The 144,179-nt window shown below is 41.7% G+C and overlaps 4 protein-coding genes across 5 annotated transcripts; 3 read left to right on the plus strand and 1 right to left on the minus strand.

Annotated features, from left to right (window-relative positions):
- Positions 1–635: 635 nt before the first annotated feature.
- On the plus strand, positions 636–22,733 carry gfpt1 (glutamine--fructose-6-phosphate transaminase 1). Its single transcript, XM_080766317.1, has 19 exons — positions 636–708; positions 3,155–3,262; positions 3,643–3,750; positions 3,989–4,114; positions 4,339–4,397; positions 4,488–4,619; positions 4,708–4,769; positions 5,257–5,336; positions 5,424–5,529; positions 8,212–8,375; positions 10,374–10,469; positions 10,968–11,065; positions 11,741–11,861; positions 12,258–12,415; positions 16,583–16,697; positions 18,117–18,244; positions 18,742–18,909; positions 19,338–19,499; positions 20,342–22,733. Exons 1-19 carry the CDS (start codon positions 702–704, stop codon positions 20,384–20,386), a joined length of 2,043 nt encoding a protein of 680 aa, XP_080622443.1. The 5' UTR covers positions 636–701; the 3' UTR covers positions 20,387–22,733.
- Positions 22,734–26,253: 3,520 nt separating this feature from the next.
- On the minus strand, positions 26,254–56,376 carry antxr1a (ANTXR cell adhesion molecule 1a). The gene is made up of 18 exons (XM_080765045.1): positions 55,738–56,376; positions 52,491–52,562; positions 52,079–52,150; positions 49,771–49,852; positions 49,377–49,410; positions 48,794–48,873; positions 47,811–47,879; positions 47,608–47,688; positions 46,256–46,316; positions 45,246–45,344; positions 39,033–39,102; positions 38,803–38,881; positions 38,496–38,591; positions 37,044–37,085; positions 35,252–35,347; positions 33,807–33,974; positions 32,442–32,522; positions 26,254–28,493 (listed from the first exon to the last, which is right to left on the minus strand). The coding sequence occupies exons 1-18, from the start codon at positions 55,899–55,901 to the stop codon at positions 28,062–28,064; spliced, it is 1,878 nt and encodes a 625-aa protein (XP_080621171.1). The 5' UTR covers positions 55,902–56,376; the 3' UTR covers positions 26,254–28,061.
- A 5,027-nt stretch (positions 56,377–61,403) lies between these two features.
- On the plus strand, positions 61,404–80,894 carry kansl3 (KAT8 regulatory NSL complex subunit 3). 2 transcript variants are annotated; one of them, XM_080765076.1, is made up of 22 exons: positions 61,404–61,579; positions 62,083–62,348; positions 63,884–64,054; positions 64,161–64,251; positions 65,153–65,338; positions 65,811–65,942; positions 67,189–67,305; positions 67,401–67,499; positions 69,435–69,506; positions 69,599–69,673; positions 70,261–70,418; positions 70,547–70,610; positions 70,715–70,903; positions 72,019–72,175; positions 75,251–75,328; positions 75,644–75,823; positions 76,215–76,302; positions 76,708–76,847; positions 77,324–77,421; positions 78,256–78,463; positions 79,759–79,874; positions 80,630–80,894. In XM_080765076.1, exons 2-22 carry the CDS (start codon positions 62,140–62,142, stop codon positions 80,633–80,635), a joined length of 2,634 nt encoding a protein of 877 aa, XP_080621202.1. In that variant the 5' UTR covers positions 61,404–61,579; positions 62,083–62,139; the 3' UTR covers positions 80,636–80,894. The 2 variants fall into 2 exon arrangements, with proteins under 2 accessions (XP_080621202.1, XP_080621203.1); XM_080765077.1 differs by lacking the exons at positions 76,708–76,847; positions 79,759–79,874; positions 80,630–80,894 and having other exon boundaries at positions 78,256–78,396.
- Positions 80,895–85,379: 4,485 nt separating this feature from the next.
- On the plus strand, positions 85,380–126,405 carry bmp1a (bone morphogenetic protein 1a). The gene is made up of 20 exons (XM_080766493.1): positions 85,380–85,629; positions 95,209–95,322; positions 96,607–96,726; positions 96,925–97,042; positions 98,203–98,381; positions 98,851–98,956; positions 110,711–110,835; positions 112,525–112,640; positions 112,866–112,968; positions 114,235–114,351; positions 114,766–114,911; positions 115,035–115,230; positions 115,711–115,836; positions 116,926–117,086; positions 117,326–117,506; positions 117,751–117,876; positions 118,124–118,251; positions 118,967–119,180; positions 123,803–124,053; positions 125,126–126,405. The coding sequence occupies exons 1-20, from the start codon at positions 85,485–85,487 to the stop codon at positions 125,258–125,260; spliced, it is 2,907 nt and encodes a 968-aa protein (XP_080622619.1). The 5' UTR covers positions 85,380–85,484; the 3' UTR covers positions 125,261–126,405.
- Positions 126,406–144,179: the final 17,774 nt, after the last annotated feature.

Raw genomic sequence — 144,179 nt, forward strand, 5'->3', positions numbered from 1 at the left:
AGCACGAGGGCCACATGCGGCCCCCACCTTCACTTAATGCGGCCCACAGGTTAATATCAGAATACTGATATAGTATTGATTTCAGCTGTTACAATTCCAAACTCGCTTGATCAGCTATTTTTGCTATGACAGTAATATGCAATGTGGCCCTCTGGAGTGAGTGTGGAAATATATTGGCCCTCGCCATTGTCAAAGTTGCCCACCCCTGGCTTAACCCCTTACAGCAGTGATTCTCATACTTTTTCATGTCAAGGACCCCCATATATTCATGGCTGCCTGCACCCTAAAGGATCCTGCTGTAATAAAGCTAGCACAACCTCCAATTCGCATATATTAGGAATATAAATAATATAGTTTCCTATAAGTTCATTTCGTTGATATGTTTAGTTCAAGTCACAATGTGTGTGGACTGGATCATGTGGATGATGCGATGTAATGGTGCCATCTCACCGCCTGCCTGCCAGAGCCCTACTGGGGCACGGGACGGATCTGCATCCTGGCTGCCAGGCTGCCACGTCAGGAGAGCCTGCGTCCGTAGGTTTAAGTTGAGTGTCAGAGAGCTTGAACCAATCGAACGAACGTATGGAAATTAGCACTTGACTCTGATCCAATGACACTATAGGGAGGCGGGTCATACTTGATATTGGGTTACCAGATGCGGAACTGACTGAACAGCAGCTTTTGGCATCGACATTGCAGACATGTGTGGTGAGTACTGAATAAAATCTGCATTACAGCAAAATGTGCATTATACTAGGTAATATACGGGGTCATAACGTCGCTCAACATAGAGCATAGCTGTCGCCTGTCGCATCTGTTGCCCAAATAACTCCCATAATTCCCAGTGCTTGAATCGTTTAAATAATCTAGGGTGGCTAACTTTAGCCAGCCAAAGCTTTTAATTTCCCAAAGGATATATTGCAGATCTGGTAGTGGTGGTAGCTACATGAGGCTGCTATGTATAATTTGTTACTTGTTGATGTGGGACACAGAACGTTGGTTAAACCGTAGTGATGACGTTTGCCTCTGTTAACGTTAGCCTGTGCAGTGTGCACATCACGCCCATCTCTCTTATAACCCCTGCATTTGGGATACCGTCATCCAAAATACAAAAAAGGGTTCCGAAAGGGACTAGCCCATCTCTCTATACATCTCTCCCTTGAAGTCCCTTCTCTCTGTGTTATACTCTTGTTATTACTAGCACAGACAGCAACTTATTTTTGGATTAAGACTGTCAGAGATCTGACGTGTGTCTCTGAATCAAACATACATCTCTGATGAATACGAGACTGCTCGCCCCTTTACCAACTCGTCCCCGCGATTTTTTTAATTTAGTATTGCCCTCCCTCTCTGAAATCTGAAATTATCTTGTATACAGATTAATTTGAATGCATAGTCGTCGATCTCTATACTCTAAAATTTAGAAAGAACAATATGTCACAGAGACGGTGACTGCTTAATTAAGTTAATTTAGGACCTTCTAGCAGTTAATTTCGTTTTATTAATCACATTTCTTCCATGTAGCCCATGTTTTGTAATGGCATCATCATGCTATTATGCCCGTGGATATACAGAGTGATGATAAATTAACCTTTTAAATAATCACAAACATGAATTATGTTTGTTAATTACAGCTAGGTAGTGGTAGTGGGGCGAGATGGAAAAGGGGCGAGCGTACCTGTTACCTCTCTGATGACAGTCTCGGTCCTGGAATATGAAATATGAGAGATTTGACACTGCACCCGTGTATAGTCTGTATATAGGCATAGCACCCCGCAATGATACATCTGTTCAAGGATTGCCTGTGGCACTTTTTCTGTCTCCCAGTCTTTCTCAATCACACTCATTGTTACTACTCACAGGTGATAACAGCTACCCTGTCTTCCATCACTCTCACTCTGTAATGTTTGTGTAACAGGGTAAATGCAAGGCATTGGGCTGCCAGAGACATCCTGACCAGCTTTAATTTAAATGTGTTGGCTTGGAGGATTTCAGATTTCCCTCTGTTTTCATAAACAAAGATGGGCTTTGTGTTTGCAGCGCAAACTTTGCACCCACGCCCAGTCACATACTCCTAGGCAGTTTGCCCTTAGCTACCTTCTGCTGCCCCCCTCCCTCCCTTCAGTCTTGACTGCTCTCAAAGGATGCTCTGTTAAATTCAACATTAATGGTTCTTTGGGGCTTGAACACAGACACATTTATTTCAAATGTATCCAAAGTCTTGACATGTGGTCTGAACATGTGGCCCCGTCCCCAATATTTACATACATTAACCTAACCCTGTAATTTGTCTAAATATCTAATATCTACTAAATAAAGATGTTTGCCAAGTTGTAGATGTGCACATTCTACACATTTCCCAAATAAATGTTATTATGTAAATGTTACAATATATAGTTTCTTGGTCAGAAGAACAAACCAAAACAGTGAGATGGATTGACCATGTGTGGAATCTGCTTCCCAGGCTCCCATGCTTATCATTTGCAGTTTGACATATACCATTCACTCCCAGCAAGAGATAGCATACCAAACAACCATAGCATAGCATAGGCCATCTCCATTGTTCAATCAGGTTTTACTGCCTGTAAAGTATAATAAAAGCATGCTGATTGTAAAACTGGCTTTTCTTGTTCATCCTCATCCTTAACTACTCTAGTATTGTAGATAGAATAAAAGAGTTTGGTGTCACAGGTGTAATTTGATCTCTTAGCTTTTTTTGGTTTTGTTTTGTTACTATATTTAGCAAAGATAGTAGAGATACAGGAGAGTGAGGGAAGGACATACAGTACAATGCAGGTCTAAGCTGGAATCCAACCTTGGATATTGCGATTATGTGCTGCTTGATGCACTATCCAGCTGACTTCATTTTAGTATATAATTTACAGTATATATTTTAAAATGTTGTGTTTTAATTAACCAAGTTAATTGTGAACCAGTTTTCATTTACAATAATGATCGGGAGATGCTTCCTTAGCGTAGGTCTGTGTTAGTGGTGAATGCAAAGACAATTCCTGTGCAAAGAAGAATTCTTGTGTTCTTCAATCATGATACTATGGGGCTGTCCCCATCAATGATATTACTAGATCTGGGCTAGTTGACAAGTGAGCCTATGCATTTGGTTTGAGAGACTATGTTTGTATGTTTCCCTTCACAGGAATATTTGCCTATCTGAACTACCATGTGCCAAGGACTCGGCGTGAGATCCTTGAAATCCTGCTCAAAGGTCTGCAGCGTCTGGAGTACCGGGGTTATGACTCTGCTGGTGAGACAGATAGAAAACATTACATCAACAGCATTGTTACCACTGGCATGTTTATCAGCTTTCTTTTCCATCATGGAAAACTCTGCTTCACAATGTGATGTTCACATTGTATTTGATAATGCCAGGAAACTGTGTTTTGCTTCTCATTTATCACACATTTGCAATATATTGACTTCCTCTTTGCCTCTTTGATTTTAGGGCTACTTAAACAGAATAATGCCCCATGTTCACTGTTAGATTGTGCTCAACTTAGAGGCCATGCAAAAGTTCTGCTGTTGCCTGTTTTCGGGTTGATGTGTTTAAACATCTCAGAGACCCATAATAATTGTATGGTTTCAAGCATCTCTGAGACTCTTTAAGAGTTATCCTTGCTTTTTCAGGTGTTGGAATTGATGGCGGTAATGGCAAGGAATGGGAGTCAAATTCCAGGCCTATCCAACTGATCAAACAGCGTGGCAAAGTAAAAGCTCTCGATGAGGAGATACATAGTAAGTGTCTTTGATGTCTCAAATCCTAATCTCACAGCATGTGACATCCCAGTATGACTAAGCTATACATTCCAGGAGTATGCATGAATGTCTGACTCTCCTTCGCATTTGTGTGAAGTGCTGAGTGTGAGCCTCTGGGTATTTCAGCCTACATTGTAGACGGTGCACAACGCACTGAACATAATGATTCCTAGTAGAATAAATGTGGGTGTCTGTTGTGTTTGTGTGCAACAAACAGAACAGCAGGACATGGACCTGGATGTGGAGTTTGATGTCCATGTGGGCATTGCTCACACCCGCTGGGCTACCCATGGTGTGCCTAGCCCTGTCAACAGCCACCCACAGAGGTCTGACAAGAACAATGGTTAGTCATGCTCTTAACCAACATTATACATACATCATCAGGTTTAAGAATTCATAGTTATTAACAGGCTGATGCATCCTGTTAGATGGAGGTGAGTTTTACATTAGCTGGGCATTGGCTTACTACACATTAGAGGACAGGGCACCAGTTGTTTGTTTCTTTGGACAATGGACAGCCTTTTAATCATGGTCTCATTAACTCTTTGTTAATCTTTTTCTTCACAGAATTCATTGTTATCCACAATGGAATTATCACAAACTACAAAGACCTTAGGAAATTCCTGGTGAGCTATTTTAATTGTATAATTAATTTGGAAGTCTCTAAGAGAGAGAGAGTGAGACAGGCCTCTTAATGGCTCCTTGATTTTCTACAGGAGAGCAAAGGTTATGAGTTTGAGTCGGAGACCGATACAGAGACCATTGCCAAGCTGATGAAGTACTTGTATGACAACCGGGAGAGTGACATGAGTTTTGCTACTCTGGTGGAGAGGGTGACCCAGCAACTGGTAAGAACTTTCCCATGCACAGCACAACTGCTGAAGTGGTGAGTAAACAAGGCTCTCTCTAATCATGTCTTTGTGCCTTATCTCGTAGGAGGGAGCTTTTGCCCTGGTCTTTAAGAGTGTCCATTACCCTGGACAGGCAGTTGGCAGCAGGTACCAGGCTTCTACTACTGGCTGTTTCATGCTATTTGTGTTCTAATAATTTCTACTATTCTATCTAGTTCTAATTATTTCCTTATTACAGAATTGTAATAGTGTACTACAACCTGGAACTGAGTTTGTAATGTTTTCCCTAGCAGATCTCGAATGGTATTTTACCAGTTAAAAAAAGAGGTTTATGGTTACCATAAGTCTAAGAGAGATTTATTTGTGCATTTTGATGTGCTTTGTGTGTGTGGTTCAAAAATCTGAAAATATATGTTTCGTGGAGATCAGATCATGTAGTTGAGCTTATATATTGAGTTATAAGATGTAATGCAAATATCTTTTTGGAAATATCCAGAGAGGTAACTTTAGGCTTGGTCTACAAAAATGCACAATCCCTGTAGCACTCTGTAGTGAAGTGTGTACTGTACTGTGTAGATGTAAGTTACATGTAATTATCCTATACCATATGTCATTTTTGTCTAATTTAATCTAGGAGGGGAGGTCCTCTGCTGATTGGAGTGAAAAGTGATCACAAGCTGTCCACGGATCACATACCTATCCTGTACCGCTCCAGTAAGTTTGACTTTACGTAGTTTTCTAAGTCGTCTGTGTTATTATCAATATTACTGAGATGAAGTATCTTTTGGTCTTCCCCTCTAGCTGGTAAAGACAAGAAGGGCTGCACTACTCTGCCCAGGGACCAGGACACCTGTCTGTTCCCTGAGGATGAGAAGTCTGTAGAGTACTATTTTGCCTCTGATGCGAGGTAAGCACCTACCCCCCTCCCTTTCCACCGGCTCTCATATGGTGCTTTTCCCATGCATGACACCCTCTAAACTCTACTTTTTTACAAAAGTATTTCCTAGTTTTTTTCTTTTTGGTATTGTATTACCTCGAGGTTCCAAGTGAGTTGAGACAATACCAAAAGGTGACATGAAAACACTCCATGAGATTGGTCAGAGAGAATGATCATGACAAACTCCCTTATATGCATGCAAGCTACTGAATATTGTTAACAAACTTTTAAACTAGCTATTGTAAATGTTAAATAATTCTATATTCTCGGCTAAAACGTAATCAGAAACTGTTTTTGTTGGACTACACACGTTAAATGGAGATCTCAACTTGAGCATTGTATAGCACAGGGGTTCTCAACGGTTTTGGCCGGGGACCCCCGGAAATGCTTTGGCAATGTCTCTGGACCCCCTCCCGACCCCCAATATAAATTGACTGCTACAATAACCTTAATAATCATACTTGTAGCTCACTGGCACAACCTGGGGTGCTAACCCACAGACTATTAAGTCAACCGCACTAGCGCTCTGCTACTCAGCTGCCGAGTATGCCTGCCCAGTGTGGGAGCGATCTGCCCACGCCAAGAAGGTGGACCCCGCCCTTAATGCTAGCTGCCGCCTTATCACAGGCTGTCTGAAACCTACACCCACAGACCGTTTGTACATCCTGGCAGGCATAGCCCCACCAGAGATACGACGGAATGCAGCAAGCAGAAAAGAGCGGCTACAACAGTCTACCGACGAAAGACAGGAAAAACTTCCTGAATAGCATCCCTCTGCTCGGAACACCGAGCATAAGTAGTGAGAGAGTCACTCAGTGGGAAGAAAGGACTGGCAATCTCCCACCAGCTACAACGATGGAGCTAAAGGCTAGCGAGGCACTACCCCCTGGAGCAGACTCAACATACGCAGTGTGGAAATGTTAATAGACTAAGATCTGGTGTTGGGCGAGCAAAAGCCACTCTCGTAAAATGGGGTTTTTCTGATGACGAGGACATTGTGTGTGACTGTGGCACTGAGCCGCAGACCATGCAACACCTCCTCACATGCCCCCTGCTGGAACATCCCTGGACAGCAATGGACTTGGCAGAGTTCAACGAAAAGGGACAGCAATGTGTTCAGCTGTGGCTGAACCACATCTAGCGTGTATTGTAACTAACTGTATTGTTGACACGATAAGAAGAAGAAATAATCATACTATAATTCTAACAATGTCTGTCTGTCTGTCAGAAACACTGCCGTATCTCCTCATTGCCTGCACCAATCACTCCCACTTTTCACACAGGCATTGACCATATGAATATGGAGGTCTTAACGAAGCACATTAGGGCATTAGGGTACTTACTGAACAACTCATCTCCCCGCAAATCACGTGTCACCAGTGAAATGCATGTTGGAACGGACACAGATTAATACTGGGACACAGTTTCCGGCGCAACATTCTCCTTGCATTCTCCAACGCACTTCCCCTTTTTCACACCGCCCCCAGGCAGGCACCAGACCTATGGATCAGACCCACACGAGGAAAACAACTCGGACCCATAGTACAGCTACACTTGCGTCAGTCGACATAACTTCTTCTTTGGGGAAGCATCGCAGCCGGGTTGCGTGGCACGACAACGACAGGTTACAGCCCAGCGCACACCCAGCGTGGCTGCGTGACACACTGAACAGCACGATCACAACGGAATGCTTATCTGTCGGGGTCTCGGGGTGGCCAAATGGAGACGTTTGGGGAAGACGGATCCTGTGCCGTTGGAACAACACAATGACAAAATACATACAGACAGATGCAATGACAACGACACGTTCCTAAATCACACAAAACATCACATTCTTATCCTGATTGTATAAAGAACAAACTACAACTTACTTTGAAGCCCAAAAAGCCAACCTCCGCGTTCACCGTTTAATAGCTTATATCTCCATGGGCAGCAGACGGTGAGCGGTTAGGGACCGTCTACAAAGTGCAACACCGAACTTGTATATATTCAATAACTTCCATTTATAGGCAGAATATCACCACCATATTTACATCACACATCAATGGTGTACTTATGACTGTACTACAGCATTTAATTAGTCTATACTTTTGTGCCCAACCCAACTTCCCAAGACCATCTGTAAACAATTCCCCCCTATCAGTAATGTGATCTATTACATCGCACACTGAACATGATTTTCTGTTCATATATTCAGAACGGGTAAGGACTAGTAGAGACAATACACCATTAATAAATACTGAAATCAGATATACATTAGGAAAGGTGTATGCATGTACTATGTGTACTATATGTAAACTCTTCATTTCCTTTTTCCAGCCATTCAGTTGCAATTTGCCTTTTAAAAAAAGAATAATTTGGGGACCCCCCAAAATAATTGAGAACCCCTGGTATAGCACACTGACCACGACCAGCTAGATTGAGAGGTCCTATCTGCAGTGGAAAATGGAGTAAAGCAAGTAGAGTCGAGGTTGAGATGGTGCCTACCTTGCAATGGAAAAGTACCAATATTTGTTCAGTTTGCTTACTTTTGGGTTGCGAGTTTAGTCTAGACTAATATCGTATTACAAAAATATTGTCAACCTGTGTACTATAAACAAAGTCACCAGAGGGATTTGTATTTAATTTCTTTCTCCTGCTGTGTGGTGGTAGCGCCGTGATAGAGCACACCAACCGGGTGATATTTCTGGAGGACGATGATGTTGCTGCTGTGACAGACGGGCGACTGTCCATCCACCGGATAAAACGCACTGCTGGAGACCACCCGGCACGCGCCATCCAGACCCTGCAGATGGAGTTGCAGCAAATCATGAAGGGTAAGCCAGACTACAGAATTCAGTTATCCAACTCTATCTCCTGCCTGTACCACAACCAGTAGCTTTGTCAGGAATGGGATAGACACCTACACAAAATTAATTGTTTATTTATGTCTTCCTCCTCTTATTTCATGACCCTTAGCCATAATGTGTCCTTTCCTGTTATTATGCACAGAAACCTATTATTATGCAGATGGTAAGGCAGAAAGAATTTCTAATTGCTATATTACTTACGTGGCTCACAGCCTCCAGACATGGAGTCTGTTGTCATCACTCACTGCCAGGTAGTTATCATCCTGACTGGTTCACTCACTGCCCCAGGGAGACTACAGCATCAAAGGGACCAACTGAGATACTTTAAATGCCCCTGCTGCAGGACAGTACCCTCCCCTTGCACTCTCTGTACCTGAGCTGGGTGTATGTATGCATGTCTGGAAAATATCATAATCACGGTTACATTATTTTATGTCTTAAAAAGTCTAAAAAATATAAAAACTCTGTCTTTCGAAAAACAAGACGCAGTGTCTACTAACGACATAGCTTCCCTGTGCAATATTGAGATATGGATAAAGTGTACCAGTCTGTGAACAAAGTTAGCTTCACACTTGTGCACACACTGGGACATCCGGTGGTGACGTCAGTGTGAGAGGTACGCTTCTGCTGTCCTCCCTGAACCCTAGTAGTTATCAAAGTCTATTTTATGGTAAAGCAAACCTAGTCTAGTAGTGAGGAAAAGAAGAAGAAAGGACAAGGATGGACCGCAATTAACACTTGCTTAGTGACGAAGAAGCTTGACGAGACACACCATGAAGACGGCAAACTTGAACATGGTGGTCGTGACGAAGCAAACGAGTGGGGAAAAACTCGCTGCCTGTGGGTTCGCGATGTGACTGAAAAAATAAGTGCCATGATGGACCAAAGCTTACTGCCCTGACTACAACACTGGAGGGCTGAGCTGTGTTTAGAATAGCAGGGTGAGCTGAGTGGTGTGGTTTACTGTACGCATGTATGCACATGGCAGTGTGAGCTGGACTGTGTTTAGAATAGCAGGGTGAGCTGAGTGGTGTGGTATACTGTACGCAGTATGCACATGGCAGTGTGAGCTGAACTGTGATGTGATTGGGGACAAAATATACAGAGTTAGAGATAGACAAATTCTATAAAAAAAAATCTTTATTTTATTGATGCACTTATTCCCTCATTTGAAATAATTTGAAATCAACATGGTCACACATATTTGCATTCTGTCTTTTGGGTCATGTTTATTTCTACTGGTACATTATATGTTATATTCTTTTCATTATATTAATTCTACTTTGTATTGAATGGTCTTAAAATGTAACTTGCTGGAACATTCAGTCGACCTGCTGAGTTGATACCATGACCTTATTTCATAGATTCTATTTAAGTGCCCCGTGAGGGAGCATTTTCTAGGTCCCCAGTGCTCCAGCAGAGGGCAGAGATACACTGCTGTTGGAAGGACTAAAGACATTCCTTTGTGGTCCTGTCATTAAATAGCTTTTATTTTTTCTCTCTCTCACTAACTCCATGGTTTCAATTCCTGGAGCCATTCTGCTGAATAACCTAATTCGCATGACCCAAATTTCTGTCAGAAGCAGGCTGGAAAATACTTGCACATCTCATTGTTATTTTTAAAAAGAAAGAACACATGCACCGTTTTGTTTTAATTCAAGAAATGGCTTGTGCTAGAGCACTAGTTGAAGAAGTACTGCCAAAAGCAGCATTGCTCTTATCTACTTACTTAGTGCATTCATGAGAGTTGACTTATCACCAAAACATTGTTTAAAAAGTTTATTTTCCGAACCTTATTATCAACAGGACTTTAATGTGCATCAGCTTTGGCAATATCTACTTTTTCAGAGTGCCCCATGTGGGTTTACACTTTATGAATTTTGCGTCACTGTGCTCCCTTGATGCGTTTACATTTATTAGCTTTGGACATCATTCTAAATTGTTTTCCTGTTCATACCACAACAGGCAACTACAGCTCGTTCATGCAGAAGGAGATCTTTGAGCAGCCGGAGTCTGTGGTCAACACCATGAGAGGAAGGGTCAACTTTGATGACAACACAGGTCAGCAAGGTTTCTGCTCAGTTTTCCACAGTGGAGCAGTAAAGGAATAACGCAGCTTGTAACGGCACAATGTTCCACCCTGTCCCATTTTCCACCTCCAACATTTACACATTCATAACACTACAATCGCCAAGATTCTAATGCCTCCAGCTAAGTGCCAACAGTTTCAATGCTTTTTTTTCTCCAAAAACCACACCACAGTAATCTGTTGAATTTTACAACTCCCAAAAAGTATAAACATATATATGATGTGTAGCATAATAACTCAACATTAACATGATACATTTTTGTTTAAACCTTGAAAGCCAAGATGGAACTCGCAGTATGAGTGCACATTATATACATTTGTTATATATACAAAGGCAAAAAACTCTTGGCAGTTATTGTGGCAAAACATTCTTTCTTGACTGAGTCATGTCATGTGTTCTTAAATGCTCCCTGGAACTAGGTGAGAAATGGTTGGGAATGATGGATTGACTGTACAGTTTGCCTTCTCAGTGATATTGGGTGGACTGAACGACCACATCAAAGAGATCCAGAGGTGTCGAAGGCTAATTCTTATTGCTTGTGGAACCAGCTACCATGCAGGGGTGGCGGTGAGTTCACAAATAACAGTAATAGTGGTATCACTTCTACTGCAACACCCATGTTTTTTCGAATGTGCAAAGATGAGCAGAAAATGTTGTAACTAGGTGTGTACAAATGGAATCATCCATCACAATAATTTTGTACATTTTATTGTGAAATGAATGGCAGATTTAAGATGTCAAACTAATTGGAGCTGAGTATGACTACACACCTGTTGTGCATACACCCCCTGGCTATCTACAACACGATACAAGGCATGGCAAACTTAAAACCATCAGTGTCACAGTGTGTGTAAATACGCTCTGAGATTCTGCTTAGATTTTAGACTGCTCTGCTGTTGACATCATACTAGTGTGCGTTGGGTATTTTAGTTTTTTACATGGAACACTTGTGTAGTCACCTAGATTAATTAGAATTTGAACTGCAATGCACAAAAACGAGTTGGACATCGATTGGTTCCCAAATGTGTGCCATGAGAAAAGTCTGTCTGTAGTCTCTGTACCATACATATGCAACTATACAAAAAGTATATATTCTTTACTTGCTATATCAGATCCTTTTTCATAAACCACTGTCCTAATTGTATGTGGACAGTGGACACAGGTGTGAGGTTTGTGTCCCCTAGCTGTGGCTGGCTTGTTTCAGATAATGATGGTGAGCAACACTGTTCTGTTCTTTACCAGACCCGCCAGGTTCTGGAAGAGCTAACTGAGCTGCCTGTCATGGTGGAGCTGGCCAGTGACTTTCTGGACAGGAACACTCCCGTGTTCCGAGACGATGTCTGCTTCTTTATCAGCCAATCAGGTGGGTAGTTCAGTGCCACCTGGACCTTATGTGCATTACACTTTTGTCCATCATTTTCCATTTAAAGTTATTGAACCTCACATTCAGCTGCCAGAAAAAAACAAATTATCAATGGAATACAACATTTCTTGTACCCCATTATTCATGTTAATATTTATGTGAAGGAGAGTTCATCAATTGTCTTATAGCTTTGGTACTCTCCACTCTCAGAAATTGTGCACACCCAACATAAAAACAAATGGGGCGTTCACAATCTCTGAGACATGCCACTTGTTTCATGTTGAGCTGTCTTTTATCTGATGGCTCCGTATTGCAAAAATAATGTCAGGCAAATAAATCATAATTATAAAGTACATTACTTAGCATGTTACGTAACCTTCCTGTCCCTGCCCCCAGGAGAGACAGCAGACAGCCTCATGGCCCTGCGATACTGTAAGGAGAGAGGGGCTCTGACCGTGGGTGTAACCAATACAGTAGGCAGCTCCATCTCCAGAGAAACGGACTGTGGGGTCCACATCAATGCTGGGCCTGAGATTGGCGTGGCTAGCACCAAGGTGAGCCCCCGAGTCCCGACTGTCATTTCTTTGAAGATTACATTTATTATTCTTCTGCTTAGTTGAGACACCACACAAAGTGAGAGGAAAATAAGTGTGCAAATGTAGTGTTATGTAGGTCTCAGGCCAGGAATTGAACCCTGGACACTGGTTGTATGTGCGTGTGACTGCGTCTAGGAACCGATATGCAGAACTGACATGTAATTATTTGTATGGATACCCACCATGTGTTATTCAGTTCCTACTTGGAACCGAATTTTGGTACCCAATACTACCCTAATACCAATACAATACTGCCCTCTGAAGAAAAGGTCAGTGAAAAGCACGAAGGCCAAATTCCAATACCCAAAATCTCGGCCACTCGCTCACTCACACTCGGTCACTCCAGCATGGTAGTGTTACGGTGAAATTGGTGACCTGCTGAAATATGTGACAATCGGGTAGACAATCACATAACGTCATTGTCCGAATGTAAACATTGTTGCAGTTTGTTTATTAGCAGAGTTCAACCTATTTAAAGACATCCATGTAAGTTGTGTGAAGTCCACAAGATCGTCACAAATATCGGCAGGTCACCAATTTCACCATAACATCGCCATGCTGGAGTGATCGAGTGTGAGTGAACGATTAGGCGAGATTTGGGGTATTGGAATTTGGCTTAACACTCCCCTTTGTCAGTTAGTATTAGTACCCATTTGCTCCACTGTAGTTGCTTAAGCTAAATTCCAATACCCAAAACTTCAGCCACTCGCTCACTTACACTCGTTCACTCCAGCATGGGAGTATTACAGTGAAATTGCTGACCTGCTGAAATATGTGACCATCTTGTGGACTAAACATAACTTACATGGACGTCTTTAAATACGTTGCCTAAATACCGTTACATTGACCTCTGCTAATAAACAAACCACAATGATTTACGTTCGGATGCTGACATTATGTGATTGTCTACATAGATATTAAAAAGATATAGATGCCTCATTGGTCGCTGCACTTTCGTTGGAGAGACCTGTCTCCAACGGGAGGAGGAAGTCAAGCGGAATCTTGGAAGGCAAGTGCTGCTGGGAAAGAGGGAGTCACGCCTCTGATTGGCCTACCGAACGTCCCCTTCCGTTCTTTCGCTTTGCTTCCGCTATGGTTCGCAAGGAATCTCGGGAAAGCTTGCCAATGCAATCCAATCACGCATCACCATAGCCTCCCGTTGCCTCCATGTTGCCTGCCGTTAAGATACAGACGCTCCAGAGCCGGAAGAGGCGTCTACCTTTATATGTCTATGACAGGGGGAAACTCCCCCCTGTCAGGTGTAAAGGAGCAACTTGGACACTCAGGCATGAAGGAAGCATGAGTTGAAGTCCGTTGCTCTCCCCTTGTCCACCATATATGGGGACTAGGTTGGTGGAGGGTGTGTAGAGCCCAGGATCACATTAGATGATTGACACAGGGGTGAAAAATGGGTTACAAAATCGTGGGATAAAAAAATAAAATAGAATATGTCTATGATTGTCACATATTTCAGCAGGTCACCAATTTCACCGTAACACCCCCATGCTGGAGTGAGCGAGTGTGAGTTGTTGTGATGAGTCGTTCCACTTCTGGAAGCCCCCACCTTCCTGTTTAACCCGGAAGGACAACAAGCTCCGTAACATTGGAGTCAATGAGCGGCAGTGAAGCATCGTGAAAGCATCGTGTAGCACAAATCTTTTTATATTTTATATTCTTTCAGCGCGAGTGGCCGAGATCCTGGGTATTGGAATTTGGCTTTTGTGTCTGAGAGTTTGTTAGTGAACTTCAAGGCATAAACTAATACATTGAATGCATGCAGTGCTAAACAGGACGTTGAAGTAGAAGAGCACCTGGGTCCAGTCAGCTTTCTCTGGATAAATAATAAGAAAAAACCCTATCCTGATGTCTTTACCATTGTCCCCATTCTTCACAGATTGTCTCATAGATTCTCAGTGGCCAATAAAAAATACACTTTCTCTTCACCATCGTTTATTTCTATATAGCTCCTATGGTGGGAAAAAATTCCAGCAGGTTGGAATATCTGGAAAATATCTCCATCCAGAAGGGAATAGCTGTCCTCTCTGAAGGGCTAGGCTTAAGGGCAGGGGGAATTCCTTCTACTCCTAGGCGACCCAGCTGGTCTTATTCAATTGGTGGTGTAGGTGTCTGATATAATTCTAGCGGTACAGTATCATTTTCATTTAGCTGCTGCAGACGTAGTCATCCAGGGAAGGTTTTGCATTGCCCTGGCCTACATAATGGCCTGGTAGTTATTGACAGACGACAGTGCAGATATCCCACATTGGCCATGGTTATTCTCCCAACTCAATATTGAGTTTGAAATTAATGGACAGCATTATCCTATATGATCTCTCTGACATAAGAGAACATCATTATATTTGATATGTTCCTCCAGTTGGAAGCTGCCACATCGATCTAATGAGCGGTGGAGAGTGCTGATATTCTCATTTGTACCCGTGTAAATTTGGGATCCAATGGGTTTCTCTCTTCCCCCGCTCTGAGCCTACAACGTTGCCAGAAGGGCAGAGTGCTAAGACCCGAGGCAGCGTAGCCCCAATCCTAGCTAGTGAGCAGAGAGAAAAGCAGCAAGTCCCTCCTTGGCCCAACTCTTGGGCTTGGCTCGGCAAGTCTTGCACTGTTCCAAAGCCCCAGAGCTACGAGGCTGGAGAGCAGAGCACGCCTTGGAGACGCCATCATTTACTGCTTGGCTGACTGGGCCACACACCCACACCCATCTCAGCCCGGCATTGCTCAGCCTTAGCTCATCACATCACAAGAGAGGAGAGGTTTCGCCCAAGTACTAAACTCCACATAGTCCTTTTGCATACTCTTGCTGACTGTCCTTAGTGTTAATTATAGCATTTCTGATAAATTCTTTCCTTTTAAGAGGAAGAAAATGCAACATGATGGTTTTCCATTCAAATGTAATTGAATGCCATCTTCTCAGATACAATGGCAGTGCCCAAAAAGATTTTACAAATACATTGTGAAAACAAATTGTGTGTGTGTGTGTGTGTGTGTGTGAGTGTGTGTGTGTGAAATCCCTTTAAGGCCTCTTAGAGACACTGTCATCAGTGTGTGAACAGCTGGCATGTTCTGCATGACATACACTTCATCTTGCACTATACAGAGGAAGTCACGCAACCATTGAATAGCAACACAGTTTACTATGCGGGTTAGATTTGCATCCACAACTGAGTTGACTTTGTTGAATGTCAGTTTTTGAAAGGGCTGTGGGGGGGTGGGGGGGGGGGTGGTGGTGTCAGGCAAAATAGCTGTATAAAGGTTTTATGACCATACCCTTGGCCCAAGATGCTGGCATTGCTGAGCCCAGAGGGTCCTGTGAAATGGTTTGGAGGCGTTCTGTACCCATTTGGGAGATTAAATCGGCATTCAAGAAGCAAGGCCAAGCGAGATATAAAGGGATAGAAAAAGAGACGGGAGACGACAAAAAGTTTGAAGTCTCCAAAGGGTTGGTGTCTTTAGCATTTTCAGAATTTGGCGACCGCTGTTTTCTAGCTTTAGTTTACTCCAGTGAATGGCAGGTGTTTTATGTTAGGGGTGGTGTGTCAGTGGACAACCTTTATGAGATGTGTTCATTAGTTGTGTCTGTGCCACAATGAGTGATGGGCTGAGCTTCACTCCATGCTGTCTAACAGTGCCTGCTTACCCAGCCTATGCTTAAACCCAGCTCTCCACCCCCCTCTCATCTGGTGCACATTATTAGCTGGAGACACAGTTTGTGATCAAAGCACTCAAACAAGAGGCTCAAACTCTACAAATTGAGGTGCATGTTGCAGTGGAGATCTGTGTGTTTATTCTTTTAGGGGTTTCCATATCTTTGGTAGGGGGTGAGAGAGTCAGTGTTTTAATGTAGAGCATGGAAACTGGGAAGATGTATTATAGTATCACCTTTCAAAGAAAGGACCTCCTCCTGTCTCCTTTTTATTGGTCATTGTAGATACACCTATATTCTCTGGTCACTTCCAGGGTCAAGCTAACTAGCAATACTTCCAGTCTCAGTTCTTACCATTTCAAACACTGTTGAGAGCACCAGCTAAATATGTAAAATGCTGTTAATTACATCATATCAGATAGACATTAATCATTTCTACCTTGTGTTTCCATTTTGCTGCTCTGCAGGCCTACACGAGCCAGTTTGTGGCCATGGTCATGTTTGCACTGTTGATGTGTGACGACAGGATTTCCATGCAGCCAAGACGTCGTGAGATCATCCAGGGCTTGAGAATGCTGCCAGGTAAATCAAGCCGCACACGCAGGCAAGCTCACTGGTTTCAGCGGGGAGGGATATCCCAATCACATAAGATTAGGGTCAGAACACCACCTGCAGAAAATGCTATCCCCCCCTGAGACTGTTATTGCTGTTGTTCAAACATTACCATTGGATGAAGAAGCTGATGTAGCCTGATACTCAGTCTGAATTTTCATTTAGTTTCACTTCATTATTCAATCGCCAGAACATATTTTCTTAATGGGTGTGGCTAGCGATTCAGGGCTGGAGCCAGTCTAAAGCTGATGTCAAATAATGATCTAAAGATGAGGCGGAGGGTCCTTGAAGAATGTCTGGCTGGCTCTGCATAGCCATGATGCTGTCATCTAGCAGTGCATTGACATTATCAGTCAAGGATGCTGTACTGTACATCCCAGAATTGTTTTGAAATTGAGACTCTTTAAAAAAGCATCCAGAATAAAGGGTTGTTGACATTGAGTTTTTTTGTGCCCTTTTTGTCACGCCAGCTGGAAGTGGATGGCTGACCGATTTTTGTCTCCGCCAGGCTGAAAGGCATGGCCAATACTATGTTTTGCAGTGAACCCTGTCTGTCCGAGTGTGTGTCCGTCATTCTGTATGTGTACAGCTAATCTCTGGAACCGTTGGCTTTAATGCCAGCAAAACTGTGCACACACACTCCCTGGAAGCCAGAGTAGAACCTCTATCCCAAATTTTCACATGGCCGGTTATAGCGCCACCAGGAGGCCAATTTTTCTACAGATTTTGACAAAACATTAGCAAATCGGTACACAGTATCTCTATGGTCATTAAACGAAACGGGTCTTTCTGATTAATCTTGTTCCTTCCTGATTGGCTAAGATTGCCTTCAATGCTTTCAATGTCTCAAATGATGAACACAGCGTGTGATTACCGTGAATGTTTTCATGCACATTCCCACTAGGCCAAGAATGATGTTCACTTGAACATTTTCAAATGAGCCTCTGGTGGCACTATAACAGGCTGATTTGTGTTTTTATAACTGCACCGATCTGTGTAAAACTTTGTAAGCACATCCCTAGAGGTCAAGGAAAAACCTTTGCCCTGCCTTTTACCAAGTGTGGATGTCAAATCACAACATTTTATTGACTGGTTATTCACTGGTCATACAAACATAATTCAAGTGACACAAGGAATTAACGATCATACTTTGTAAATCAAATCTGAGAGACGGATGGAGGAAGTATAAGAGAGCAGACTTTGGTGTTCTGTGCTATTTCCGTGGCTTGTACGTAGAAAGTCAACTGTATACAAGGCTTATATTAGGACTGGCTGAGATTTGTGCTCTAATGAGTGCACCTTTCTACTTACACCTTTGCTGCCAAAATCATCAATCTTGTCCTGATAAGATCCTTTTCTCCCGTGCTGTATCTACGCTTGGTTTTGCAGATCAGATTAAGGAGGTGCTGAGTTTGGATGATGAGATCCAGAAGCTGGCGACAGAGCTCTACCAACAGAAGAGTGTTCTGATCATGGGCAGAGGTTATCATTATGCCACCTGCCTGGAAGGAGCTCTGGTAAGCAAGTGAAGCCTGATTATAAGCTTGTAGTGAGCAACATTGTTGTAGGATAGAGTATAAACGACAGGAAACCTCTCTCCAAAATGCATCCAAAATTTTATTTTAACAGTTTAACAAAAATACATACATTGAGAAGAATGTATTTCTGCATGCACAGTTTGCACACTGTTATTAGAAGATCCCAGGTTCAACTTTATTACTAATTGCTATGACAACATTTAAATCATTAAAGGTCTTCATCGTGTCTCACAGACCTGCACTACAACTGGTGCATCCAGACACAGCCCACCCAGTCTGTGTCAGTGTGTCCCTGAGCAAGACGCTTAGTAGAGCCCTATCGTGCAGCCTGCGCTATCCTGTGGCACTATGCGCTATCCGTTAATTACGCACATTGTCACATACACCTCTTTGTGCCATGTATATACACCCAGGTAAAGTGTCTTTTGGACAGGTGTGTTGTATCAAGCATTTAAAGTTATTTTCTTCCTCTGTAGAAAATTAAGGAGATCACGTACATGCACTCAGAGGGCATCCTGGCTGGAGAGCTGAAACACGGTCCTCTGGCTCTGGTGGACAAGCTCATGCCCGTCATTATGATCATCATGAGAGACCTCACCTATGTCAAATGTCAGAACGCCTTGCAGCAAGTGGTGGCTCGCCAGGTGAGTCGCAGTATGTCCTGCACATTATTGTGACAGGTTTCTGAGTAGGACCGGTTCCTGAATCCTATTTCTTTCCCTGAGAGTGTAAAAAATGTTCACATCCTAGCTACCATGCAAAGTATTCCAAAATAATTGGTATTTCCGTATAACAAAATATTTTCAATCCTGATCATTAGGAGATCACTGAAAATAAGTATCACAATGCAAACTTCCACACTTCTTCATTCATCTCAATAAACACTGGGGATGGGTCCTTTCTGTGTGACATCATTGCTTTCAGTAATCTACAGCAGATGTCGACTTGCATTCCAAGGCGTAAATGTCTTAGTTGAAAGCAGGTATACTTCAGGGCTTGACCTATTATTTCTGAGAAGAGCAGGCCAAAGGACAGAAAATTGGAAATCTAAAGCTGCTTGTTTGGTTTACAGGGGCGACCCATTGTGATCTGCGACAAAGACGATTACGAGACCATCAAGAACTCGAGCCGCACCATCAAAGTGCCTCACTGTGTGGACTGTCTCCAGGGCATCCTGAGCGTCATCCCTCTACAGCTGCTGTCCTTCCATCTGGCTGTGCTCAGAGGTTTTGACGTGAGTAGTACTGTCACTGATATGAAAGTCCATACTGACCACAAAGGCATCCCCTAGAGTAGGGGTTTTCAACTGATTATGAACCAGGGACCACCACCCTGACTGAGAATCAACCTGAGGACACTGTTGTGTTGTGAAGATGGGATATGGGTGTGGGGGGGGGGGAAATTAACCTTTCATATTAAACTCACGTTGCTGTTCAATGTAACTTACTTAATGAGCGAGCAAACACATACGATTGATTATGGGCACATTTCCCTATAATGGTGACTATAATAGTACGGTTTTCCTTTCTAACTCCCTTTTCTGTGGAAGTTCTTGACGTCCGACTTCCCAGAAACTGAAAACATTGACGCGTCATCATCACATGTCACCAGGTCATTTACTGCATTGTTTCTCAACTTGTGGTCAATACAATAAATTAAAATATAAATCTTAATTTTCCTACATTACTAGATACATGGTCAGGGACCACAGCAATACCTTCATGGACCACCAGTGTTCCACGGACCACCAGTTGAAAACCCATGCCCTAGACTAGAGACAACACTGTTGATGATACTGGCAAAGCAGTTCAAAGAGATCTCAAGAAGGCTGATGGTTGATGTTGTTTTAAGTAATGGAGAGGTTTTTGGAGGCCTTCCCCAAATGTTATGCTGAAAAACAAGGATACATATTTATGTGGACACACAATTCAATAGCTCGCGCCCACCACCTTAAATACCCCAAGCTTATTATCTTTGTATCCTGTGTGATGAGAACCGCTTTGGCTCATCATTGCAATATGTCTCTATGTCTGGTCCTTTACTGTACTGTAAATTCTCTCTTTGTCATTGACACAGGTGGACTGTCCAAGAAACCTGGCCAAGTCTGTGACGGTAGAGTGAGCAGCACCACTTGTCACAAAACAACACTTCATATTGTTACACAGGGAGACGACGTTGGAGCTGCTGTGCACAAACTGATACCAAGAGAAGACTATTTCCTATTTTGTGTTTCTTGTGTCATGGCTATTTTAATGCAACTGGTAATGTTATATTCAAACAAAAATACTGCATCTTGATACTGTCATTTTAAAGAAAAGAAACATCAACATTGTTGTCATATCATGATGTTACAAATGATTCTGTCCATGGTGGTGAGGTTTGGGTGCCAGTGACATAAGCTGCTTTTTTTTTTTCATTGCTTAATTAACACACAGCAACTAGAGAGATCTGAAATGAAGACATTGTATTCATGGAGCAGATTGTTGACAGGCTGCAGAGTTAGGTGTGGGTGTGATGTATTGAAGCCCTTTCTGAAGTTACTGGTGAATTTCTTTCATTAGTGCAATGATCTGCACTGCGTCGGGATCAGTTTTCGTTGGCAGCTAATCAATTATAGTGCTTTTACTCCACTTAGAAGTAAAAGGCTATCTTAAATCATTCCAAGCCATAGGTCTCTTCTCCTTGTCCCTAAGTGAAGCACCTTACAGAGTTTGTGCTTAAAAAAGCTTTTGTTCTGGAGTTACTTGTACAAAGAGAATCTTGAGTTACTAGGGTTTTATGGTTGGAAGATACTGCGCATACAAAAAAGCTAAAGCTCATACACTATTGTGTAAAAAGTTATTGCCTGGCGAGTGCTCTATCCAGGCCAACCTCTGTCTTTGGCACCTTTTTAAATGTAGAAGATCTCAGAATTTGATCTCATCAGGATAGGTCAATTAGACGAGACTTATTTTTGAAGTAATTTCTGTTAAATTGGTAGGTTAACCAGTTGGTGAATATGGACGTTTATCTTTTTTGTAGATGAAGCATAATGCCTTTTGATGTTTACAATCCTTATCCTGCTTTAATGTGGGCCACTATACCAGTTCTTTCATGCTTTGTTGGCTCATAGCTCTCAAGATACCTTTTGTACAATTTTTTGTCTGCAGTTTACAGTAAATAAAAACAATGAAGTTACTTTTGTAAGTACAACTTGCAATGTTACAGCCCATAACCTCGCCACCATGACTACTGTGATTGCAATTCTGGGACCATTTGTAGTCTTTGTTATATTTTCCATTTTATTTTTCATATTTTATGTTAGTGGTGTTGTATTTTGATTTGTAATGTGAATGAGACTGAATATGCCCTGTCAAACCAAAAGTCACTGTCATTTGCAATGGCTTGGACAGTTGGAAACCAAAACATGTATGCATAGCTTATTAGGTTGTGTGGCAAAAAAGTGGCCTGTCCCGGGACCTAAGGGAGTGTACCATTATGCAGCAACGTGTTTCATTGTAGCTGCTATTTGAGCTAGTGGTTGAGAATTCAGTGCTTTCTTGCTGTTTTTTTTTTATAAGCCAAGGAAATTGAGTTGCTCAGAAGTAGTTGCTAATTGTTGTGAGGAAGACTTTTTTATTTTGTATTCATTTTATATTTTAGTCTAATCTTGCTTTTGCAATCAAGCCTTAGCGTCTGTTTAGGGAGGCAATAGGCATACACTGTCTATTCATGATAGTATGTGTTACATTTTCAAAATAGAGCAGTGATTCTCAAAGTGGTCTCCTCTGTGTTCCTCGAGTGTAGGGCTGGGTAATTAACCAAAAATATCTAGAAACTAATATTTAGAACCAATAACCAACTTAACCTTGCTCATGTAGGTTAATCGATTAATCAAGAAGATTTTTTAATAGATATTTTTTCTTCTATATCAACACAGAAACATTTGAATAGATATTATTTTAATAATAGACTCAAATGTTTAGTCAACAACTTAACCCTGTGTTATACTTACGATGGCTTGCAAAAGTAGTGAAAATGGCCAATCTACAAGCTCACAATGCATCGTATTGATGCGTTGTAAGCTTGAAGTATGTTATTTAAAAAATAATGGTTTGTTAATAGTAATCAAGCCAAAAAGTTTGAAATAATCTTGTCATCGCCCTCCTCTACTCGACGGGGTTCCAAATGGACACTTACAGGTCTGTAACTCCTGAGAACGACAAACATTTGAGAACCACTGAGCTTTCTCTGAGCCAAGTGAAAGGAATGGTTAGAAAACTTGAGGATGTAGGACAATTATTACAGGTACCTTGTGTAATCTAAATACTGTTAACTGTATGCAGGATATTCAATTGGTCTCTTGACTGGAAGTATGGGCAAGGGAACTGCACTAAAATCCCAGGAACATCTGTTGGAAACTATTGGGTTGCTGGGGGAGTAGGGTACTATTTATTAGAACTGATGCAATAAAGTGTAATGTCATCAATTTAAACGTATTATCATTTTTGTTAAACATGTCAATATAACAAGAATAGTCGGGGAAACCCTGTCAGGTGAAAAGAAGCAGCTTGGACTCCTCATGCATAGAAGGAAGCATGAGGTCAGTCCGCTGCCCCACAGGTTGGCAGAGGAAGTGCACACCCAGGATTACATTAGATAATGGACACTGGGTGAAAAAATGGGTTGCAAAATCGTGGGATAAAATGTAAGGGTTAAAAAATTAAATTAATCAAGGTATGACAGGCTTGTGTAATTTAATAATTTTATACAAACATTTAGAAAATATAGTAAATTTACAGTAAATGACAACAAAGTTAATTAAAATCAAAATACACATTCAACTTTCACAGAAGTCATTTCCTTTAAAACAATGGCTTTTGTTGCCATCAGTAAAACAGTCATAAGGTCTTCAGGTACAGGATACATTTTCAGGAGTTTCTTCAGAAAGATGAAATGTCCCAAATGATGGCAAGCACTTGTGCAGAATATCCAGTGATGGTCTTCATGGTAGACAGTGTTGAGTTTAAAAAACCCTTTACAGTGACTATGAGAGCAATGGCTGGGCCGATAACCATTAACAGGACGGGCAGTGCTGCTCGAACAAGGGCCAGGATGGCTAAACAAACAGACAGGGAGCTTTGGCAAAGAGCAAAAATAGCACACGACACTGAACTGATTGTCTCGACCCACTCCAGACATTGTCTGCTTGTAAACCGCAAACGTGACCAATTGCTTCTCAGAGATTGTGATGAATGCCAGGTACACTGGGTGGGGAAACGGTCTTTGAAGTTAGGTTTTTCTCGGTGTTCCCAGGCTTCGTGCAATATTACATCTGATAGTATCCACATAAGAGATGAATTTATTTTCAACATGGTTGAGAGGAAAAGAGCCACATTGATAGTAAGAACATGGGCAGCCTCCAGAACATGGTGATTGCAACGACTGACAACAACAATGGCTTCTACGACACCCATGGCTTTGAGCAAGAAAGTCACTCTCCACTCGGTCCTGTAAACTTAGCCTGTAAATCACAAAGATTGATCCTTTGTGCTCCATCCAAATGAGTCCCTCAACAACTAACATGCAGTGGCCAAAGTAGTAGCCTAGCGGAATGAATCTAATTAAGTAATCTCAACAGCTAACCAGTCCCGGAAGCGGAACAACCCCTTTCCTTTGGAAATTATGGAAACATGTAAGTTGAAATATTCAATTGTATTTTATGATTTATGATATGAAATAGGCTATAAACTATAGGCGTATTAACCTCGCGTCATCAGATTGTCCATTTCGGATAAAATAGGCCTACACGATGACTCAAGACACCATGATGCTCTTTATCTTGAATGTATTATTGCATTTGATCATTAACCTAATAACCACAAATAATAATAATAAAAATAATAATAAAACACTTGTCTTTGGATGTAATTTAAAAGAGGACACAATATAATACAGAAAATATGACTATTTGCCACATATTTTTGGAATGGCATCAGCATCGTGTTTACAGGGGCACTAGAATATAAGTCCTCCGGATCACACAGTTCTCCACCAGGCCAGGTTATCGTGGCCTCCTGGTGGCGCTATAATAGGCCAATGTGAAAAGGGTGCCATTTCTTAATAAGCCTTTCATGGCAATTAGACATTCAAAGTCATGATTTGAGGCATTTTGTTCCAAAAATGTGTTTGGGAAAAGTCCACCTGCTGGTGGCGCTATGATTTGCAGGATTTTTGGACAGAATCTGAAGGATTTATATCAAAAATGTGTTTTTGCAAAAGTCGGTCTCCTGGTGACAAAAGGCAGATGTGAAAAATGCAGGTCAAAGGTTTTTCCTTGACCTCTATTGCATGCAAAATTTCACACAGATCAGTGCAGTTATAAGCCAAATTCCAAAATACTAGTGGGAATGTTCATGCAATATAAATTGCATCGTTGGATGATTTGAGACTGATTTTAGCCATTTGAGATATAATATGGGAAATTGGACAGATTCGTGTTGACCAATATGATTATAGAGATAGTGTGTACTGTACTGTGTGATGCTACAACATCTGTAGGTGTAGGTGTAGGCTACTGTCAAAACAGTTTTGCAAAAATCTGCCAGAGATTAGCTGTCCACAGGCAGACGGACGGACAGACAGACAGACAGACAGACAGACGGACAGAGTGCAAAACATACTCTCCCCATGCCCTCGGCCTAGTGGAGACTGTCTCTCGACAGTGAAGCTATACAAGTTCACCGTGCTCAGCGTGCTGTAATGACTGCAAGGAAACAAGGAGGTTGCTAAACAACGCCACCCAGACTTTTCTCACAATGTGTTTGGATTACAAATACATATACAGGACAGAAATACTGAATCCCAGCATTGCAATTTATGCATAGTGACTGAAAATTCAATGCTCATTACAAATTGCCTTTTTTTAAGTGTTGGTTAGGGACAAGCAGAAGCTGTGCCTATTGGCCCCTTGTCCCCAGAACACATTCTGTCATGACCAATTAACACTGGCACACCTTTCCTGCAGCCTCTCCATATTTCCTGAGGATTAGTCTAATATTTTCCGAGATAGCTCACTCCATTCGTGCATGTGACATAATTCGACATATGAACATCTGGATGCTGTTAGCTGCACTGCACATATCCCCATGTCCTCTTTTCTCCCTTTCTGAGGGAGGTGCACTGCACACTGCACAGGTCTGTTTGCAACTTTGCATCCCAACCACTCACTCAGTAGTGCACAGCATTGATTTGTGAACCAACCAAACCGTTTGAACCCAATGATAGTTCAGTGAGTTGCATAATAATATCTTAACAATGGAAAATGTAGAATTGTGTAATAAGCAAGGAATCACATAGTTTAAAGGTCCAAGTGATTGTGTTTGGTAAAACAAAAACTATATTCTGATAGTAATCCTTGCTTTTAGACTAGTGTTTGTTCTGCAACGGGGACCCCCAACCTCTCCATCTAAACATAAAATTACTTTCAGGCGGGACACCAATTTCATCCAATCAGGAAAGAGACCCCATTTATCAGCTTCAGTTTTATTATAGCCTATAGTGGTAGCGCTATTTTGTCTTATCCTGTATCCTGTATGAGTTCTCTCCTAATTGGATGAAATTGATATGCTGACCTCAACAACTGTTTACTAAAGAGCTGGAGAGACGGGGAGACCCCATGATTACTAGGCGAATAGCAATAACAGTCAAAAACTAAAAATATCACTTTAAGATTTTCAGAGCAAATCAACTTGTCAGTTGTTAGGATTAATAAAGACTCAATTTAGGTCCCCGCAAGCAAAGCAGCCATTACACACTATGTTAAATATTTCATCAGGAGTCTGGAATGTTAGGCCTTATATCACAGCCAGGTAAACGGTTAATCCCTGAAGGCACAGAAAGATAAAGGTTCCAGACAGTCAGACTTTGTTTACTTTTATCTTAATTTAACTTATTTGTAATGTGTGCATGCATGGGTACTGGTGGAAAGTAACAAACAGCACAACATCTTCTGTTTTCCTTAACATTTAAGACATGAAGCATGTCTGTTTATTAAAGAAAGTTCCAAGTAGTCTGCAACCAATTTCAATGAGATTCCTCCACACAATGATCACAGGACAGCTTCATATTAACCCCATTCATCCTGAACTTGTTGCACATCGTCAAAGTATGCTTTTATAATTTCATTTTCCCATGTGTATGAGTAATGAAGAATTGAAGGCAATGTGCAACACCAGATATCCTTTTAAAAGTGTAGTTAATGAACCTGATAGATAAGACTTAAGCCAAATTTCCATGAGATGGCTTATTGGCTTCCAATCTTCTCTCTATGCATATGTATATGTATGGACTTTTCATTGAACTATTAGGCCTTGTAGAAGGGATTGTGGGTCTGTATGCTGCAATAGCTGGGTCCTGGAAGGCTGAATTGATGTGATGAATTGTGTTGGTTTGATGGCTGTTGGTCTCACTATTTAGTTCACTCTCTCTTACACACGCACACACAGTTATAAAAATAAAATAGTACACAACGCTCAACGTCTGTTGAAGGGCATCGTTGCATGAAAAGGCCACTATTCTATTATGCAATATTTCAGGAAGCAGCTTGATGGACTGACCATAAGAAAGTTGTGTCAGTCAGACTCATCAGCACAGTACTGACAAGTTAGTTTTTGTAAGTGTATCATGCTCTGCACTGTATTATAATTATACAATTATTGGCTAATTGACCATGTATGCTGATGTGAACTGTATGCACAGGGAACAAGAGAAAAAGCCTTATGCTAGCGAGGCTAAGGTCAATACTACTGAGTCAAAAAGTTGTGAGGACAGAATATAATATACTGACATTTTAACTCAATTGTGTCACACTTTCTGTATTTGATAATTTGAAATGTTTTGCTTTTTTCCTGTAACATTAAGACTACACAATAAAAAGCTGAAAAAAACATATAAACAACATTGTATAAAACTACTTTAGGAATGCAAAACAAACGGGGGAAAATACTGACGCAAACACCATTTCATGCAATTGCTCATCTTCCTTGAATGGAATGTTTTTTTTTTCAGAATACTTCTCCTACATACACTGTATGCAGAACACAATGTACATATACATTTTCCCCTCATTATATTATGATATCTGAACAGGAAAAACAACATTAGACAGGCATATAGTTTGGCAATGTAGTAATTTTGGAACCTTTCAACATTTACTCATCTAAGCCCTTTCTTATATAACCTATATCAACAGATGCATCGGATTCAAGCTTGCTCCTTTGCTTTTCTTCTGAGTTTGGTGTGGGGACGATGGAACCTGCAGCCTCCCTGCACACCATGATATGGTGAGGTTGTGTTTTTGAGTACTGTCCATTAGGAAATGTCTGTGTTCAAGCATATTATCAATTGCACTGTTGGGCTGTGTACAAAAGTCACTGTAGACAAATAGCTGAAAACACGTCCTCATTTTAGTACTCCATTTGCAAAGCAGTAAAGCCACAGCGTTGACCATGACATGAGCCAATCCTTTCTGGCAGATAAAGTCAAGGGTGGCCGTGCGCTGATAGCTGGTAGGATTCCATACTGCTTTATATGGCTTTTGAAGATTACGTCATATGGCAACCAAGTCTATGGGATTTGTAATGTTTCTTTAGAGCACTTATGACGTAAATCGTTTGCCAGCCACGTTTATGGGTTTAGGGCTGTAAATGACGACGTAAAACGTCATCTGGCCAATATGAATACATCTTGTGCCCCTCACTTCATATGATTTTGACTTTCCATACGACATACACATTCCCACTGCAGGAGCTCTACACTACAGGGAAGGCCGTGGTGGCGGGCGGGAAGGTGGCGGGGCTCTCCCGGGGGGAGGCCCCTGTGGGGCCGGGGGCAGGGTGCCAGTAGGGGAGGCAGAGCGTGGTTCCATATGAGGGGACATTGGTGAAGCGGGTATGTGGGGAGTGGTTTGAGGAAGAGCCCGGGTAGGAGGCGGAGTGTACGGTGGAGGTGGACTGGAAAGAGGCATAGTGCAGGAGATGGGTGGTGGCATGGAAGGCAGTGGTGGCAGGGTGGAGATAAATGATGGAGAAGGTGATGATGGAGGGCTGTTGGGAGGTGGCGGGAGCATGCCCCGTGGAGGAGGTGGACTACAGCTTTTAGGAGGGTTGTAAATGGGAGATGGATGGTGGCTGTAGAGTGGATAACGAGAAGAATTTGTCTTGACCCGGGTGAAGTTTATGCATCTGCCCTGAAAATGAAGGGAGAAAAACAGAAGTTGGTGCTAAAAGGCAAAGATCTATGTTCTCGCATATGAATAAGTTGTACCATAATTGTTTGGATGTGTTGTCGTAGAAAGAATGCTTTGGAACACTGAATTACACTGAAATGGCATAGCAAACATTTCTGAAAGGTGCTTTCGCACACATTCAGAAATGTACTGTACCGACAAAGAACCAACACAAGTTGAGTCAATTAACCTGAAATGTAATGCCATGTAGAATGGGTTCATTTGGAGGGAACAAGTAAACCACTGGGTGTGTAGTGTTAGTCCGGCGCCTCAATAATCCAACACGGATGAGTCTTAACTGTAGAAGTGGAGACAGTAACTCATTCAAAGACTTGTACGTCATTGATTTCTGTGTATGAGCGAGAGCATGTCTGTGAGAGAGACGACTCACTGTGTATAACTGAAATCAGAATGAATCAATGCTATTGTGCTGAAACAATGATCCCGAGCAGTCACAGCTGGACTGTGCACGGTGTCTGTTTTATTTGTCATTGCCAGCATTTGAAAACCAAAACGTCTGTAGCCAGTCATCAGAGATTCAGTGATATGTGGCTCGACAAGAACCTGGCTGGATCCACTCCTCTCAACCACTCTCCACCAGAGGAAGTGGGATCTTGCTGTCCCTTCCCTTCCCCCCATCACTTCATTCATTTAGGGGAAGTTATAAAAGCACTGCTTAGAGATTCGTAATTGCAACCAGAGAAGGCCTGTTTACTGCAAATCATCAAGGATACTGCAGCACTGCCCCCCTCCTTGTTTCCTGTGTACTCATGAAGAGCTATATGGAGAGGTTGTTTTGCAATAGAGCACTCATTTTATAGTGTGAAAATGCCTTTGAATGATGAACCGTGTGATAATGAGCTCTGATTTGTTTGTATACGTTGACTTTCTGATTGTTGCTTTCACATAATATGTGATCTCAAGGATGTAAGGTCCCACTTAAAACACACTTGATACCTTTGACGGAGTATTCCGTCAATTAAAATCCAACCATTGTCTGCCTTTGTCGGAATTCTCCGTCAATTAACACTTAGACCGCTAGCATTTATTGACAAATTATGATATAATAAAATTCACGCCAGCATTTTTCCCAGTTGAGCTCTTATTTTGAAAAGCCACATTTCCAGACTTCCGGTATTGAACACAAACTAGGAAGTTAAAGGTGTAGGGAAACGGAAATGGTGATCATTTTATTTTGAAGTTTCAGACTGTTTCAACATGAAACACCGGTCTGAAGTTTCTGAACCAATCAGAGCGTCCCATCCCTTCAGGCGATGGGACGGTAGCTAGGGACGGTAGCTATGCTATACGCAGCAGCATGGTGTGTTTGTTTACAAGTCAGATAGTTGGCCAGCTGTACCAGTTTACTGTTATGTGGCTTATTTCTACCCTATAATGTTTTCAGATACATATTTTAACGTGATGATTAAGTTGAAACCGAGTAATACACTGTCTGGATGTTATCTTGAATGGGAATAAAAACTGAGGATTTCTGTAATCAGTAGCAGGTGTGCTGCACGGATGCGCCGATATGGGGAATTAAACGGGTGAGCTTCATTTTTATTGGCTTTTATCGATTTTTCGTTTTCAGGAAGTAATAAAAACAATATTTGTATGGACTTTTGATATAAAAACACACAGATGGATGCCAAAAGAATGGGCAAATTCTCATTTTTGTGTGTTTTTATATCAAAAGTCGAACGACAAGAGAGCACACCAGTGCGTTCAGGACGCATTTCCGAACGCGCCCGACGTGTCGAGGCCCACATCGATAAAAGCCAATAAAAATGAAGCTCACCCGTTTAATTCCCCATCCGTCCAACACAGCTGGTACTGATTACAGAAATCCTCTGTTTTTATTCCCATTCAAGATACCATCCAGACAGTGTATTACTCGGTTTCAACTTAATCACCACGCTAAAATATGTATCTGAAAACATTATAGGGTAGAAATAAGCCACATAACAGTAAACTGGTACAGCTGGCCGACAATCTGACTTGTAAACAAACACATACCGTGCGTATAGCATAGCTACCGTCCCTAGCTACCGTCCAGTCGCCTGAAGGGATGCAACGCTTATTGGTTCAGAAACTTCAGAGCGGTTTTTCTACTTGAAACCGACTGAAACGTCAAAATAAAATGTCCACCATTTCCGTTTCACTACACCTTTAAACGGATCCTGGACAACTCTTCTTTACTCAGTGCACCGGATCTATGCCGGTGCACTGGAGGCCTCCACATTGTCGGCTCTGTGCCATCAAATAAACCTTGTTTTGACCATCTGGGACAAGGAATAGGAAATATAGGCGATTGAAAGAAACGGATAGAATGGATTATTATGGCGACGACGATCTAAGATGGGCGACCCAGTGTTATGACAACAACAGCTAGGTACCCGATGCTAACGTAAGTAGCATTATGGCTTGATCGATCGAAAGCGCTATAAAAGCGCAATTGCCGTTGATCTATGGCAATGGTGTTGAGCGTTGGATTAAATAATAGGCTGTAATTGACGTACATATACTGCAATGGCGTGTTAATGTACTCTATCGAGTTTAGCTGATAATCAACCTTTAACACTGGCCTGGTTGCTAGGCAACGCCTTGCATACCTCCAGCACCAGGAAACACACGCATCCCATAGAGTCCCATTTGAACACTTATGATGCTGCCGGAGTTCTTCAGAATAAAGGCGCTAGAGTGCCAAGCAGATGGGCAGATTTTACTCTGAAAAGCCCCGACCTTCCATTTCTCCCCTAAACCGGGAAGTATAATGTTCCATTACTACCTCGCGCTGTCAAGTCTGATCTCTCTTTAGAAGCGTTAATATTCCAAACGAGATGCTTGGTTAAGTCAGAAATTAGGACAGAACATCTGCGTTCTGATCAAAACCAAGTGCTGTAGAATTAGAAATAATATAGAAACATTTGTCAGCCCGTAAACAAGGAAGTGAACTGCTGCATGCATGCGCAAAACATGTTCAGGAGCTCTGTGCAAAGCGTTGCCTAGCAATGGGAGCTGTCAAAAAATGGATTACAGCTAACTACTTTGACTACTATCTATGGCCACACTGTGGCAGTTTCAAACAACTGTGTCTTAATTCTTAAATGTATTACATTTACCATCCAGACGAAAACAGTTAGAAAACGGAGAGCAGGAGAGGGGTCATTAGGATTGTAGACAGGTGTTTGACTGTCTGTCCAGATAAATTCATCGTGTGCCTTCACTCTGAAGCCGTCTCCAAGAATGTTCCTCACCGCATTGTAAAATAACTAATGCAGTGTGGCTGATTTACTGTACGCACTATACGCAGTATTTTACTATAGGCAGTAAATCAACCAGATTAGTTTAGAAACACTGACAAACTGTTTACGAAACATAATTCGCCGGGCCATTTTAAGTAAACTAGCCAACTCGGAGGAAATGTGTTGTCATTTCCAAATTTGCTGGCAATGCATACTCTTCGCATTAAAGACAACAGTGAAACAGTGAAAGGTTATTTCATTATACATTTCCTTTGGATAAGAAAGGGTTATGTAGTCACAGACTACATGTTTGAAGGTCAGACATCTTACCCTCCAGTTGTGGGAAGTTACATTTTTACCTTTTCATAATGACTTCAACAGACTCCTTTGCATGGAGCTGCATTGTGGTGGCCACTGGCCAGACTATGCAGTCTAAATGCCAACCCACCACAAGCTTTCCCATCAACCTCCCTTTCAATGCATGCTTTATTGCTCACAGCTGCTTAATTTTCACAAGATTTTATGTTGCTAAAGAAAATCAACCCTCTTGCCAAATCTCATGTCAAGCCAAGAGTTTACATCACCAAATAAAAAAAGACTGACAAAGATGCCTATTGCTTACGGTATTTAATGTCTATTTGTGTAGCTTTCACAGAGCTCTTACCTTGTCTCCTGGATATGGTCTCATTACAGATACACGGTCATAACCTCTCCTCAAAAGCACCCACAACGCATCCAGTTTGCCCTGCAGAAACGGAGAACAGACAGTTATAACACGTTCTTCCTGGTGACCTTTCTAAACACCTTCATTTAAACTTTTAAATCAGATTTTCATGAAGCCGACTCCCAATGACAAAACCTAAAGAGTTCTATCTTGTTCGAGATTCTTGAACGTCAAGACACAGTGTCATCCAACCCATCTTAAATCCATTGGAATGGACCAAGTTATTTACCAATGAATTCGGCACAGTTTTGACAAAAAAAATGTGAGGAGGGTCTTAGAGAAAAGAAACAAAGCTGTTTTTCCTCACAGAATTGCTGGCTCTGCAGCTCTACTCCCCGGAGGTCAGTCCAGCATGTGTCTGGTTTCTATTAGTGATCTCCTGCTGACTGGGAAGGCTTGGCACAATGCCTTTATCCCCCTTATGTCCTTGTAAGCACGGTGTGTATGCCAGCAGTCACCTAAATACCATTAGCTTACACGTCATCTTGTTGTTCTCTTAACTGTGACATTTTGTGCTTGTACGTATATATGTTCGGTTGCTTAACACTTAAATTGGAGCAAGATATACACACTTGGTCCTTATCACATATGGGCATACCGGTTGGATCGGCGGTTCTGTACAAACTGGATCTCTAACACAGATTTGAGCATAGTGGTGGTTCTGGACAACCACATATCCGAGTGTGAGGGTTTGAGGTGGTTAAAACTCCATTTTATTTCCATCTTAGATTAATTTAAAACACACATCCTTGGTGCTAGTGACTGATAATTGATAAGTTCTAAGGCCTTATTTTTCCTATCATCTTTTTTTCCCTCCTTTGTGTGTTTTAATACACACAAATAAAATAATTACCTACGCATACTGTATCTTTGTTTCATGATCTTTACTGTAGTAACAACTTTATAACAACTGAATTTACCATGGGATTAATAATGGTCTATCTATTGTATCTACCTGGGATTCAAACGCAGGTCTGTAAGAGAACAAGTAACGCTCATCCAACAGGCAACCCCTGCTTGGCCAGGGCAGAATGGCAGATTTTGGCAGATGCTTTTATTTCAGTAATCACGTGAAGTCTGAGCAAGAGGTTTGTGCTCGAAACATACACTTTAAGCAAGTCTTGGTCAGCCACCGACACTTTATCATAATAAACAGATGCTAGAGATCATCAAATATACCGTACATGATATTAGGCTTCTTTAGTTGCAGTCGGAAATTGCAGCATCTGTGAAGGATATTTGTGGGAGTGGGACTATCCAAACATAGTCCCCAGACAGATTCCTTTTGGCTGGCTGTGATGTTACCTTTATTGGTGAGTACCACTTGCGAGGGCCTGGGGGCTTGCGCATGCCATTATTGAGAATCCGAGCAGGGAGTTGTTCGAACTCTTGGTCAGGCATCTTCACCTTGGCATTTTTTGCCTTCTCCAGTTTGGCTCCTTCTTCAGTGGAGCCTTTCTCACCCCAGCGCACCTGAGACAAAGGACCAGATGGTTTAGGTGACAATTTGAAATAACTTCACCTAACATTTTTCACCCAATTTAGTCGGTAGTCCCTGTCAGTGCTAAAACTTACAGTTGGTACTTGGTATCCGATCTAGTTTCTCTCCCCTTTGAACAGGCGTCCTGAACTACCTGTAGTTGCTAACCTGTAATCTCCTTTCGGTGATGGGCAGGAATCTTACCCCTGTACCACCTAGTGGATACTACCGTTCAATTTGATTGTTGTCTCCGCCAGGCCGAAGGCGTGGCAGAAATGGCCTCAAATCTTAAATGCAGTGTTCGATTGCCGTGAAACTTTGCATGCACATTCCCACTAGGCTGAGGATGAAATGCCACCCCTTTTCCATTGTCCATTGCCACCAAGAGACCGTTCCTTTGCAAAACTTTCTTTATTTTTTGAGTGTCGATTTCCGACCACTCACCATATTCACACGGCTGCCATTTTGCTATTAAGTTCACTCATTCTGTGCCACGGCCATGCACAGTCTAATGGCGTTCTGCGCTGCCCCGGGGAAGCGTCCATATGATAGATAGAAGCAAGGCTTGTCTGTATCCAGAAAACGTAAAAAAAAAACACGTAAAAAACATCGGCGGCACAGAATGAGTTTTATTGATTGCTATTAAGTAATTGATATTAAATTCTTCCCAACCCGCAAATATGATGTGAGAGCAAAATGGCAAAATAGGCCTAACCCTAACCCTGTGTGAATATAGTCTTTGCTGGCCCACAATAACCTGACCTGTGGAGACCTGTGCTACGAGGAGCACTATTCATAGTTTACAAAGTGTGACTTATGCCATATCATGATAGACTAGACTGTATTACATCACTGAGCCCTATCGAATGGTACCTCTCCTCTACTCAGAAAGTACTGACCGTAAGGCAGAATTAAAATACTTCTGGGTCATCGTTACATACTCAGACTTTTGTGTGCAGCCCAGACAGTTTTTAAGTTTCTCGATTCAATATTTAGATATTTGGCACACACCCCTCCTTTATAAGTCCATTCAACCTCAATCTCCATCCTTAGACTTATTGAAAACTCCTGGTTCTGGTGACTGATTTTGTGCTAATGGTTTTGAATGGGGTTGACTTAGTTTTTTCATGCATGGACTCATTGGAAATTAAGTTCTCCCCATTCATTAGAAGGACATGAACAGTCATCAAGAGCAGAAATGTGTGAGTTCCTTGGCTTTCAGTCATTTCGTCATTGGCTTTCAGTCTACTAGAACTTTAATAGATTTTACCTCCATTCTTTTGATTCCACCAACTCCTCTTCCTCCATAGTAGGAGGCGTCCACGGTGGGCCACTTCTTCTTTGGGAAGTCTAAGTCTTCATCGTCCTATGTGGAAGTGATAGAGAAAGCACAATGATATGAATGTTTTATTACTGGTATAATAGGATACTTTATGATAATACTTGGATCATACTTTTTAAAGTTACTTGATTGGTTCTATGACCCAGACCCAGTAAGTAAACACTCACTTAAAGTTCATTAAGGGGCGGCCATAGCTGAGGTGTACCATTAAGCTTAATGGTATGGTACACCTCGGTTATGGCCGTGCCCAGGGCACCCCTCCGTGGATTTGTCTATAAGCGAATTACTGTTGGTCACTGAGCAACTCTGCTAGTACACTGCCTATATTTTGTCATGTGAAAAAGACCTCTATGTCTCTCCCCCTTCGTGTTTGTCAGGTCAGAGGAAATTACATAGCCTGCTAGACCACTGCTGATGTTTGTCTCTTTAATAGACTGTGTCTGATTTGCAGGACTAGTCTAATCCACCAAGAGGACACAGTTTAGAAGAAGCACAGTGACAAATTACAGAAGGGGCGTAAAATGTGTTTTGGCTTTTGTTTGTCACGTTAGTCATTAATTGATAAATAATTGAAATCCTGCCCTGCTCCATTGTGATGTATTTTCATGTTGTTAAAGCAGCGTTTATTGGAAAATTATTGGCCCGGAAATAATTTGGCATAATTGTATAATTGTGGTCCGGGTAAGTAGCCTGGGAAACCAATGGTCCCCAAGCCATGTCACACATAGGGAGAGTGCCCTATCTCCTATATCTTTAGCGTGACTGTGTGAGGTGACTTGAAGTACATCCCATTCCCCAAGCCCTGTGTTGTACAAGTACACCTCCTGGACATGACACTAGTATGTTCCCCCAATCCAACCTTTTTCTGAGTTGGAGATTCTGAGTGCCAAGCAGGGATGCATTGGGTCCCATTGTATAGTCTTTGGTATGGCCTGGCCACAGAACTGAATTCTGACCTCCCAATCTCAGGACGGACACTACAAGTTCAGGTACACAGGGCCATGGTCACTGAGCTGGCATCCGGGTGGTGCGGGTTCAAAGTTTGTGACCACCACCACAGAGAGTAGAGACTAGGGTTTGCAGTCCGTCTTGGCCAGGGGCTCCAGGGTGCTCGTCTACACCCTTCTTAAGGAAGGCCCAGGGTGTAAGTAGGGTCAGCATTGATAAGGGACTACAAATACTGACTGAACTGGGAGGAAAAGCGAAGAACAAAAACAAATAAAAACGGCGGCGGGGGGTGTTTTGCATCTGGTTGTTTAGGAGTGAAACAATGTTTTGATACAGCCATGGTGATTACAATCCAGAGAGTTCCAAAAGACTGATATGGAAGTGATTCAAAAACAGATGTCTGTAAGAAAAACACATTTATAGTCAGGATGTGATCAGTACTAGTTCTTGAAAGGGCGGTGCCTCTTAGAAGACATTTGAAGAAAGTGAGACTAGAGGTTTTTTTTTGCCAAGGGGTGTAAGTAAATACCACAGCTCTTATTGAAATGATTATTGAGTTTTAAAGGTTGGGCAGTCATTAAATCATCCCATAATCATCCCATTATTCCCTCTAACAATCTGCATTTTAAAGTCTCACTTGCAGACTGATACTAAAATAATTCATGTAATGGATGTAAGCGATGTTAATGGTTGAAGAAAAGAAGTGTGAATTATTTCTGATATTGTACGTAGAAAAACTAGCAAAGATTCAACCCAAGTATATACTTCTTACCGAACTGTCTTCTATAACTGGAGGTGGAGGCTCATGGATGATCTGACAAGAGAAAGAGAGAGTAAATGGAAGGAAGAATGCCTGAGGAATCTTCTTTTCTTTTCTTTTGCTATTTATAAAATCCTTGTACTGACCTAGAAATCTGCCATCCAGATTATTTGGACTGGTGTGTTTTTCATTAGGTAGTGAAAGGGAGAAAGGTACCTGACCCACAAATGCATTTGTCTTACCACTGAAGATAATTCTGGGATAATATGATGAATATTATTGACTTGAATTCAAGCTATTTACAAATTATTTCCATGCTTCTCTAAAGCCTGGAACCCAAATTGATGTGCCATGATAACCTGGCATCACTTTTCTAAACAGAGCTGGGCATGGATTGCAATTGAGAGAAACCGACTAGAACACAGAAAGTAAGGACAAAGACAGCCACGTAGTAAAGAAACTCACATCCTTCTCTGGCTATTCACAGTTTTTCTGTTTCCAACATTGTAAAAATGTTAAAATGACGCTAGACCTTTTTCCTCCCATTTTGTGTGTTCTTTTCTCTTTTTTTCATTGTACAGTAAATTATATTGTGAGGACAGAATTCATCTTATTTCTGTCATTGTAAAATAGATTGTGGAGAGAGACAATTCAGATGGGCCTGGGGATGACAAAATCCAAAAGATTTAGCTTTGTTTTCTGGGATACTGCCAACATCATTGTAATAATAGTTGATAGCAACATAACAAGACATCTTGAGTGTGTGAATATGCCGAGAGGCAAGACCTGGGAGGGCTTCACAGCTGTGACCCCCAGAAACACAAATTATTTCAACAGCAGCATAATTACTTTAACACTACTCCTTCAGCAGGTGACCTTGACCTCTCGTGCTAATGGACCCAACGTCATCTGCCTTGGATGCCGTCTACGTTGACACATAGACCCCAACCCTCTCACCATGGGAATGTTGTTAGGGTTAATAAGATGCCCTATAGGGGCGTTAGCAGGACAGAACAGAACTGGAAAAGACATTGTGCCCGCTACTACTGTCTGTGTATCATATCACTGCATTCCAACAGTGTTTTACAATTACAAGACTGCTTCACATGAACAATGTAGGTATTCTGAAAAAGATTTGTTTTTACATGCATGGGTCAATCAACTACAATATAACTTTCACACTCTTAACGAGTTTAACTTGGGGATTTCCTGTTTATACTTAACGCAATGTACAGATCTCCTTCTGTACAAAGTGTTTAGTGATGTAGTGGTGTGAGCTGTGCTGTGATTTGATTGGTCTACTGAGGGTGAAGACAGACATACAGTACAGCAGTGGTTCATATATATAATTTACTATATCAGTACTTCGTGTGCAACTCATTTCCCAATACAGAGACACATTATATAAGCCCCCAAAAAACATGTATGGGAACAAGAGTTTTTGTATATTTTGGGATTACTCACCACAGTGCAGCAGAGAGGCCAGAACCACCAGAGTAGGACTAACACTAGCAGTAGCATCAGGATGAGCAGGGCTATTGCCAGGATGGTCCCATCGGACTGTGAAAAAAACAGATCTCCATGAACCTCAAAACAAAATCTGAATAATATAAACCGATACATAGGTTGTAGTCAGTGATAAATAAATGGGTTTGGTGAAATGAAATCACACATAGATGGAAGGTAAATAATTAGTTATTTAGGGATACATTGAATACAACATTTTGGGAGAAATGATTTGAGCTGTGCAGGCATAATGTACAGTACTCACACAGCCCACTGTTGTAATGGTAACTGAACTGGAGATAAAACTGAGACCTTTGTTCATGCTGACATAGAGGTTGGCTGCCCTGAAATTAACAGACATATATCAGCCGCCATTGAAGTAGTAAAAATGCTGCAAAGAAAAACAAGGTAACTGCAATTATCAGTATATGTAACTGATAATTGTCACATGCAGCCGGTATCATGAAGAAACATTTAATTAAACATGTGACTTACATTCCCTCATCTCGAAGTATCGGTGCAGGGCAGAGGAGATATGTATCTTCTACTACCAAAGGCTTCACCACTAGAGCAGGAGCAGGGAAATAGGTCATAATGCAATCGGAACACCAGCCAAACATTTGTCTCTTGTCTTGTGGCACAAGACGGTACTATCCACTGACGCTACCTTCTTAATTTGCACACCAAAGAATAATGTCACAAACGTATTCTCATATCATGCTAGTATTTAGCTGTGTTTTAGTTCAGTTCACTGACTGATGAGCTTCAGTTGACGTTTATTTTTTTATTTTTTTTATTAGATGCAATTGTGAACAATAACCAAGTAATACATAATAAGATACATATCCATTGGCCAATCAAATGGTTCACTGCAGCTCAACAGTCAGTGTGAGGGGTGGTCAGGAGATATCTGTGAGCTCTGCGTTTAAAGGCTTGAAGGCCGTTGTCTGTGATGGAGTCCACTACATGCTCTGGTAGGCTGTTCCACACCTGAACAGCAGTGTGGAGAAAAGTTCTGTCCAATGTCCGTGTTTTGGAGCCTGGGGGGTCGAGAGCATGTTCTGGTGTGGCTGTGCATCGGCGGGTGTTTCGCCGTCTGGTGTAGGGTGGAGGGAGCATGTCCTGGAGGTCCCTATAGGGCAGTGGGGGGTGTGCATTTTGTACAGGACTGTAGCGGCGGCAACGTGTCTTCTGTGGTTAAGGCTGTCGATGAAAAGTGTCGTACTGGCAGTGTCTTGGTCAACTCCAATTATTTTGAGGGCCTTCCTCTGAAGGGCCTGAAGGGCCTTCCTCTGAAGGCTTGCCTCTTGAAGAGGGCGGTCGCATTTTTTTCTCTCTCCCTCCCTGTCTGTACTCCCTGCTCAGAGCGTCTATTCTACACTGTCTCTTCGAAACCCCTGAAACTATCAAAACATGGAACTAATCATGGAATTAGTGTGCTGGTCTCTGTACGTGATGGACAACATTTTTTTCCATGTAAATTGGGTTCTGGAGAGCCTGCTCAATACCCTGATGGATCTTCCCCCGACTATCAGCGTAGAAGAGGCATTATTTGGATTTATGGTGACAAGATTTCTGCTGATTGGGCTGTGCATTGGTCTTGCGTACCGAAGAATTGGAAAAATGGCAACGCTGAACGGAGCCCCTATGCTGCCTGCCATGGAGTTGGGCAGGGCACTTGGGGAGATGCATCAGAAGATGGACACGATCTTGGAACAGGCCAGCGCCCTGCAGATGCATCAGAAGATGGACACGATCTTGGAACAGGTCAGCGCCCTGAGAGCCATGACTGATAGAGAGCCATAACGGACATAGAGGAGAAATAGCCATATTGCTATCCCTCGCTCTAAACATGAATCTGGATCCCCCCCCCCCCCCCAATTGACAATCTCCACAAGAAGAGACGGCGCAAGAAAAGATCCTCTGCCCCCCCCCCCCCACCCTCCCTGACACCTGTTGTGTCTACGTCTGGGCCGTGTTCGTCTCCACTGAACCCGCCATGATAACGCAGGACAATGAGGCAACGTGACATGACCTTCGGGAGATATGCCAGGAACACACTTACACAAACACATGGGAAATTAACTTTCCACTCAACTGTCTTACACACAACCGCCTGCAGCTGGGTATGTTTTTTTCCTCCCCCCGCGCAGCTCATCCTTCGATGGCTTGCGTATTAGGAAGAGAGCTTTTTTGTGCCTGGCCCATGCCCCCGCCATCCCCACCCAGAAACGTGCCTGCACAGCCGAGTATTATCATCTTACTTGAAATGTGATGTGATGTCTTCTTTAGATTATCAAGATGTCTTCTTGATTAGAAGGACACTGCCAAAGACATCAAAAACTGCCAGCTAGCAAAGTAGTGATGTGGTAACCAAGTTAAACCAACACATGGGCATGTGTTGGATGTACTCAAGAAAGGCGTAGGAGCGCAAAGCACCAACGAGCTGGCCGGATGTATTGGACACGGAGAGGTCAAACCGCTAAAGTGCAGAGTTGCAGACTTATTTTGTCACAGTCGGATGATGAAATTTAGATGATGGAATTGACCTGACTAGCTTAAAACTGATTGAGTTGTCTACTGTCTGCATGCATTTGTATGTCTCTGACAAGTGACAACACCAACACAGATGCTGTGAAACACAGCTTTCGTTTTTAGTTAAATCTTGGTTTTTCGGTGTCCCAACTGGCACTGAGGCAAACAGATCTAGTACTCATTGGCGCCCCCGGTAGCCACTAGCCTGTTTATTCTGGCTGAAAGAACCCCAGAACTGAGGAAATCAACACAAGCAGCACCGCATGGGCCATGACTGCTCGTCTCCAAGAAACGCCATACAGGATGAGGGGGTCGATGCTGCCAGAAAAGGTCAGCGGCATTATACATTGGGCCAGATATCCCATTGAGGGTTCATCTCTGCCAGTACACACTTTGCACTCTGAATGGCCTTCCTATCATTAAAGGAATATTCAAAGAGCTGAGGCCTAATGGTACATGGTACTGAAGGACTAACAACTTAGGTCCTGAGATATCATGTTTCTACCATTTTAATCCATTTAAAGATGAAGATGCTGGAACACACCTCTGCTTCATGTCACAACACGTTATGTCAGCCCTCTTTACTGCTCTGTTTGCTCCCAGAGCACAAGGGGTCAAGTTTTATTGAGAGGTACAGACACACACCCAAGGTATAAGCTTACTCAATAAATTGCATTGAATTACATATTGCGATGACCCTGTAAGACCGATCTTAGAGTAACAAAGTAGTCTCCAGGGTCACATTCCATGGTAGGAAATCATGCTTGATTTGTTAAACTAGAGTTTATTGACACACGGTAAACGGCTGTTAAATGAAAAATAATTAGAGAAAATAATACTGGGATTAATTTGTCATAGTATTCCTTGTTATTCACATACTACTGATGTATGTTGTTGGCTCACTAAGCCATCGCAACATCTGTCACCGAAATAATGGAATGCTCAGTACATCTCTCCCTGCCAAAGACCATAGTGGCTCTGTCTGTTTGCTGCTACTTTTTCCTGGAGACATAGACTCAAACATCTATTCAGCTGCTCAACACATGTAGTTACACCGTGCTGCCCTACAAAGCCAAAGTGCAGTAACTACGTTTTTGGACACCGACTTATTTGTGTATCCCAAAGGTCAAATTAGCCTTCGTAATTTGGGGGATAAACATTTTTGTCAAAGTATAACATTATTTTTCTGATGTCACTTTTGAACCCAGCACCTCTCTTAAGTGATGTGCGTATGCCTACCAGCATGTGCACTTAAGCCTCTCCAGCTGATCCAAAATGCCGCAGCTCGCTTGGTCTTCAACCAGCCAAAATTCTCACATGTCTCCCCCCTGCTCCGCTCCCTCCACTGGCTCCCGGTCGCTGCCCGCACAGAATACAAAACTCTGATGCTGGCATTCAAAGCAACCAAAGGTATGGCTCCCCCATATCTTGCAAGTATGATTGAACCCGCGCACTCAGATCAGCCAACGCAGGGAAGCTGGAAGTACCCTCACTAAAAACGCCGGGACAACACTCCACACGTCCCAAACTCTTCTCCCTTCTGGCTCCAAAACTGTGGAATGCACTTCCCATTGCAGTCAGAACTGCAGCATCACTCCCAATCTTCCGCCGTAGTCTGAAAACCCACCTTTTCAGACTCCATCATGGCCCATAGCACTTACCCCACCCCCTTAGATAGCATTTCTGTAGACTTAGATAGCATTTGACAGACTTATAGCATGTTATGAAGACAGCACTATAATTGCATTGTATGTAGTCATATACGTCATAGTACATATGTATAGCATAGTAGTATATGTATAGTTTATATGTATAGTTTCATTATATAGATATTCCACTGTTACTTTCTTAGCCTACGCATGTTTCATGATAAATGCTTTTATGAGATGTATTCCCATGCTTTTGTTCTTTGTAAGTCGCTCTGGAATAAGAGCGTCTGCTAAATGCCTAAATTGTAATTCTATTCGTTTTTGGGGGATAATCATTTACCTCGGAACATATTTATAATTAGTGTAATATCACTTATTTCCCGATTTGCCCATTCATTTCCCATAGTTACTGCACATTGGCTTTGTAGGGCAGCGTACCTCTTCACTTTTTGGCATTTTTCTGTAATTTATAGAACTGATGTGGGGTAGGGTCAGGGAGTGCAGATTAACTACTCAAGTCTTGTTTAGCTGTACTGAAGCTTCAAGTGAGTGAAGTGACCTAATTATTTTCAGTTTCACTGTATAGTAAATATGTTCCACAGAGTTTAGTGTAAACACAACCACAATGCTGGAGGAGGAGTGTACAGGGGATAATGTGAGGGACATAAGGAGGCAATTTCACCTAAATTGCTTCCATGTCTACTGTTTGTCAGTGGGATGCTTTTAACCATTTGCTTGTCATAATAGCAGAGTAGTAGTTCTCCTTCCTTACAGTGAGAATCTGATTTCAGTGTAAGGTTCTAGGCATCATTGGATGCCTTTCATATCACTCAAGAAAGACTTTAACCATGGTACTTAAAAATATCAGTGTTCTCTTGGATATTTTAGAAATAAGACCGGGTCTGTGCGATTTGTAGCCATGGATGGCAAGTTACTGGCTCTGCCAGGCCCAGTTGTGAACAAGGCTACAATAATGTTCTGGTGTGCTAACGTGAGCTTATCAGCGTCAGGTGAACTCTAGCCTCGGAAACCCAGATGTTTTATTTCCTGGAAGAAAGAAAAGGTGAACTCTGATTGGCATACTGTACCAGTGTCGGTTGAGTAGCTCTATGCATCGTGAAGATACTAACGTGAACTTGCTGCTGAGCTGTGATTGGCATAGCAACATCAGCTGAGCTGTTTACTAGTGTGGGCAGCTGTAACAGTGGGTACAGAAGCTGTCTGGTAAGATTTCAGAAGGTCACCAGTTTGTCTCCTGGCCCATCCATCCATGTTTATGTCTCAAAGTGTCTCTGAGCAAAGCCTAGACATACGCCGGATGTTGAGTGACCCAAAATGTGCGCTCCCCCAAACAATGGTAAACGGAATTCCATACATACAAACAGAGGAACAGTCAGAACTTGTGTCAGAGGAGGAGGCATATGATTGTCATGATGAATTATCGTTATCTCAAACAGCTCTCCATGTTGATCGATATATACATGTTTAATACATGCATGCTGTTCTATACAACTGGCCTAATACAATTTATTTTGGTATCAAAAGAAATGCATTTCAGTCATACTATAAACTATTCACAGTGTAACCAGTTTATTTTTGGACAACCCCTAGTTTTAAAGGTCATATGAGGTTAACAATGGCTGCTAGTCACATCAGCTTGTGTACAAACATACGGCAAACTTGTTTGTGTCTTAAAGCTAATTAAAGTTGTTATCGGAACAGCACCTCCTGCAGCTATAGTGGTGTGCCTTCTAGGAAATGAGTTAAACGGCTTAATTAGGCAACTTGAAAGACCAAGATGCCCCCCCCACCCCTCCTTGTGTGTGGCCACTTCATCCTTTTATCTTTAGCCCCATTCCAGACCTTTAAACCAAGATGTGCCCTTTAAAAAACATGCATCAATAACAACATAGAAAACATGTAACAGCTACTCATTTGATCATGTGTAATTTCAGCTATATTAATAACATTAATTTTCAGGAAATTCAGTCACATATCACGATCAACAGATCTTTACAGTTTCCAACTCATGGGTCTTATGTCCTTCTGTTTTTAGTTGATAGGTCTGCTCAAGAGGGGTGCAATAACGCAAGTGTAAAAATAAGCTATACAGAATCCAGGTCTGGTGAGACGCCGGCGTGTGCACGCCACGCGCGCAACAAATTCACGGAACCGTGCTCACGTATATACGCTTGTGATCTTGCCCCTTGACTTCTCCGTGCGTACCGAAAATATAACGCAGGTCTCACTGAAAATGAACTATAGGCGTGTTAAATCGCTTCCCGTTTGAAAGGCCCTTAATACAAATTCTGAATCCTAACCCACTTATCAGTTTCAATGTGTATATCATCCAGGTTTACACACAGGATAATATACCGTACATAATCTTAGTCAGCAAACATGTCAGCACAAAAGTAATTTTTTGATTCATCATTATGCTTCATTTATACTCGTGTCATACTACAATGTTGTGTGCAGGAAATAGAAGCTTTACACAAAAGCGTATGATCAGTTTTCTACTCACTCTTAGTAATGGTGTCGTTAATTCGGAAGCTGCACAGGACGTTATCAACATTCCGGGCATGTAGGAATCCATTTCCTCTCACCACCACCTGGAAAGACTCTGCAGGGGTGAGGACCAGAAAAAAACACAACAGCATTTCTTTTAAAAACATGAATGTACAACTAAACTCATTTAGCCAGACAAAGATTCAGATGAAGCAAACTATCAATAAACGTTTACATAAAATAGAAATTTGTCTTTGGCACTCTGGCAGTATACAATAATAATAACAGTAAAAACACTGAATTACATAAGATGCAATAAAATATAAAACTCGTAAAAATACATTCCCATAAACAATGATGTTGTGCTGTGGAGGGTGGGTAGGGGTTATTTTCTTATATCCACAGCGAGCAGAGGGCACAAATTAATTTATTTTAGACCCTAATCCTCCTGCCTGATGGTAGCAGCTGGAAGGATGAGTGATTTGGGTGTTTATGGTCATTATAGACCTGAAATAACCAACCTCACTCCTCAGTATGACATTCAAGCAAGAGTCCACAAACCCATGATTGTCCTGGCCACAGCAGCCATTAAATTCATATTCCCACATTGAATGCCTTGTGAAGAAAGATGTTGTGGTCAGTGAGACTGCTGTACAGTCGTGTGGGTATAATGTCTTGGGCCCCTCTGGAGCCAATCCCATAAACCTCCACAATGTGTCATATAAATAATACTTTTCTTCTGCATCAAAGAAAGTGGTCACTTGCATAAATTGCAATGTGCAATGAGTGGCTAGAAGTAAGCAGTGGGGAATTGTGTGTTCCTGAATTTGCTGAGGTTAGATAATTATTTAAGGCTGATACAGTTATTGCTACTGTGTGGATGTTATTTACAGTGGCCCTGGGAAGTAAGATTGTGTTTGTATTTCCTGTTGTATAAGGAATAGGCTTAAGATGTCTGATTTAGTACAGAGGAGCGTTCGGAAGACAAATGAGAACAGAGTCAGAAGCTCCATATTTCTCTCTTACCTCCTGCACAGATACTGGAAGGTTCTGCTGCAAGGATTTCAATACAGGACTTCTTCAGTATCTGCAAAGGTGAAGTGAAATTGATTGTGGGTTAGTTTGTTTCTCTGAGTGAAGAGTGATGACTTTGAACGGCACCATTACTTAACTATTTCAACCTGGCATCCCTCATCTGTCATACTCTCAGAAATAATCAAACTGTTACCACGACGGATGGCAGCGTGACGCCACAGCAGTGACGTCACATCAAGAATAGAAATAGGACTACTGAGGTAATGAGTGTCGTTTGGAATCAACGCAGCGCAGGAAAACACTTTGAATCAACAATCCTCAACGGCTCTCATAACCTCAGCTCAAGGCAAGTAGCCTCGTCCTTTCATAGATAGCCATAGAAACACCTACAGCTGTAAACCCAGCTGCCGTAATTTAAGGTTCTGCAGTGGAATCCTCGATTACACAAACCTTTTCAAAATGTTTTTCAAAATGGTGATCTCCATGACTCTGAGGAAGATGTAGTTACATCAAAACATCAGTCATTGATTGTTTATTTTGTTTGCAGCCGATCCACAAGCTCACAAAGTGTCATGATGTGACGCATTGTGAGCTTGTAGATCTGATAATTTTGCTATTCATTGTATGACCAAGTAAAATTTTCGATGCTCATCCAGGTTGCAATGTAACTACTATCTCTCTGCTCCACATGCATACCAGTATGGCACATACTATAGGAACACATATATGCACTGTAAGACAGAAGCTCAAAGTGATTTACGACCCACTGACCCGTTTTCTCGGGACAGATCCAAGAGTTTTCAGTTCAGCTGCTAATGTGCTCCATATGACTGTCAGCTGCCTGACCTTTAACTCTTCTTGACAAACCCCCTTAACTGTGTGACAGTGGCCCCTGTGCGCACGACAAAGACCTGTTTTTCACCCCTCAGTCTTGAGGATACGAAAAATAAGTCGATGCCGCTGAGACTGGATTTTAAACGATACAGTGAACTCTCTTTGATCCTGCCTGGGTGGATTCCAGCAGCGAGAGATCAAAAGTAGGGAAGTCAGTTTGGCAGATTTCCTGGAATCCTCTCTCTGGCAAGACTTGCTGAATGGAATATTGATGTTTATATTTTTCTATTTTGTTCTTCTTCCTGTATGCTACTTGATCAATTGCGTTAACGGACAGAGAAGAAGTCACAGTGATGGGAAGACTGATATGAATTCCATGTTTACAGACTGATTTCCTGTGGACCTCCAATGCATGTTGCCTTGAGCATTCCACTTTACGGCTGGTTAGCACTGTGTATTTATTATCTATGCTCCTCGGACATGTGTGTAGGCAGACTTGAAATTCTTACCGAATCAATGACCCCTTGCAAAGCCTCGAATCCATCATTCACAGGGAAGACATGGTCCTTACTATCAGCGATCTTCGCCAGCTAAATAGACAACAGTGAGATCAGAATATTTTAAACATTGCCCTCACTAACCCTTATTTCATTAGATGCAGCACAACCGTCATATCAAATCAAAGTATAGGGTAAAACATAGTGAAAAACACCTGTGTTTCATTGAAGTCCTTCACCCCCACGCAGTAAACTGAGGCACCCAGACTCCGGGATCGGTTTGCCTGTCAGGTTATTCACCGATAGTGGAGAGAGGGAAAAAAACAGGAAGACTCAACACCTGGGTTAAATTATACCCCCATATTTCAAACATTTACTACATGCTTATGTTTGTGTCCGACTCCTCCAAGATTTTACAGAATGTAGGATATTGTTGCTGATTAACACTTTAGTGCATTATGTCAGACTTGTGCTTCAATGCCAAAAACACAATCAAAGCCATTGCTCAACAATGGTCTCCTCTGGAAATTGACTTTACTGTTGACAATGAATGACTAACTTTGCCTTCATGCATCTTCACAAGCTACCATGTATGCTCACTTCATCTCAGGTACCCAAAGCTGATTAAACCGTTTTGACTTTGCGTGCCTGCACCTGCACTCCCTGAACAAATAAATCTCTTGTGTCTGTTGCAGATGTGTGGAAAATGGCCGTGTCTGTTTCATTCACAGGGCAGACAGATGGGATGTATAAATCTGATAGACACTTTGACCCACTAAAGAGCGGGGATCAAAGTGCTGATGTATAGGTAAGGATCTATATGCTATCCATCACATGCATAGTTTCTGTTTACTATTTCTGTGCCCCGTCAATCACCCATATCTTTTGGCTTTTAATTCTCTCTCTCACTCTTTCCCTCTTATCTATCTTATCTATCTGTCCTCTCTTGCCCTCTCTCTCTGTCTATCCATCTATCTTGCCCCTTTCACCGTCTCTCTCACGCATACTCAAGTTTTTAGGTGATATCACGTGGTGGTTTTTCCAACCACCGCGTGAGGTGGTTGGAAAAACTACAAGATGTCACGCTGCTGTGATAAGCGACTCACCGCTCACCCCAGCATATCTCTGTTTCTACTAACCAACGAAGGTGAGTATCTTATCACCTAAAACTGGAGTATTCGTGGGCCTTTCGTTTTACCTCTCTCTCAGCATAGTAGAAGAGATCCTCATGCAGTTCTCCATCTGTAAGAGCTATGATAACGCTGGCAGTGGGATAACCTGCAGACACAGACATCTGGTCACACAATATTTATCTGTGCTTGTGTAATAACCGTATTTGTATCTATAATTAAAACAATTAGTTATTGCTACTGTGTAATTATATAATGGAATATGAATTAGTATGTTTTCCTTAAACTTTAACACTTTTTAAAAGTTAATTTTTCAATGAACTTTGTAATGCATTATGATCATATTCTTATCGAAATTACATTTTAAAGATGTAATTTCAGGTTGGATTCAAACCGGGGTCAATTGCTGAAAAGACTATATAGTATTTATGCTTACTCAGTGATCCACCCAGGAGCTCCAAAATCACATTTTAATGATACATCATTCCAATTTATTGCAGACTATACTGGGAAATAAGCCACCACCATTTCATTCTATCACATTAATGTTTCCAGGTCAACTAGCAAATCCAAACTGGCATACTAACAGAGACATACAGTACAAAAAGAAGCATTCAAAATCAAGGTAGTAAAAGTAAGCATACTACACACCTTCAGTGTTTCCATAGTATATCTGCTCACTGGCCTGTAAAAGCAGAAAAGTAGGATTGAAACACTGCACTCTGTAATAGTGTTCTGTAAAGTCATTCTTCCCCATACAAGTTTTGGCTCCTAGTATTTTTGTCTGTAGTCAGAGTTGAAATACAGTAGTCAAGTCAATTCACCTGTATTCATAATGGCACAAACAACAGTCAGGAGTTGACCCAAAATGCTTTCCAGTCGAGGCAGATGATGATCAAACTAAAAGCATGATCACCCCAATAAATCATAAGCAAGATTAAAGTGTAAAACACAAAAATAATAATAACAAATAACAAATCAAAAGCAAGGTTGTAAAAAAGAAAACATTATAGCTTGCAGTAGACACAGAAAGCACATTGCTCACCCTCTGGATGCCCTCGTGCATGAAGGTGTCTCCCCCTGGAAGAACCCTCTGGAGCTCGTCAAGGCCTTTGCGAATGCGTTCCCTGAACAGACAGACAGAAGACAGGGACATTCATATTATATTGCTAAACTGCTGAATTAAGTCACTCAACTAAATGGGCAGCTTTTATGGTACAACATAGTTATACACAATACTGTGTTGTGCATGTATACAGTATGTGAGAGCTACATGAGCGTCTCTCCTACTGTTTTGTCCCTGCTTGGTAAAACCCCAAGTACCATCTTTATGTTGTTCATAAATTAATGTGCTTTTTATATGGTAGTGTTATGAAAAATTCCAAGATACTATGACTCAGACATTGGTCGGATATGCGACGCAGGTGTGAGGGCAGTGTACATTGAGTTTCCAAAACTCTAGTTTTGGAAAATGTTTAACCCATTTAGGCCTGATTTTACAAGACCTATACAAGCTTGTAGTGCGCCACTCGGTGGTGCGCTATGAGCTTCTAGATCTGCTATTTTTCAATAGCTAAATTATAACATGATGTTTAAAACACCAAAAGGGGTTTCCGCCAAATGTTTTTTAAGTATCTATAGATTTTATAAATATTTAGCCAATGAAACGTTTGATACATTAGATTCATTGGAACACAGGTTCACAGTGTTTCCATTTCCTGAAAAAAAAAATACTTTTTAGCACATACAAGGTTTACACCCAGCAGCAACGATTTATGTCATTTGAGAAATGATTGTAACAGATGATAGACATTAGAAAATATTGTTTGGTCAATTGGGGCAGTATCGTGTCAGGCAGACAGTGAGTAAATGAGCCCTTTGTACAATAAAGATAGCAGGAAGACCATAAACAGTGAAAAGGTTTTGTGACTGCTTGGAAACGGAGCCTGAGGAAAGATTAGACGTGCATGCAGCTCACTATGTGCTGCAAACCACATGTTGAAGCACTTGTCAACCTGACAACCACATAGATGGATCAGCATGTGGGAATGGAGCAGCCAAGTAATGAGGGATTTTGAGAGATTTTAACTATGTCAAATTGTCAACGGTGTGTCCCTTCTGGTGTCCTCACTCAATCACTTATCTTACTTATATCTACAGCTCAGGAAATGTGTAATTTGTGAATTACATTTTTTAATTGAAATTAAAGGTGGTATTTTTTATATTTTATGGTCCTATCAAAATGTTTTTGTTAAAAGGTTAAAGCACTATATTCTTATAGTATTAATTACCACCACCCACCGAAAATATTTTTTTAGGTGGGTTGCAAATGTTCAACCAATCAGGAAAGAGTAGCCTACCCATTTATCAGCTTCAATATTGTTCCAATTTGAGTTTGAATTTTGTCTGCTCATTTATTTTGAGACATCACTTCCAATTTCTATGCAGCCCATGTCTATAGCTCATTATAAACATACTGATGAACACTGTATAAATATAGTTATATGGTAAGCACTTTATAACAAGGCTATAAGACGATAATGTAATCTGAAGTACTTCTTTAGTACAGTACATATTTGGGCTGTATTCTTTCTTGATAACAAACTGAGTACTGACAGGTGAAAAATGGCACCAAAAGTGATAACAAAAGTCAATCAAAGAACCAGATTTTTGGGCAGGATTTATTTTTTGCACTCTAGCTGGAGCCCTCCTTCAATGTGATTTTAACTATGCTTGCACCTCTTGGTTCTCCAACACCTCAATGTCAGTAAAAACCAAGCTTCAGACCTTCCAAAACAAACAGACTTCTACTCTGCCTTAAGCCCATGACCCACCTAGTGACCCCATGCTAGTTTTGAATGGCTCAAGGTAGAAGACGGGTTAAACAATGACATGGCGTTTGAGATACTCAGAGCGACAGTGCCCTCACACCTGTATAACTACTTCTCCAAAGTGAGTGACACCAACAGCCACAACACCAGAGGGAGCACCTACGATCTGGTACCCCCCACATTTTGCATAAACAAGGGAAAATACTCATTTTACCATAATGTGGAATGCCCTGACATCACTGGCTTCTTTCAAAGCCTGAAAAAGCATCTGTGTGTGAAGTGAAGATATTTAAATCCCCTTGAAATTTGTATTTGTTGATGTATTGATGCGATAATGCTCTGATGATGAATTGAATACATTAGAACACAGGAAACAAGTTCCCATGACTTTTTTAATGTTATCCTTTTAGCCAAAAGTGTTGACTATGGTCTTGAATCTTGGTCAATGAGAGATAAAGTCTGCTTTCGTCATTCAGACAGCTGAATAATAGCAGAGGCATTGCACAACATGTCTCCTCTTACCTGTCCTCTGTCAGCCTCATCAGAATCCTTCCTTCCGTGGAGAACACAATGAATGACATCCGCAACTGTGGGCTAAGATGGCAAGAGGCAAGGAATACACCATTAAGACAGCAGCAAAGATTCTTGTCTGAAAACAGCAAGTTGAGGTATCAAAGCAGGGGCATCTGTATTTTGTAGGCCCATATGACTATACAATCTCATCGAAAGAGGGGTTACAATATTCAAAACAATAGTCATGCTTATGACTGATAGACCTCTTAAGCTTACGGTATATAGACAATATGCCCTTACTCTTATTATCCCTTATTGTATTAATGAACATTTGATGTTTGTTTGTTTCATTTATTGAGGATGGGTACAGACTACTGGTTTATTATATGAGAATGGCTGCCATGCAATAATGTTTTTTTACCTTATGAATTTATGTGCCAGATGTTCTACAAAGTGGTAGATTTCAGTCCAGTGATTCTGCACACTCCCAGATCTAAAGGCAAATGACAACGTGCATAGATTTTCTTTTCTTTATTTTCGGAATCAGCAGAGCAATTAAGTATCTAATTAAGAATGAGCTGTTGCAAGTGTCAAATGACACTTGTTCATAGTCACTATTGCAGCGACTTCATTGCACAATTGTTTCACAAAATACAGATTTTCATGTGACGCTATGAGTATGCATCTAACTTGAAAATGCATTTTTTTGTATATATAAATTAGGCTTCATACTCTCATACCCTAGATCAGTATAACATAAAGACCCTATAGAACTGTTATGATTAAACAGCACAGCTGTCTCGTGTACAGGAAAGGCAGTGACGTATGTCTCAGATTGCCGTCAATGTCTTTATAATGCCCCAGCAATGATCTCAGTGTTATTGCAGTCAGACAAATTAACCCTCATTATACCTCCATGCCAGAGAAAACCTATTCAGAATTAGGTCAATGAGGCTGTAATATACACATATCTAGCACTCAGTCCCCACCTACAATCAGCAAGACAAACGAGGATAAGGCTGTTTATTTTCCCATCAGTACATGGGAAAATAAATTTCTACTTTTGAGATTGAATTCATGTCCTATCACTCTGTGAGAAATAAAGATGGAAGGATAATTGGATCGTGAGGGGCAGAAGCTTAGAAACATGGTTATATATAGGAAAACATTTGCTTTCCAAACAGAAGGTACATAGAAAACTTGTTATTCAGACTAAACAGTTGCAGCCAAACTTTGAAATTGCTCGTCTTTCACAATGTTGCATAAGAAGCATAATTGAAAATTCACAATTTATCTCATATATGTAGACCCCCTATCTACATGTACTTGCAACATCACTCAAAACACCTTTTTTCCATTGTTACAAGTCCCAGCACACAGCACAGACAGCCCAGCCAAGAGGCTGAAACACTGGAACATCTGGCCCCAATGGAGAAAAGGTTGTGCAGACAGAGAAGAGACACAGAAAAGAAACGTAGAATAGAATAGGGACACTGCAAGAGGGCGGTAAGGCCAGGAGATAGCATCATTCTGGAGACAGGTTAAGCTGATATTGTGACTGGAGAAGTGGCGGAAAGAGTTTAGAGGAGGGAGAGTTGAGTAAAACACATACAACTTAGATTCATACTGTACACAACTGAAATCTGTCAGGTGCCACATGTTGCATAATTTCTTTGACTGTACAGCATAGCTCTTGGTAACAATTACTTTCCATATTACCCACTATTGCCTAATTTCCCCTCTGCTAAACAGCAGTGCTGCCACAGCCTGGAGTTGGCATTCTGATGTGGGACAAATGGAAAACCTCACCATATGAGTTTAGAGACTTTTAAAATGGTGGGGGGAGAAGGGGAGATGTGAAACTCTGTTGCAATGACTTCTTCTATATTCAATAAATAACATACACCTTGGTCAGATGTATGACTCTAAATTGACCTACTAGTGATACACATAACTACATAACCCATACTATTACTATTACTAATTATAATGCCAGCATGCCAATGATGCCATTAAGTTAATGGCAGGGTGGCAATTAGCTGCAATTTGCTATTGACAGCCCAAACATAAAAGTCCTACTGTCTGATTGTATAAACAACGTCAAACTCACGAACACGAACACATGCAGCTGTTAGAAAATCTTGAATTATTCTCTTTCTATCTGCAAAGTGTTTGTTTCATAAAAAGCCAACATAGACATGTTATGAGCTACTTTCTGTCAAGAAATTCTTAGCAGGTAATTATTTTTTATGTGTTGGAGTTTGGAAGCGCTCGCTTTCAGTAAAGCAACGTCCTGCTGCCTCCTGCATTATGTGCAAATTCAAAAGGGTTGGTACCCAGGGCGGATGAGTGATATCCAACGAGCCACCCTGCCATTACCCTAATGGTAGCAAGATGGCCGCGGTCTGCATAAATTCTATATGGTGTTAGAAATGTGTATCACAGACAATGAGCAAAAATTATCTCTCCGGAGATAACATTTATGGCAAGTAATAATTTGCTCTTGTGTTAATACCACATGAGCCATGCAAGTATTGATCTAAATAGGTGAAAAAACCAATGACCTGTCGTAGTAATTTGTAGGCCTTTTCTTGCCTTTTGGACGAAACGGTTAAGTTGTTGAAACTGTTGAGTTTTAGAGAGTCTCATGACAAGGTTCAGATTAACTGATGAAGATAACTTCACTTGATGTCATTAGACTTGTGGTCCTACATGGCTCAACAGGAAGTGCATGTGTTAGAGATGTTAGAGATGCTACTGTGAAATGTTTTTGGAATAAAATAGTCTGTGTCATAGCATATTTTACATTAAGGATATACAACAAAATTAATGTATGGAACTCTATTCTGCACATGCCACAGCTGACACTGCTCATTGCCATCTGCCATCATGGATATTTGTTTAACTTGTACAACAAATAGTGAAAATATCATTGTCATATTGTGACACGTTGTGAGCTTATACAAATTCTATTTTCACTCTTTTGAAAATATTTGAAAGTGGAGTGGGATAGATTTTTGTTGTAGAAAATCTAAAATAATGTCAGGGTTAATGGGGTTACGGTCTACCAAAGCTGACTCCTATTTTGGGAAGAGGCACCTATTGAACGGCACACAAAAGTGTACTGTACTGTGACTATTACATTTTATCACAGCCATTCTATGTGGCAGGTTAGGATAGCAGGGGGCATATTGACAATGAAACATACATGGCACTTTACAAATCTTGCTTGAGCTACACTGATGGAAAGGCATGATGTCCATGCAAAACAACAACAAAACGGCCATTGCAAAGACCTGTCATAGCCTCCATATTCAAACATGAAGTATTCACGGTAAATAATACGTCTTATTGTGTTGAGTCAGCCATGAAGCTCATATTTTAGCTCATACTATGAAATAAATAGTTAAATGATGTTGCTAAACCAGGCATATCATTTATTATGAATGAATTAATATTTTGATGCATATTTTCGATGAGGAAACGAGATGATTCATCTCAAGGGGTTATTCCCAATAAAGAATTTCAATATTATAGGTTATATGATTAAGATTCATCTTAATCATATAACCTATAATATTGAAATGCTTGCTTCTGCATTGTTCACGGACAGTGCTAGTCACTATTGCTCCATTAGTGTGTCAGGTAGAGCAGAGGGACCAACTCACTTGTCTAAAACAAAATAAAGATCAAAGCCTCCGAAGCATGAGGATGACCCGATGTGCCCCCTTTCCTGGATCTCTCCTGGGTCTCCTGCAGTCAAAACCACCAGGACAACTCCAAAGACCACTGGGGACCACCAGGACCATCTTCTGTAGCACATCAGCAGCATTATCCCTGTTTGAGAAATCCTTATTCAGATGAGATGACAGATACAGAAGAAGAAAAGGTTTTGCAGAATCCTTTTAAATTGCAAAAATAATCCTTCTGGAAAACTTTTCTGTCTGTCTTCTTCGGGGTTCTTCAGTACGGGAAATAACAGTAATCCAGCAGATTGCAGAGAGTATGAGACTGCAGCACAAAAACAGAATGCAGACTGAATGGTGTGGATCAGATGTGCCTTAATGCAGTGAGGAGACACTCATGACCACAGAGTCCCAAGGTAGCATACATAAAGGTCATGTAGTGGGCTCCACATCCTCTTCTTCCCACCTCTCTATTCATTTGTTTTGTGTACAGTATACAGCCAGGCTGTGACACTGAGCAGTGCATGGGGTTCAGAAAGCTATGCAATGGGCTTTGTTATTGAATGTCTAAAACTCAAGTTGCTTTGCAAGTCTCTGTCTGTCTCTCCCTCTCTCTCTCTCTCTCTCTCTCTCCCTCCCCCTCTCTCTCTCTCTCTCTCTCTCTCTCTACTCTCTGCCAAGAGGATGAAATCTTCAGTGAATTCCTACAAACAGCTTCATTGGTGTAAAAATGTAATAGCTTGGCTAGCACTACCACCTAGTGGTCATATATGCTACATATTGTACATTGCCACTATCGATTAATGCATTAATAGTTAATTGATACGTTTTGATAAGCCTATCGATCGATTTACCGGTTTGTTGATTAGCAGTGTTTTTGTAAAAAGTCTGAGAATCTTAATTACCCTCAATGTCTATCTAAATCTACATTTAGCTGATATACAGAAGTAATACAAAATTATAAATTATTATTATAATATTATTATTATAAATTATATTCCTCAATCAAATATTTATTTGACCATTGACGATACAGTGCCAGGCATTGGCATCTTTGTATGTGCGTTCCTCAGCCAAACGCTCGCGCAGACAGCATTACATTGAATGCCCCCTTGAAAAAAGGTTAGAATTAAGAATAGGTAAAATCCCTGGTTCTCTAAAGAACTGGCAGACTTAATCCATGCCAGAAACAGGCAATGGTCACTTTCTAGAAGGTTAAAGGGGGAGTGTCAAAGCCCGAGATTAACATTGCTGATAAGGTACATCACGTGGTCTGAATGAAAACAGTTTCAAACGACACGTGACTATATCTCAGGCTCTGACGTGACCTAGCATCTAGCCGAGCTGAGTGGCTAGCGCAGTAAAGGCTAGTGGTTTTGAGGTAACCTTTTGCGTCATACTAGGTGAAAATATCATTAAAAAATTATTTTATTGCTTTTATTTATTCCTTACAATGACATTGAGTTGACGTGGAAGTTTTAGCGTAAACTGTTGCATAATCGCAATTTCGCACTCGGACTTCCAGAGAGCTGGGATGCAGCCCCGCTCACGACCGTTTGTCCCCTCTCACCGCCGGGGCACAGAGAGCTGGGATGCAGCCCCTCTCACCGCCGGGGCACAGAGCCTATTCTGTTCATGCAGGCTGCGCAGTGCCTCTCTGCCCCGCATTGAACTGGGCATGTGTGTACATACACACACACACACACAACATTGTTTCTTCATGTGAAATGTTTGTTTATGCATAATGAATTCATGAGTGAAAAACATTGTATGGGTCAGACCCGAATAGTTCTGATGATCCTCATGGGGGCTATCCGCAGCCCCGCCTCCCCCCCCCCCCAGCGGTGAAAAAAAAGAAGTTGATGTTTTCTCGCGTTTACGTGAAGCTAGCGGAAAGGCATTTACGTGGATTTCATGTGTCCCGACCTAGACCTAGAATGCCTGTGATCATTTAATTGTACTTCGTACTAGTCTATATATATGATATATAAATGCCGAGTGCACTTGCATGCCTATGCATGCATTCTAGAGGCAAGTCCCATAAGGAAACTGCCCCTGCAAGCGACACCTTTTTATTTATTTATTAGGATATTTCTATAGCATGCGCGATTGCGCTGCTCACTTGACAGCCTTCTCTAGGCTACTCGCAGTGCAACGCGTTGTGAGCTTGTAGATCGGCTCCCGTGGACTCGCGGTGCATGTTAAAAAACAAACTCACAATTATAATAAGAACATTATAGGCCTACACTTATCTGCATTCTGCACTGTACGAATCCAACGTTGTTTAGTGTTGTTTAGTGAGTCAGTTCTCTGACTGTCGGTGTGTGTGTGTGTGTGTGTGTGTGTGTGTGAGAGAGAGAGAGAGAGAGAGGGGGGGGGGGGTCTCGCCCCCCCCATATCGGTGTGTGTGAGAGAGAGATAGAGAGTGTGTGTGTGTGTGTGTGTGTGTGAGTGTGTGTGTGTGTGTGTGTGTGTGTGTGTGTGTGTGGAGGGGTATAATATTTGATATACATAAAATGATCACCCATACAAGTTGATCATTATAGCCTAAATAACGCTATGTCAAGTTTCATCATACTTCTGGTGGCTATTTGGAGAGCTCCAAGTTGTGCACGGAGAGAGAGAGAGAGAGAGAGAGAGAGAGAGAGAGAGAGAGAGACCGCCCCCCCATATCGGTGTGTGTGTGTGAGAGAGAGAGAGAGAGAGAGAGAGAGAGAGAGAGAGAGTGTGTGTGTGTGTGTGTGTGTGTGTGTGTGTGTGTGTGTGTGTGTGTGTGTGAGAGAGAGAGAGAGAGAGAGAGAGAGAGAGAGGGGCGGACACAGGTTAGGCCGGCCGCTAGAGTAGTCACAGGCAGTGTACTGGTAACGTTACGTGAAGCTCCAGGGCTCCGTGAGCCCTGTTCAGCATTTAGCCGGCTGAGGGCGTGTCAGCGGGGGGAGACAGATAGACAAGATAGGTACGATGGAGCCCGTCGCGCGGAATTGCGATTATGCAACAGTTTTCCCTAAAACTTGGACGTCAACTCGGTGTCATTCTGGCGAGTTTTTTGTAGCAAAAAAGTAATTTTTCCACCAAACTTTTACCCAGCTATGAGGCTGAAGGTGGCCTCAAAACCACTAGCATGAGTTGATAGCCACCAGGAACGCTAACTCGCAGAGCCCAGAGCCGCTCTGACATTTAGACCAGATACAAGATCAATTTTATTGGTCAAATTGAGCTGGCCCGTAAGTACGTCACAATCTAGATGCTAGCGTTAATAGCCTTAATAGCTTCCCGAGGGGCGTGTCATCCCCGCTTTAAAGTCCTCGCATGACTGGCTATCTTTCCGTATCCTTCGAAATAAGTGCACAGCTCTCATTAAGAAATTAAAGGCAGGGTATTACTTATCCCTCACTTCTGATGTGTCCGGAAATCACTCAACTTTTTGGAAAGCAGTTAAAATCTCTCCAGCAGAGGGGAGCAGATGCCCCCCCGACAAAGCTGCGGGTTGGGGAATCCATTATAAGTGACAAAAAGTTAATGTCAAATGCTTTTAATGATCATTTCAAAAGAGCTGCATGGGCACATATTTAACACACAAAATGCCCCCTCCTCTCACCAAGGTGCACAGGAGACGGCATCTGCGGCTCCGGATGTATTTTCCCCTATAGTGGTCTCCCCTATAGTGTTTTCCTTGCCCTGTCGTCATTGGACCCAAAGAAGTCCTCTGTCCTGATGGCCTTGACCCTTATGTTTTGAGATTAGCCGCAGCAGTTATTGCTAAATTCATAACTTCAATCTTTCACTAATTTCTCAAAACTTACCTGTTGAGTGGAAACAGGCTTACGTTTCTCCTCTCCTAAAGGCGGGTGACCCTCTTGATGTAAATAACTATAGGCCAATTACAAAATGCCTGGGACAAGTCCTACTGTCTGTGCTGCCCTGTTTATTGACTTATGCAAGGCTTTTGATACCGTGGACCACCCTATTTTGCTTGATACTCTGTCCAATATAGGCATGGGTCAAAATGCAAAAAGCTGGTTTAAATGTTACTTGCTGGGTCGGACACAGTGTGTCAAAATAGGCGACATTGTGTCTGATCCTGCAACTTTGGAAAAAGGTGTCCCTCAGGGTTCCATATTAGGTACCCTACTCTTTCTTCTGTACATGAACAACATCTGTAGTCAATCAAAGCACTCTAGGTATCACATGTATGCAGATGATATGGTTCTGTACACCTGTGTGCCGACTCTTGAGGTGGCTGTAGCAAATTTGTCCTTTGATCTCGTCTCCCTGCATGAATTAATAAAGAGCAAATTATTGCTAAATGGCAATCAAACTAAAGCTATGTTGTTCAGTCATCGAGCTATTTCAGCTCCAATGACCATCTCCACTCTCGATGGAACTCCCATCGAGTGGGTGGAGCGCTACCAGAGTACCTGATGGGCTACCTGCCCAGAGTGAGGGATGCTCACAGGTACTCAACCAGAGGAAGTCCTTATGATCTAGTTCCCCCCAGTTTCAGGACACTCATGGGAAAAAAATGCTTTTTTCTACGCAGCCACGTGGAATGCACTCCCTCCAGCCCTGAAATCCCTAAATTCTATTGCAATATTTAGGAAATACCTGAAATCATGGCTCCATCTACACACTCACTGGTCATAGTTATAGCTTCCGACCCTGGATAGCCCATCTCCCATGCTCAGGACTATTCTCTCAGGGTACCTCTTGTCCTATATATATAGCTCCCAGCTTTATATATAAGGATTATTTATTATATGTTCCATGGTTGTTTTGTCTGTACAGTATGTATGTGTATAGTTTCATGTTACAAACTGGACCACAATGGAAACAAGCAAAGGCTTTTTTGTGTCTAATTCCATTTGGCGTTTTTTTTAAATTATGTCATTTTCTGTAAATTTTCTTAAACTGCCAAGAAAGTATTCTATCTATCATTTTGGTCAAATGTCATATTGATTCCTTGTGCAAAAAGCACATGTAGATTTCTTCTACAGATTGAAGGCTTGTTTTACTTGTTCAGCTCGTAAAAAAATTGTCATCTTTCTGTCCCAATTGGATTATGGTGTCTGGACCACTGAGCTATGGCCCAGGCCAGCATATTTTCATTTATAGCATGCACGGTCACGCACGCGCGCACACACACACACACACACACACACACACACACACACACACACACACACACTCTCCTCAGACAGCATCCATAGATTAACCCAAACTTTCTCCTCAAGTATTAGCTTTTGTTCATCAAAACAAATACAGTATATGTCTTCTTTTTTTTTTATCTCTGTTCAAATCCAGCCCATATTTTGCATCAGGCACAGTTAGTGCATTTATAGATGGATAAGAGAAGAGAGACTTGTTTTTCCTGTGGGCCTAATGTTGCTTGTAAATAGTCTATTGGTGGTTGCGGTTATTATTTAAATAGCAGACCTACAAGCTCACAACGCGTTCAAGGTTCCGATGAGCTTGTAGCATTGTAGAATGTATGATTGTGATCAATGTGATGTTATGATCTCATGAAACATGAGCGCTCATGTGGCCGCCTCTTTTGGTCTTGTTTTCAGTTTATAGACCCGTTTGCTTGTTTCTCTCACAAAATCTGGCAACACTGCATAGAAAGGGTTTTATAGACTCTTAAAACATGGCAACCGCTCATGCGCTCACATAACAAAAGGAAGTGAGACTGTCTGCGCATTACAAATTCTGTGTGCTATATCTGCTAATATACAGGGGATTACCGCCTCGTTTTAGACCGTGTTGTTGCGAAGAAGATTTTAAATCCTCCGAATTCATGAATAATAGGTTGGAATAGGGCCTAAAGGTAAGAAATGGCAACTTACGCTAACGTTGGTTAGCATAATGCTAACCAGACATATGCGGCTATCTTGATGATATGGTTATTGGCTAGATCTGTGTACTGTAAATGTTCTCGGTTAGGTTGGCTATTTATTTTGTTTTTTTATTTCAACAGTGGTTTTCAGCATTGACGTAATTAAAGGATCGCTTATATGATCACATTATCATCACAACAAGTCGATGACTGGCGTGTAAACTATTCATGTATTAAAGGCAGCACCTAGCCTGGCTCTTCGCTACAATTAAAAATATATGTCCTGGCGAATGAAGTGAAACGAAATGAAAATTCAGACTGAGTGTCAGGCTAGGCAGCACCGGCATAGCAGCAGAACTGCTACCTCAAAGTCTAATAGTTATATTTTGTGTACGTATCTCTTTCTAGATACTATATAACACAGTACTCAAGTTCTTCTGTGAAAACTTGAGTTGATTATTTTTCTTCTTCGACATTGTCAACCTTCCTCCCAGGTGGTTGGTGTGAATACTCATCCCTTTCTGGGGCCCTTTGGTGGGGCCCGGAAGAGGATGCACCGTGGTGGAGACAAGGACTTCCAGACATCAGCACGGAAGATGGGTACCTCCCTGCTGTTCCAGTTGTCTGCTCATGAACGAGAGCTCGACTTGGTGTTCCTAGACCACAGCTATGCCAAGCCATGGAATGCCCACCCGGATGCAAGCAGTGCCCGGCCCACCAGGACTCTGTTTGTCACCCGTCGCCAACCTGATTCCTCATTGTGAGTAAAGAAGTTGTACACACTTACTTGATCATGGGAAATTACATGAAGGCTAGTGATTTGCAACTGTAGATACCTCTTCCGGCTCTGTAGCTCCGTTTGGACTTTGGAACATCATCTACGCTTTAGCTCCGAGATGAGGTTCCGCGGAATCCCTGCACAGGTCGAAATGGAGTCGAGCCCATCCACAAACTGGATTAAACCCCTTTCGCAGTATCTTTTCCAAAAAGTAACCAAGATACAGTTGATAAACTTAACATAGGCACGTAACATTTTAACATAGGCATCAACGTGATCAAACAACCGCTTACAAAGCAGTTGTTTGACAGCCAGTAGCCTACCATGTTTTCCCGGTTTTCCCAATGCAATCTTACGGAAGCAGTACTGCGCATGCGAACAGGGGTTGACTGAACTACATTTTTATTTCAGGCTGATTTAAGCGGTTTAATGCCTATGTTAAAATGTTATGTGCCTATGTTAAGTTTGTAAGTTTGTGACGGGAAGAAACATGTCTACGGTGGATTTGTATGAACAAACAAAAGTTTGGTGTTGTTAATACAATCAGATAGGACTTTTCTGTTTGGAACTTTGGATGAATGGGCTGTCAATGGGAAATATCTACTATTTACCACCTTGCTGGCAAGATGGTGGCGGTGTACATAAGGTCAATGGGCGCACTTCCGCCCTCGGTTCGATACAGGTCGCTCCAATGAATTGTAGCGTCTACCTTTCTATATCTATCTATGGTGGTTTGGTGGGCATCTTTTAGGCCCTAGTTATTGGATACTGTGTCTATGCTCTCTGAGACATGGGATCCAGAAGTCACAGTGACGGTTGGCACATGTAGACTACAAAAGATGATATAGGAATGTGACAATATAACATTTTACAGTTCCTACGGTATCTAACAAAATGCCACAGCATATGGGGATTCATTGGTATTAATTTCCCTCCTTTTTACTGTACTATGGCCAAGAAAAATATTACTAGTATATAAATCTGTTATGGCTGGCGGCTGAGATGCACCAATAACGTGGGCACGGATGTACCAGCCCAGTGGCATTGTGGTGATGGTGTGTGCCCTGAGATTGGGACGTTTCTGGCCGAGTTATACCGACGACTATAAAAATGTTACCCAATGCCTCCCTCCTCAGCAGCATCAATGGTTAATAATAATAAAACTTTATTTGTATAGCACTTTTCATGACATGGAATGCAGCTCAAAGTGCTTTGCAGAGAATGGCGAAAAAAAAGAAAAGGAAAGCAACTTAAGCAAGGCATAAAACATTAAAATAGTAGCAGTTTACAGCATTTTGGACAAATTGTAATCTGTCATCTGTCTGACAATCTGTCTGGTTGGATTGGGTCATGTTCAGGGTGTGTACTTGCGTCAGCCCATGCACCACTCTGTAGCCTTACTTCTAATAGCCTAGAGACGTGTCAGTTGCCAGAATGCAGTCTCCTGTAACAGGCCCAGGTGATGTATTGGTCAGTTTGACATGTGCTCTAATCTTTTATTTTATTTTTTTCTCCAGAGAGTCTGACACTTTAATTGATGTGGAAACGGTCACACCTACACCTGTGCCCCTCTACGACAACCATAAAGCCCTGAGTGTGATGAAGGAATGTGAACGCCACGTCTTGTTTGCTCGTACTGTGGCTGATAACCCCCCACCCCCTGATGACTGGGAAGAACACGTAAACAAGTGTGTAGACACTTAGTTTGCTTGAGACATTTGTAACATTATTTCTCACTTGTCTTTTCACATAATAGCCTGTATCCCTTACCATTCCAAATTTCTCTTTTTTCAGAACTGGATGGTCTGTGACGCAGAACAAGTTGTTCAATAAAGTGCTTAAAGCTTTGCAAGGTGAAAGACTAGCCCGACTGGCCAATGAAACTGTGAGTATTTGTTCGTTTTTAATACATTTACCTGCTCGAGCCCCAAAGGGCCATGTTTGTCCACTGGCCAACCTGCCGAAATTCAGGCATGTTCAGAACCTGGGTATCACTAGATACAGCTTGACAAGGACAAGCCTCTTGGAATGATATGGGTTTTCATCATGCATTGAAATGCAATGCATGATGGCCAAGGTGCTCGCGATCTCGCAGTCTATTCAACATTTCTATCATTAATAGTACCATAGCATTTAGTGCGACAGCTACAAGTTCACAGCTACTGTGAACTTGTATGATGTTTTTCCTAAAGCTTGAAAAAGTAAAATTCACAATTAGAGGCTCAATCGAGAAATTCCATGCTAGATGGTAACCCTTCATATCACACTTCAACAACCTGGAAACACTCCCGAACGATCAGTTATAATTTAATTCAACTACTCTGCATCAATTTCAATGTCCCAAGGAGGTATGCAGTAGGCTATATTATAGTTTGTCATGTTTCTTTTATTTTTATTCATTTATTTTTCTGTTTATCTTCCTTACTTTACTATTTATTTTTCCTCTTACGTTTTGCCTCTTCCACGACCCATGGGAGGGTGAACGGGAGGGTAGGCTGGGCAAGCGTGACCACTCTTGGTCACAACCTAAGGGGAAGGTTTGCAAAAAAAAAAAAAAAAAGGTCACCAATAACAATAATGATAACCTTGTACATCTCCCTGAATAAAGAAATATATCCAAAAAAACCTGAACTTGTAGACGGTACCTGTACCACATTGTAATATACACTTCATTAGGGATAGGCATGACAAGAAACTACAAAATGCACACCTCAACATTGTAACACCCCCTATAATCTAATGCATGTATCAATATACTCTTACTGTATCGACTAACTCTTCCCTAGGCCTCCAATGAGCCAGTCTTGCGTAGGATCGCCGTGGACAAGTGTGCCAGGAAGGTGCGTCATGCACTAGCCAGTGTCAACTGGGACACCAAGCTCACACAGTGGTTACACATCACCATGATTGAATCCCTGAGTCTTGCAATGCTGGCTGCTTACTTGGATGTTCTGCAAACTCTCAAAAGCAAGGTATTTATTGATACTAGTTGTCAGACACATGTGAACATAGTTGTTATTACTGTACATCAGCAAGTAGCAGAATGAAGATATACATAGTCTACAAAACAGGAATTTAGATTTACATCCCTGTGTAGACCAAAAAAGTATTGTAGATTATGTAGACATAAAAACTTCAGTGAGGAGTTAAAACTAAATTATTTTTTTTAACATTGTGGTCATTGTGGTAGTTAACTAACTAACTGTGGTCAAGAAGAACAAGCTTAATTAACAAACACTGCCTCTGCATTTGATGTATGCGATAACCTGGCTTATTGTAAGTCGCTCTGTATAAGAGCGGCTGCTAATTATTTCTAAATGCCTATATTGTAATTGTCATTCTTTGCTATTATATAGTGTATACACAAAACAATGAATGTTTGGAAATTGTTACAGAGAAGTGGAAAATGAATTGGGAGTAACTTGTTGTCCTGTTTTTGGGTAGTTGCCCTCACTGATTGATAGGATGCTGTTGATGTCATCAGCCAAGAGTGGAGCCCCGAGTTCAGAGGCCCTCTCGCTGTTGCTGAAACGTCCATGGGACCCGGCTGTGGGGGTTCTGTCTCATAACAAACCAGTAGGCCTTGCACACATTTTTTCTATTTTTACAGTTCTGACGAAGGTTATTATAGTAATGTATTGTTATTTTATTTTTTTCCAGTTTTGTTTGGATTCGTTTTCAAAGTAGAAAATAGTCCACATTCCACACACCTAAAATATTAGCATATTTCATATTCACTTATAGTCTAAAACTAAGAACATTTTCTCTATGATTTTAGTTGGTATTTAGAGTTCTTGCGTATGCCAGGGGTTAATGCACATATGCAATTACCAACCCAATGAGGAAAAAAATATATGGGAACAGACTAGCCGCAATTTGCAACTCTAGATCTTTTTATAATGTGATTAATCTAGAGTTGCAATACCCTCCATTGACTCCCCACTCATCCAATTTGTGTTTGAGATCTGCTTGTCTTAAACAATGTTAAACTCACCAACGAGTGCTTCCAAACTCCAACACTTCACTTGAACAGAATCTCTTGACAGAAAGTAGCACATAACATGTCTACGGGGTTTTTTATGAAAAACAAGCGGATAATTCAAGCTTGGACTACAGCTGCAATGTTGGTGAGTTTAACATCGTTTAACCCATTGATGCCTGAGGCCGAATCTGGGAACGCATTCTAGGGCCTGACCTAAGGTTTCTGAAAACCTTCAAATTCTGATGATTTTTTTTTAAATAGTTATGTTGCTACATGTATAGCAATAGCTGATGAGACACAGAGAGCGCGCCGGCATCAAGGGTAGAACAACGTATACGTTGCACCAGGCGTCAATGGGTTAAGACATGCACATCGCAAATGCAAATTGGATGAGTGGGGAGTCAATGGAGGGTATTGCAACTCTAGATTCACCACATTATAAAATAATCTAGGGTTGAAGCAAGGTTACAACGCTGACGAAGGCTTTACACCGAAACGCGTACATTGTGCTGTCTGCTCTGCAGCATACTGTGCGAATTATAAAAGAATAAAAAGTGCCTTAAAGGACAACTTTTATTTATTTTCAACCATGGGTCATGTTTTAGGTTAAAGATTTCTTATTTTAAAAAAGTTCACAAATTTGGGAAACATTTTGAAAAACCATCTTCACTGCTTAGGAAAATCAGTTTCCTCATGCCAATGGTCAATGCTCATGTACAATTTCAGATCGATTTAACCCACTGTAGAGAGAAATGTACTGAGTGAGAGCAGACAGTTTTCTTCATTTATAGTCCCTATGATTTAACGGTAAAGGCCTGTCCTTTGCTTTCCATTTTTCAGAGCAAGCTTCCTGGCTCCCCGCTCATCCTGATTGCGCCATCGGGCCCTACCAATCCTGCACTCTCTACCTCACGCCGAATGAGATTCTGGCAAACTCAGCTGTCCTGCTTGGGAAAGGTTTGAATTCCCACTCAAATAATATAATTAGTTTTCCGAGAAGTACTTTATTGTTCCTCTACAAAAAGGTCCCTTAACATCTGTGTCCCCGTTAGGTTATCCCAGTGAACACACATGTGAGCAGCGGAGCCAGTGTTGGCATTACTCAGTGCCTGGAGCACATGCTGGGAACAGTCAGGGCAAAGGTCATGGAGGTAGGACTTCCTATTTCTCTTTTATATCCTCTGAGGTCTTATATAAACAATAATGGCACATCTTGGCCTGGGCCAGCCAAGTGGTCCAGGCACCTAGGATGGTAAATCCAACCTGACAGCGTGTCGCGGGTTCAAGTCCCGATCCAGACTTTGCTGCGTGTCTCCCCCTCCCCCCCATCTCTCCCCCTTTCCTGTCAAACTACTGTAAATCTCAATAAAAGTAAAAAAGCCTTTAAGTTAATATCTTTAAAAAATAATTATGTTATGGCACATCTTTGTCTACAAAGGATAGAGGAAACAACCGGGACATTGTGTTTATAGTGTGTGCACCACTTGCGAACAGAATGTGTCTCACCTTTAATCAAATGAATCCCACCATCCCTATTCTGGGTCATAATACGAGAAAATTGGCAATCCTTCGGCCAAAAGATTATTAAATATTCAGCGAAAATAGCAGATCTGCATGTTCACAACAGGTTGCAACTTGACAGACACATTGTGAGCTTGTTAATTGTTATTTGATGATTATATTAGGATTAAGTACTTAAAACAAAATAAGCCAGCATGATGTAGACAGCGTGCAACGGGGTATAAATGTTTAGGATTGGACTTTGACCTGGCCCAAAATATCCCAGTGAGTCACATAATATATGCTTTGATGCTGGACCTGATCTAGGAGATCACATCCCTACTCATCGTCAAATTACAACACAAAGCCAATGCCCTAGTGCTGCTTCTAAAGCATGTAGAGCTGTATTCCATTTTAATGCAGTTATATATTTTTTAGGTTCGGGACTTTAACGCGCACTACTTTTTTCACCGCGGAACGTTGTCACTGGACGAGTTTCGGACGGACCTGCGCACCACCCAGTGCAATGAGTGGAGTGTCTGTGTCCTCTTCAGACAATAACGCCACCAGATTTGGTTAAGCCACTGAGATCACTTTGCTTGTCCTTGTGGATTGGAAATAGGATTTAAAAGGCTATCCGATGATAGCGTGGATTACAGCACAGTTGTGTGCAATTCAATAAAGAATTTGCATATCACCGCAGGTTCAAATATTGATATGCGATTAATTGAGATTAATTCATTAGATAATTTTTTTTAATCGAGTCCCAGCTCTAATTTGTTTGTGTGAGGGTGTGTGGCCACACAGTGACGACCCTCACCTATGACGCACCGACGATCCGACCAATATGCCCATATACAGTATGGAGATCTCTGTATCTGTCATTCCATGTCCCTTTTATACTCGTATGTAGGGAGAGCCCTGGTTTCACTGTATGCCCAATGCCCATATATAGGCATTTGACGGGGTTATGCCTGAGTCACAGTGGTTGGCTGCCGGCCGGTCCACCCATTAGCCAATTTGAATATAGGATTTGTCTTTAGGGGCTCCATTTTCGTCACCGCTAAACCCCTTATCCCTAAACTTCTTTGCCTTTTTTAACTATTTTGAAAAACATTTTTGAATAGTTCAACTAGCCAATCTACATTGACACGTTGTGAGCTTGTAGACTGGTCATTTTAACTATTCAAAAAAGTTTTGCTAAATAGTAAAGGCAAAGAAGTTTAGGGATAAGGGGTTTGGCTGTGACGAAAATGGAGCCCTAGGACTTTTGGAATTATTGTAAGATCTCCAAGTTGAAGTCATGTAATGTTAACCAGTAAGACGCGCAAACGCGGTAAGCGAACGCAGCTCGTACATATTCACCATGACTCATGCGTTCGTGTGTCTGTGCCCTTTGTGCCCATATATGGAGCTGAGTGATTTGTTTGTGATTGATGCAACACACTCCATATTTGGACGTAGCTCCATATATGGGCACAAAGGGGGGACACACGCACACACAGACACACAGACATGATCTGCTAGGTCTCATAGTAAGTGCTCATTGCGTTCGCAATAAATCCATATTAACTTGTCTGTTTCAGGTTCACAGTCATTTCCCTCATAAACCCATTATCCTGGTTGGATGGAATGTGGGTGCTCTCATTGCTTGTCACGTAAGGCTTTTTTGTCACTTGACTGCAGCATAATGAGTTTAGTTCTTCATAAACCTAAACGTTCAATTCATGCCTATTGTATTCAACTGCAGGTATCTCTTATGGAATATCTCACAGCTGTGGTATGTCTCGGGTTTCCGCTGTTGACAGCCAACGGATCACGAGGGGTAAGAAATGAAAGAGACGGTTCTCAACTTTGGGCCAAGTTAGTAGCCATGATCCATAGAACTCCATTAGGAGTTCCCCTTAACGCTATGGGACTGTATATGTATTTTCCTTATTGACCCGTGTCTACACTGTAGTAAAAATAAACTCACTGAAACAATGACAGTCTTATGGTGTTGAAAGCTGGTTCTCCATAGTGGGAAGACTCGGCTCCTTACCGTTTACTAAGAAATGCACTAGACAGAGAAACATTTATGAATTAAGTACTTTGTAAATTGTAGGTGGCAGTATTTAGTAATGTACAGTCTCGTAGAATGAGCGGGAACTCCATGAATCATGGCTAAGGGGCCCAGTACACGGGATTGTACACTACTAGTGCATTTTTATTGTTGACATTGTATTGGTGACAGGTTTAGACCTGGGACACCTCTGCATGGTACAGTGCAAGACTAGCAAACTGCTATTGCAGGTCACCTGGAGAACCATAGAATCTGACAGTGCTTTGTGTGTTTGTCTTACGTGACTGTTTTGAGTCTTGCCAACTGGCAAGTCGATCCTAATGGCTGGTCAATGTATTTCTGTCTGGCAGGATGTGGACGACCCACTGTTGGACATGAAGACTCCAGTGCTGTTTGTGGTTGGCCAGAATGCTCTGCAGTGCAGCATAGAGAACATGGAAGATTTCAGAGAGAGACTGAGGGCAGACAACAGCATGGTGGTGGTGGGAGGAGCCGATGACAACCTCAAGTGGGTTAACAGTCACCCATCTGTTTATTTCTTTGGTCTGTCTGTTGGCTTTTGTTGCGTTTGTTAATAATCCAAGGTTGGGTGATTATGACAATTTTCATGACCGTTTAAATCATCTACTTCCTCAGAATCAACTCAACAAAGATGAAAACCGAGGGACTGACACAGACTATGGTGGATCGCTGCATTCAGGTGAGGCTACGTAACTATTCGCGCAGTACAAAGCAGATCTTTTTTTAACTCGTAATTGAGTGAAAATAAAATCTTGAAAATGCTTTTTTTTTGTATTCCTGTAGGATGAGATAGCTGACTTTCTGTCTGGGGTGTTGGCGCGGGCCGAGGGCCATGGCCACGCCTCGGGGGAGACGAGGGACATGGACACGGAAAAGAAGAAGAGACTTCGAAGGGAGCTTCCGTTTGACATGGAGAGAGGACGGCCCTCGTCCCCAGCGCTGAGAGTCCCCATATCCCCCTCCGGCTCTGAGGTCAGTCTGATAGTCTGACTTACTTATCACCGTATATTTACAAATAACAGCCCTTACTCAAATAGCCGCCCACTACCTAATAACGGCCCAGGTTCTGAGGTGTTGCATCGCGTTATGAGCTCACCATGAATTCATGCGGAGGTCCTCACAAGTACCATGAAGCGCGCAAAGAAGAAAGTTGAGATTTAACTCGTTCCATACTCGGGCAATCCTCAACCGATTGTTATAATTCCAAATGGTCTATACTCAGTGAAATTTATATTTTCATTGGGTGTATAACTCATGTTTTTTATATGCCTTTTAGATAGGGTTTGGGCTTTACCCTACCATCTCCATCGTGTTAGCCATGCAGCCTATATTTCATGCACTGAGCGGTGGTGCGCTTGTTAGGCCTATATATACACTCTCAATTAGGGATTTTCCCAGCGGTTAATTTCACTGATGTGTACAACCTTTATTCACATAGTTGCAAATGTATTCATTAAAGTATATGAGTATATGACAGCCTTTTAGAATTTTACACAGCTGTGCTACCAATCAGTTTGCACACATCTGGGTCAAATCAATTAAGCAGCAGTAACTGCCTATAAGCTCCCCTATTCTCAATATTAAATCAAAAAGACAAAAGACTTTGCCTGCTATGTATGTTTATCATACCTTTTTAATTTTGCACTAAAAAACATGCTCGACAGGAACTGTAACCAAATACTGTATACAAACATCGGCATCAGTGGCTATCGGCTAGATTGTTTTTTTTTTAACCTCAGAATCGGCCAACAATTTCCACATAATAACTATTTTATCCAACACATGTAATGCATGTAATAATAACATTCATCTTTAAAAGAAAGGCTGCTTTTTATTGACAGACTATTTTAAATTATACATGACAACAATTTTGTGGATGGGGAGACTGAAACTAGGATGCTGGAATTGAACACAAGCTGCTGTTTTCAAAGCCAGCATCCTCATCCACACACAGAATACTGTGGCTGAATGGCATCAACGATGAGGACATCCTTAATTGTTTCACTTTTCCATGGCAGAATCAAATGTAAATGGTGGTTATTATTACTCATCAGTTAGTGTGTCTGTTCTTTGCCCTGTCCCTTTAGGATCTGTCCAGTGTGTGCAGCAGTCCCACCTCAAGCCCAAAACCAAAAACGTCAGGCCTGTCTCCAGCGCAGAAGTCCAGCCTGATCACAGCCACACAACTTCTCAAGACGCACATGCAGCGGTCCGGCACGGTACTCACACACAGACAAGCTCAAGGTTGGTTGGCCAGAAGAAGGACGCATACACACACGCATAACACACAAGTGAGCATTCATAATGGCGCTTTTCCATTGCTTAGAAACACCTGAACTCGACTAGCTTAATTGGCCCGGTTTCTCAAAGGACACTTCTTACACCATGGTGTAAGAAGTTGCTCCTCTAGGCCGCACACAGAAGCCTGTGGACATAGACATTCTGTGCATAGATGTGCCACGCAATGGTAGGCCTCAGGCTTGAGGCCTGGTGTGGTAGGCCTCAGGTCTACCATCCTGAAATTTAATTTAATAATATTTGGACTACTGGACAGCTGACAGTAGGCTCTCTTTACTCTTAAAAAAATAATATATATACGTGTGTGTGTGTATATATAGATGTATAGATACTATCATATTGTTTTTTGTGTGTGTGTGTGTGTGTGTGTGTGTGTGTGTGTGTGTGTGTGTGTGTGTGTGTGTGTGTGTGTGTGTGTGTGTATATATATATATATTTATTTATTTATTTTAAGAGTAAAGAGAGCCTACTGTCAGCAGTCCAAATAATATTAAATTAAATTTCAGAATGGTAGACCTGAGGCCTACCATACCATGGCTGCATCCGAATTGCTAGGGTTGTTCCCTACTCCCTACTCCCCATACGGGGATCCAGAGTCTAGTGGACTCTATAGTGATGATTTCGGACAATACTGTTTGGGGAGCACCGACTCTGATGTCAATATCGGTAGAGGGCGCTATAGGTCCGCGGGTTCATGTACTTGCATGAAATCCCCATTTGGTTTTTTCAGATCGCCTCATAAAGAACTGTTTGAAAAATAAACAAATCATCCCGGCAGTTTCACTCATTTGGATATGAAGAATCAACTGACTACAAGAAACCAGTCAAAACGCTGCTGCTGAATTATTTTCGCTAGGAACAGACTGTATCAAATAAGTGACTGCAGGCTGTCACCTCCCTGCAAGGACAGTTTGTAAAATTATTTTTAAATTCATGAATGAAATAAAGACAAAATAGGTTAATGGAAATATGTTTGCAGGCATTTAGGCCTATATATGTCTATAGATGATAAAAAGGTTATTTTAAAATAACATAGGCCTATGATTATTATCAATAAATTAATATTATATCCATTATCCAGCAATATGAAAACAGTGCACCACCTTGACAATATTAAAATATCAGCAGCCTGATTGATATTAACCACATGAACCCCCGCTAATCCTGGGGTGGGGGGATACGGCAAAAATAGCCGATCTATAAGCAACGTGACGTCCGTGTTATGAGCTTGTATCGGGTACTTTTGGTAAAGAATTACCAAAAGTAGCCGATCTACAAGCTCTGCTCACAATACGGACGTTTGGTGTTGACAGAAACAGCAGTCCAATAAATGACTGCCTACATAATGAAGTTTTAATGTATTTATCGCAATTCAATTAAATAATGTTAGATAGCATATTTTTTCATGGCAGGAATGAATTAATATTAATAAAACATATGTTCGGACACAATTAATGTGTCTCACATGCATGTATTTAGCCTACGTTTGTGATAAAGAGTCTCACAAATATATTCTACAGCAACGTCATGCGCTGGGCTTAGTCCAGTTACCCTGGGTAAACATAGTACCTTTCCTTTCCTTTGGGCCTGGGTGACAATGAATCAGATTAGTAATACTATTGCAATGAGTAGATTTATTATAAATAAAATAAAACAATTTCAAATAAATGCACAGATCATTTATCTCGATCTGTAGCTTCGAGATCCGCCAGGGAAGAAAAGAGAGGGGAAAACGAAAGTTTAAAAAGTAAATTTTTTGTTGAGTTCTTTCGCTGGTTCAACTTCTGCCTCTTCTTCTGAGTTGGAGCGCTCCGAGCGCAATGAACGCATGCATGCAGAAGCAGCGCACGTGTGCAAACGCGTGCATGTGCGCTCAAGAGCGAGCTTGCACAATGCATAATGGGGCAGATTTGCTTCGCTGCGTTTTTGTAGCGACCATCGGGTGCTCCCTACAATTCCCAGTGCATTGTGGGATACTTCAGTCCACTACGTTAGGGTGCAAAAATGCTCACTACATATTCGGACACTATAACAAAACGGCGGAACCCCAAAGTAGTGCACTATATGGGGCATAGGGAATTAATTCGGACGCAGCCCAAGCCTCAAGCCTGAGGCCTACCATTGCGTGGCACATCTATGCACAGAATGTCTATGTTCACAGGCTTCTGTGTGCGGCCTAGAGGAGCAACTGAGCATGTCCAGCAAGTGCCATTTTCCACTTCAGAAAGGACCCCTTTAAATAGCTGGCCATCATAGCGGTCCAACCCCCTGGCCTGCATAGGACAGTGCTGAACAATGCAAATGCTGGAAACTGTCTATTTAACCTATACTGTTTAACAAAAAGTTTATGAATATGTTTGGCAAGCGTTTTTAAGTTTAAGAATTTTTGGGAGCTTCATTGAAGCGTTATTGTTTCAGGACAATTGGTAACTATATTGCCTCTGAGCAGTCTGCAGTGTTTTCAGGATGTCTTTTGATATTGCCAGAGCTTACTTGGAACCTTGATATGGAGGTGATGCCAAGGGCCAGTGAGGCTTTCCAACGTTGAAGCACTGGGCCCTAGCGGTAAGAGGAGGGACTGCAGGCGAGGAAACCCCGTGCAGCTGGGAGCGCTCGGTTGCACTTCCACATTGGACCACCAAAATGTGGTGGTACAATGCGGAAATGCCAGGTGCTTCAAAACGCCACTGAGCAACTTCCACTGACACTGGAGCTTCGCGCCAAATCAGTCTCTATCCTTACTCTATGGGTGATGCCAAAAATGTACCAGGTATCTTTGTGTTAAGGAAAACTGGTACTATGCAATGGAAATACCTATCATTCATACACAGCTGCAGGTTGCTTTTTGAGCTATAGGTGAGAGCGGGCTAAATTGGTTGACACGTTTGTGAATTAAATGATTAAGATAATTGAGTCACAACATCTGAAGGGCAAGATGGAACGTGAATGAAATACTTTCCTCTTCTGTCTCTCCTCCACCACTCTCCTTTCCCTCTTTTGTTTTTGTCCAATTCATTCCAGCTCAGTTCGCTGCTTTTATGAAACAAAACATGCTTGTGAGGAAAAATCTTCCTCCTGGCACCCCACCCTGTGTCTTTGGTAAGTATCTGTCGCTCCTCCTACTCATATCTTCCTCTTCTCCCTGTCATATCTGTCATTATTTTCTTTGCCCTTTTATTGTGTGGTGGCTAGTTACATTGCTTTTGCAGGTCTCACCACACAGGCCTTGTTTTACTGTTTTTGTAATCTACCAAGCACTTTTTAAAACTAAAACAATAAGCACTAATGAATAAAAGCCAAAAATATAAACAAGAAAAGCAAACTTGTTTTATTTTTTTATTTTCATATAGACTAGATTAACAGTTCATATATACAGTATATATTTGTATATATAATGTGTGTATGCTGTTGCAGTGCCACTGTCCAATGACCAGACGGAAGGCCTGGACCGAGACGAGCTAAGGTCCCACGGAAAAAGGAGGCAGACGCCAAGCCCTACTCCCAACAAAGCATCCAAGAGGGCCAAGATCAAGGTCACCATCGTGTCACAAGGCGATTCAACAGGGGGCGCCATCAACCCAGCTGGACAGGAAGGTAGGCAACGACTTGGCAGCACTTCAACATGATCGTCTACTTTTCTTTTCTTTTTTCTTTCTTTTTTATAAATATATTTATTTAAATTTTCAATGATAGAAATCTCAGGGGCAGGCAGACAGTAATAATCACGAGTTCTGATCCTATTCTTTAGGTGATATGACAGATTAAAGCAAATACAACATAAGATCTGAGGTCTATTGTTTGCATGTAAAAGGTACAAAGATAAATAATGAAATGACTATGCTGCTGAACACCCCATTACTACATTTAACTATCGCCCATACAAAAGTTTTATTTTTAAGAGCCACCTTGTCTGTCTTAATTGTACAGTGATGTTTTAGCTACAGAAGTTACTGCACAACTATCTTGCCTGCTTCCTCCAATATAGTTGGACCTTCTGGGAAGCCGCTGTCTATGACAATGGGGCAGACTGTAGCTGGAGCCAAGGAACTCTCTGGGCTTCTGACAGCACAACGGTATGATTTCCAGTCCTACCACACACGAATACATACAATTATACATAATGTACCCGCACCAGACCTGCCAACCTGTACAATTTGTGTAGCAGGTACGCATTTCGTTGTCAAAGTACGCACATATGATTAGTCGCAAAAAGCAGGTGATGCCTGTGAGTTTGACTGTGCCGTACTCAAGTCTATGTTGGCAGGTCTGACACACACGCTCTCTCACTCACACACACGCACTCAGAATCAAGCTTTTATACCTTGGCTAAAATCCCCCCTTTTGTTGGACAAAAGTGTGTATGTGGTGTCAAACGGATTGATGTGTGGTGGACACTGGTTGGGCGCTGACTGATGGCTGACAGGCATTTGGTGCGGGGGTAGCTCCTGAGTAGACTGGTTGGTTGTGTGTCACTGCAGGTCTGGTAGTCTGTCTGAGATGTCTAGTGCCCTGTCCCCGGGCTCCAGCTCATTCAACAGCTCATTCAACAGTATGCAGCCTTGTATGCTGTCAGGGTCCTCCACACCTGTCCAGCCACACGCTCCTGCAACCGCCCAAGGTATCTCCCTCCCCTCCACTCCCCTCGCTGTCCTGTCCTGTCCTGTCCTGTCCTGCCTACCCGCACACCTGTGTGTAGTGTACTCTTCGACACTGATGTTAATCTTGACCCCATTGGCCACAACAAACAAATGCAAATATACAACACTTTTGTTGGATCAGATTAAAGGTGGGGTTTCAATCTCGTGTCGAAATTCTCTTTTCAAATAGTTTTAAATGTTTTGAACATTGGATGGTGCGAATGTTGTTGTGCGAATGTTGTGTGCACATATCCAAGCAAACATTATCGATCTCCTCTTGCATAATTCGTCAATGTTCTGTACCTTGCCCATTGGATGTGTTTGTGGTGCTTTGTCTGTGATAGGGACTATTGAAATCACTGCGTTTGTTGCATTTTTTTCTATCTTTTGGCATCAATTTGACTAAATCTGAGCACCACTGATTAGATGTTTTCTTTTTCTTTGCATTTGCATGCAGCACCTTCCGCCAGCAGTCTACTCCAAGGCTTAAGTTTCAGTCTGCAGGAGATCGTCACCAAAGCTCCTAGCTTGCCCTGCACAGTGGCCAACACACAGGTACCTTCTGGTTAATATCGAGTCTGTGCTTCTTGACTCTGCTTGAGTTTACCAATGAACATGATCTGGGCCTGCATTACATCAAGCATCCCAGAATCGCTCTGAAAGTGAGGGGCGCCCGCTTAAAGCAAACATAAAAAATCCATAGACTTGGCTGCCACTGTTTCATGAAAGCTGGTTAATCTTACCAGATTAAGTTTGCCAGTTAACCTGGATATATTGAGGCTTGATTCAGTTTCATGAAAGCCATGCCACACTAGTTACCATGGAAACAAATGCTGTGGATTTAGCCTGCTCCGGACCAGGCTAACAGCCAGTCATGTTTTTTTTTTAATAGAAAATGTATTTTAACCCTGTGTCGTTGCTGTCGGGAGGAAACCTCTTAACTCCATTTTTGAGGGGTTTTTTTTGCATAAATCGGCGCCACCTTTACGTACCTGAACAAAACCTCTTAACTCCATTGGACCCTCAAACTGTCTGCTAAAACTGCTAAAACTGACAATGTATAATATATACATATCTCTGCTGTTGAAGTCCAAAATGTTTAAAAAACTTAAAAAAACGTATTTTTTTTCAGAAAATGAAGAAAACCTTATATTTTTTTAAACAAAACAATATGCCTCATCAAAGTTGGTATTGTGACTTTGTATATTGTCAGTTACTTGCGTGTGTCATATTATCACCACTTTACCTGAATCCAGCTCAAGTGGAGATATGAGGTTTTCTCCTTCATCTGTCATTGATAACGGTTGCATTGCAAAGCGTGAAAGCGACTATATAATACATACACCCTTTTAATCTTTTCATTATCTGCCCCTTTGCCTATGCCCTCAGGTAGCTGGCGGGAAGCCCCAAGGACACGTCCTGACCTCAATTGGTAGTACCTCCACCAGTGGCAGTGCTCTGCTTCGGGCTATGCCAGTGATCACCACAGGGGGGGTGGCAAAAACCACAGCCATCCACCAGCTACTTACCAATGGTGGACTTGCCAAGCTCGCCAGCAGCTTGCCCGGCCTGGCACACATCTCCAACCAGAGTGCCGGTATGTCTCGAACTGCCAAAACACGACGGCCACGTTGAATACCCAGGGTTCATTCATCACTTGTTCTGAAAACACTATCAGGAGGCCTTTAGCCAGCTGCACTAGAAGACCCTAGAGAACAGCCTTGTCTATATTGTGTATGCAGATAATTATCCTTGTGGAAGGTAGTTGTAAGTTTTTTTTTTAAATAAATTCATATATGTAGCATCAGAATACAGATCAATGTTTAATAGATGTTTTTTCGTTTTGGAGAGAGCCATATGGAAACTACCTAGGGTGACGTGAAGTCAAAATATTCAAGTTCACAACTTTGATGCACAGTGTTTACATCAAAATGGTTGTGGATTGGGGGAGGGGGTAAAATATGAAAACCATTTGATGCAAAACAATTGTGGAATAAGTCGGTCAAAAAGAAAGAAAAAAAGTAGTGTTGGCAACATGAATGGATAAGTTTTACATGACAATTGAAGTGAGTCTTTGGCCATACTGCTTTTTTGTTTGACCAATCTAACTCATTTTATGTTTGTGCTTATTTTAACGCTTCATGTAACATCATTTTGTAAATCACCTGCCAGAAGCATCCACAGTATCCATGATGACATATAGACAACATTGGCCCCTAATGTTTGACCCACATAGGGAAAGCAATAACATATGGTATTACTCTGGGTTCTGTCACTGCCATTGCAATAAAGACCGGAATCAAACCCATGTTTTAATTTCTCTCTTTTTTTGAGTGTTGTGTAGCTTTCTCTGTTCCCATTCCTCATCTCTGAACCTATACTTTATGTTAACTGGCCATTGTTTTCATTGTCTCATCATGCTGATTTGCACTATTTTTAGACCCTCCATTTCTAGGTACTGAGCTGAGTTTAGCTTTGTTACTGGTCAGGTTTAATGTCTGAAGCGAATGCTGTAGAGTTGTTCTAGAAGACCACTGTTTCCCAAACAGTGGGTCGGGACCAATGTGTGGGTCACAGACCAATTTATACGGGTCAAGACTTGAGTAAAAGTCCAATTTTGTATTCCTACATTAAAAATATATACCGGTATGTATTTTTCAAAAGAGTACAAATTTTAAAACAAATCTAAGAAAATCCACAAATAAAAGTAATAACCATCCAAAATGGCTGAACTACAAGCTTGCGACGCGTTGTGCTCTTTTAGATTGGCTATTTTCACTAGTTTGGGTCCCGGGCAAAAGTCTAATCTCTTTTGGGTCTCGACCTGAAAAGCTGTATAGACTTCCGTCTGGAGCAGTTGGACCTGAGCGGTTCTGTTTGTGTGTTCTGCAGTCGAGCAGAAAGCCTCCACCTCTATAACAGTGACGCTGCGAGGACAGCCGAATAGAGTGGGATTGCTAAGCCAACCTGTTGAGGCTTTGATGCTGGCCAGGAACCCTGATCCCAAGGTGTGTTTCATCTTAATCATGAAAAAGCAAATGGGTCATTATCTGTTACTCTGATATTTTCATGTTGGTTATACTTTATTGGTTGTGATACAGGCATTTTTGGTCTATCACAACAGGGCCATCGTGTTCGTTAATACAACATCTTTTGTGTTTCAATTTGGCACTGCCCACATGTCTAGTACTAAAACCAAAGCCTTTTTTGTGTCCATGGCAACCACAATGGTGGTAATTTTTGTAAATGCAACTGAGAAGATGCCATAAGTATTTTATAAAGTGTGTGTGGTGATAAGCGATAATTTAATATATTTTGTCTGATTCATTTAGCATAGTATTTTGTCTTAATGTAGTTTGTACACTGTTATGATCACAACTTGATATGAAAAAGGATAGCATAAGGAGTGGATTCATGAGCTTCCTTTGCAATGTTTGTATTATGTATGTTTTTTTTAAACGATAACATGCATAATATTTAATGTAGGGTCTTAATGTAGACTAGTCATTCATATTTTGTCAGATATTCTTAATTTGCATCGGTTTCTAAACGTCTGCCAGTCGGGTAGGAAAATTGACAATTTGACACTGAAATGGGTAACCTAGAAATAAATCTGTCCATTCTTCTATCATTGTAATAATCATGTCCTTCACAAAGTATCATGGAGCCAGGACAGACTGTCTCCCTGTACCAGATATGCTTCTCCATACTGCAAATTAATTTGAAAGTGTTTCAGGACTTATTTCACTGTCGCCCTTTACAGCCATGACGACCTCAGATTCTGCACTTCCCCTGTGAATGCCTGATGTAAGGCCATCTGGGAGCCTTGGCCAGTGGCCTAACGACAAGCTATACCTTGCTTGACATGAAGGATGCCCCTAAAGGTGCCCACACACCAATGCAACAGGGCTGCTTACTTTGTAACCTCTAGGGCTATTCTCAGCAATTGTGGTTGGCAGTGATAAGACAGTGGCTGAGTGTATGCTGCTGTGGAGGACTCCGCTCAACAGCTCTATACTAGAGATGGGACTCCTAATGCAAATATCTTGGAGTTACTGGCTTATAGTTATTTAGCTTTCTTCTGAAGCCTGATTTATACTCCACTATATGATGGTGTTGAACACTGAAAATGGCAGTAGATGGGCCATTTAGGTCAAGTATACTGTACATTAAGCAAACGCTTAACCATTTGAGAAGGACTTTGGATTTTAAAGCCTATTATATGGCAACATTTTGCTGGTAATAACTATAATAGGGTACAGTATAGCCTCCCTGTGTTACCAGAGATATTGGGAATTGTGACACTACCGTAGATTTCTGTTGTAGGCCTAATGAAGAATATTCATATATTCAATATTTTATAATTTATCGCCAAAACCAACTTAAATGTCTAATTTGTTTAGGTGTGCTCTGAGATAACGAGAACAAAAAGTAATGCTTTTCCAATGGTTCCTAAAACTACTGTGTAGTTCCAAACATTGAAATCCTCATAGGTGTTGATGAAGCACACGCAATACATGAGTCACATGATCGTGGCAAGGTTATTTGATTGTTTCTATATCATTTTATAAATTAGGTTTAAGAACATATCAACATCACTGTTGCTTGTTGCAAGTTTAAATGTTTTAGTTCTGAATGTTTAATGTCATAACTGCATTATTGTAGTTCAGAAGTTATATTTGAGATACTTGCATATATACTGTACATAAGGGAAGGGAAGTTTGCATAGATTACAATTTCTTACCATATTTAATCACAAAATATAAACCGCTGGACTGATCAGCATCAAATTTCGAATTGCTTCATGGTGGCGCTATACCAGGCCGCTTTATGTTTTAAGTCCTATTTTTATGGCCCTTTGTAATACATGCATATTCGTGAACTGTCAGAAGACATCCTGAAATTTGGGTGTGTTTAGATTTTTAACTTGCCTTGCCACACTACACCATTTAATACCATTAATTGTGAGAAATGTATTACGGGCAACGAATCAGATGTGCATAAAACTGATTTTATTTAATGACCAATACATTTCCCCCCATTATAATATAGCCTATGTATCCTCCCAAGAAAAAGAAAGAAAACGTAGAGAACGTAAAGAAAGAAAACATAAAAGGCACTGAAATGGGTTCTGTGACTGTCAGATTTGATTTTATTATTTTATTGATACCAAAGTGTGGTGTCATATTGCTAGTCTAAAAATGAATTTACACCAATGCCAAAGCATTGGACAAGCTCAGTATACTTCTCAAACCCGCTTATTCAAGACATGACGACGGAGCTTATTCTCTTGAGCATGACTCCCGTTTTATTGCCATGTTTACAAGTGCAGTATTTACGGTAGCTACCCTCTCATTTGCTGAGTGTTTTAGCTGTTTCCAGGCATTGTACAGTAAAACAAGCTGTCTGTCAGGAAGGGGAACAAGAGAGCTGCTGAAACGATAAAAAGCTGTTATGCTAGTGAAAAGTACGTCTGTGCCCCATTATCCAAAAGACAAAGATCCCTATGTGCCCAACTTCGTTCTGGGATCTTGCCAGAGGAGTTACAGAAGAAGAACGTATTTGCACCTACTGTGATATAAATGATATTGAGAATGAGTTCCATTTTCTTTTCTATTGCCCGTTGTATCATGAGCTACGTCAAAAGTTATTTAACAGATGTAAAAATATAGATTTGATGTGGTTAAGTGATGCAGAGCGACTGAGATGGATTTTCGAACAAAAGATATTTGCATTAGCAGAATATATAGAGAAAGCTTGGGACGTAAGGACAAAGAAAACTTATATGTGATGTATTATTTTATTTTATGATAATGTTTATTTCTGTTTTTGTTTTGATCAATTGTGTAACTTCTGTGTGGGAAGTGAACGTGAAATTGTTTATTTATGTTGTTGGTGTCTTATAATCCTGTAAGGGATGGGTCTTAAATGACAAGACACGAAAATAAAAATTCATTCATTCATCCACACACACACACACACACACACACACACACACACACACACACACACACAAACAACAACAACAGTTATTGTGTTAATATTTCTTATTGGAAATGTGTTATGGGGGTTAAATTATGTAGTATGTTGTTTTGTAACATGTGTTTATCCATTTACTACTTGGGGTATTTCCCCCTTTGGAGTCGGGTTGATTTGTGCTGTTATGAATAAAATAATATTCTTACAAAATAAAAGTTGTCAAGGCTACTCCATTTGATCAGAAAACCACTAGCTATTGGCAGAAGCAGAGTAAACGATCTGGATGAGATTAAAGAATATTTGTACAGGTAAAGAGCAAGGCAGCGTCAGTAGTTTGAGGATGATCAATGTGGTACCTGAATATACAGCTGCAGACCCAGACCACAGCCACTGGCTGGAAGACACCAGCAGGTTGCAATTAAACTGGGCACTAAAAAGAAAAGGGCTTGAGAAAGTGGCCACTGGAGAGAATTAGGTTCTAAAACAAAGTTCACTGGTGAACTGGGAACTTTAAGTCTTCATTTTATGAAGTATGAATCTCAAATCTTTAGAAATACATCAATCATTTGTCAGCTCATACTCTTTAAAGTGTAAATGTGTATATTGTTTCTTAAAGAAATGAATAAACTTTACGCAATTACTGAACATTTTCAAAAGATTTGTTTTCCCTGTTTTCCTTGTGAACATACTAGGTTTTAGTCTTGCCTCTATTTTTAAAGCTAGAATCTGGGACTTATTTTTATGAATAAAGGTTTTTCAAATAAAATAGTTTTCTTTTCTAAATCACAGTTCAGTTGAAAACATGAGCAGTAGACTTGAGGGTGCAATATCAAATACTGTCTGGCTGCTGGCATCTGAAGATGTTAAGTATAGGCTAATAAAACTCAACATGGTATGACATTTTCTTGAAGACAGCGACATATGCATTTTTGTATATACAATTTAGGCATTAATCCAGAGCGATTTACAGTAAGCAACATAAATATGAGGTCAATCTAGGATCATAGGTAAACCAGGAACCTATATGATCAGTCTAACTCTAACCAGTACAATATCAATAAATTAATGATCTGTACATTGAAACTACAAACTGTAGGAAGCTAGCCTTTTGCATCTGATCCCTGATGCCAATCCGCATGAAAAGGAAGTTTTATTTTATATATAATGTTGATGACTCTGTAGCACAGCTGTTATTGATCACTGAAATACCTGCAATTAATACTGCATATTTATGTCACACTGTCAGAATGACTCACAAACAATGGCTGTGTGTGTGTGTGTGTGTGTGTGTGTGTGTGTGTGTGTGTGTGTGTGTGTGTGTGTGTGTGTGTGTGTGTGTGTGTGTGTGTGTGTGTGTGTGTGTGTGTGAGTGAGAGAGATATGACAATATGAAACATGACAATATGACAGTATGAAACATGACATTTATGACAATATGACAATATGAAACATGACAATATGAAATAAATATGACAAAATTAAACATGACAATATGACTATGAAACATGACAATTTGACATATGATAATATGAAACATGACAATGTGACACATGACAATATGAAATAAATGACAATATGAAAAATATGAAACATGACAATATGAAACATGACAATATGACAATATGACTAAAACATGACAATATAAAACATGACAATATGACACATGACAATATGAAACATGACAATATGACTGTTGGAACTGTTACCCCCACGACCCGATTCCGGATAAGCGGTTGAAGATGGATGGATGGATCATGGAATGGATGGATGATTAAACATTAATTACAAACAGTTTAGTCAACTTATAATATATTTTATTTCATGTATCCCTATATTTTAATGTGCCGTACTTAAATTAATGTGCTCACAACCAGCCATCTCATCTGATATGATGATGATAAAAGAATTCCTCATCAGTCGTGGTAGAATTATGCTATTCCTCACAATGTCAACAGGTGGCGCTTAAAACACGGCTTTTCTCTGATAAATGACTGTTAATTAAATGTGTGTATCAGCGCATTCGGTGCGGTGAGTGGTTTTTTACAGTCTATGGTTCGAATCGAGTGCGCGCAGCTTGCTGTGCGTGCGCAAGTGCGTTTTTGCTTGTTTGTTGTTTGGTTGCTTTATATATATATATATATATATATATATATATATATATATATATATATAAACAATCTTAAATCAAATGACAGATTCCATTTGATCGTAAAAGTACATTTATCATACGGTTTGTTTTGTTCTTTTTTAATAGTTTTTCCCCAGTCTACTCTATGCCCTATGATGCACATGGCCACCATCAACAAGAAAAGACATGCATTTACGGTATGCCCCGTGGAGCTGCCATTATCATCAAAGTTTTCAGGCAATCTGCACTAGCCCGGAGCACGGCTACATGGGCGAATCACTGCCCAGAATCAAGACATTGTGGAAAGGCTGATTTTAAACCCGCCCTCCGGAGAGATCTCATTTCCCCCAAAACCTCCCATTTTCTCTCTCTCTCTCTTTCTATCTCTCACTCACTCACTCACTCACTCAACTCCACTCTCTCTCTCTCTTTCCTTCTGTCCCTCTCCCGTTCCTCTTTTTCTTTACCTTTATGCCTCGTCTTTCGTTAGGTAGGTATAGCCACTAGAATCATGGATCTCACAACGAGATGTTTGGTTCTTCTAGCCTGTCTTTCCGTGATATTGGCTATCGATTTGGAAGAAATTGAACCAAGCTACTATGTGGAACCCTCTCCCACATCAGATGTGATCGACTACAAGGATCCCTGTAAAGCTGGTAAGCCTTTGCAACGCTATTTACCTTATTTCTGTGGAGGTACAGCATGCTACGAATTGCTTCTATGTTTGGAAGGTTGAGGAGATCAACCAGGGATCCGCTTCAGAACATGACAGTGGTGAATTTAGTTTTTAAAGCCCTTTAAAGAACATAATGTGCATGTATTTTCCCCAGTGCCACAGTTTCTACAGTTTATAGCCTACAGTTGATGTCCACACTGAGTTGCTACGAATAACACAAGTCGAATAGTGCACAAATAAGAATTAGGGGTAGAAAGAAAGACAGATATCTGAGGAAATTGCCAAAACACACAAGTGTCCCCCCCCCCCCCCACACACACACACACACACACACACGTTTTATTTATTTATTTTTTACATCAAAAAAGTTGTTTCAGTTGTTTCAGCAAAATGTGGGCATTGGTTATCAGATTTGCACTGTTTTCCAACCACATATTGATATTAAACACGTGCATTCGCAACTTATTTATAATAGTTTTGAGATTTGGGGTTCCCATCCATAGTTCCCATCCCAATTCCCATCTACCTGGTTTTGTCAATGCATGAATAGTGTGCCTTTTTCACCCTAACCGGCGGCTGTTCACAGTTCACACGACCACTAAAACAAAGTGGAGGAGGGGAAGAGTGTACAAAGCCTTGACATTATAGCACATGCACAGCCACAGAGCACTCCTGGATTGTTGTGTTTTGGTCAGTGTGTTTGCCTAAACTAGCATAAATATTGTGCTCTTATTGTCGGCTGTGTACATAAACCTAATTTATTATTTCAATTATTGTGACAAAGTTGCAGCAGCCCCCATCATTTGGCCAAAGCCTATCTTACTTGTCACTTACTGTAAATCTGGAGTTTTTGCTATGAACTCACTGTCTTGCCAGATCCCTATGGGGAATTTGAACAGATTGTGTTTTCCATCTGGTGGAAGTATTCAGGTTACAAATAGATAGAGCTAGCTTCTGTGAGTCAAAATGACCTCTAAAGTCCTGGACGTGTGTACTGATTTATATGTCTCCTCATAACTCTTCTGACATTTCTGCTTCAGATTTTTTTAGTTGATACTTTATTAAAATTCTCAGCGCTCTTCTCTCCACTCTGATCTGGCTCAATCGTATCTCCACTTCGGACAGACAGGCAGGGTGAATGCAGCCGCCAGTGCATTTGTTCAACATAAAGATTGTGCAACTTCACAGAATGTTGTGGTTTCATGTAAACAGTACAGAACTCTGACTGGAGATGAACTGTGCTATTTGCACGCAAAAAGTGAAGAGGTTACTTCCTGTGCTGTCTTTGCTGTTTAAACACATCATGCGTTGTGTGAGTAAGATCCTGCTAAAGGTTGTTATATCATTAGTCATGTCAGTTGTTGTACCAAATTGTTTTGCACAACTTGTAAGTACAAATCGACAGCGATGCAGTCACTTGTTAGGATTGGAGACCTCTGCCAGAAGTAGGCCTACACACTGTAGATGACATGTTGTCAGAGTGTATATACACTGTAAGTGTCTTGTTTCCTTATTCTGTTGAGGCATAGTGATTCACTCGCCCCCCCAGCACGAAGGGGGTGCTTCATGGTTGTTTAAGATTTTAATGGCAAATCATTCACCCTGTAATCATAGTTTCGTATAATCAAGTATAATTTTATTGTTTATGGTTTATTATGCATACTAAGTTGTAAAGACAGGTGGCTGGCAGAGTCACAAATACAAATTGACACAGTTTGTGACCCTCACTCACCCACTTTCTCTTCTGCTTCAAATGTTTTTAATGCTAACTTGCACAGTGCTCAAGGTCTCTTGGCCCTTTCTTGCTTGCGCGCTCACTCACTCATGAGTCCTATTCTCACACTTACTCATCCACTTACTGTACTCAATTCACACACTCATTCATTCACACTGAGTGGCTCGCTCACTCACATGTGACTCACTCACACACTACTCTATCGTGCCATCACCATTCACTCGATTAGGTATGTTCATATCTGAAAGAAACATGTGACAAATAGACCCTGGTGTAGTGTTTCTGAAATATCTTTGCTTAGCGCAAACGCATAGTATATTGATTTTCGTTTCCTTTTCTCCAAGTACATTGCTGAATTGAGTCTATTTGATCTGTCTGCTGCCCTCAAGGTCAGCATTTTCTGTCATCCTGCTTCCGTTCAGGAAAGTGCTGTGAAAGTTTTGAATGCATTGGTAAACTGTGAAGACTGAAGTGCTGATCTCTTTCATGGCTATTACCCTTTACGCTCCATTTACCTGAATAATTGAAATGTAACTTTCCATTTGACAATTTGATATAGTGACTAAGTGACATAAGAAAAGCCAAGACATATTAGCATTGTTGAGATGAGAGAGATCTGAAATCTTGCGCAACAAAAAGGCCTACCTTCTGGTCGATCAGTTGGGTAATTGACTGCAGGATAATCCCTTTTTTATTTTTGACATTTGATTCAGTGAAAATGAGATAAAAATAGATTTTAATTCTAACCATAAAATACTAGGCTATATATCAGTTCTCATCTTTGGGATTAGTCAGTGGTTTCCCCCCACAATTATATCTAATTTACAGGGGCTTAAACTGTAACTCATAATTACACCACACACACACAAGTGTACTGACAGAAATTAGTGCTTCAATAGTATTGAAGTAATGTTTTCTACATAGACAGTTAGTTACCCAATGGAAAATTCCTTCGTTCTCAAAGCTCCAACCTTGGCAGCATCCCAGGAAGTCATTTAAGACTCTTAACAACCCACTGGGATCAGATCCACTCATTTTCTATATGAAAAATGTATGAGAGCCAGAGCCAGTCACACTCATTGTCTGCTGCGTGAGAATTATATATTTTCATGAGAGCAGAAACTGACTCGACATGGAGTTTTGCATTTATTTATTTATGAATTTATTTTATTTATATCTGAATCTGCTTAAGACTCTTGCAATGACAATGTTACCCATCTTTACTGCCCACTGTTGCTATAATAAAGATGGTGGTTTAAAACTTTGGAGACTCTGGTTTGCTTCCTGCATGTGAGATCCTTTGCTGCTGCGGCTTCAGCCAGAGGTTTCAGCTGCAGGGAGGGCGAGGTTCGCAAGGCAACCTGAAGCGAACCTCCTGTCCTCTCTTATGCAAGCGGTTTTCTTGACTCCCTGGGCCCCTGGGTTCCTCTCCTCTGACTGACTCTCGGGCACTTCACACAGACTGTAGGTCATTCACTTCATGCCAAGGGAGAGTACCGCTGGACGGTGCAGGGGCAGGACAGGCACTCCACACCATAGCAGCTCAGGTGAGGTCAGTGCCGCCTATTCAGATGGGGGTTGTCTATTTATCTGTGGTCTGTTTACAGCCTGTGAGGAATGCATACTGTCCACACTGAGTCTGTAATCATCCGTCCTGCTACCAGCTATAGTCCCTTGTCCTCAATCGTGTTTTTCATGGCAGGTAGAACGGTAGGGATCTTTTGCATGACTGGAAGTTATGATGACTGGAAGGTCGTGAACTTTAACTTCTGAAGTCTGTAAGCTGGAATATCACCAAGCTGTTGCTGCCGTTTGAGTTTGGATCCTTCAGTGGGTGAAATTATTGTTAACTTAAAAAGGAAAAAAGTTTCCCTTGTCTCATGTGGATGTTTTGTTGTTGATTCCATGTGTTATAGTAGACCTAAATGTAGCTGTTGTACTTTTCATTTTAAGAAAATGCCCTTTCCACTTTATCCTATGTGCCTTAATACACTGTAATTACACACAGCAGTCATTAATGTAACATTAGAGATGGGTATGGAAATACCCGCTATAGATCTTTGAGGTTAATTAGTTGATGATAAAATATAACTAATTATTATTTGTAAAAAATGAATCAACTGTGCATTCTGTGTACGGTTGATTCTGTACATTTTGTTTAAATTGTCAAAGTGATTTAAAAAGCTTTTAGTGGTGAGCTGATTAGTTGTGCACACACTTAAACCTTGTAATTATATATGGGTTTGTTCAGTTGCTAAAAACAGCATGGCTCAAAATCAGTGATGACAGTCGTTCTCCAACGCTCCATTTCAAAACTGATGACAGGGTTGTCTGTAGCCTCGTTCCCAGTCTTACTCATCTGCGAAAAGAAAAGCCTGGTCACGACCTATGGCAGAGAGTGTTCTGCCGGAAGTGTCGGGCCGGTACATCCGTGGGACCTATTTCCCCCGGATATGTTGTTTTTCGACTCTCATTTCATTCACAGAGAATGTAAACAGATTCGTAAAGCGTCAACGTCATTTCCTTGGGTGTTAATTCCACCAAAGATCGTCTACTACCGTTCAATCACAAGGTCAACCGGCTAGTTCTTGCCCGGCGTGGATTGTCTGTACTCTGTTGAATTCATGGGTTGGGCATTTTCGTGACTCTTAAGCATTCACTTTCCTTTATCATGGAATTCAAGCCACTAGCCACGCCCACACCGTGAGAGTGTTTTTTTTTTTACATCTCAGGACCCCTGCCATTTCTCCCCCTGCAGGGTTCAGTTGGTCTAGGAGCCATTGTATTGGTGTGATGTTGGGTCCATTAGTTGGAACAATACGTTTGTTTACAGAGCTAAGTAATAACTACCGTAATCTCACACTGCATTAATGCCAAGTGTTGGGAGTGGGGACAGATCCCTCCCCAGTAAAAACAAAGGCTTCAGGAGAGCTTGTTTAAATGACTCAGGCAAAGATGCCCAATTAAGCAGACGTTAAACAGTACTTTTTGTTGTTCACTCTCAGTTTGGGTTTGTTGAATAATTCATTGCCACTACACTGCTATTCATCAGAAACAAAAGATAGAAAAAAATGTTTTATTTAGTTTTTGTTTTTCCTCCACTTGCAGTAAATGCTTACGGCAATTATAGCTATTATTTATGGAGCACTGTAAGGGTTGAAGATAGTGTGATTTATTATTGTATCCAAACTTTTCCCAGCAAATATCCTCAAATACCCTTCCCTTTTCTTTGATCAAATAAAGTCACTATCTTGTTTGTAAGTACTGTCTAAATGGCGCCATTGCATTTTGTTTGGGGAGGTGAAGACTGTGTGGGTTCACAGTATGTTTTTTACCAATACAATATATGTATGTTTGTAATATACACATACAAAATTCTGGATTTGATAGTTCATCATACTTGTATTTTAGAACCATGACGCTAAAGCTTGCATTGAATTATTGTCATTAAACAAAAGACAAATGGCTGACACGTTGATGAGTCATTAGTAGTGCCAAACTGGCATTACAGTAGGTGTTCAGTAATCAGTGTCAGGGTTGAGCTTTGCAATCCTATCTGCTAATGGACTTGATGATGTGTGAAATGTAAAAGGGAGTGAGGTCTCTGGCTGTGTGCACTTTCCAGTTAAAGCTATCTTCATTGTAGCAAAAAGATTGAAGCTCAACTGTGGTGGCAGCAATTCCGTCTTGATCTAGGCTGAGGCTGATGAGACTGCAGCCTTTTTTATTGGGAAATAATCCCTTAAATCTAAAGGCTTTAGCTGGAGGCTGTATAGGAACCTCTGTCTATTATACCGTGGTTACCTTTGAAATGAGCAGATAAGATGACATTTTTTTCTTTCTAGCCTTGGGCTCAAATTGTAGTGTTTGGAAATGTCAGGGTATGCATTTGTTGCAGAATAACAGCTGTTGTTCTTGGTTTTTGTGGTTTTTGTTTCCGGAGAGAGGGGCTGTATACAGGACAACTCAGCTGGCCTTATCACATCATTCCTTGCTGTAGGAATTTTTCATACACCGTAGTAGGTACCTCAACATTTATATTGCCTTTACTTGTCTGCCTCTGCACTTTGAATTGATGCCATGTCGGGGGGAGAGGGCAGACAATGGCCTCACTGTAGCCAACATCTTGGCATAAAGGGCTGGTACAGAATGAAACCTGAAAGTGTTACACTGTCATCAGATGGTAATCACCTTAACGCAATACACTATTGGCCTCCATTGAAATCGAATGTGGAGTTTGTTACCAAACACCGACTATGAAAGGCGGTGCCATGGCTTTGTGATGCACAAGTCTTACATATCGCTTGGGCTTTTCTTTGCCTTCATCACAGGGTGTTTAGCATGGGTAAAGACGGTCTAACTTCTCCACAAGGACACTGAGGTTTCTTACTGTGGTCTCTCCCCGGACGTGGCCTTCTAAATATAGGCCACACTCTGTGTCTATATGATGTTAGTATTGATGTTCGTGCAGGATTTCAGGGTCTGATTCAGTAGTGTGCTATTCACAGGAGGGATCAAGTAAATAAATGGTGTAGTACTAGTGTGTGTTTGACATTGCAGAGGCCATGGCACGGGCGTTGCACAGAGCAATGGCTTAATTTGATTGAGATCTCCTGTGTAATCTGACTGGACAGGCTTATTGGTGGTGTGTGTGTGTGTGTGTGGGTCGGGGGGGTAGTCTGATATGAGAGACGGATTACGATGGTTAAGATTATCAAAAAAATGATATTATCTTCCGCAATGGGGGATGGGCAATGGGCATGCAACCAAACAAACACTCTGTCAAAAGTTTATGGAACATAACATACATGCACTGACTGCACAGGACATCAATATTAGTTTTGCAGCCAAGACATTGTTCTTGGTGTGCACGTGCCTGTGCACATTTTTTATTTAATCTCTGTATGGATAGATCGATGTTTCTGAATCATATGCCTGTCAAACCTTTAATCTGGAATGGTAGCTAATATCACCCACAAAGTGAATATTACCAAACTGTTCAGTATTTATCCGTATCAGTGTTTGCAGCTGTTGCAATTTAGGTAATGACTATTGCTGGACAGAGATCCAGCGCAGTACTCTGCTGTGATCTCTTGCCATCTGCCACACTCACTGGGCTTTAATCTATCACTTGTTTTTCTATGTGTACCCTATTATTTACCCTATTATTTTAATCTAGAAGAGTTTATCACCTTTCTCTCCAACTGCCTTTATCCTGTCCTCAAGCCCAGCCCACTGTTGTGTACAAAAGATTCCTAAGACCCCATGTCTGTGGATAATTAAAGCCAGGAGACAAGGGGATTAATTCACAATCCCTGTGAGCCTTTCCATAAACCTGCAACAGCGTCTCCAGGACAACCGCTGTGCCCAGGGGAAACAAGTCCTAATGCCACTGCCCAGGCCATGCATTTGCTCACTTCAATCCCCACTGTTGTCTGGGAACAATGGCGTTTCGGATTAACCGCTCAGTCTCCAGCATGGTCTGTGGATGACTGGGACTCAGCCATGGGCAGCGTGTTATGCGTCCTCCCCTCCATGGACATCCATGGGGTTAGGGTTCAAGCCTGAACCTTGTTGTATGGCCATGGCTGTTAATATTGGTGTGCTGTTACTACTGTACCATGGAGTGATGTGTAGCAATCCTGAACAACAATACATGATGCCTTTCCCTCTATCTTTCTGTCAATATAGCCTGAGCAGAATTCTGTGGAATTGTTTAGCAAATAACTTGTGCAAGGATTTGAGTTCTAATCCTCAGTCAAAATTCTTCAAATTAATATTGCTGTGCATATTTTGTGTATTTGGTTATTAGTATTTGCAATTTAATATGTGTTCACTGTGCACTTCTGAAATCTACAAAGCACTAAATATCTCAGAACGGTTTGCCTGAAGTCCTGCATGTTTTCCCCGCTTTGCAGCGCTCAGCAAGTTCTTGGAATCAAATGGGAATGTGAGTCTAAAAGACAGAAAGAGAGAGGACAGACTGTAGGCTTATCCATCACATGCACAGACATCTGGAGGCTCTCCCCCATCAGCCGGCACTGTAGATTCTGGAAATGACTGTCGGTAAAATGGGTTCATTTATGAAAAGTCTGCTTTGCATTACCGGGATTTTGGTTTAAGTGAATTAGTGTTTCTGTGAATGCATATTAGAGCTTCCCTTTGACCTCTGTGGAATTTAAAACTGTCCTCTGTGCATGCCCTGGCTTGCAGGCAGTGATCCACACCTTTTCTTATTGCTGTCATTATCCTCGAAAGCCTAATTAATGCTTGGGTGTCGTGTGACATGTTGTAAACTTTTTTCTCCCTCCGTTGAAAATACATCATTAAACGTGACGATTTTTCACAAAAGCATAATGCTTTTTTCTGCCCTAACATGAAAAATAGTGGAGCTACAAGCCCACAACCAGTTCACACATGATGTATTCGTGACACGTTCTGTGAACTTGTAGATAGGCTGTTTTTGGCATGACACCACCACAGCCGTACAACGAAGTATAAATCTGGCTTAAATGTGCATTTATCCTAAAGACAGCCTCATTGCAACATGCCCTCCATGACCTGCAGTCTTGCTAGTGGAGAGACCAGGGAGGCATCCACGCCACACAGCGTTAACTGAACTTGTATAAATGTAAAATCCAGATTTTTTTCAATAATGCTTCTCTGATAAATAGGGATGCTAGCCAAATGTTTTTTTTTCCTATTGTGGTTGACCCCCCCCCCCCCACCCCTACTACTACTACTCTATTGTCGTTGATGTTTTTGTTGTTGCCTTTTTAAAAGCAAAAATGTTCAGTCTTCACAAACTGTATTATACTATATAAAAAGGAACTACTTCATTTATTTATGGTCTCTATCCTTTATAGCTCTGGCTACAGTAGATTTGCAGGCTGAAACTTGGACAAATGGAGCCTTTACTCCAGTAAAGTAAATCACTTGCATCCAGTCTAGAGTTTACTGGTCCCCAGGATGTCTATCCATGAGTAGTCCCTCCCATCAGCGACACACACACACGCATGCACAAACAAACAAACACACACGCGCGTACGCACAGTTGACGAAGCTAGTAATTTCTCTGTACTTCACTATTCAGGGTTCTACTGTGTGTAAGGGACAGTCCTCATCTCCTGTTCAGACAAGAGTTCCAGTTCCTCTCTCCCTCTCTGCACACCACCCTCACTCCTCCTGCATACAAGACGGCCGTAAATTCTGTAAACGTGTTGGTGTTAAAAGCTTGTAAAACAGAGCGCCCTGTCTCTGCGGAGAGGACTCCCAGCTTAACCCATACAGAAATGGGGCATTTAGCAAGGAATCCCATAAAGCACATTCCTCATAAAGTGTGACTGTTTGGTTATTTTTCCTTCTCCTTGGCCTCATTAAAGAGCTATTACTTGTTCAAGGTGCCCCATATACACCATTGAAGCAATGTCAGTGTCTAACCATATCAGAGATGTGATGGCTGTCTAAAACTACCCAGGGATATTGGGGCACAGGGTATGGATTTTATTGTTTAGAAACATCTGGCCTGAGTTTAACTGAATTTATATTACGTCTATAATCACATTTCCCAGTTCATGTTCTCTCCGTTCTCATGTTTCTTGACTTTCATGAATTTGCATGACCCTCATCACATGTCTTAAATTTATATATCCACCACATTTATTTGTGTGTGTGTGTGTGTGTGTGTGTGCTTTCATTTCACCATTACTTTGAATATGCAGGCTACTCGGTCGAGGCAGGAAAAGCTTGAGGCTACTGGGTGGTGCAAACCCATGCGGGGATGCCTTAAATTTGTCTGACACAGTGCCTTTTGTTTGTTTTCAGTTGCCTTTCTGGGAGACATTGCCCTGGATGAGGAGGATCTACGGATGTTTAAGGTGGACCGGATAATAGACATGGCCCTGAGAACCGTCACCATTGTTAATCACACAGACACAGGTAAATAAGTTGGAACAATTCAAGTAAAAATATGACATTGTCATTTTTCATGCTGGGGAGCAGTTATGCAAGGAGGATTCATATCTACCTGTAAAAATCCACTGCAGCTCATTACACAAACCACTGAGCACTAGGAGGGTGGATCAGGTCCAGCTGAGGGTTGGCATCACCACCTGTTAAAATCAAGCATTGTGTTCATCAGCTCTCTAAATGTTTAACAATGTAACAGACCTTGCACAACTTTCTGTATGCTTGTATCAGAGTTTGCATTGGCCAGTAATTGCTGGGTGTTTTGATTGATAACTTTGTGAAAATAAAAACAGTCTTTAGTCTTCAAACAGCAGCTGTCAAATATCCCAGACGGCATGCTTCTCTTTAAGTATAGTGATGATCAAGTTTTTATCACCACCACCCACCTGAGTATGACATAAGAGAAAGATGTCCACCATTGCATATTATTTGCAAAATGATTTCCTATGTGCATATAGGAAATATCTTTTGTGGGCAAATTGTGCGTGTGGGTGGGGAGGGTGGTGTTGGAAATGCACGTGTATTATGTAGTGTCAATCTCATTGTTGTGCAACAGAAGACCTACTTTGTTTTCAATTAGAGTTTTGTCTTTCTGAAAGCTCTTACGATAAAGTCGTTACATCAGGTATCCTTCAGTGCATGTGTGCATTTGGTAATTGATATTGACTGGTTTCTCATTTCGACTGTCCGTCTGAAATTCAAGCGGGGCCTATTCAGCAAATTAAAATGTTAGCACTGCTGTGCATTGAATGTTCATGAACCACTTTCAACCGGGAATATAGGCAAACATTTTTTAAGCAATTCACCAATGTGTGTTTGTAAAGGTGTCTAGTAACGCATCTCACAAAGACTGAAATGTGACAGCTGTTGAAAGTTGGGGTACCATTAATAACCTTATGCAGGTAAAATGTACAAAGTTTAATTCTGCTTTAAGAAGCATGTGAGGATCAAACTAGTATAGGGGTCTTTCATGATTCTGAATCCATTGAAAGCATTAGTTTTGCAAGAAAAAACACTCCTTGGGCTAAAAACATCCATAGCCACTTTCCCAGGTCATTGTGCTCACCTTTACAAAAATGTTTCTGATAATATTCCCTGACTATTAATCATTTTACCCAACAAAAAATGCATATCTGCAAGTTCACAACCTGTGTGATAAATAGCAAGTTACAAATTTACTTTTCAGGTTTTGCATTCATGTGATCATACCTAGCTTTTAGGCATTACTATATGTGTTCTTGATGTGAATGACAGGGTCGCGAAATAGTCAAAACCGGCATGGAGCTCACCGCAGGAAAAGGGCTGCAACCTCCAGACCAGAGCGGGTGTGGCCAGAAGGTGTCATTCCATATGTCATCAGTGGGAACTTCAGTGGTAAGGAATACATGAGCTTGTAGATCATCTATTTTTGATGTACAACACTGTCGTATGATCAGTGGTGTAAAGTAACTTAAAGGACAAATTTCGAGGCTGTTGCCAGCTATCGGGTTCGCTCTACATTTGCTTAATATACATATCTCCTGTGGCTGGTTGTCGGCTTCACTGATCTCACCCCTGCTGTTCTCTTTTCAGGCAGTCAGCGGGCAATATTCCGGCAAGCCATGCGCCACTGGGAGAAGCACACCTGTGTGACATTCGTTGAGAGGATGCAGGAGGAGAGCTACATTGTATTCACCTACCGACCATGTGGGTGAGTCTGTGGGGGTGGGGCTCCTTCAGGAAGGAAGTCGGCCTCTGCTGACCAATCCATATGCGCAGTACCGCAACTAATGATTTACCGCATAAGTACTTTTCCTTGCCTCCCACTCGGCAGCCTTCCGTTTTTGCTCATCCACTCTGTCCGCAGTCTGCGCGTGACTGGTTATTTCGGCCCCCCTGCTGGCCCTGAGAGACATGGCCATTCAGTGGACAAGAATGTTTCCGTCTGCTTCGTCATACCTCTAACCTCAGTCACTGCATACTGCACTGTATGTCATACACACGGCGTGTATAGAAAGGCACCCAATGGTGTGACCTCAACTTCCACATAGTCATTCACTCCTTCCTTATTTCCATTGGTCACCAAATTCAACCTGGGTCCTGTGTGAAATTACTTCCCAATGTTCCAGGCTAGACAAATAGCTTAAGACATTCAGACACATTCTGTCACAACTGTTGTGGAGCTTAACGGGCACATGACATGAACACTTGCCAAGAACAATTTCCCCCCCAGCCAAAATGTTGATAACCATTTTTAGCCTACTGGTAACTGACCTCTAGAGTAACAGGGATGACATTATCCACTCAGGCGGCAGTGGTTAGCAGTGGGAATGCTTGGCTCTGCTGCATATTCAGCAGACCCCCATCTGTCCTGTGCAAAGTTCAAGGCGTGTCTCAGGAGAGGCTGCCTGGGCGCACAGTAATTAGAGAGTGCGGCTGGCTGGCCCATGGGGGCGCAATGTGTGCACCCGTCCACCAGACTCCCACACTGAACCTTTCATGTCATGCTGGGATCATGGAAACCTGAAGTCAGTCAGCTGTGTGTGCATGTGCGTGCGCATATGCGTGAGAGAGAGCAAAAGAGAGGGCACCTCATCGGGCTGGCTGTCCTGAGAAACACTACAGAGGTTGTTGGGGTGATGTTGTTCTCTGTAGAGTGTGTTTTTGAAATATAGAAGTGCATGTTAGCAGACACTGCATGCTTTCTTGAACCATGGGCGGACGTTCCTTCCTGGTTTGGCCACCCTCTGTGGTTTCCACTGGCATGTTGGTGGAAAAGATGTTTCCGTTAGACGCCGTTCTTTGACCCGTCTAACCGTTGCATTTGTGTGTGTCTATCTGTGTATGTCTGGGTTTATTATGTGTTCGTAGGTGCTGTTCGTATGTAGGTCGCAGAGGAGGAGGCCCCCAGGCAATATCCATTGGGAAAAACTGCGACAAGTTCGGCATTGTGGTGCACGAGTTGGGTCACGTAATTGGCTTCTGGCACGAACATACGCGACCCGATCGGGATGAACACGTCAGCATTATCCGGGACAACATTCAACCAGGTGAGAGCGATGACCTCGTGTCAGAACCCACAGAACTAATAGAGACATTCCCATTTGAGACAAACTCAATTTCCAATTTGAAAACAAACAAAAATAACTCCTGGGGAAGTAAGGCTAAAGAAGGCAAAACCACAGAAACACACCTGCAGGCAACACTCATCTGCTGCTCATGGAATCCTTTCCAAGCCACAGATTTCTAAATCACTCGTGACATAAATCTAAACATAACTTGCCATAATGTTGACTTATATATTTGTCTGTCTCCACTCTCCAGTAGATTGTTAAAACAAAAAAACTAAATTTCAAATAACAAATCCATCTACCAAATACGATGACACACCAAAGTATCTGTAGCCGCATTGTACTGTTTGTATAGTTATCATTTTCTTCACCGTTGACATGCATGCAGGTGTGCAACATGAGTACCGGTATGTTTCATAATTCGGGGTATGCTTTTTTCTTTTCACAGGACAAGAGTATAACTTTCTGAAGATGGAGCCAGGGGAGGTGGACTCTTTGGGAGAGGTCTATGACTTTGACAGTATCATGCACTATGCCAGGAATACATTCTCCAGGTATGAGCCAATGCCAAGTTTTCCATGCACGTTGCACATGAAAATCTGTTGTAGCCCAGCTCAGAGTGAAGTGAACTGTTTAACAGTCCACTGTACTTTTGACCCATTGTGTATCTTCCAATTTACAATGTTCTAAGACAAATCACTGTCATACTGGTCCAGATGTATGTACTGTATATTGATTAATAATGCATCTGTTAAATCAGTGGAAAATTAAGCACCTATACCCATGTTCTTGCAAAAACCTTAAGGTTACTTTAGTAACCATGGTTCTTTAAGTAAGTGAGCGAAATACTTCGCTTATGGGAGGTTTCGATCTGAGAAAGCGAGGTGCAGATTTTCATTTATGAACTCACACAGGCATTTTTTATATGCACTGTGGGTTTAAGGCTCGTGACGCAGGCACCCAGCGCCTTAGGCGTATATAAGGCCTAGCTGCTGCGTCACAGGCCACTCGAACAATTTCCTTCTGCCAGAGCATGACAGAAGGGTGTTCAGCGAAGTATTTCGCTCACTTACTTAAAGAACCATGGTTACTAAAGTAACCTTAATGTTCTTTTAAGTTGTGTTCGCGAAATACTTTGCTTATGGGACCTTATGAACTCCCGTATCCAGAACTAGCCAGTGAGTCCTAGGACTTGGGGATAATTTAAGGGCTGGGGACAAACCTTAGGTTTGTGGCCCGGTCCCACCTAGTGGCTAATTGGGGTAGAGCGGAGGTTACCCCAGGTAGCCTGGGTTTAAGAGGGAGGAGGGGGCGTTGTCCCCTTCCCTCCGGGGCTCTGTAAGGTGGACTTTATTATAGTCCACCTATGGTGCGGCTGCTCCCAAGACCGCGTGCGCCATAGAAGGCGCTGCCACATCTAGGTTATAGTATGTGGCAAAGGTCGAGGAGGAGGACCAGCTCGCTGCTGTGCAGACGTCCTGGATCGAGATGCCCTTGTGGAGCGCCCAGGATGCTGCCATGCCTCTCGTGGAATGAGCCTTTAGCGTAAGCGGAGGCTTTACTCCTTGAGTGGTATAGGCCAGACGAATGGCCTGCACTATCCAGTTGATGGCCTATCCTGTAGGGGCCTGTCCTGTCCATGTAGGCGCGGAGCGCTCTTACTGGACAAAGGCGGTTCAGCCTCCTGTCCTCTTCCCTGGCGAAAGGGGGAGGGTGGAAAGCCTGTAGGTCCACCGGTACGCAGACCGAGAAAGCGTTCTTTGGTAAGAAGGCTGGGTTTGCTTTGATGGTGACCTTGGTTGACCTGTCGTCGAATCTCATGCACTCTGGAGTGGTCGAAAGTGCATGTAGATCGCTGACCCTCTTAGCGGTCGTCAGAGCGACTAGGAGGGCTGTCTTAAGAGTAAGAAACTTTAAGTCAGCCGTCTGCAGTGGCTCGAAGGGCTCATTGGTTAGAGCCCTGAGTACTAGTGACAGATCCCAGGAGGGGACCAGGGGCCTGTTGACCCTACAGTCCCTGCGTACGCCCTTCACAAACTGTTTTACCAGCGGATGTTTCCATACCGTCTGGTTGTCAATGCCCACGTGGCAAGCCGAGATGGCTGACAGGTGGGTTTTCACTGAGGAGAGGCCTAGACCTCTATCCAGGAACTCCTGCAAGAATGTCAGGATGTCGACTATTGAAGCTTGGAAGGGGATAACCTGGTTAGGTCGTTCTAAGCACCACTGCCCGAACACGCTCCAGGCTGTTTCGTAGCGTATTGCTGTTGACTGGGCTCTGGCCCTCTGAATTGTTGCAATAACATTCGGAGGGAGGCCGTTTCTGTCAGCATCACCCTCTCACGGGCCAGACCCATAGGTCTAGGTCCCTGGGGCAAGGGTGGAAGATCTCTCCTCTCGCTTGCGTGAGGAGGTCCGCTCGTAGAGGGAGCTGCCATGGTTGGCTGTAGAGGAGGGGAGCTATCTCCGACCTCCACACGCCCCAGGCTGGTGCTACTAGAAGTAGCGTCAGACCCTGAGTCCTCACTCTGTCCAGAGTATGGAGAATGAGACTCAGTGGAGGGAAGGCGTAGAGAAGGGACCTGGGCCATTGGTGAGCTAGAGCGTCTAGTCCCAATGTCGATGGTCCTCTTATGGCGAAGAAGAGAGGACATTTCGTGTCCTGCTCTGAGGCGAACAAGTCTACCTCGGGCGCTCCGAACCTGCCCCAGATCTGGTTCGCTACCTCGGGGTGTAGTGACCAGTCTGCGTATCGGAGGTCTCCCCTGGACAGCAGGTCCGCCCCTGTGTTTAGAACACCCGGGACGTGGAACGCTGTAATGGACAAGAGACGAGCGTTGCACCACAACGTGAGTTTCTGAGCCAGTTGGTGCAAGCGGGGGGACCTGAGTCCCCCTTGCTTGTTGATGTAGCACATCGTTGTCGTGTTGTCTGTCCTGACCCAGCCAGACATGTTGGCGTCTGTGGTGACGACTTTCCTGGTCAGAGGTCTGCCCATAGGGACGCCTTCTGAGAGGGCTCGTCTGTCCGCCCACCATTTCAGTGCTAGCACGCATTGTGACGTCACTGTTACCCTCTGGCGGCGACGGTGCATGGGTATGCGTAACGCATTCATCCACCGTTGAAAAGGTCTCATATTTTAGCCTGGCTAGGCGTATTATGTAAACCACTGAGGCCATAAGCCCCGCCATCCGCAGGCATGCATGAAAAGGAATCGAGCGATCCCCTTTTGAATGATGCCGTGGACTGTATTATCGCCTCTATTCTTTCTTGGCTCGGACGAGCCGTGAAAGAAATCGAGTCCAGCGTTATACCGATGAAGTTTATAGACTGTGTCAGAGTTAACACGCTCTTCTCCTGGTTCACTCGGAACCCTAGAGAGTGGAGGTGGTTGAGCACTCGTTGAGTGTGCAACAGCGCCTCCTGTGGCGAGTCTGCTGACAGGAGCCAGTCGTCTATGCACGCTGCTAGACGAATGTCCTGTTGTCATAGTGGAGCTTATAGCCGTGGCTGTAACCTTCACAGAGACTCTCGGACTCAGGGACAGTCCGAACGGGAGGACGTTGTATTCGTACTCTCCCTTTGAACCTGAAGCGCAGAATTTCTTTCTGTGCGGGGGGGGGGGGGGTAGTTTGGACCTTGAAAGTATGTGTTCTGTAGGTCCATTTAACGTGCGCCAGTCCCCTTCGCGGAGTAAGCTTAGTAGGACTGGCGGTGTCAGCATTTTGAAGCCAAAGTCATCAAAATCGAGTCGGGGCTCTGAGGTTTGAATGGGCGAAGCCTGCCCCCTGTCTTTTCACCAGAAAATAGCGGGGAACCCGTTAAGAGACTGGTTGACAGGGACCTCTGAGATGGCGTCTTTCTGCAGGACGGAATCGATTTCCTCCTTTAGAATGTGCCCCTCCTCTCCGTCTGCTCTCGAGAAGATGATTCCTTCGAGAGTGTGCGGTTTTATTTAGCCTTTAGCCCTCTGCTATAGTGCGCATGATCATGGGGAGTTCCCAGTATCCAGCACTGAGCTTGATGACGTAACAGGGAGCCCCTTCTGTTTCAGGGTATTCTGTCCGTGAGGCTTTGGTGCCCTCTAGCGATTTGAGCGCATGGGGACAAGTGTTTCTCTTCTTTTAGATGAGAGAATGAGAGATGCTTTAAACAGTACTGTCTGTGGCGATTATCTCATTAACACATGCTGAATGTGAAGCACATGATCGTGCTCTTTTGAGGGGCCTGTGCTGAGGCATTTCTGCGTGCACGTCCCCTCTGTATTGTCCCGCACCCGCGGTGTGTGTGGCCCATGGGGTCTTGCACACCTGTTTTAACGGGTGATAGGGAGCCTTCCGTCCTCCTGGGAAGGTTCTGTCTGTGAGGTTCTGGTGCACTCTAGTGGCCTAGGCGCGTAGAGGCATTACCTGCTAGAGATAAACGCCGTTATTCTTTCATTGAGGTGAGAAAATAATTGGGCGTAGTGTACCCGGCCTGTGACAGTATAATACTGTCACAGAGCGTGGTTATTCCCCACGTATGGGCCTATGGCCTACAGGTCGTTTCAAGTCGTATTCGTGTTTTTGTTTCATTGTATATTTTTATTTTATAAAAAGAGAAGAGAATACACATTAACAACAACAAATGCAGAGGTACAGAGGCTAGTAGCATGCACAATTTTCGGCTTTGAAACGTCTTTTAGAGTCTGTGGTTTTGAGGGTGAGGTCCGTGACCACTACCCTCTAACTCGGACCCCTGAAGGGAGGAGAGATTCAGGGGTACGTCCTGACCCCTGCTCTCGTATATTTCCCACGTATGGGCCTGTGCCCGTGAGAGGAGAAGCCCCCGTTCTAGGGGAAGGTTCTGTCTGTGAGGCTCTGGTGCACTCTAGTGGCCTAGGCGTGTAGAGGCATGGCATCAGTGACAGGCCGTTAATTTCTCAATTAATTGAAAGAATAATTGGGCGTGACCTCCCGGGCCTGGGACAGTTTTAAAACTGTCCCAGAGGCGGGTTATAATCCCCACATATGGGCTTATGCCCTTGTGTCAGGTATCAAGTTGTTCTTGTGTTTTTCCTTTTTGTCTTACTCTTTGAAGTAAAAAACATACACATTGTGACAAAATTATGCACATTTTAACAACATTTGAGGGGTTCTGTACAGTGGCAGCAGCTGCATGTACATTCCCTCTGAAACGTTTGTAGGGCGGAGGAGAGCAGCGGCCAGCGGTCCCGGGGCGTCCTCTGTGTCCGTCGTCCACCCTGAAAGCAGCCTGACTAGTAATGCTAAGCATGCTAGGTGGCATCGACTATCCAACGAGGTTGTTAAACCCGACCTCTTTTAATTGTTAGCTAAACAGCTAAACAAACCTAGCTTCACAATGTACATACCTTGTAATGTTACGGGAAGTAGTGGGTCGCTGGGGAACCGCGTTGAGTGAGATGTTTGTGTTACTTTTTTATTGAATTAAAAAACATACACATTTGTGACATAATCATGCACATTCACCATGTTTGAGGGGTTTGCACAGGGGCAGAACTGCGTGTACATTCCCACTGAAACGTTTGGTTTGTGGTTTGAGACCACTATACTCTCTGCTGGATGTAGTAGTAGGAAGAGGGAAGGCCGCAAAGCCTGGGGCTCGCGTAGCGCGGCCGTCGGGCTGGTGCTGTGATGACACAGTGATGCGGGGCACGGTCTCCATGTTGTCGCACGGGATATAGCAGGGCTTCCCTGGTCGAACAATGCGAGCATGCGCGAGCCCGGGACAATAGAAACATTTTCTGTATGCTTGTCTTGTCCGGACATCGTGTCATGTTGTCACCGGGGATACAGACGGAGCTTCCCCGGTCATAGCATTGCGAGCGTGCGCGAGCGTGCGCGAGCGTGCGCGAGCGTGCGCGAGCAGCTAGCCAAACGAGCGAGTTGACCCGTTTATTTGTTAGCAACGTTGGCTATAAGCTAGTAGAGCCGTGGGTTTTAGGCCCGTTGACTCTACGCAGCTAAAATAGCATTGCGAGCGTGCGCGAGCCCGAGAGCAGCTAGCCAAACGAGCGGGTTGACCCGTTTCTTTGTTAGCAACGTTGGCTATAAGCTAGTAGAGCCGTGGGTTTTAGGCCCGTTGACTCTACGCAGCTAAAGCTAGTTAGCTCCCCGCTAGCGTGCGCGGCACAGGCCTCTCATGGTTTAGCCGAGCTAGCACGCAGCACTTTTCGGGGTGGTACGTGCTAGCTATGGCCAGTCGACCCTTTGTCTTGGTGTAGAGCGCGGAGGCCCTCCCTAGAACCGCGTCTCCCTTTGAGGAGGCAGGTCTAGGTTGGGTCTCTCGTACTCGAACCTCTCGAAGTACTGGTTCACTCGGTGAAAACGGGACTTCTTGAGGGCCAGGTCCGGAATGTTGTCGCAGGGGATGCAGGATGTATGAGACATTTTCTTTTGTTAGCTATTATCACAGTTAGTGAAAGCTAGCTCAAAGGAGCGGGTTGACCCTTTCCTTTGTTCACAAGATAGCTATTTAAGCTAGCAGGCGCGGGTGTTAGGCCCGTGAGAGCGTAGCTAAATGCTAGTTAGCTTGCCTCGAGCGGGAAGTTAGCTTCCCTCGAGCGAATTAGCTTTGTTGTATAATAGCAGTTTCCTGAGTTTAAAACGAATTTTAGCGTCGAGGAAAAGCTGTAAGAGTTCTTTCTGCTTTTTAAGATAATAATGAAACTAACCAGGTACACTAGGGAACCTCACGGAGCTTGAGTTCCTTGTCTCTCGCCTGGTTTGCGAAGTATTGAATTGCCCAAAGCATAGACTGGCTAGCGTTATCATGCAACCTCTGTGGCAGAAGGAAAACGAGTGGCCTGTGACGCAGCAGCTAGGCCTTATATACGCCTAAGGCGCTGGGTGCCTGCGTCACGAGCCTTAAACCCACAGTGCATATAAAATGCCTGTGTGAGTTCATAAATGAAAATCTGCACCTCGCTTTCTCAGATCGAAACCTCCCATAAGCGAAGTATTTCGCGAACACTTGTAACTTAAAAGAACCAATGTTTCTTTCTGCTGTTTTCTTTACAAATCTCATTCATGAAACCAGTGAGCATGTCAGTACCTTGCTCTTATGTCGAAACAGCTGCTGAAAAAATTAATGTTTGGATATGTGTCCTCCTTCCCCTCCCTCAATGTCTTATGCAACTATGTTGCAACTATCTTTTAACTTTTAAATCTTTTAACTGATGATATGATGTGTGTGATATTTGGACAGGAGTACATTGCCTGTCCTGGCAGAGTTATTAGATTTGACGTATCTGTTTAAATTGAGCATTTCCACTCAGGGGCCAATAAGAAGGATCCAATCCCTTTTTTATCTAAAATCTTCCCAAGGTTTCTTATTCTGTAAATGCAGCAAAATGCAGTGTGGTTTGTAATATTCCCTGTAACAGTTGCTTTTTGTGATTATAGTCATTCCTAATCTGTGTTCTTCTCACTAGTATAATAGTGTGTACATTAAACAATGACAAATTCTGTACACTCAAAGTTCAGTTTCAATTTACCGGTTACTTGATTTACATTTTAGGGATTTATTCAGTAAACTCATTAAAGTGCACACTAGTTCTTAGAAGGATGATGGCAGTGTTTTGGAAGGCGCAGTTGAAAGTTATCTGCAGCCTATTCCAATGAATACAGTCCTGTTTGGACCCTGCTGGTTTAGCAACAGCAGCATCAGGCCCTGTAAAGCACTCCCATCAATCCTGGGGTTGAGCTACACAGCAATACTGGACTGGCTGTATCTGATGCCTGATTTCATGCTGTAATGCGTTGTGAGCTTGTAGATCTGTTATTTTGCGCAACACAATTTGCAACCAAGCATAAATCGGGCATAAGCATGCCACATTCATAGGCCTGTGAAGTTCCTTGTAAATGGCCTCGTCTCATACCGTGAACGGCCTCATTATACTCCAAAAGGCCCTTTGAAGAGGCTTTGATCGTTAGCAGCGTGATCCATCCAAGTTCCCAGACCTCTGTACATGCTTGCTTAATAAGGCAAATTTATACTGTCGCTCAACACTTTTCGCTCAGTAAAAAAGACAAAAACACATAATTTGGGTAGAGCCTAGCTTGTCGGAAGGGTCGTGCATAACTTTTTCTTAGATGTTTTCTGCAAAGCTTCATGGTTTCCAGGTGTTATAATGCATACCATACGACAGAAGGTTGACTCCCCTGTGAGCACAATTCAGGTCAACACTTAATGATCACCTTGAAGGCTTGAGTGAGAAAGAGAGAGAGAGAGAAACAAATTTATAATGTAGCCTTTCAGTATAATGTACAGAAAATGAAAGTTCGGCCAATTTTCTTGTCCTTTCAGTTTAGGGTGAAAAGCATAAGGGTGCTCAGGAGGTTGAAGGCCGGGGCGGGGAGGTAATTCGTTGTCTCCAAAAGTTTGGTGTACAATTTTATGTATATCGGAGGAGGGATGTGGGGTCAGCAGTGACAGCGAGACAACACAAGTGTGCACGTGGAATTTGGAAATTGCCATAACAACTAAATTGAAAAAGACCCTAAGGCAGATTAGACTTGTTTTGGGCGGTATACTTTGTACCACAGAAGATACATACTAGATAAACGATCACGAGCATCTGGCCGAATATCCACTCAGGCTGATGCAAGTAAAATGTTTAAATGGTCTTGTTGTTGTATCATTGAATTTTAACTTGAGACAAATCCACATACGGTCTGTTCAGGCTCAAATATAGCCATCTTTCTCACAAATAAAATAATAATTTCTTAAAGGGCAATCAATGTAGCCACTAGAATATTTTTGAAGTACTCTTATTCATAATTCAATGACTGAGGAGCGTCTTCCTGGCTTTTGAAAATGAAAGATGAGGGTGTGCCATTGACTTAATGACACTCCAGTGTGCCAGAGTGTCCCTGAGTGCCAGCTGACCTCATTTCTATCTTCAGCTCCTCGTTTGATGTCGCAGGAAGCCTTTCCAGATGTGGCGCTGTCAGTCAGCAATAGACACACAATGTGTCACAGTGTTTGGTGTAGGCATGAACCTGCCTCAGTGTTATGTCAGTGTGGAGTATACCAGCCTCGTCTCATTTGAAGGCCACAGTTCATCTGGAGTGCCGTGTAACAGCTGGACTGTGGCAAAGCCAATCTTATGAGTCATGGTGTAATTGCATAAATAACTCCTAGTCCGATTCCTAACACAGGACGCATTATAACCTTTTCAGTTATTATTGGAATGTCTTCTATGTAGTGATGTTTTAATATTGCTGTTGCCTCCCGCTAGAATGAGCACGATATGACTTCAGTTTTGCATGATCAGTTTTGCATGATCTAAAGAATCATACAATTCTATTATAAAATGTTAGACAGACAAAAATGGGGGGACCTTTTAACAGCTGGATGATTCCACTATTCCAACCATGTAATGTTCCTACGATAATAGCAGAAGTGGTTTTGACACCCATCAGGAGTGTAACCCGAGGCCTGGGCACACGCAAGTTAGAGGAGAAGAGGGGTGAGTGCCGGTCGTGATCATAACTACCTCAGTGTCATATGAGAAACAGCTGTTGACTCTCCTTTTGTTCTACCCCCCGTCTGGTACCGTGCACTCCTCTATGTCCTCCATTGCTCTCTCAGTGTATGGGCCTCTTCGTAAATCAACTGCCATACGCTTGTGGCAAACAAATTCTGGGAAGAAGAGAGAGAATCTTTGTCTGACTGGCGGCTGTGGCTGGGTGTAGGCCAATGTACAGAAATGTCTGTCTGGCTCTTGTGTTTCCAAGAATGTGCTGTGCACATGGTGGAATTGCTATGTTTTTAAGAAATATTTGTATTATTGCCATTTATTGTGAAACGATGTGAATCACAGTGAAGAGTGACATGTGAGAGAGATATTTTGGTATTGGTCAAAAACCCAAAGTGAGGGCAAGCATAGAAATCACAACACTATCCATGATAACAAACTAAAGTGCAGTATTTTCATCTGTGGTAATCGGACCTCAAGGAGTGACTTGGAGACCTGAACAATTGTTACTTTGTTAGATAAAATAAAATAATAGAATAGAAGTAACAAGTGTTTTGGGTTGGACCCTTGCTTTCATATTAGATTTCACTCAGTCATTGTACCTGAGACAGTACCATATAACTACTTTTGAGTATACAGTATGGAACTTATATGTTGTTGTACTACACACTGCAGCCTGCTGAATTGTGGAATATTCTGCACAATCTGCTCTGGTCTGTGAACCCACAAATCAGTGACTGTTGCCATTGTCCTGTTTGTAGCGTATATTTGTCGTGATTAATAAAACGATTTAAAGATTAGAATGTAATTGTGTTTCAGAGAACTACTGATACAAGGGGGTCCACTTAGCTTTTCACAAGTCATTCTATGGGTTATATATTCTATGGGTTAGATAGGCAGAGCACATTTACAGAGCACTTGGTTTACCTGCAGTGTCTTCCCTTGTTGACCCATTATTAGTCATTGTCTCTGCTCAGTGTTTTACTGTAAATCACCGTGGGAAGCCAGGGTCTCTGGCAGGGTCTTTCTCTCCTGTCAAGAGTGTTGTTAGGATGATTTCATGGCTTGCCCTCATGTTTTGATGTGTCTCCTGGGGACAAGCAAGGCTGATCCTAAAGCTTTTTTGTCTTGGGTGAGTTACCCGACCAACAGCTTTAACCCTCCACCCCCGCCCCCTGGCTCTGGAGACATATTTCAGGCCCGGTGCATGGAGTAGAGCCAACTCAAATAAAGACCTGCCAATGTGGCCTTTGTCTGCTCTGACACCGGCTGAAGTGGCGTTGTTCACCGGCAGCCAGCATACGGGCTCCTGGAAGCAGACAGACGGACGTACAGGCAGGAGAGGCTGAACTGTTAGCCAAGGCTGCACTGTTTGCACATGCCTGCAGTTGATAGGCATGTCACCATGGGAACGGCCGGGGAGCTGGGCCATTGCTCACCAATGACTACAGAAAGGAGGAGATGATAAACTAGTAAAGTGTTAAGTGAGACAGTTGCATGAAAATGTACTTTCCACATAAACTATTCAGTCAGTACTGCCTTTCCTGTGGTGCGCTTCTACACAAGCTTGTTGTGTACTTGCAGTTGTTATTTTGAGCTTTGAATTTGAACAATGAATGTTGCTGCTTTTCTCCTCCCCACCTTCAAAGCTTGGTGTAATGAAGTTTGATTTCCTTTCAGTATTTGTAGGGAAAGGCTTAGCTGTGCTCCCATATGTGGGGCACACATGTGTGAAAGTGTGAAGTCAGCATTAACCTCAGAAATGGCCTCCATGACCCCTGGTCTCAGAGGAAAACATTCATACAACTGAAAGGCAACCGGCAATCAGCAGTCAAGTCCAAATTAAACTAACAGTCTAAAAGCCCCATTAACAACTCATAGGTCCTCCTAACACCCCAGGTAGTAGTTTTTGTATTATCTTGTTTAGGACCACAGTATTGGACAATGGCAATCCATCCATTACATTTTGAGATATCTTGTTTACATATTCTACTAGAGTAAAGTAAGTGGGGAGCATGAAGATGCACAGAAAATGCCATGGCAATCCAAACAATCGATTCTACATCTTGCCTCTCCTCTGTGGCCAGATGTAGCACTTTTTAGAACTGACATAAAGGGCCAACAGCCAGGCTCACATCAACAGAAATGTGACTACAATTTACAATTTACAATTTAGGCATTTAGCAGACGCTCTTAATCCAGAGCGATTTACATTAAGCAAGAACAAAAGCATGGGAATACATCACATAAAGACATTTATCATGAAACATGCGTAGCTAAGAAAGTAACAGTGGAATATCTATAATGAAACTATACATATAAGCTATACATCTATACTACTATGCTACACATATGTACTATAACGTGCTATGACTACATACAATGCACTTATGCTGTCTACATAACATGCTATAAGTCTGTATCAAATGCTATCTAAGTCTACAGAATTGCTATCTAAGGGGGTGGGGTAAGTGCTATGGGCCATGATGGAGTCTGAAAAGGTGGGTTTTCAGACTACGGCGGAAGATTGGGAGTGATGCTGCAGTTCTGACTGCAATGGGAAGTGCATTCCACAGTTTTGGAGCCAGAAGGGAGAAGAGTTTGGGACGTGTGGAGCGTTGTCCCGGCGTTTTTAGTGAGGGTACTTCCAGCTTCCCTGCGTTGGCTGATCTGACTAGATGTGTTCATAGCCGTCAGCATCCACTCTTAAACCTTAAATGTTTAACTTTTAACAGATGATGAGCCGCTTCATTAATGACAGAACAGAACATGACAGCTAATCCATGTCTGTTTTCCTGTCTTGCAGAGGCATCTTCCTGGACACCATACTGCCACGCTATGATGTTAATGGTGTGCGACCACCCATTGGCCAGAGAACCAGACTGAGCAAGGGGGATATTGCACAGGCACGCAAACTCTACAAGTGCTCCAGTAAGACCAAAATGCTAAAGTCTGTCTCTTGTGGTTTTACTCTCTTGTCTTGCTATTATTTGGCATGCATGTGCAACATATTGCTCAGGGAAAGAGCCTTAAGAAGCAGTCCCTGCCTTTCCCCAGATGTAGTTTACATTGTGTAGAAATAGCCAAGCATCTACCATTGATGTGGTGTGGCTCCCTGGCTACGGTTTCTGCGACAACCAGGCCAGGAGGAGTGTAAACACTACCAGAGGACAGGAAGTTTGTCATCAGTCTTTCCCAGATAGAGGCAAAATAACAGCTGGCCCCAAGAAGACAATAACTAAAATGGCTGCTCAACACACGGTTGTTGTGTCCCTAGGTCACAACATTTGCAATGTAAACTGTATGACCAACACCCTAAAGAGAGTTATACAGCTCTAACTTTTTTCCTAGTTGGTTCTCTGTGTTTACACTCACAAAGATGTGAGAGAAGATTTAATGTGTGTGTGCAAAACAGGCATTCGAAGTGAAGTGAATTTATAGCAATAACAGACATGCATTGGAATAGCCATCTGCTAAACACATCTGATGTCACAGACTTAATTGTAGTTCAGGCTAGGATAGCTGAGCTGTCGGCTGCATATTAAAGCTCAATGTACAAACACAGTGATGGTGACCAGAGGTTGGACTGGCCCAGTGTGGTTTCACTGTAGAAGTGGAAGTCGGAACCATAAATGACTCCTGTTGGTGGGGCTTTATAAATATACGTCTGTGTGAGCGCACAGCCCTGTGACAATCTTGCTCTCTTGAAGGAAAAGCAGAGTGGATGATGTGGCGCACAGTGTGGGGGATGAGTTGGTGAGTCTCTCCACGTGTTCTTGGAAGAAGAAAAAAAAAAGAGCCATCTCCCATTCACACAGCATTCTTAGGAGCATTTGTCATCGCCCTCAGAGTGCCAAAGAACTTGTTAATGATTTAGTATCACCAGATCTCTGCCAAGCGTTATTAGACAAAACTGTGTCCCGTTTTTAAACGCGTACACACTGACCTCAAGGGAGCCAGAAACGTAAACAGTTAGGAGGGGGGAATGTTTTTCTAACTCCCACTGGAGTGGAGCAGGGTAAAGGAAGCACAGAGGTAATACTCTGTGTCTAGTTCCCATGACAAACAACCCAGGGTACATTTCCTATCTTCTAATCTCTTTCTATATCGCTGCCGTAATAGCGTAAATCTTTCTCCTGCTGGGTATTAGCCTCCCTCAAGCCTACTAGGAGATCCTTTGCCCTGAGGCCAGTGCTGTTTTAAATAAGTCCCTTAAGAACAGTTAGTTTTTCCCAGTCAACCTGAGGGAGGTTTTAACTGGCAGCATCACGTATATAATGCATCATGGGTGTCCCAGAGGGCTGGGTTATTTATAGTGTGCCAACTCTACTTTCAGAGGACATGTATTATGCCTACTATTCTTTTGTGTGACGATCATCTGGAAGGGGGTTGTGAATATTATCAGCAGATGTGCCTTTGAACATGAAAGATTTTCCCCTTACTTCACATTCCGTGTTTTAATTCCACCCATCAAGCATCATGCCCTTGCTGCGAGGTGTCAAGGGATGCACTTCAGAGCCGTTTGTCTGTACAGCTGTATTCAATGGCGATGGTTTCAGGCAGAAGCTAATTGGCATTTCAATATTGTGTGTGTGCGTGTGCGTGTGCGTGTGCGCGCAGGATGTGGGGACAGTCTGCAGGACAGCAGCGGGAACTTCTCCTCCCCTGGCTTCCCCAATGGATACTCAGCCTACATGCACTGCATCTGGAGGATATCGGTCACGCCGGGGGAAAAGGTATGATGCATGAGTAAATGGAAAATGTCTGAGTGACTGACTTGAGACAACTTCTAACAGCATTGCTGTGTCCTTCCACCGGTTGATTCTGCCTTTCCGCAACCTTCTTAAGATGATGTCCGTTTCACGTCCTTAATAGCAATAGGACCAAAATATCACCGTCATGTTGCATGACCTTGAACTACATGATAGTAATCTTCCTCTCTCTCCCTTTAAAAAAAAAAGATCATTCTGAACTTCACCTCCATGGATCTGTACAGGAGTCATTTGTGTTGGTATGACCACGTAGAGATCCGAGATGGCTACTGGAGGAAGGCCCCACTCAAAGGTCAGCAGCACTACACACAAACTGCTGTACAATGTACATCTTAATTATTGCGACTGTAGGTCACACATTACTATGAATAACTGCTTAACCTGTCCGTCCGTCAGTCAGGTCATGCCTCCCTATATTGTTGTCAGTCCATTGCGCCTCGTGACATCACGCGCCTCCATATATGGTTGTCAGTCCTTTACGCCTTGTGACATCACACCTCATGACACGTCACACCACATATGACCGCCAGTCCATCACGCCTTGTGACACGCTCCATATATGGCTGTCTCCATATATGAAGATCACAAACCCTGGATAGCCATACATGGAGAAGACTGGATCATCACCTAGATCCGCATATATGGAGCCGGCCGGCAACTCTACATCTGACCTCAAACCTTGAGATAATAAAATCTTAACAAAAATTGACTGCACGGCCGGATGGCAAAAAAAGATCCTTATTAAACTGTAGCTTTTACATTTCTAACAATTTGTACAGTTCAAGTTTAGGCGGTCACTATTATGACCATTTATGCTTGAAACCCACTTACGTTGTTTTCGTGCTTTATTGTGTGCGAAAGTTTGTTTGCGACTCTTCTCGCCAAACATGTTCCTCAGTGAGACTTCTGGTCAATGTGTTTCAATGAGAATGCTTTCCTGGAGTGGGAAAAAAAGACTGTGTGTCTGTAGTACGTGGCCGTGCACGGCCAGTCATTTTCAACCCATTTAGACTAATCTAACCGACTGATTTGAATTTTCATTGATATCAAACGAGAGAAAAATATTCAGATTGTTTTGGTCCTTCTGCACCATACTCTTTGCTCTTCATACATGCGCGTTGCCGTTCACTTTCCTGTATACGGCTCAGAAAGAATGCGTCGTATCTCCTAATCTAGGGAGCTCTCCGTCGTTTGGACCAGATGGATATATTTCTGACTTCAACATGCCTCTCGTTCAAAATATGAACGCGAGGGAGTATTCAGCGACTTTATCGTAATGATAGCGTGGTAAGCAAGCAAAAATATTTCTCCCGGAACAGAAGGGGGGTCTTACAGAGTAAAAGCGCCATATCTGCACGGCACCCCAAGCTGTTATTTTGAAAGAAATCCCGGCGCTGATTGTGTTAACATGGGAGCAGGACAAAATCGGTGTCTGTGTGCTCATGCTTGCGCGGCCTGTGAGCTGTGAATGTAAGGAGCTGTTTTTGAGAGCTGTATTAAAGACTGTGTGAAGGGGTGATCTTCTCTGATTTGTGAATGTCACCTTGTGACTCCACAGGGCGTTTCTGTGGAGATAAGCTGCCTGAGCCAATCATCTCTACCGACAGTCGGCTGTGGATTGAGTTCCGTAGCAGCAGCAACTGGGTGGGGAAAGGTTTTTCAGCTGTGTATGAAGGTAAGAAGCACCGTGCTATTCCTATTCACCTTCCAAGCAAACCACATACACCAGCATGGCGAGTCACATAGTCAGCAATGTGCCGGAAAGCTGCTCAGGGATCATGTAATATCCGCAGGCCTCATGTTTGGCAGGAACTTCCACTGCTGATGTGTCAGGCCCTTTTTACGCTGCATTAATCAGATTTTGGCCAGAGCTCATATCCCCCTCCATTGTTTCCAGACGTGCGTGTGTGCGTGCATGGCGCGTGAACATGCACCTACAGTACACATATGTGCTGTAGTTGAGCTCATTCTGAAAGGCATTTCAGAATCCTCTGTGCAAATAATAATGAGCACATGCTCTTTTGAGAGACATGTGCTGAGGATGTTGCTATCCAAAATGCGTCATTTTTGTTTTCGTTATCACATGCAGCCATCTGTGGAGGAGAGGTAAAGAAGGATATTGGGCAGATCCAGTCTCCCAACTACCCAGATGACTATCGGCCCAACAAAGTGTGCATCTGGAAAATTTCTGTGGCTCAGGGCTACCATGTCGGCCTTACCTTCCAATCTTTTGAGGTGAGACACTGAGACATGTGTAGACATATTTTTCTTCACATTAAATGTATGTAAAAATGCAGCATATAAATAATGAATTCTAGTGTAGATAAGTCTGACCTTGGTGCGTTTATCGTCCCTCAGATTGAGAGACACGACAGCTGTGCCTATGATTACCTGGAGGTACGCGATGGGAACTCTGAGAACAGCCCCCTGCTGGGCCGCTTCTGTGGTTATGACAAGCCAGATGACATTAAGACCAGCTCCAATCAGCTGTGGATGAAGTTTGTCTCAGATGGCTCTGTCAACAAGGCCGGCTTCGCTGCCAACTTTTTCAAAGGTCAGAAGTCAATGCAGTTGATACAGACTTGAAATACACTTTTCCGATTTGAATGTGCCAGTCTACGTAAAGCATGCCGGCTGGAAGACGTGTTTTACGCAACTGACAAAGATTTTCCACTGCCTTTGGGCTCTCGATACATGGAAAACATTGGGAATTTTTACGACAGATTTTCACATATCCTATGGAAAGATACAGTTAAAAATCAGCAGCTTGAGCCTGGAAGGAAAAACGTCTAAATACCGCTGTCACATTGTCCCACATGGGCAATGTAAATCTTATATACATTATCTAATTCTTATTATGTAATTAATTATTAATTATGTATTATCTTTGCACTATTTGTTATTTACTTATTTATACATACAAGTTATCTCGTTCTACTTGCACTGCTCTGATGCTCTCTGGGAGGGCCTTTCTTGTAGAGCCATTGAACCTGGGGGCCGGCTAAAGGGTGCTAACATATCATTGTACTTGTAGAGATGGACGAGTGCTCCAAGCCGGACAATGGTCGCTGTGAGCAACGCTGTGTGAACACTCTGGGCAGCTACAAGTGTGCCTGTGACCCAGGCTATGAGCTGGCTGCCGACAAGCGCAGCTGTGAAGGTAAGCACAGAAAGAAGTGTGACCACCACTTTGTCAATATGCAATTTGACATGTGCTTCATACAGTACTAGTCACAGCCACCCAGATAACGAGTATAGTTCCTCCATCCTCCACACATGTCCTCGAAGGCTAGAGGAGATTTGTGCTCCTTTTGAAGATTGGAGCCATGGCAGCAGAGCCATTATTCTTATCTGAAATTACAAGTCATTCTTTAAGCCGTAACAACTAGTATACAAGCTCCAAAATACCTATTGCCTACTTACCCTCAGCGTTTTGTCAAACCTAGTCACTGTCTGCCTCTAGAGGAAGATGTATATCACTACACTTTTTTTTTGTTGCGGCTTTCGCCTTTATTTTATATTTTTTATAGAGGGACAGACAGTAGGCTGACAGGAAATGGGGGAGAGAGATGGGGGAGTGACATGCAGTAAAGGCCGTCAGGATCGGGAGTCGAACCCGCGGCACACTGCCAGACTCGGGCTACCGGCCAAGGTGCCTTGACCGCTGAACCACGGCCCAGGCCCACTACACAATTATTATGTGTATGGATACCGGTATCTAACTTAAGCATTTATGTTGTCTTATTATTATATTTTAAATTGATTTAAAGTTGACCAAGTTGAATAACACTAGCTTCTCACAGATGTTTTTGTAGAGATAGATACATCATATATTGCATAAGAGAAGTAACACTTGCCTGAGACCTCAGTGTCAGGTCAGCAAGTAAACAAGTTTATTTAGGACACAAAAAAGATTCCTTGCCAGTTCTCATTGCGTAACTATCGTACCATTGGGAGTTTATGATTAGTAGAATATTTATCTTGTGGAGGACTTATACCCTACATTTGATTCTTTATAAAAACTATTTTCAACATTGCTGATGCTATAGTTGAAAGTTAGCTGGCTGGTTGTAAACTACCAAGGTTGATCACTGTGCATGCTTACAAACTTTTAAGAATTAAAACATAGATTGATTAATTTCAAATGGTGTCACTGTCAAAGTTGTGAAATGTGTGTTTTCAGATGTTAATTTTATATACCTGTATCAAATTATATCAATATGTCTTTCATATTATATTGATCGTACAGCTGCCTGTGGAGGTTTCATCACCAAGTTGAATGGTTCAATCACCAGTCCTGGCTGGCCCAGAGAGTACCCGCCCAACAAGAACTGTATTTGGCAGCTGGTGGCCCCCACCCAATACCGGATCACACTACTCTTTGACGTTTTTGAGACAGAGGGCAATGATGTGAGCATTGGGGTTATTATGAATCAGCATGGGGTGGGTTTGTTCCGTTTTGCCTTTTTTCCTGTTTGGTTGTCTCTCTATAGATCTTACTCTATAGATCTTACTGCACTGTTGGATTGCTGTCCTGTCTACATCGTTCTCTGGTTTAAACAGTTTATGGCAAATTGAGCGATTTTAAATGTTTTCATAACTGCAACCAAATAAATGGTTCCAGGAATCTCATAAGCCTCCTTTTTCAGGTTTGTAAGTATGACTATGTAGAGGTACGTAGCGGGCTCTCTGCAGACTCAAGATTACACGGGAAGTTCTGCGGAGCTGAGAAACCTGAAGCCATCACCTCCCAGTACAACAACATGCGCATTGAGTTCAAGTCAGACAACACCGTGTCCAAGAAGGGCTTCAAAGCTCAGTTCTTTTCAGGTGAGTGTACTGGCAGTAAAGTAGGCGGTCTCTCACATCAGACTTTAAATTAGTTAAGTGATAAAGTGATAAAACTATGTTTATACCTCATTTTTGTCACATGTTAATTTTCTAAAGGGATGTTCAAAAAAGCATACACTTGCCTTTAGGATTTGTTTGTTGATTTGTTTATTTTCTGTTGCTGCAAGAACACTGAACCTAAGAACAGTAACTGACAGTTGTGTCCTTCTGTGCCCTCATTCAGACAAAGATGAGTGCTCCAAGGAGAATGGTGGATGTCAGCATGAGTGTGTCAACACCTTCGGCAGCTACAGCTGTCAGTGTCGAAGTGGCTTTGTTCTGCATGAGAACAAACATGACTGTAAAGAAGGTATTTCACCATAATAACTGCAATCTTGACTGCCCAACATGACACCCATTGGCGTATTGATTCTGTTTACTTCTGAATAGGATTATTTATGGGAAATATGTGTTTTAGTAAATGGGGTGGAGGCAGTACATTCCAGTATGCCAGTAATAACACAAAAAGCCTCCCTGAGTGGAGTTTGAACATTGGCTTGTTCAGTGTAGGGGGATGATACCGAAGTCTGTGTTGACCCAGTGTTGTGTTTTCACAGCCGGCTGTGATCACACCGTGAACAGTGTAAGTGGCACCATCACCAGCCCCAACTGGCCTGATAAGTACCCGAGCAAGAAGGCGTGTACCTGGGCACTCTCCACAACACCAGGCCATCGCATTAAAATCGTATGTGTACACACACACACACACACACACACACACACACGTGCCTTGAGCTCTCCGTCTGGTTTTGCTTAGCATTCTCTTGTGATGTCTGTTCTTATGTTTGTATTGATTGTGAAATCTATTGAGGACTCTTTGGTACCCAGCAAAGCAAACAGATTTTTCATGTCAACAGTGATTTAATGTTGACCATTTTTGCATGTTTCCTGGTAATGATTTATGTCTCCCACGTCAGTTATTTGCATAATTTATTTCTCTACCACCGCTATATATCATCTCACATTTTGTTCTGACATTCATTTTTGAATATCTATGTCAGGGATAAAGTTACCATGAGGAGAAAAAAGTGACGCAGGCCGCTTTTTAAATGGAAATTTCCTAATTCCCTAATGGCGTGCCATTATGCTACTAATTAATTATTTCATTAGAAATCTAACGGATTTCCAATTATAATGTAATTATAATATCTAATTTAAGATGCAATATCTTAAGGAAAAGTGAATTACCCTAAGTTCATCGCTCAATATTCTCTAAATGTCTGTAAGTCATTTTGTCATGGACTTGAGGTTTCATTAATTTTGAGCTATTAATCATTCAGTGAGAGTATGTCTATCTCTTTCTTTCTTTCTTTCTTTCTTTCTTTCTTTCTTTCTTTCTTTCTTTCACTAAGTTTAAAATGTAACTTTTCTATTCTATTGCATTCTATGGTCGGTGCCAGAACTTCAATGAGATTGACATGGAAGCCCACCTGGAGTGTGCTTATGATCACATTGAGATCTATGATGGTCGAGACGGGAAGGCCCCCAGCCTAGGTCGCTTCTGTGGCACCAAGAAGCCCCCACCCATCACATCTACTGCCAACAAGATGTTCGTTCGCTTCTTTTCCGATAATTCGGTACAGAAGAAGGGCTTTGAGGCCTCTCATACTGCAGGTACGTTTGAACATATTCGAAAACGAAGAAACATTTTCTCGCACACTCCACTATATGCATTCCTCTTTATTTGATTACTTCGCTTTGTTTGACAGCCCAAATATTCCACCATTTTTTTCCTTTGTTTTATAATTGCACTCGGCATGCCTTGGGGCACACACACACATTTATTGTTTTATTGTTGTTCATTGTGCAGTTTGGTCTGGTTTGGTATTTGGTCTGGGAATGTGTTGTGGGAATTATGTGTTTTCTTGATTCATGTCCTACTTCATTTCAGTAGTTATATTAAATGTGTGGGAAACCATGGGCTATATGGGTATTTGCCGTAAGCATCATGTCGTCTCTTCTGTTGCTCAAGATCTGAGCTAAGAGAAATTGAAGAATCGCTACAATGCCCACAAGTAAAGAATTAACTATTGTACTGAAAAAGATGTTCGTCACCAGGTGAAAAGGAGAGCTTGAAGTTGTCACTCATCTCCATTTCCAGAAAAAGGATAACTTGTTGTTGATGGACATTTCCTGACGCAGTGCGGTTATTCCTTGTCCCTGTACTATCCAACCCAAGAAGAATTGATCCTGCAGGCTTTTATTCTAGGAGTCCACCCTGATCACCCTCGGGAGCTCCATGATGCCTAACAGCAGGACAAGCTGAACCAATTCTGCAAGCCACCAGGCGGCCACTGCATTGTCCATGCAGCCGGAGTGGGTGGATGATGACGCAAGCAATAACAATTTAGGAGAAAATGTTCATGAACCCTCAACCAATGACAGGATTAATCAGTGGCAAATGTCTTGTGCACGCTGCCAATAGTCCTTCCTGAAGTTAAGACGGTGCCATGCCCTCATTGCATTGCAGGTCATCACCACTGTTTTAAATTGGAACTGGAAGCCAGTGAATTAACACAGAAAATGTAGGCTGGTTGAAGACCCTGGCATTGTAGATTAGTTGAAGGGGTTTGAGTGAGTGTGCCGGCAGACCAGCAAGGAGGACGTTCTGGGGTGTATCTTTCGTCACTTTTGCACAGATGTGAAATTTTCCCTCTATGGCCCGAGATGACTGAGGCTTGGATAAGGAGCTACTAGGTAGACAGACATCTTGGTGAGGAAGTGTCTGATTCTCTGGATGTTGTAAAGTGCAAACTTACCGGATCGAGAGATCTCTGCAACGTGTGCCTCGAAGCGCAGGTGACTGTCAAAGACCACGTCCATGTTCTTCGCAGTTGGAACAGGAGCCACCAGGGTGTTGTTAATGGAAGTGGAAAGATCCTGCTGGGGAAGGACTTTACAGTAAAAGCTCAGTCTTGTCTATGTTGAGCTTGAGGTGTTAGGAAGACATCCACTTTGAGATTTCAGCCAGGCATACAGTGATGCTGCACATCAACCTGTGTGGCTGAGGGAGGGAAAGGGAAAAAACTATTAAGTACATGTCTTCAGCGCATCAAGCTTAACAGTGATATGAGAGCTAGTGAGCAGAAATGACAGAGCAGGTGACTCCAGACCGAGGAAACTTGTCCAGACTAGTCAAAGACTAATTAAAACTCTCATATTGCAACAGACTAGCATTTTTATCTGCTCAAAGACAGTCTGCCGACGAAACATTATTTTCCCCCATGCAAATTGCAGAAAGCGCTGGTTTGTAGTGTTGCCAGGTCTGCTTATTATAAGCGACTTTGGGCTAGTTGTCCTGTAACATAGCTTAATATAGTGGCCTGTTGCTTTATAGTTTGGGCTTATTTATGAAGTGTAGTTCCTTATTTGGGCTTGCTTTCATGATTCTTAAAAAAAATTGCTGATGTAATAGGGCTCAAGTGGTGAAACTGGTTGTTTCTTTTGGATTTGTTTTCAGTTGATTTGGAGTCTGGAGTATATTGATTGGTATTATTAATTGAGAGTTGATATTGAGAATATGGTTCACACTACACCAGTAGTCAGCCCTGAAACATGATGAGCAGACTACAAGTCCACTCTACAGTGGATAGGGTCGCTCCCGACATCGGCAACCGACCGGACATGTTCGGTTCTTCATCAATGGGTTCCGATCAAGGCGATATGGACGGCAAGCGACGGGAGCTTCTCGTCAGGGGGTCTCCTGCTGACACGCTCCTGACTGGCGACAGCCGACCGTCAGACAATGTGGAGTTGGCTTAGGGATTTGATGTAGAGAGAAAAAGGAACGACCCCCAGGCTAAAAGAAGGATATAAACACACTTGTCCATGAAAACGGTTTGGTCTTAAAACAAAGTCCAATCTCAATACTCACTTTTATTCCATACTTTGTATTCATTCTCTTGATGTGACAGATTTCTGGCTTGTACCCATGGTCATGTATAATTTATATTTTGTGCCCATTTGTGTCTTGTTTATGTCAGTGTTTCTTGTATTTGTGATTTTAGCTACCTCCTATGGTATGTACAGCACTTTGGTCAACGTGGCTTGTTTTAAAATGTGCTTTACAAATAAATGTGACTTTTGACTGAGGAATGATATTTGATATTGTCCTGTTTTGTCTCAATCATTGTGGCCAACTGGCCACACTCGCAACAGCTTGCTGTCATTATTGGCATGACTATTGTGCATTGGCTGTGAATACTTATAGTTCCAGACCCGTACCATTAATTCAACACACTCTACTGTAGCAGTACTTTTGATTGGTCCATCAATGAAAACAGTCTTGACTAAAGTGTTGACCCGAGATGTTTTAAGACAAGGACTCGAGAAAAGTACCGTACCGGTATTTGATTGGTGTAATTGCGTGCCTGAGCTGTGCTGTCCACTTAGTTGTGACAGGATCTTGTCACTGAGATCTCTCTCACCTTTGATAAAACACTAAACTCACCATGCTGTTCCCGTTTAGAACTCCAGCACACCCTCGGCACATATTTGTCTGTCTGTCAGTCATCACCCGATCCTACCCACAACATGCCTATTGTAAGGCACAAATGTTGTAGTATATACAACAACAACTTGCATGTTCATGGCATTAAGCTGTGTGTGTGTGTGTGTGTGTGTGTGTGTGTGTGTGTGTGTGTGTGTGTGTGTGTGTTGTGAAAACTTTCAGCTGTGTTTTTGTGCGTGTGTGTGTGTGTGTTTTATTGTGAAAACTTTCAGCTGTTTGCAGATCAAACTATAGAACAATTTTAATACCTCAACAAAACTAATATTGCAAGTGGTTTCTCCAAATTCAACAAAAAATGCCAGGTGTTCCAGGAAGTCTGATGGCGGTTTGGAATGAAGAAGATCAGGACTACCTCTCTACACCCCCATAGTGACAAGCTTACAGAAGTACTGGGACCTCCGCATACCCCTGGTCCTGTTGTCGTACCAGACTGCAGTTCAGGAGTTGATGCATTGATCTCCAATGGCTCGTATGTTCAGAAGAGAGCTATGGACCTCAGTAGACTTAGTGCTTGGGCCACTGCCTGAGCCAAAACTAAGGGGAGGCTGTATTACTTTGTGCAGTTGCAAGAGTCATTGCAGAGAAGCCATGAACTGACTCAGGGAGCTCTCGATGAGGCTGGGGTCCAACAGAAACTATGATTACCAATGCACAGGAGAACACTGCCTCGGGGGCTCGGGTGTAGGTGTTTGACCCATCCAGGAAGAAGCTCCAAAGCTCTGTAGCAAACGGACTGGGCTACTGTGCTTGCGAAACTTTCAGACGTGCTTTATCTGGTGTAGGGGACATTAAGGTACTAAAGGTAGTTCTCCATTGGGCCCAGCTGGCATCATAACAGCCCCTCGAGAGAACCGAGTGGAGGTGGATAGACTCCACACCAGACGTCCCTCACCGTGGGAAACCAAAGCCCACCGCCTGACCCCATAAAATGACAAAAGCACTTCTGTGACTTAGCGTGGGTCACTGGATACAGATGGAGCCCTCAGGTGGGCAGGCTGTGTGGTGTCCTGGAGTGTGATCCTCAGCTGGGTAGAGCTTCCTAGCATGCCCCAGTGTTCTCATGCACATTTATTGTTTTTTGTCCATTGTGCTGTTGTATTTGCTACGGGAATGAGTTGTGGGGATTCATGTATAATGTTGTATGACCTATCCTTCATATCAAAGTTATATATTATTTTTATGAGAACACTGCAATAAACCTGTTTCTTGAATCAAGTAGTTGTCATATTGCTCCCTGGGAATCTTCAGTGCACTAGTCAATGCAATATCAATCAGTCAAACACAGTCTGTTCCTGTAGGATTACCAGTAGCCATGAAAGGAGATCCCACTGTAATCCCACTGCAATTGCTGATTTATACATAATTAATCGACAACACCGTACAACAACAGAAAAAAGGGTTGAAAGGGTCGTGCAAGGAATTGACTCGGTCGACTCCAACATTGCAGAATATGGGCTATATCTTGCGCCACCCTTTAACCCTTATCCCTAAACTAATTTGCCATTTTTTACTATTATAAAAATAAAAATAAACCTTATCCGATCTACAAGCTCACACTGTCTCGATGTAGATCAGCTAGTTGAACTATTTCAAAATGTTTTTCAAAATAGTAAAAAATGACAAATACGTTTAGGGATAAGGGTGGTGCAAGATGGAGCCCTATATTTTTACTCATCCACTCAGACCCCCCATCGACAAAATGTCCAACAATGTTTTCTGTCCTCAGAGTGTGGTGGTCGTCTGAAGGCCGAGGTGAAGACCAAAGACTTGTTCTCCCACGCTCAGTTTGGGGACAACAACTACCCCGGTGCCTCTGACTGCCAGTGGGTGATATCAGCAGAGAAAGGTTATGGTGTGGAGCTCATCTTCCAGACATTTGAGATTGAGGAGGAGGCTGACTGCGGCTATGATTACATGGAACTCTTTGACGGCGCAGACACCAAGTCCCCACGCCTGGGCCGCTATTGTGGCTCCGGGGTAAGCACAACCTCTGCTCTCGTACTGACCTTTTCCTGATGAACAATATTGGCTTTTTTTTACGGAACGGCAGAAATGGTGGCATTGAAACAACTGCTTGAATTAGTGCTGCTGTTGAGTGACCTCTCCCAGCCTCTGTGATCTGGGGAAACGAGTTGCCCTATGGCTCTTAATTCTACTCTATGCTGTGGCTTTAATCACTTTGGCATATGTTACCAGTAAGTGGCAGTCTGAGCTTGATTAAAGCTGACACCACCTGGTTAACAGGTTATCAGTCTGCAGTGTAGGGGCTGTAAGTGAGAATGACTCAACCTATGCTGAGGCTGCAGCCAGGGCCTTGAACAATCAGGCCAGTGAGAAATAGAAATGTTAGTTCCCTTAGGTCGGAGAACGGCATGATCCCCCCCCCCCCCCCCCCCCTCTCCAATCATTCTCACCCAGTGCCCCGGGACTGAGTTTCTTGTTTTAAAAGAGATTGGACTAAACTGACACAATTAAGTATAAAGTAGGATGAAAACATATTGGGCCTATAGAGAAGGGCATTTTAGCCCTAGCTCCACACTGAGTTTGAAATGGGTAGATGCATATACCTGGGTGTATGTACAGAACCTGATGTACAGTATAATGTTAATGATCAAACCGTGGAACTGTTGAACTGTTGTGTAATTGCTGTTAAATCTAGTATATTACATCTCATTTTGAACTGATACTCAAAATTTAGGGCTGTGGTATTTGGGTTTCTTCTGAAAAAGTGTTTGTTCATTTTCACACAGCTGACAATTATCTGTGTATTTTATCCGTAATTCAATAGCAGCCTAAGTCCCTAGCAAAATTAAGCAATATTGGATACAATATTGGATAAGTGTCTGTGGAGTGTGGAACCTGGACTCTTACTTGGCCTTTGACTATACTATGCTCTAAATTAGCAGTGCCCACGCAATCCAGGAATGCGCAAGCCAATTTTCTCTCAGCATGGACCACTGAAAAATCTGCCATTTTAATTAACAGGCAATCGGAAAACCAGAAAGCAATACAGACCAACTTTAATCACTTTCTCTGTCCATTCCACCAGCCTCCAGAGGAGATCTACTCAGCCGGTGACTCTATTGTCATCAAGTTCCGCTCTGATGATACAATCAACAAGAAAGGATTTCATGTGCGCTACACAAGCACCAAGTTCCAGGACACACTGCACTCGCGCAAGTGACCAGCGGGGGCCGGAAGGGGCCGCGCAGGGCAAAGGGGCAAGCGGAGGGGCCCCCAGGGGAGGCGCCAGCCTGATGCTCGGAGACCTTCGGCCACCAAGATGAATCAGACACGACAGAACGGCCGCAAGACCACCAACCGCACCTCAGCTCCTAGGGGCTCTAGCTCCCCCCACAGACTGTGAGGAGTAAAAGCCATTCTGCAGTACACCTTGTTTTTACCTTTTATATGGTTAGGATTGGGGCGGGAGGGTGGATATTCGGTTTAGGTGGATTCTAGGGGGGAGAATTTATTGACGCAGTCCCCCTCTAGACATTTTTTTTGTTTTTGTTTCTTTCTTTCTTTAAAAACAACAACAAAACAAATTGCCTCCCAATGAGAGGCAACATTTAAAACAGTGGATTCTCAGGACCTGTAGGAAGGCAGGCATCAGCTGGACAGATCTCTGCTTTTGTCGGGCGAGCCCACCACACCAAGGGGGTGAAGAGGAAGAGGAGAAGAAGAAGGAGGATGATGGGAGGTGGGAGGCTATCCTGCCTTCTCCAGAAATCGCACTCCTCTCCTCAAGCTCTCATATCTTTTGTTCAAGGATTCCTATCCATAAGAGGATTTAGAAGGACTTGACTTGAGATTTCCGATACTGTATGTCAGTCAATTGCATGTAATTACAAAGGAGAGATGGAAACTGTACAGTGACAACACCAGCATTTGTAGTTGGCATTGTATTGGCTACCAGTGGATTTTCTCACTGTTCCCATTAACACGGAAATTAAGGAAGCAGTTATCTTATTAAAGGACTAATAAATGAATTGTGGTCCATGTCTTCTGGTTGGTAATTGCTTGCCTGATGACTGGCTATTAACTGTACCTCCATGTAAAGTAATGTGTATGATCTTACAAAGGGAACATGTGCTTTTACTCAGCTCAAACCAGTTAGCACTTTACAGTGAATTGTTCCAAAATCATGAGCGTATGAATTTTTGTGAAATGCAATGCCAGTTCACTTATTTTTAAATACATTTTATCTCTTTTATTCCCTGTTTTTTTTTGTTTTTTTTCCTTTTCTTTTTGCTCCATTTAGTTTCTCAGGCATACTTGAACATTTTGTGTGCCCTGTAACGTGGGGTAATAAAGATATGACTTATGTTTGAGTGTTGATTGCCAGTTCTGATGTTACATGGTCCAATGAAGTATTTCTCATGAACCAAACAACCCTGCCAGGTATTTATTGTCAATACAACATGCATAATGTAAAGTTGCAAAGACAGTGTAGAAACTGAATCTATAATTGCCTTTTAATGTGTATAGCCATTGAGCTAATGTTGAATATACAGGTGCATCTAAAAAAAAACATATTCTAGATTCATTGCACATAAAGTGAAATTTAAAACCTTTTTTGTTTTAATCTTGATGATTCCGGCATACAGCTCATGAAAATCAAAAAATCCTATCTCAAAATATTAGAATATTTTATGAGACTACTAAGCAAGCATATTTATAATACAGAAATGTCAACCATCTGAAAAGTTAGCGCAATTTGCAACTCTAGATTTTTTTATAATGGGATGAATCTAGAGTTGCAATACCCTCTATTGACCCTCCCTACTCATCCAATTTGCGTTTGCGATCTGCTTGTATTAAACAACGTTAAACTCACCTACATTGCAGCTCTAGGCCAAGCTTGAATTATCCTCTTTCAATCTGCCGAGCTTTTGTTTGATAAAAATCCACCGTAGATATGTTATGAGCTACTTTCTGTCAAGAAATTCTGTGCAGGTGATTCTTTTTTTAAGTGCTGGAGTTTGGAAGCACTCGTCGTGAGTAACTGAACGGCCCTGTGTACCACCTGTTTCGAATTTGCACATAATGCAGGAGACAGCAGCGCGACCCGTTAATAAAAACGAGTGCTTCAAACTGCAACACTTAGAAAAAGAATCACATGCATAGAATTCCATGACAGAAAGTAGCTCATAACATGTCTACGGTGGATTCGGCAGATTGAAAGAGGGTAATTCAAGATTGACCTAGAGCTGCAATGTTGGTGAGTTTAACGTAGTTTAATACAAGCAGATCGCAATCGCAAATTAGATGAGTAGGGAGTCAATGGAGGGTATTGCAACTCTAGATTCATCCCATTATAAAAAAATCTAGAGTTCCAAATTGCGGCTACTGAAAAGTATGTTAATTTATGTGGTCTGGGCTACTTTTATTTCATCAATGGGGTGTGGCATGGAGGTGATAAGCCTGTGGCACTGTTGAGGTATTATAGAAGCCCAGATGTGCTTTGATTGCAGATTTAAACTCGGTTGTATTGTTGAATCTAGTGTCTCACACCTTCCTCTTGACAATTCAACCTAGATTATCGGGTTCAGGTCAGGACAGTTGGCTGGTCAGTTAAGCACAGTAATACCATGGCAGGTGCCAAGTGCTGCTGGAAAAGGAAATCAGTATATACCCATAAAGCTTGTCAACATACGGAAGCACACGGTGCTGTAAAATGTCCTAATAGATGGTTGTGTTGTATCTAGAATTGATAAAACACAGTGATGAATGATTTGGGTCCAATGGGGTCCATGTTATCTGCATGGTGTTGGTCCACTGACAGTGAAAACTTCACAATGGAGTCAACAGAGCCATCTACCAGGATATGTTAGAGCACTTTGCGCTTCAGTATGTTGTGGCTAGCCATAAATAGTATTTTTGTAGTTCTGTTTGTATTTGGTATTATCTGTTGTTTCCTGTCTTCTGAGGTGGAGAGTTGATGAGAGGTGGAGGTGGATATTACTGGAGAATGCCTGCTGCTGTTGGGAATTGCTCCTCTCCACAGATTGGTCGGAAGATGATGAGCCTTATGACACCGGCAGTGGATTGGGTTGTGGCCACACCCAGTCTACTATAAAGCTCATTCACAAACGACTCTTATTGAAGGACTGTCCGCTTCAGGACAGCAGGGAATCGGTCTCCCTGTCCTCGCACTCCAAACTACGCCCATCCTGTCTTTAAAAGTTTTTGGAAGAGTCCTGCCTCAGTCTGCAAGCCTTCAGAATCAATCAATCTTTATTTGTCACATACATATTAAAAAAGTAGTATCTTTAAAATGCAGTGAAATGTGATGTGCTGAGTGCACGGGCTGCTGCAACATGGGTCGTGCTGCCAGTTCTTTATTTGTTTGAGTTCTATTTAATGTTGTTTAACTTAGTTTTTGGTTTTGTTTAGCTTAGGTTTGTGGGTTTATTGTATATTTTGTATATATATTCCTAATTTTGGCTGTAAATAAATATACATTCAGTTTTATTCCAATTGTCTTATTGCATTTTATGTTGCTTCCCCTAACCCTAGACAAGGGGACGTAACAACAAGCTTTATGGATATGCTGATTTTCCTTTCCAGCTCGATTTGGCACCTGCCCACAGTGCCAAAACGACTTAACAACCTGAACCCCACAGAGATGTGGTTGTGTTGTCAAGAGGAAGGTGTGAGACAATAGATTCAACAATACAAATTAGTTTAAAGCTGCTATCAAAGCAAATCTGGCCATAACAACAACGGTGCCAAAGGCTTGTTTAAAAGTAGCCAAGACCATGTATTGAGTGCATAAATGTACATATTTTCCAGATGGTTGACATTTCTGTATTTTTTTTTTTGTGGTTTCATAAAATATTCTAATATTTTGAGATAGGATTTTTAGATTTTCAGGAGCTGTAAACGTTTTAAATATTTCACTTTATGTGCAATGAATCTAAAATAGCCTATATGAAAGTTTCACTGTTAGACAATATTCATTTTTTTTAGTTGCAAGTATATAGGCCTATATGTGTTGCTCGCTCATTCTTTTTCTCTATTCATTTTAGGGATTCTCTTACGATGTAGTCTATGTCTATGAGTAGCTGTCTGCCTGCCTGCCAGCCAGCAAGTTGGTTAACAGAAAATAAATTGTTATGGCTGAGTAAAATAAAATACAATAAACACAATTTGCCTGAAAATAGATTACCCAGCTATGACCTTTTTCATGAAAAAAAATGAGTAGTGATATGGCTGACTGAGTAAAATAAAACAATCTACCTGAAAATAGATAGCTATAAGTGAAGAGCAATTTCCGCAATTACCATTTCCGCAATTTCCGCAATTTCCAACTTTTCCAACCAACTTGCTGGCTGGCAGGCAGGCAGACAGCTACTCATAGACAGGCAGACAGACAGACAGCTACTCATGGAGAATTGGACAGGCAGGCAATCAGACAGCTACTCATAGACAGGCAGACAGACAGCTACTCATGGAGAATTGGACAGGCAGGCAGACAGCTACTCATGGACAATTGGACAGGCAGGAAGGCAGACAGCTGCTAGATGGCTGCTGGTGCTCATTTGCCTGATTGAACACCTGTTAAAGGCTGATGGTGGTGACACTCAAACAAATATCAAACAAGATGGCGGAATAAACAAACCTATAAAGGCTGATACAGACAGCCACAGACACACACGTCCTTGTGTTTATTAATATAAGCCTTTATAACCAACCAAAGGGTGAAATAATGCACGTGCGTGCGTGCTGAGTGCATGAGTGTGCGTGTGTGTGTGTGTGTGTGTGTGTGTGTGTGTGTGTGTGTGTGGTGCACACAGCAGTTACATCAACAGTGGATGATCCAAACACAAATCAGTCTGACTAACGGACCAATGACGGACGGACTAGTTGAACAGGTGACCGGATCCAGTGGGCGGGGCTTTGGATTTAAATAGGAGCGGCCATGTTTTTTCCCAGCATGCTGTTTGGTTTGGGATCCACTTCATGCTGTCTGTGAGCAGAGCTGTTTGTTCCAAGGTAAGAAGCGTTTGTTTGAGAAACACGGTTTTATCCTTGAGCACTGTTGTTGTTTAGACATTAAGATGATTTATAGGACTGTTTATTGTTTAAACAGAGTATTTATAAGACTGTTGTTTATTGTGACACTAAATGGACAACAATGTCAGCAATGTTTGTCCTTTTATAGGACTCGTTCTTTGGCCTTGGGCCTCGATCACACAAAAAAAACATTTGTCTTGTCTGTTTAATGGCCGCCCCTTTGCATTTCCAATGGGAGGCACATGCTTTGACCAAACATTTGTGTTTGATTTTGGGGGGCAATCAAACACAGGCAGAGCCCAGAACATATGCTTATGTGTGACTGAGGCCTTGGGCCTTGATCGCAACAAAAGCATTGTCTTGTCTGTGAAAATGGCTGATCTACAAGCATTGTGAATGTGATGTGACACATTGTGAGCTTTTAGATCTGCTATTTTCAAAAGGTTTTTTTCTGTTCAAAATGACCAAGTATGCAGATTGTCCCATTTGAAATGTTTAAGTACATTTTGATGCCAAAACCTTTTAACTTTGACTCAAGTTATATAATGTAGATTTTGAAGTTTAGATTTTTTTTTTACCAATATCTTAAAGGGACAATTCACTTTAAAAAACTAACTTTTTGTCATTGTATTATCTACTCGGGTTTATGTGAACACTACAGACAGTTTTTAAGTTAAAATGCTAAAAAGCTAAAATGAATATTTAAATACTGAATCAAGCAACTTAAAAGCTGTCTGCAGTGTTCATATAAGCCTGAGTAGACGATAAAGTGAAATATCCTTTTAATATTGTATGAATTTTACAATGCATGAAATCTGGATAAAGAGTAATGTTGTTTTTATTTATGTCTTGCAGGTTAATCATGTGACCTTGGTGTCATGTGTGACCTTGGATGGGGTCATCAGGAGATGGCTGGTATTGATAATAGAGTGTCTACTCGGCTGAGCTGAAACGTATAACGGTGTCAACGAACGCTCCCTGAGATTACGAGGCGTACGGTGCTCGGGACGTATTGTGCCATACAACCTACGCGGCTCTATTAATACCGGCTATCTTCAACTGAGCGACGGAAGCCCCCCCATGGTATGTACCTGGATTACATGTGGCTGTAGTAGAAACAAGGGCAGTGTCACCATTACATGTCAAGTTGACCATTCATTGTCATACATATGATTTTACATATGTTTGGGTGAAAAACCTTACTGAGGTTTTTATGTGTTTTTAGTATTTCAATGTGTCCATGATTTCATGGACACTTCCTACCCAGACTACAATTCCCATAATGCTTTGGTGCACTGCTCCTTGTGCATAGGGGAGGGCTGTCTTACTGAGACAACATGTAGTCTAGGGAGGAAGTCCATTGTCCATGACATCATGGAGACCATGGACACTTTTGAAATACTACATATCTAAAAACGACGATTACCCACATAAAAAACCCAGGAAAGTGTTTCTTGTCTCCCAAACATCATTAAAATAAGCTCTGGTTGCAAAAGGGGTGAAGTCGCCGTTTAATGGGTTGAATCATTAAAGCTGCTATAAGCAATATGTCAAATGTAATTACTTTAAAAAAAATGGTATTCAGACTGCAAGCAATGGGTAAAACAATATTGTCTCTGACACATCTTGGGGCCACAATCTGCATTCAAAGATGTTCCTAGCTTTGTCATTGGTCGATTTGCCTGTCTACTTCCTGATTGGTCAGTCATTTTGACCGGGTTCTTTTTTTTTCTCTGACCAATGACAAAGCTTCTAGGAATATCTTTGACTGCAGATTGTGGCCCCTAGATGTATCGCAGAGACTAAATCATGTGTGTTTTACCCATTGCTGAATGAAATAAAAATCATTAAAATTGACATTATTGCTTATAGGAGCTTTAATCACAATTTGTGACAATAATAAAGTAAGATATTGGTGACACAGCTTTCAGTGACTGTTATGACTTACAAAATGTCATCCTGTAGGCCGACAACTAAATAGATATATTTTTTTCTTGTCATTTCAGAACGTGAAGCTGACAAGGCGACGTCGGTATTGAAGGTACAGTGCTGTTGCCACTCCTGGGTGCTGTTGGCAGTGAAGGTTAGTAATGAACCTTTTGATTCCTGATGCTTGTGTAAGTGGGCTACATGCTACATGCTACCATACCATAGGTTGTCATTCGCACCGTGTATCGTTTCACGTAATCTGTGTATAATGCCACTCTACATCACATGCCGCAATGTTATTTATGTATTGTTTAACATAATTTACGGGTAAAGGTGTCGCGTCACGTCACATCACATTATGTATGTTCTGTTGTAGTCTTTCTGTGCTGTTTTCTGTGTCGAGTTATTAGAATTTCTATTTCCTTTCTCTTTTAATAAAAAAAAGTGTTTTTTTTATTTCTCCTTGCCCATTGCCCTAGTTCTTCACTAGTGGACTGTGTGTACAAAATGTGATTTGGCGTCATGCGACTTATTTCCGGTATCATTATGGTAGCATGTAGCCTGCTTAACACTGTTTACAGCCTTCTATGCTGTAGATCTGTCCAAACTAACAGGAAGAAAATTATGGCAGATTTTCTTCATGGTTAGTTTGTTTTGTTTAGTGCTGATATTGAAGGTAAGTGGGCGTAGTTTATTATCTTTTGATGTCGGGCAGAAACCTTGTATCTCCATAGTTCAACCTTTTGTAAATTAATTTCCTTACTTGGTCATGCTACAGTGTCGCACACTAAAGTAGCAAATAGCTGATCTACAAGCTCACGATGCAAAGATCATCCATTATTGAATATAACCTATTAGTATCGAACATGCACGGTTTCTACCCCGACCTTTCATCTTCTCTTCTATTCTTTGCTTTAATAAAGTTGTTGTTTTTTCTGGTCAGAGTTTTTAATCGCATTTTGCTTTATTTTTCATAAGTAATTTCTTTCTTTCCTATCTATCACTAGTTCTTCACTAGTGTATGTGGTGCGTGTGTCGGGTCGTGTCTCTCATACAGTTTCTAATCATTTGATTGGAGCTGTATCGTTTCACGTCATTTGCGTTGTGTCATTTGCTGGTAAAGCGCCATCACGTCAGTTCACATCAGATATGAACACAGGCCGGTATGTGATGTGCATTTATGTGATATTTTTATGTGATTATTTCACAAATTGCGGATAGCTCGTTGCATGCCATGCACTCTGTTCATTGCTCTTGTGTTCTAATGTCATCCTCAGTGTTGTATGTATGTTGTGTTCTCATGTTCATAGTGTTGCTGTATTGCTGACAAATACTGGGGTCCAAAGAATGCTTCTGCCATTGCATAATTTGCACCTCGTATAATTTGTCAATCGTCCACAAATGGCATAAATTGTAATGTATATTTAAATGTGGGCAATTCTTTTGAAAACATGTAGATTTTAAAATAGAAATGTGGGACAACTGGCTAGAAAGACTGGCCACAAACCTAAGGCCAACTGCTTGGGCGGAGACCAAGAATCTTTTTGTTTTGTTCATGTTCATAAAGCGCTCCAAGTGCTTTAAGTGAGAAGTCCAGCAGCAAACCTCTAGGTCATAAGAGCATTGTTTGTGCTATATTATCAGATCCAATTTGTGAGTATAAAGCTTCATCTAAGCCCACATCACATATGAACACAGGCCCGGTATGTGATGTGTGTTTATGTCTCGTATCATTTCACATTGGTGAGTAAGGCTTCATCACGTCATCCCCACATCACATGATGAATTTAGGGTTAGGCTAGGGTTAGGTATGTGATGTGGATTGATGTGATGTATGTCTTTTATAATGTGCGAGTGAAGCTTCATCGTGTCAGTTCACATCACATTATGTGGTGTGTATTGATGTGATTTATTTATGCTGCCATTTGCAGCTAAAACTTAATTCATGCCGGTCAGTAGGCGAGGCATTGACGATGGGCCTATGACCCAAAGGTTTTCTGCTGCACTTTTCACTTTTAGCACTTTGCAGCTCTTTATGAGCACGGAAAAATTAAATATTTTCTTAGTTTATGTCTGAGGAGTTTTCCTTAGTCTTCTTCTCGATTTCAATTGTAAGACATAATCATGGCTATCATTTATAGTCCATTATGATTCAAATAATTATGAATGTGATTGCTTTTGGACCTGTAAATTACAACAAAACAAACTAAGGCACTGGTGTGGTACTACTGGTTTACCAGAATGGGGTTCAACTCCCTGCGGTGCCCTCAATTTGTTGTATTTACATGGTTCATTTTCTGCTCATTGTTGCCTTTTCAGAGATGATAACCCCCAGGTTCTTTACTGCGTTTGTACTCTCTACATTTGGGTTACAAGTCTATTTAGGGACGAGCCCGAAGGTACTCTTGGTTTTCTCTTCTCCTTCCACCAAAAATGGCAGTCCACGGTCACACTCGGCAGTCAGTTGGGGGTTGGGGGTCCATATTAGAAGTCCATGGAACTTTTTTTCAGTATGCCGTTTTTCATTTTGGAGGATTTGAAAAAATAGACTAATCATTCCAAGATCATGGACTATAGCCCATGGTCTCGGGATGATTTTCGTTCCATAGTGAGGCGGCATAGCTAACCTATCGTTCATTTTATGACGTAAGCGCCAAATTTGGCAGAAGTTGACAGATATATTGGTAACGAAACTGGATATTGGGCCATCCCAAATTCTTATTCTGGTGGGCGTGGCAGCTATTTTTCAAAATGGCCGCCAGCGGTTTTGTCAAATCTTCCTAAACGTCCCTCTAGCAGCTACAATATTTGCTGTAGAAGACTGAAATGTTGCATGAAGGTCATGTGCTTTCAGACCAATTGGCTAAAAGGGGTGGGGGAGATGCAATGGGAGTGGCCTATCATAAAATGTGCATAACTTCCAAGTAGACATACAAATTTTGTTTTCATTATTACATTTATTTTCAAAAATGATGAAAAACGGCGCGCTATAGTATGCCGTACGATATGGGCTATAGCCCATGGTCCAAAATGATGAGAAACGAGAACTTTTTTTTTCAAAAAACATGGGCTATAACCCATCGTTTTTGTCATTTCGTCATTTTTTTCAAATCTTCAAAAATGATGAAAAACGGCGCGCTATAGTATGCCGTACGATATGGGCTATAGCCCATGGTCCAAAATGATGAGAAACGAGGCTAACTTTTTTTTTTTCAAAATTTCAAAAAACATGGGCTATAACCCATCGTTTTTGTCATTTCGTCATTTTTTTCAAATCCTCAAAAATGATGAAAAACTGCGCGCTATAGTATGAAGTACGATATGGGCTATAGCCCACGGTCCAAAATGATGAGAAACGAGGCTAACTTTTTTTTTCAAAATTTCAAAAAACATGGGCTATAACCCATCGTTTTTGTCATTTCGTCATTTTTTTCAAATCCTCAAAAATGATGAAAAACGGCGCGCTATAGTATGCCGTACGATATGGGCTATAGCCCACGGTCCAAAATGATGAGAAACGAGGCTAACTTTTTTTTTCAAAAAACATGGGCTATAACCCATCGTTTTTGTCATTTCGTCATTTTTTTCAAATCCTCAAAAATGATGAAAAACTGCGCGCTATAGTATGCCGTACGATATGGGCTATAGCCCACGGTCCAAAATGATGAGAAACGAGGCTAACTTTTTTTTTCAAAATTTCAAAAAACATGGGCTATAACCCATCGTTTTTGTCATTTCGTCATTTTTTTCAAATCCTCAAAAATGATGAAAAACTGCGCGTTATAGTATGCCGTACGATATGGGCTATAGCCCACGGTCCAAAATGATGAGAAACGAGGCTAACTTTTTTTTTCAAAATTTCAAAAAACATGGGCTATAACCCATCGTTTTTGTCATTTCGTCATTTTTTTCAAATCCTCAAAAATGATGAAAAACTGCGCGCTATAGTATGCCGTACGATATGGGCTATAGCCCACGGTCCAAAATGATGAGAAACGAGGCTAACTTTTTTTTTCAAAATTTCAAAAAACATGGGCTATAACCCATCGTTTTTATCATTTCGTCATTTTTTTCAAATCCTCAAAAATGATGAAAAACGGCGCGCTATAGTATGCCGTACGATATGGGCTATAGCCCACGGTCCAAAATGATGAGAAACGAGGCTAACTTTTTTTTCAACATTTCAAAAAACATGGGCTATAACCCATCGTTTTTGTCATTTCGTCATTTTTTTCAAATCCTCAAAAATGATGAAAAACTGCGCGCTATAGTATGCCGTACGATATGGGCTATAGCCCACGGTCCAAAATGATGAGAAACGAGGCTAACTTTTTTTTTCAAAATTTCAAAAAACATGGGCTATAACCCATCGTTTTTGTCATTTCGTCATTTTTTTCAAATCCTCAAAAATGATGAAAAACGGCGCGCTATAGTATGCCGTACGATATGGGCTATAGCCCACGGTCCAAAATGATGAGAAACGAGGCTAACTTTTTTTTTCAAAATTTCAAAAAACATGGGCTATAACCCATCGTTTTTGTCATTTCGTCATTTTTTTCAAATCCTCAAAAATGATGAAAAACGGCGCGCTATAGTATGCCGTACGATATGGGCTATAGCCCACGGTCCAAAATGAGGAGAAACGAGGCTAACTTTTTTTTCAACATTTCAAAAAACATGGGCTATAACCCATCGTTTTTGTCATTTCGTCATTTTTTTCAAATCCTCAAAAATGATGAAAAACGGCGCGCTATAGTATGCCGTACGATATGGGCTATAGCCCACGGTCCAAAATGATGAGAAACGAGGCTAACTTTTTTTTTCAAAATTTCAAAAAACATGGGCTATAACCCATCGTTTTTGTCATTTCGTCATTTTTTTCAAATCCTCAAAAATTATGAAAAACGGCGCGCTATAGTATGCCGTACGATATGGGCTATAGCCCATGGTCCAAAATGATGAGAAACGAGGCTAACTTTTTTTTTCAAAATTTCAAAAATCATGGGCTATAACCCATCGTTTTTGTCATTTCGTCATTTTTTTCAAATCCTCAAAAATGATGAAAAACTGCGCGCTATAGTATGCCGTACGATATAGGCTATAGCCCACGGTCCAAAATGATGAGAAACGAGGCTAACTTTTTTTTTCAAAATTTCAAAAAACATGGGCTATAACCCATCGTTTTTGTCATTTCGTCATTTTTTTCAAATCCTCAAAAATGATGAAAAACGGCGGGCTATAGTATGCCGTACGATATGGGCTATAGCCCACGGTCCAAAATGATGAGAAACGAGGCTAACTTTTTTTTTCAAAATTTCAAAAAACATGGGCTATAACCCATCGTTTTTGTCATTTCGTCATTTTTTTCAAATCCTCAAAAATGATGAAAAACGGCGCGCTATAGTATGCCGTACGATATGGGCTATAGCCCACGGTCCAAAATGAGGAGAAACGAGGCTAACTTTTTTTTCAACATTTCAAAAAACATGGGCTATAACCCATCGTTTTTGTCATTTCGTCATTTTTTTCAAATCCTCAAAAATGATGAAAAACGGCGCGCTATAGTATGCCGTACGATATGGGCTATAGCCCACGGTCCAAAATGATGAGAAACGAGGCTAACTTTTTTTTTCAAAATTTCAAAAAACATGGGCTATAACCCATCGTTTTTGTCATTTCGTCATTTTTTTCAAATCCTCAAAAATTATGAAAAACGGCGCGCTATAGTATGCCGTACGATATGGGCTATAGCCCATGGTCCAAAATGATGAGAAACGAGGCTAACTTTTTTTTTCAAAATTTCAAAAATCATGGGCTATAACCCATCGTTTTTGTCATTTCGTCATTTTTTTCAAATCCTCAAAAATGATGAAAAACTGCGCGCTATAGTATGCCGTACGATATAGGCTATAGCCCACGGTCCAAAATGATGAGAAACGAGTCTAACTTTTTTTTTCAAAATTTCAAAAAACATGGGCTATAACCCATCGTTTTTGTCATTTCGTCATTTTTTTCAAATCCTCAAAAATGATGAAAAACTGCGCGCTATAGTATGCCGTACGATATGGGCTATAGCCCACGGTCCAAAATGATGAGAAACGAGGCTAACTTTTTTTTTCAAAATTTCAAAAAACATGGGCTATAACCCATCGTTTTTGTCATTTCGTCATTTTTTTCAAATCCTCAAAAATGATGAAAAACGGCGCGCTATAGTATGCCGTACGATATGGGCTATAGCCCACGGTCCAAAATGATGAGAAACGAGGCTAACTTTTTTTTCAACATTTCAAAAAACATGGGCTATAACCCATCGTTTTTGTCATTTCGTCATTTTTTTCAAATCCTCAAAAATGATGAAAAACTGCGCGCTATAGTATGCCGTACGATATGGGCTATAGCCCACAGTCCAAAATGATGAGAAACGAGGCTAACTTTTTTTTTCAAAATTTCAAAAAACATGGGCTATAACCCATCGTTTTTGTCATTTCGTCATTTTTTTCAAATCCTCAAAAATGATGAAAAACGGCGCGCTATAGTATGCCGTACGATATGGGCTATAGCCCACGGTCCAAAATGATGAGAAACGAGGCTAACTTTTTTTTCAACATTTCAAAAAACATGGGCTATAACCCATCGTTTTTGTCATTTCGTCATTTTTTTCAAATCCTCAAAAATGATGAAAAACTGCGCGCTATAGTATGCCGTACGATATGGGCTATAGCCCATGGTCCAAAATGATGAGAAACGAGGCTAACTTTTTTTTTCAAAATTTCAAAAAACATGGGCTATAACCCATCGTTTTTGTCATTTTGTCATTTTTTTCAAATCCTCAAAAATGATGAAAAACTGCGCGCTATAGTATGCCGTACGATATGGGCTATAGCCCACGGTCCAAAATTATGAGAAACGAGGCTAACTTTTTTTTTCAAAATTTCAAAAAACATGGGCTATAACCCATCGTTTTTGTCATTTCGTCATTTTTTTCAAATCCTCAAAAATGATGAAAAACGGCGCGCTATAGTATGCCGTACGATATGGGCAATAGCCCACAGTCCAAAATGATGAGAAACGAGGCTAACTTTTTTTTCAACATTTCAAAAAACATGGGCTATAACCCATCGTTTTTGTCATTTCGTCATTTTTTTCAAATCCTCAAAAATTATGAAAAACGGCGCGCTATAGTATGCCGTACGATATGGGCTATAGCCCATGGTCCAAAATGATGAGAAACGAGGCTAACTTTTTTTTTCAAAATTTCAAAAAACATGGGCTATAACCCATCGTTTTTGTCATTTCGTCATTTTTTTCAAATCCTCAAAAATGATGAAAAACGGCGCGCTATAGTATGCCGTACGATATGGGCTATAGCCCACGGTCCAAAATGATGAGAAACGAGGCTAACTTTTTTTTTCAAAATTTCAAAAAACATGGGCTATAACCCATCGTTTTTGTCATTTCGTCATTTTTTTCAAATCCTCAAAAATGATGAAAAACTGCGCGCTATAGTATGCCGTACGATATGGGCTATAGCCCACGGTCCAAAATGATGAGAAACGAGGCTAACTTTTTTTTTCAAAATTTCAAAAAACATTGGCTATAACCCATCGTTTTTGTCATTTCGTCATTTTTTTCAAATCCTCAAAAATGATGAAAAACGGCGCGCTATAGTATGCCGTACGATATGGGCTATAGCCCACGGTTCAAAATGATGAGAAACGAGGCTAACTTTTTTTTCAACATTTCAAAAAACATGGGCTATAACCCATCGTTTTTGTCATTTCGTCATTTTTTTCAAATCCTCAAAAATGATGAAAAACTGCGCGCTATAGTATGCCGTACGATATGGGCTATAGCCCACGGTCCAAAATGATGAGAAACGAGGCTAACTTTTTTTTTCAAAATTTCAAAAAACATGGGCTATAACCCATCGTTTTTGTCATTTCGTCATTTTTTTCAAATCCTCAAAAATGATGAAAAACGGCGCGCTATAGTATGCCGTACGATATGGGCTATAGCCCACGGTCCAAAATGATGAGAAACGAGGCTAACTTTTTTTTTCAAAATTTCAAAAAACATGGGCTATAACCCATCGTTTTTGTCATTTCGTCATTTTTTTCAAATCCTCAAAAATTATGAAAAACGGCGCGCTATAGTATGCCGTACGATATGGGCTATAGCCCACGGTCCAAAATGATGAGAAACGAGGCTAACTTTTTTTTTCAAAATTTCAAAAAACATGGGCTATAACCCATCGTTTTTGTCATTTCGTCATTTTTTTCAAATCCTCAAAAATGATGAAAAACGGCGCGCTATAGTATGCCGTACGATATGGGCTATAGCCCACGGTCCAAAATGATGAGAAACGAGGCTAACTTTTTTTTTCAAAATTTCAAAAAACATGGGCTATAACCCATCGTTTTTGTCATTTCGTCATTTTTTTCAAATCCTCAAAAATGATGAAAAACTGCGCGCTATAGTATGCCGTACGATATGGGCTATAGCCCACGGTCCAAAATGATGAGAAACGAGGCTAACTTTTTTTTTCAAAATTTCAAAAAACATTGGCTATAACCCATCGTTTTTGTCATTTCGTCATTTTTTTCAAATCCTCAAAAATGATGAAAAACGGCGCGCTATAGTATGCCGTACGATATGGGCTATAGCCCACGGTTCAAAATGATGAGAAACGAGGCTAACTTTTTTTTCAACATTTCAAAAAACATGGGCTATAACCCATCGTTTTTGTCATTTCGTCATTTTTTTCAAATCCTCAAAAATGATGAAAAACTGCGCGCTATAGTATGCCGTACGATATGGGCTATAGCCCACGGTCCAAAATGATGAGAAACGAGGCTAACTTTTTTTTTCAAAATTTCAAAAAACATGGGCTATAACCCATCGTTTTTGTCATTTCGTCATTTTTTTCAAATCCTCAAAAATGATGAAAAACGGCGCGCTATAGTATGCCGTACGATATGGGCTATAGCCCACGGTCCAAAATGATGAGAAACGAGGCTAACTTTTTTTTTCAAAATTTCAAAAAACATGGGCTATAACCCATCGTTTTTGTCATTTCGTCATTTTTTTCAAATCCTCAAAAATTATGAAAAACGGCGCGCTATAGTATGCCGTACGATATGGGCTATAGCCCACGGTCCAAAATGATGAGAAACGAGGCTAACTTTTTTTTTCAAAATTTCAAAAAACATGGGCTATAACCCATCGTTTTTGTCATTTCGTCATTTTTTTCAAATCCTCAAAAATGATGAAAAACGGCGCGCTATAGTATGCCGTACAATATGGGCTATAGCCCACGGTCCAAAATGATGAGAAACGAGGCTAACTTTTTTTTCAACATTTCAAAAAACATGGGCTATAACCCATCGTTTTTGTCATTTCGTCATTTTTTTCAAATCCTCAAAAATGATGAAAAACTGCGCGCTATAGTATGCCGTACGATATGGGCTATAGCCCACGGTCCAAAATGATGAGAAACGAGGCTAACTTTTTTTTTCAAAATTTCAAAAAACATGGGCTATAACCCATCGTTTTTGTCATTTCGTCATTTTTTTCAAATCCTCAAAAATGATGAAAAACGGCGCGCTATAGTATGCCGTACGATATGGGCTATAGCCCATGGTCCAAAATGATGAGAAACGAGGCTAACTTATTTTTTCAAAATTTCAAAAAACATGGGCTATAACCCATCGTTTTTGTCATTTCGTCATTTTTTTCAAATCCTCAAAAATGATGAAAAACGGCGCGCTATAGTATGCCGTACGATATGGGCTATAGCCCACGGTCCAAAATGATGAGAAACGAGGCTAACTTTTTTTTTCAAAATTTCAAAAAACATGGGCTATAACCCATCGTTTTTGTCATTTCGTCATTTTTTTCAAATCCTCAAAAATTATGAAAAACGGCGCGCTATAGTATGCCGTACGATATGGGCTATAGCCCATGGTCCAAAATGATGAGAAACGAGGCTAACTTTTTTTTTCAAAATTTCAAAAAACATGGGCTATAACCCATCGTTTTTGTCATTTCGTCATTTTTTTCAAATCCTCAAAAATGATGAAAAACTGCGCGCTATAGTATGCCGTACGATATGGGCTATAGCCCACGGTCCAAAATTATGAGAAACGAGGCTAACTTTTTTTTTCAAAATTTCAAAAAACATGGGCTATAACCCATCGTTTTTGTCATTTCGTCATTTTTTTCAAATCCTCAAAAATGATGAAAAACGGCGCGCTATAGTATGCCGTACGATATGGGCAATAGCCCACGGTCCAAAATGATGAGAAACGAGGCTAACTTTTTTTTCAACATTTCAAAAAACATGGGCTATAACCCATCGTTTTTGTCATTTCGTCATTTTTTTCAAATCCTCAAAAATGATGAAAAACTGCGCGCTATAGTATGCCGTACGATATGGGCTATAGCCCATGGTCCAAAATGATGAGAAACGAGGCTAACTTTTTTTTTCAAAATTTCAAAAAACATGGGCTATAACCCATCGTTTTTGTCATTTCGTCATTTTTTTCAAATCCTCAAAAATGATGAAAAACTGCGCGCTATAGTATGCCGTACGATATGGGCTATAGCCCACGGTCCAAAATTATGAGAAACGAGGCTAACTTTTTTTTTCAAAATTTCAAAAAACATGGGCTATAACCCATCGTTTTTGTCATTTCGTCATTTTTTTCAAATCCTCAAAAATGATGAAAAACGGCGCGCTATAGTATGCCGTACGATATGGGCAATAGCCCACGGTCCAAAATGATGAGAAACGAGGCTAACTTTTTTTTCAACATTTCAAAAAACATGGGCTATAACCCATCGTTTTTGTCATTTCGTCATTTTTTTCAAATCCTCAAAAATGATGAAAAACTGCGCGCTATAGTATGCCGTACGATATGGGCTATAGCCCATGGTCCAAAATGATGAGAAACGAGGCTAACTTTTTTTTTCAAAATTTCAAAAAACATGGGCTATAACCCATCGTTTTTGTCATTTCGTCATTTTTTTCAAATCCTCAAAAATTATGAAAAACGGCGCGCTATAGTATGCCGTACGATATGGGCTATAGCCCATGGTCCAAAATGATGAGAAACGAGGCTAACTTTTTTTTTCAAAATTTCAAAAAACATGGGCTATAACCCATCGTTTTTGTCATTTCGTCATTTTTTTCAAATCCTCAAAAATGATGAAAAACGGCGCGCTATAGTATGCCGTACGATATGGGCTATAGCCCACGGTCCAAAATGATGAGAAACGAGGCTAACTTTTTTTTTCAAAATTTCAAAAAACATGGGCTATAACCCATCGTTTTTGTCATTTCGTCATTTTTTTCAAATCCTCAAAAATGATGAAAAACTGCGCGCTATAGTATGCCGTACGATATGGGCTATAGCCCACGGTCCAAAATGATGAGAAACGAGGCTAACTTTTTTTTTCAAAATTTCAAAAAACATTGGCTATAACCCATCGTTTTTGTCATTTCGTCATTTTTTTCAAATCCTCAAAAATGATGAAAAACGGCGCGCTATAGTATGCCGTACGATATGGGCTATAGCCCACGGTTCAAAATGATGAGAAACGAGGCTAACTTTTTTTTCAACATTTCAAAAAACATGGGCTATAACCCATCGTTTTTGTCATTTCGTCATTTTTTTCAAATCCTCAAAAATGATGAAAAACTGCGCGCTATAGTATGCCGTACGATATGGGCTATAGCCCACGGTCCAAAATGATGAGAAACGAGGCTAACTTTTTTTTTCAAAATTTCAAAAAACATGGGCTATAACCCATCGTTTTTGTCATTTCGTCATTTTTTTCAAATCCTCAAAAATGATGAAAAACGGCGCGCTATAGTATGCCGTACGATATGGGCTATAGCCCACGGTCCAAAATGATGAGAAACGAGGCTAACTTTTTTTTTCAAAATTTCAAAAAACATGGGCTATAACCCATCGTTTTTGTCATTTCGTCATTTTTTTCAAATCCTCAAAAATTATGAAAAACGGCGCGCTATAGTATGCCGTACGATATGGGCTATAGCCCACGGTCCAAAATGATGAGAAACGAGGCTAACTTTTTTTTTCAAAATTTCAAAAAACATGGGCTATAACCCATCGTTTTTGTCATTTCGT

The sequence above is a fragment of the Protomyctophum bolini genome, assembly GCF_963924005.1.
Source record: "Protomyctophum bolini genome assembly, chromosome: 6".
In the NCBI taxonomy this organism is placed as follows: domain Eukaryota; kingdom Metazoa; phylum Chordata; class Actinopteri; order Myctophiformes; family Myctophidae; genus Protomyctophum; species Protomyctophum bolini.

Bases quoted from the DNA above. Each gene is read 5' to 3' on its own strand.
- gfpt1 (XM_080766317.1), top strand. The intron at 4,620-4,707 runs GTAAGAACTTTC...CTTATCTCGTAG, and splicing joins AGAGGGTGACCCAGCAACTG to GAGGGAGCTTTTGCCCTGGT. The intron at 4,770-5,256 runs GTACCAGGCTTC...AATTTAATCTAG, and splicing joins GGACAGGCAGTTGGCAGCAG to GAGGGGAGGTCCTCTGCTGA.
- antxr1a (XM_080765045.1), bottom strand. From the start codon at position 55,901: ATGCTGCTGATGTGCTACAGAAGATGGTCCTGGTGGTCCCCAGTGGTC. The intron at 52,151-52,490 runs GTAAAAAAACAT...TTGCCATCTTAG, and splicing joins CTGGCACATAAATTCATAAG to CCCACAGTTGCGGATGTCAT. The intron at 49,411-49,770 runs GTGAGCAATGTG...CTGCTTTTACAG, and splicing joins TGCACGAGGGCATCCAGAGG to GCCAGTGAGCAGATATACTA.
- bmp1a (XM_080766493.1), top strand. From the start codon at position 85,485: ATGGATCTCACAACGAGATGTTTGGTTCTTCTAGCCTGTCTTTCCGTG. The intron at 112,969-114,234 runs GTCAGCAGCACT...GTGACTCCACAG, and splicing joins GAGGAAGGCCCCACTCAAAG to GGCGTTTCTGTGGAGATAAG. The intron at 114,352-114,765 runs GTAAGAAGCACC...TATCACATGCAG, and splicing joins TTTTTCAGCTGTGTATGAAG to CCATCTGTGGAGGAGAGGTA.
- kansl3 (XM_080765076.1), top strand. From the start codon at position 62,140: ATGCACCGTGGTGGAGACAAGGACTTCCAGACATCAGCACGGAAGATG. The intron at 65,339-65,810 runs GTATTTATTGAT...GTTTTTGGGTAG, and splicing joins TGCAAACTCTCAAAAGCAAG to TTGCCCTCACTGATTGATAG. The intron at 65,943-67,188 runs GTAGGCCTTGCA...TCCATTTTTCAG, and splicing joins TTCTGTCTCATAACAAACCA to AGCAAGCTTCCTGGCTCCCC.